Here is a 144,179-nt window from a genome sequence, read left to right as displayed (position 1 = left end):
GATCTCTTCTTTCCTTACCATTACCACAGATAGTCTAAAACTGCGGTTTTAGAACTACAATTTTGAAAACAAAGGAAAGCCCTCTTTAACACAACGGTAGATTATTTACAATTACGCTTTTTAAGTTTCAATATTGAAAACTACCGGGAAGGGGCCAACAAACCTTTTGTTCCCGTAACATCGCCAGAGATTGTGTAAAACTGTGGTTTTAAAATTACAATTTCGAAAATTTTCCGGGAGAGAAACTCCCCGAAACCCCTATCTAAGTGACAATAAATTTCCTATTCACTGTTCATATTGTATACATCTAGTAATGGCTCCGTCCCAAGCCAGAAAGTTGTCCCTGCAATTATTCATACGTTTGAAAAAAAAAATAATGATAAGGTGTAGCAAAATTCAGGGGTATCCAAAACTTGTTTACTCAAGGTCCACGTTTTAAAATTGGGGAAGACAAAGCAGGTCAACAATCCAACAACATTTTAGTTCAAATGGTATTTATTAACGCTCCCCCCCCCCCCTGTAAGTTTGACTGGAAGTTATATATACACTCTAAAAACTGTTATGTTTAACCCAATTCGAAAGCGAGAAAATTTTTGGGGGGAATTTGAGCCATTGAGCTTGGGGGGGATGGGCACCCCTGGCGACAAATGCAGGTTGATTTCATTGCCTGAATTTTTTGTTTACTAAGTCTACTAATTGGGGCCTCAGTAGCCAAGTAGTCTAAGCTATTGCTTCTCCCACTTGAGGAGGTAGATTCGTCATCCATCCTCGCTCCGGATGTACTTTCCCCTCTTTCTGATGTAAATTCTTTCATGCATTGTTTATATGTATTCTGTATGGTAATAAAAAATATATATATCATGTGTAAGGGAGGCAAGATACTCAGATTGTAGTCCTCATCAAAATAAACGAAATGGGAAGATTGGGCGCCGAAGATTAGGCGCCGACTATTGGGCGCCGCATATTTGGCGCCGGGAATATTGGGCGCCGAGCATTTTGGGCGCCGGGAACTTTGGGCGCCGAGCATTTTGGGCGCCAGGAACTTTGGGCGCCGAGCACTTTGGGCGCCGAGCGTTTTGGGCGCCAGGAACTTTGGGCGCCGAGCATTTTAGGCGCCGGGAACTTTGGGCGCCGGCAAGCGAATTTTGAAACCCTCTCAATTGCAGTGCATTGGCGAAATTCGGAAGCTGCCAAAATGGTTGGCGAGAATTTCGCAGTAATGCTCTTTGCGGAGCGCAATGCTGCTTATGCTCTGCTCAAGCGCCTCTGCTTGCAACCTGTCCGTTTGAAAACAAAGTTCACTGTAATAGTCGCGATTGTCATAAAGTTCTGTATTTTTTAAACTCTGAACGATATTCTTGGTCTAATTAAAAAATTATTTGAACACAATATGTATCAAGTTTTTAAATGTTGCAAGTCGTGTATGGATATTACGCTAGTTAAATTTTGTATTGAGACTTATAAATTTTGTTTACAAATGCTCCTTATGCAGTCGTGATAGTATCCTGGCCCCACAATGTAGTCCCGTAAAAATTTTTAGGTCCAGAGATTTTCTCTTTAGAATCTTGATCTGTAGGTGTTCTAATGTAAGAATATCTTGGGTAGACATATCGAATCCTGCGCGAAATAATTTTACAGGCCATCAAAGATAGCGGCCATTTTGGTTCACTTGCTCATTACGTTTTTCGCAACGGGCGTACCAACAAATTTAATTTTAGTTTTGAACTGCAGTTTTTGGAGTTAAGGAAGTCAATTAATGTATTAATTATGTCATAAAAGCCGCTCTAGCTGTTTCCACAATTTTACGTTGAGATATCTCCGACATTTGTTGTTGAATATTCTGGTTACTAAAAAGGGTACAAAAATTAATAAATAATTTAAAATGCTCAATTTAAACTCCTGTTTATCACATACATGTTTCTTCAACAACACAATAAACGAAAAATACAAGATTAGGTACTTTTAAAAAAGGTTACGATCTGTTTTTGCATTGCATGTTATTGCACTACGACGGACGTCTGTATCATTTGATGCCGCAGCCACTCTTTTTGAGCAAATTTTTATCAGCCCAGTCTATGTGTGGAAAAATCCGTAGATCTGCATCTTCTCTTGAGTTATTCTAATTAAGCTCTTCAATGATGTGTCTCAAATCTCCTATGAAAAGTATTGCAGATTGCTTCTTCATTAACTGTTAAACCACTAGCAATAGCTGAAAATGTAGCATTTTTGGACATTTTCTTCTATTTCCTTGCGTGCTAGTTACTGTAAATTTTCCTTATTTGATACTGAAGACCAGAATTTTTCTACCTGCATCGATACTAGTGTTTTCTGTCAATTACAGCAATGTTTGTTCTGCCCTTAGTTGATTCTCTTCTCATCTTTTCGGATTATTTCACAACATGCTGCAAATAACTATCGAACACAGGATGAAGTTCATGAAAAGACATACAGGAATGAATCCATGCAGAACATTGCTGATAACTTCGCCAAAAATTTTCTTTATTTAGCGGACTTGTGGCATGAAATATATAACGAAGGCAGTTTTTATTGGGGATACTTTGCTAAATAAAAAATGTTCTGGGAACGGATATTTCTGCAATCTAGCTTGGTAGGTGAATCACCACCACCAGGGGCGTGCACAGGGGAGGGGGGGGAGAAGAGAAAACTGTTGGCCCGGGCCTGAGCCTGAAGGGGGCCTATTATTTTTAAAACTAGGGATGAAATATGTGCTTAAACAATATGGAAGGGCGGCCGAAACATTTGTGGGCATTTGTGAAGGGCCCCAAATTTTCTGTGCACGCCCTTGACCATCACATAATGTGTTCGTTGGAAACAAGTCATGAGCTAAAATATTTTTAATGCATTCTCCCCTTTCTTTCGCTATTTCCATGTATCTGTACCCTTGTTAAAGTTGATTCTTTCCCATTAGCTTAGAAGTGATATTTTATGAAGAACTGTGTGCCTCAAAGCATGGTAGGTTGACTTTGGAAAGTAAATCAGACAATTTTTGAAACAAAATGTATTCAGTCTGAACTGGCGGTACGGTTCTGATCAATGATTTATGATATTCATGATACTGAGAAGGCGAATCCTGACACTACCATTCACAAGTTGTTTAGTGAGAAAGTTGTAAAGTTGCTCTGTATCAGAAATATTATAGGGATTTACATGTTGATAGATAAAATCAACAAGTCTTTTGACATTTTCATCAAAATACTGGCTACGATTGCCTATAAAAAATAAGGATGCGGGACACTCTCACGGTGATCCATTAAATGAGAACTAGTAAGACCACGAAACACATTGCATATCATTAAAATTTCATAATACTCTAAATGCCACTCCGGCAACTTTTTCTCGTCTGCCCTGCAATTTCTCCGGCACTTTTCTGTGACCGTTGAATCTTCCAATTTCATCTCTGGCTTCACAGCATTGAATTTTAACAACAAATTTACCTTGAATGAATTTTTCTTACAGGTAGGGACACTCATTTTCTAGCGCCCTTATCCTCTCTACGTACCATGTTTCATATAGTAAATAAATGATGCAATCAAATACACGAAAGACTGGAAACAGTAATTCAACAGTTTGAACGTATGATTTGTAATTTTCTTCGCGATCAGCAATAATCAAGTGTTTTACAAGTGATACCAGTGAACGAAACACTTCCCAACCCTTGCACAGTTCTGATTTGTCACTACATCCTTTAACAAAAACTCAATCTCTGTTTTCAATCTTTCAATATTTGTGCGTAGCGATTGAATCATTATTTGACTTTTTTCCTCATCTTTTGAGCCAAGAGCATCCTGAACCGTCTTTACTCGCTTAGCAGAACTTCTCTTGTAGTCTAAAATCAACATCTTATAATGATTTTCTCAATATTCTCAATGATTTTCTGCAGTCTTCACAGCTTCTTGTGAGCTAAAATCAGCAGCAAGTACTTTTGGAGATAAATGACTAAAAAAAAAACCAACAAAAGTGCATTCTTTCTTTAGGAAGCACAGAAAAGAATCCTTTCATTATACGTTGTTACGAGAAATAGTTTTGTTACATTAATAAAAACCAATGCATTTTCATCTACATTGAGCATTGAGCATCAACTCTTTTATTTCTGAAAGAATAAATCCATGCCCAGCATTTAATCGAGTTTTTAATATTTCATTTGCCTTTTTAAACAGTTCAAATTTTGAGGATAGATGTTGCGCGTGAGACCAACGCAGACGCATTGGTTTCTCACTCATACTTTCGAATATAAGAACTTATACAGCTTGGATTTGCATATGAATTCGCAGCAGAAACATTCATATCGCTGTTAAGATCTGCTACTCTGTCAAAAACTTCGTCTTAATTTGGACCTCCTTCAGCACTTTCTGATTTTTCTAAAACATTGTTTTCACTTTCAAAATAACTTGTCTGTGCATTTTTTTCTACCATTTTTTTAGCGTTTTTCCTCTTGTGTATTTCTTATAGCACTAGTTGCTGCAATGACACACTATATTTTCTTGCCGCGTTTTCCAATATTGCGTCTTTGCGTATTTCAGCAGCTTCCCGAACTTGTTTTTGTCGAAGAACATAATTTTTCTCTTGATTCCTTTTTACAAACTACATATTCGTTTGTTAAAACTGTCTTCAAGATGTCTTCAATTGCCTACCAAAACTTTCTGAACTCGGTTTAGAAATATCAGAAAATCCAAAAAATATTAAAGTGCATTTTACTTATGAGTTAAAAACTAGTTGGGTTGTGGAACAGTCAAAAAATATTAAGAATTTTTCCTACCTTTCCTGCAATCCTACTGGTGATTAAAAAGTTAAAGTTGAAAATAAAGAATGATAACGGAATATCATATCAATTTATTTTAAATACTAATAAAATCTTAATTGTGTTTCTTTAAAAAAAAAACCTATATTGTCCCCTCAAAGCAACAGTAAGAAATCTTAGTGTTATATCTGTGATTAGGTATGTTACTGTTGTTCTGAAGCTATGATGGGGTATTTTGGTTTTGCATTAAAAAAAATCCGAGTTTAGACCAAAATATCTAGGACAGCATCAAGACAAGTAAAAAAAAAAAAATCTAAAGATGGAATGGCAGATCTACCATGTTGCAATTGTAAGGGGCTCCCAGGACCATAAGGCTATAAAGATGATTCAAAATTGCAGCCTTTTTTTTATTTTTTTTTACTTAGTTCTTTGAAATTTACCAAACTAAACAATGAGATGGGCTGGTCATTTCTCAAGAATGGAAAATGACAGAGTTGCGTTGACGGTCTTTAGTGCGGTCCCATTTGGACAGCGACCAATGGGTAGACCAAAAACAAGATAGGTCGACTGTGTGGACTCTGATTTTGATTTCATTAAAATCAAAAACTGGAGGTCAACGACAAAGAGGCGGACAGCCTGGCGGGATCTCCTGAAAAAGGCTAAGGCTCGCAATGGGCTATAAAGTCAATTATGATGATAATTACAGACAAAGGGGTCCCCAAAAATATATTTCAATGGGCCTTAAACCCATAAATCAGCCACTGAAAACTAATCTTCTGGTAACTCTGAAGTAATTTGAAGTGAATATTTACCAAATACTTGAACTACCTATAATCTGTGAAAGGTAATTGTTTCTTATTCACAGTAATTATAACAATAGGCTAAAATCACATTGGTTTGCTCAAGACATGAATAAGTACAGAAATTCTTAATTTCTTAGTATTCCTGAACTGCTAATACTTCGCATAAGCAGGCTTGTCATTTCGAATTTTTCCAGGGTTTGAGGGGTGGGAGAGGGTGTTTACTCAATGCAAATTTTATTGAAGAAACTACAACCCCTTATATGTAACATTAATTTCTCAAAAATAGGGGTGAGGCAACTGACCCTCCTAAATGACATGAAGTTTAAATTTCGACGGGGTCCAACAAGAGACCATGTCTGCCTGGTGTAAACCTAACCGGCAGCTCTGTAATGCTGTAATTAGGATTTGCGTAGCCTTCACAATATTCCCAGGTTAGGTTTGCCCCAACTATAGTGGGCCTAGCTTGGAATCTAAGTGATATATTTATGGAGGGCTGAAAAGAATAAGGTTTTGTCAAAATGTCTTCTGTTGAAAGGTTCTTCATTCATAAGGACGTAAGGATTGGTAGGGGCACCATGGGCTCTCACAACCCTTTGCACAGAATCTTATTCAGCTCCCTATTCTGAACAAAGTATATGAAGTTGAGAAGACGATTGAATGTCATGGAGAAGCGTGCCATATCTTGCGCTCACTTAGGCTTCAGATCTGGCCCTTCCCCCCAATTTTCCTTCTACTTCCACAGTGCCATGAATTCAAAATTAGTTATAATGCAAGAATAATTAATTGCAAGCTCCTTCTGCAAACTTATATGGATTGCTTTGAACCTAAAAGAGAAAAACATGGGTGACTCACATGTTGTAGGGTGCTTACTTTGGCTCAAGAGCCTCCTCCACCCCTTTCCCCCGACTACCAATCACTTCTGAAGTGCTCCAAATTCAGAGTTAATTACAATACAATATGAATAGCAACCCCTTCTGCAAGTTTTCCGGATTGCTTCACATGCCATGAATGTAAGCGAAAAAAACGGAAACGAACAAGTTCAAAGGGTGCAAGAATGCACTAGCCAAGGGCACTCACTTTGGCTCCCCTCCTCCCTCTAACTTAACTATCACAGGTGCTATGAATTCAAAGTCAATTATACAATATTTGCTGTAAACTCCTTTGATAGGAAACATTTTAATATAATTAAGATTTTGGTGCAATCTGCAAATTGTTAACAATTATCAGTTCATTCAGGCAAAATTAACAAGGCCAAAAAAAAAAAAAAAAATTTTTTTTAGAGCTCTGAATATATTATTATCATTAGCATACAAATGAACTCACACCTATTAGACTATAATGATTTAGTACAGTTAAGGAGTGACACAAGCTCGGAGCATAAAACAATCGAAATGGAACAGCTTACAGTTCCTGGGTCCAATGACTACTGATTGCGAGTAGTTGGTGGTAGACAAACGTGTCATTTCAATTTTTTCTAGGATATGTGGGGGGAGGGGAGTGTGCAATGCAAAGGCTGACACTGGTCGCTCAAATTCTCACGAGCCGCACAGAACATATAGGAGCAGTGACTCAACATCTTAACACCCATCCTTTCCACTTTTTATTTTTTTTATAAAACTAAAAACTGAGACAGATGAAGGTGAAATTACAAATTAAATGGAAAGGATTATATTCTTTCCTGAGATAAAATGTATTTCTTAGATCATTAAATGGTAGTTATTTTTTACAGATTTTCTCACGACATTTTTATTGTTAAAAAACTTTATGAACGAACCAAAATCTTCAACATTGTTCAGAGGAAACCAATAAATTAAAACATCAACAACATAAGAGAAGCACACTCAGATCGTATTTCAGTTACTATTCTCAAGAATAAAAAAGAAAAAAATCAACAGTCAAAGAAACTCATTTTGAAACAGCATGTATTATCTACCATGTTTAAATCTGTTCTGCGTCTCTTTCAATGTGAGTTTACTGCGAATGTTTACAGCAAGCAGAATTTCCTAAACATAACAACAATACAGACGTAAATTAAGATTCAGAAGAAACTCTACGAAAACGGAAATATTTCACAACACAAAAACGGTAAATCGTGAAATTAAAACGAACTAAAACTTTAAACAGCAATATTTCGCATTGCAATTTCTACCTCACAATTTAAAGGGGCGGCTCTGTTTACATTTTACTCGGGGTTGCTTTAATGTATCCAGGTTACCATGCTGTTTAATAGAACGCGCTCGTTTTTATTTCTCATTTCGCCAATGTACGGTAATTGGGTTTGTTCGGCGATCCTAACCGGTCGACCACTGAGTAACCGTTTACCAACCGCTGCGTTCTATCATCAACCGGTTACCATATTAATATGTTGATTAGTTGATTGAAGCACGTGATCATTAGATGTCACGTGATCAAATCACCGGTAGCTACCCGTTGAGCTCGTCGAACGCAAGCATTCCTTGCGTTCGACGAACCTTACCGGTCGACCGGTTACTAACCACAGCGTTCTATGATCAACCGGTTACCATTCCAAGCAGTTGATTGGAGCACCTGATCATTAGCTGTCACGTGATTAACTAACCGGTAGCTACCGTAATGTAAGAATTGAGAGCGTTTCAAAATTCGCCGCCGGGGACATTGGGCGCCGAGCATTTTGGACGCCGGAAACATTAGGCGCCGAGCATTTTAGGCCCCGGGAATACTGGGCACAATATGCTCGGCGCCCAAAGTTCCCGGCGCCCAAAATGCTCGGCGCCCAAAGTTCCCGGCGCCCAATATGCGGCGCTCAATCTTCCTAGACCGCAAAATAAACCCGTGCAAAAAGCACCAAAAGAAATTTAGTCTACTAATTGGATTTTTATCTTTAACATGTTGCTTTTTTTTTTTGCCTTGATTCAAGGGACTGAGTTTCGCGACATGTACTTTCTTGATAAGCTTTTTTAGTTTTGCGAGAAAGATTTGATTGACGATTTTTCCGATTTCGCCTCATCATGAGTTACACGGTCTGTTTATATATCTGTGCTGTGGTTGACTTAAATTCGCTCATTTTTGCTAAAGTTCAAGCATATGTAGCTTTGAGCCGAGTTAGGTCTCTAGAGGGACTAATTATCAGAAGTTTTGACCACTGCAAGTTACTTAATAAACCTCACGATACAAACTCTCTCAATGAAATGACAAGATTGCAAAATGTACCGTCTTATAATCATAATAACCAAGTCAATGAAAATTAACTAAAAAGTATAAAATAAAAAATTAATAAATAAAAACAAAAAACCCGACTGCGTAAAAACTAAAAAAACTCTAAAGAAAAAAGTATAAGCACAGTAGTTTAGAATGTTACGTCGACGAACCTCACCGATCAACCGGTGAGTAACCGATTGCTAACCGCAGCGTTCTTGAGGGCTATTAACTGGTTGCTTCCGATATCGTTTTATGAGCCTCACCGATTGATCTACCGGTCGACCACAACTCTAGCTGGTTGATTGGTTGAGGGAACCACGTGATATTTTTGACCAATTATAAGTAATTTTCATCTGCGTGTTATTCGTCTGCGCCATGTCTGTGCAAATAACCGGTGATCAACGGAAAGCGTTCGATGAAGCATTGGTTCGTGAACAACCGGTTAGTAACCGCTAAACGTCATTGCTGTCACATGATTAGCTAACTGGTCGCTACCGGTAGTGCTCGTCGAACGTAAACTTTATGAACGCACCCCTTGCTTATAGTCGAAAAGCACGACCGGTAGCTACCGGTTGGTTGATCACGTGACAGTAAGGACGTCAGTGGTTACTAACCGGTTGTTCACGAACCAATGCTAAATCGAACGCTTTCGGTATATCACCGGTTACTTGCGCAGATGCGGAGCAGACGAATAAGAACCCAATAACACGCAGGTGAAAAATACTTATAATTGGTCAAAAATGTCACGTGGTTCCACGACATCGGAAACGACCAGTTAACCGATAGTCACCGGTCAACTGGTTGAGCTCATCGGACGCAAGCTTTGTCAAGTGCTTGTCTGCGATGTACCTCCTGTAGATCTATTCTCCGTCGTTAATCCTCCTTAATTCACTAACTGTGAACTATAAAAATAAACCGCGAAATAAACAGAGAAAAACTTTTTTGTTTAATTCTTTACTCACAGTTTCTTTGAGTAAATGAAGTCATTTAACAAATCGATTTCGTTTTTTCTTTCAACTGAGAAATAGCTATTTTTGGAAAAAATTGTACAATATTTTCCGCTTTTAGTATTTTGTAGTTATGAGTGACTTATTGGGATCCATTTTAAGCTCGATGGCGAAACCACCTTCAATGTCAAGTGAACGGAACAAACAAATACAAAGTAAGTTCCTTGAATATTTAAAAAGAAATAAAATAATGTACCTCATATGTTTTACTTATAAGTGAGGATCAGTCTAAAACATTTACTACTCTTTTAAAAAACCTACATTAAATTAACATTTGTTTATTTACTTACTGAAATACTTTGAAGATAAAATTTAGTACTTCAAAAAATATCTTAGTTAACGAAGAAAGGATTTGTGTGGTAATAATTCTGATATCATTGCTGGCTGTGCAGGGTTGCTCACCCACCCTTAGAGTACCCCTTTGGGGCGGATACCCCTAAATATCACGAAGCAAGAGTCTATATTAAAAGCAAGAGCCCTCCCCCCCCCCAAAAAAAAGTAAAAAATACCCCTTGAAACACCCCCCTAAGTTTCAATGGCACAGTCTGCATCCCTCTAGGTGGGAAATCCTGTTTTATGTCCGTTTGCAGCTTGGGTGTTTTAAATGTGACTTAAAATTTGAATAAAAAATTAATGTTGTATCAGAAACAATGTAGAGTCAGTATGTTTCGGTGTGATTCTTGTTTTCTAGCTCATGGGTCATGAAGCTCTTAATTAGTGTGTCTAGCTATTTTGTATATGGTACCCTAATAGCCATAAATGCTCTTTGCATTTACAGTTAATGCAGAGGCATAGCTAGAAAATGTCGATGCACGACATGTGTGGATACATTTGCTGCTGTGCAGATACATTTGCTGCAAATATGTACTTTGCTCAAAATTTTTAAATTAGTACTAGAGACGTACCGAGTAGCACTTTGGCCGAGTACCGAGTACTCGGCCTTTCACTACTCGGCCGAGTACCGAGTTACCGAGTACTCGGCCGAGTTACCAAGTACCAATTATGTTTTAAGAAGAACCACCGACACACATGTGATGAATTTTGAACTTATTGGAATAGTAGTATAAACCTCCTTGTTCATATAATAGTTTTTAAAACTAAATTCCTGCTGAAATTTAATTACACATTATATAAACAATTTTGTTTGTGTCAAAAATTTTACAAAAAAACTATTTTTAAAATTCAAAATAAATAAATAAAAGGTATGATTAATCAAGTTGGAATTAAAACAAATTACAGTGAAATCCCTCTAATGCAGACACTAACAGGACAATTTTTTTTTGTCCACAATAGAGAAGTGTCCGCAGGACAGGGGTTTAATAATGTTATTTGCATTGGAACTGGGGAATTAAAAACTGTCCGCATAAGAGGGGTGCCCGTTAGGAGGGGTTTCACTGTATACCAATCCATTATAGTTCTAGTCCGCCAAACATAAATAATTTTTAAAAGCAGATAAAACAAATGTGCAGGAACACTGCAGACACGTGTTTCTGACCCCCCGTTGCAAGGAACGTCTTTTTCAGTGCATAACATGTGAGCTAAAGAATGTAAAGACAAACGACAAAAAAAATCCGACTTTTGTCGGATACCTTTAAATCCACGAGCTCCCATTTTGTGCATTGAAAAAGAAATTCCTTGTAATGCCAAAACACGTATCTGCAGTGTTCCTGCAGTGTGCTTTTAACGTTGTTTTATTTCCTTTTATTTTTTAAGCAAAGGTAATTTATATTTTTTGTAACTAATTTTTGTTTGTAGCAAAAATCAATTTTTAATATAAAAATTCCATACGTTCTATACATACCTTTTTGCATAATTTTTAATAAATAAGTTTTATTAACTTTGGGGACATTAAAATAAAGATTCATTCCACAAACTTCATTATTCTCAAACTTTAAATTTGACTTATAAATTTTAACTGTAAATGATTGCAGAATATAATGCTTGCTCTTTTTTTATAAATTTTAGTATCTGTCTTCTACAATATTCAATTTTTTGCAACTACTCGGTATTGGCCGAGTATCTGATCAGAATTTGGCCGAGTACCGAGTACTCGGCAAATTGGCCGAGTACCGAGTAGTTACCGAGTACTCGGTACGTCTCTAATTAGTACCAATATTTAACAATGTTACCTTGAAAATCTGTAGATAAATTTATGAAATTAATTTCTTGCTTTTATGGACACATGAATGAAAGCACAATAAGCATGTTGCATTACTGAACATTTCACCTACCCACTATACATTTTTTAAAATTACTTGCAGAAAGTTTTGAGTTGTGTGCACAAATACTTCATATTTTTATCTCTCAACGTGCAGAGGTTCTCAAAGTCCAGACCAACATGGGCCCCCACCTAAAAACTGAAAATGTAACAACTTTGTGGACTCTCCCCCCCCCCCCCGCCCTTAAGAAAGCCCCCGATTGGGTGATATATTTAAATTTTTTTTTCAAATAAATGTATTTTACTTATTGTTTTTGAATTCATATCTCTATATTATATTTTCATTACTTAACATTACATTATTGAGCTGTGGCAGTAAAAAGTGATACAAAAATAAATATCTAGGAATAAAAGTTATCAAATTACTAGTTAACTAGTAATAACGGATTTATTGGGGTGAGTGAACGAAACAATGTTAGCTTTGTTTTTGTCTTTGTGAGACATAGAACCATTAAGTATTTGGATTTTAAATTACAACAGCGCAAAATTAAAGTAACAGACGTAGCATTTGTAAGAAAAATACAATAATTCATGATGTTTTATAGATTATTTATTGATTTGCTGGTTAATGTTTTGCTATGTTTAGATCAAGTCTAATATTTCCTTTCACCCTGTACAAGTTTTCCTTCTTTTACATAAAATAAATCGGAGAATTATACATTTTTGTGAGTGGTAATGGACGTACTATTTTTGGACAAGGTTTTCAATAGAAGGCTAGTACTGCTCAAAATTCTCTGATTTACGACATTTCACAAGTGAAAAAATATTTTTCTTACTGACTTATTTGTTACTATGATCTACAAATAATCAAAACATTTAGAGAATTTTTTTTAAAATTATAATGGAAAAAAATATTTTGTGTTGGTAACGGACGTACCTTTTCCTTAAGAATGAAAATAATTGACAAAAAGGTGTGTATGATTAGATCAAAATTTTAATCCAGGATTTTTAAAATGATATCGAAACATGGTTGTCAATAACTGAAGTGCATTAAGTGGAGCCATAGTATCAACACAGTCATAATAAAGCAGTAGTATAATGCAATGATGGTATTCAGGTCTGTTGTCTGTAAATTTCTTCCTACTTTCAGTTTTCTTGAAATATTTCCCCTCATATCTAACATTGCCTCCCATTGGATTCGTAAATAACAGTTCTTTGATTTAGTTGCAATTTTAACATGAACAAAGGATCTTTTTTTACTTTCTTCTGTATCTAATATATTGAAAAAAGTATTGGATTTGTGCAAATTTTCGAATTTTGACGGATTTGAAAGTTTTGAGGTGTGCTGAGTCCATTTTAGTCATTTTTGTCTGTCTGTGTGTGTGTGTGTTTTTATGTGTGTTACCGTTTTTTTTGTGGCCACTCTACAGTAAAAACTATTTACCGCATGAAATTGAACGAAATTTGATACACATATGTGCTGCTATGGGAACTTGTGCCTATTTGTTTTTGGCGCGAATTCCTCCAAGGGGTGGAACAATTTTTTGAGTTATGTATGCCTGCAATTTCCCAGAAAGTAACGGGTGGAATCAGACAATATTTAGTCCATATGTTGCCCATAAGATGTACAGATGCTGATTCAATTTTGGTGTCAATAGCTCAAGCGGGGGATGAACTATAGAACGCTTTTTGTTGTCACTTGTGACTACTATGTCTCAAGAAATAATGAACCGAATCAAACAAAAATTTGTCTACAAGTAGCCCTTAGAAGGTACAATAGCCGATTCTATTTTCACGTCAATAGCTATAAAGAGAGTGGTACATTTGAACATTCTTCTCATTTTTATTGCGAGTGCTATATCTCAAGAAGTAATGCTTGGTTCTGGATGAAATTTGGAATAAATGTGAACCTATGTGTAGTGTAAACAGACTTTGGTTCGATTTTGGCACGAATCATTCCAAGGGGGGGGGGGGGCTGATTTTTTTTTGTATGGATAAAAATATTTTAATTAATGCAACAATATAAAAGCAACAACAATCTGTCATCTGCATGTTTCACGTGATTTTAATTGTAGGCAAATGATTGGAAGTATTATCTCACTGATTTAAAATTTTTAATTGTTGTCATCTTATGTTTGTCAACAAATAAAATATTTGTAATTAATTCAAGCGAGGCTTTTAAAATAACTTTCAATTTTCGCTGTTTGCTTTGCTTTTGCAATAATTGGGAGATTGGGACGATCGTCAAGTTTTTATGTGCGTAATTTTATTTCTTCTGGGAATATTGCTTTCTCGTCAAGCATGGGGCGGGACCAGAATTCATAAGAAAGATATAAAAGAAAGTTTTGTGATGGCCATAACATACTAGTTTTAGTATTAGGATCATTTTCACCCTCTTTGCTGTTCTGTTTGATTTTCGACTCTTTCATTTTATCTATTCCTGATGACTCATCAGGTAGAAGGATTTGATAGTTTTTTATGCATTTTATGTTATGTAGTCTTAGGGTATTAGGTAGAGCTGTTATCAAGACTTGTTAAATTTATATCTGTGTCTGAAATTGCAACATGTTAAATATATATTTTTGTATTGTCCTTCATTGCAAGTGATACAAATTCTGAAGCAGTTTTAATTATGTGTCCATTGGCTCCCTCAATACCTTCAAACATTCCTTTTAAAAACCACCTGTAATCTCCAAAACCAGTTTCGGAAGTCCAAAACCCCAATCCTCGACCAAATATTTCAGGAATGTGGTCTTTCCCCTACCTGCAGCATTGTTTTGGAGAAATTTTGTGGAAAATTTAGAGTTAAAATGTGTGTTGTGTTTTAGTAACTGTATGCACTAAGTTAATATTGTGAAACTTTTTCTGTGTTAACCAACCTATTCTGTTTTCTAGAACAAAAGAAAATGCTTGAAAAACAACAAGCTGCTCAAAAGGAAAAGCTTAAACACTTTAGAGAAAAGGTATTTTTATTTATTATTTGCGATCAAAATTGCAGCAGAACCTCAATTATTCAAGGTGATCAGGATCGGATGGGCCTCCTTTGGTAAATTCAAAATTCCAGATGAGAGTGCATAAAAATGACTACCAGGAGACAACAGAATTTTTGGAAGAACCTGTATGCATTTACAAAAAAAAAAAAAAACTATTAAATGTGATATATGAAATTACATTACGCTATAAATATAAGCTAGGGTCTGGTGGGGTAAAGTGGTCATAAAATTGTAGGTTTTCAACTTAGTTGGATAATAAATACAATTAATTCTTTAAACACTTCAACATTTTTTGTTGTTACTTTACATTGCATTATTAAAGAACACGGTACATTGAATTTCAGGGGAAAAAAATATTGATTTAAGTAGTTTTATAACACTTTTATTTCCCTATGTATTTATGACCACTTTACCCCATGGGGTGGGGGAAAGTGGTCATAGCATGGGGTAAAGTGGTCATAGTTAAAAATGGATGCAAAACCATTATAAATAACCTTAATATTTGTATGTTTCGGTTATTTTTATAGTTACAAGTATTTGCACAAGTATATGAGTGTATGCACGAGTACGTGTCGTGTAAACATGAGTAAACATATTTATATATGAGGGGATGCATGTATCAGGTATATGAATGCGCGTGCCTACTCAAGTGTATACGTATATACATGAGTATATAAACATGAATATGTGATTACCTACAGGAGTGTATACGTGTCTACACGAGTATATACGTGTCACGTGTATATACGAGTATATACGCATAAACGAACGTCATACGCACATATGCAATTGCATCTCTGGTACATACGTGCATACTTAAGTGTGTGATACGTATATAGTAGACGTATATATGCAAATATAAAAATACATGCTTACATAAACGGGTATACACGAGTTAATTCGTGGATACATCCACTGCGTCTTTGGTACGTGTCTACTCACGCATATATATATATATGGAAGCACAAGTACATACCTATGTATACGTGTAAACACGATTATATACCTGTATAGACGCATATATGTACTATTACGCGCATACACCAGTATATATATGTATACACGAGTATATACCCTTACATACATGTATGCCTACAGAGTGCATCCAAGCTCTTGGGCAAAAATCTAAGGAGTGTGAGAGGGGAGGATAAGAAGCAAAGAATCATAAGGAACTTATGGTAGTAGACGCGCTACATGCACACAAAGCCGAAAATTAATGGATGCAAAATAGGTCACAAATTTGTTGCACAAAGATGATTTTACCCAAAGTTTTAGTTTTTAAGAAATATTTAGAGCAGTTCTTAAAAGTTACGGTCTGTAGTAGTTCTAATACAAGCATCACAACAAAGACGCAGCGACTGATGAAAGTTTTTCATAAGTCTTGTTATTGCAACAGAGAGTGATTTGTGATTGCGACAGATGTAAAAAACAGCTGAAGGCCGCAAATTTTCATCAGTCGCTTTAAAATTTTCTTAAGACCTCAAATGTTGTGTAAAATGGTCTTTGTGTAATAAATTTCTGACCTGTTTTGCATCCATCAGTTCCTGGCTTTAAGTGCATGTAGCGCGTCAGCATTGTGTTTGTGACCATATGTTTGTTCCTATGGTTCTCGCTTCTTATCCTCCCCTCTAACACCTTTTAATCATTTGCTCAAAAATGCAAACTCACTCTGTATACTCTTATATCATATGCTTGTATGTAAGTGTCTACTTGAGTATGTATGCGTATATATGTGTCTACCTGAGTATATAAGTGTTCGTATCTATACGAGTGTAAGGGAGGATATACGTGTATATATGTATAGAATGTATATATGCATGGTTAAAAATACTTGCAGATGCCCTTATACGTATTTATTGGTGCATTTATGTGAATTTTTTTATATACGTGCCTACACGAGTATGTATACGTATGCATACGCATATACTCGTATATTTAACCTCGTTTACTGTAAAATCTATACACTTTAAGTGAAATTAATAATTAATTTATATCTGCCTTATACTTAAAGATTAAATGACATTAGAACAATATTCATTAAGCCTAATATTATGACCACTTTACCCCATCTTACTTAAACTGTTCTAAAAAATTATCCAAAATGAATTCAGATAACTGCTAATGAGCAAGAGTTCTTGAGACATGTAGGAAGCGACCTGTGCAGTTAATCTGTTCATAATTCCAGCAAACAAAATTTCCCAAGCAAGTTAAAAAAGGTGTTTAGATTTTTAAATTTTTCAAATTCCCACATGCTATTTTTTCTTACCAAATAAAGTTTTGGCAGTTGTAAAATTTTGTGTTCAAAATGTAGTTTCTAACTGTCCTACTCTAAAATAAAATTTTCATATTCATTCGAACATTTATTTCCAAGCTGTAGCCATTTATTTGACGAATGACCACTTTACCCCATTGACCACTTTCCCCCACCAGACCCTATAAATTTGTTCAATAAATGTGACATAAGTCAGAAAACGCAAAGTAAATTTAACAAGCTGTTAAATTTACATTGCAATTAAAATATAGAGAACTTTAATCTTTATTGTGGTAGTAATGCATTTTGTCTATTCATTTATATTTTTTTTATAATTTTAAACATAAATACATGTTTAAAAACATTACTAAACAAAACAATGTTTTTAGATTCATATTCAATAGCATTTTTAAATCTTTAGAGTGAAGCACCGTTTATACGGTTTTTGAAGAATGGGTTGGACTGTATAAAAGAAAACGTATAAATGGAAAAAATGTATATTAGGTATACGTTAATATGTATTAAACTCTGCAGGGACAGTTTAAAAAATGTATTATTGATTTAAAAAAAAATATAGAAGAGAAAGGCATAAACCGTCCGTCACTGTTTTTTTATTTTCAAATATTTACCACCGAGTTTGAAGGAGAAAAGAACATTTCATAACCGAAATGCATGAGTAGTTTGGTGCCTACAGCAGAAATAACTGCCTCCAGTAACCCTGAAGTGATATTGTTTATTTGCCAAAGCAATACAATTTGAAAAACCGGCATTGGCAAACAAGGTCTGGTAAAAAGAGTTTTGGATAATATAGGTTCCACTGTATCTGATTTTATATGATTTAAAAAAGAATAAAAAAAATGTGTTTGGTGCTGCAGATCAAGTTTTGCTTCACTAAAACCAGGGTTCTCTGATATATATCAGTCGATATATATCATGATATACAGGGTGTTCCGTTTAAATCTGCAAGACCTCTGTTTTTGCAACTGTTAGTTCTAGATGTATACTTCCAATTGCAAAAATGTTCAAAATCAGATGCAGGGTTAAGATATTGAAAGCTTGAAGCAAAAATAAAAATGAGTCAAAAATACAAAATTTAACTTTTTATACACAGGCCCTAGGTGCTCTAACTTATATTTAGTGAAATAATCTCTCCATTGAAAACTATTACTGACACAAAAAGCCTCCCCCTTGGTGATACATGTTGAGGTTGAAGACTAACCCCCCCCCCCCCCCTGCTATATCACGTGTATTTTTAATACTTGCGAAAAATCTTATTATTCTTTTTAAATATTTATAAAATACAGGTATAAGTATCATCTAATAATGAAAGACTGCAATAATAACATCAAAGACTATAATAATGAAAGGTGTGCGAAAAAAATATTAAAGTAGAGTATCCTCAGACCACAGATAACCAAGACTTCCTTCCATGCCAACAACTGGGTAAGCATCTTCAGTTGTAGTTGTAGGTACAGTACTTAATTCTTCGAGATCCATGTCGGTTTCATCGAACCACTCGGTGTCGTCAATTTTCCGCACTATGCACAGAATCTCTCGCGATCGTCGCATGAGGATGCGGGAAGGACGAACATTGTGCATCTCTAGACTGTTATTGCGACGATTCAGTTGCTTGTGACAAGCATTCACATGTTCCTTTGCTTTTTTCTTTGTACAAAAGTACAATGCACACTGCTGGCATGTCCTTTTAAAAATTATCTGTTGATCCTCTGCAGGCACGATCAAGAACTTCACTTTGCTTGTTTGGCAATGACGCGGCGGCGAATCAAAGTCGCACACTACAAGCCGCTTTTCGGCTAAGTGTTGCGCGTTTGTCGGAAAAATAAATATACGTGATATATTACTACAACCTTCTCTCCCCCTATGTGATATTTCGTTATTTTTTCTGGACCCCCCCCCACTTTCGAGCCTCACGTGATTAATGGATGGCCCCTAACTGTATAAGTAGCTATCAGAAGAAAAAACGAGCAAAATTGCTAATGCTAAATTAACATTCAAATTGATTAAAATGTAAAATGAAATATTAGATATAAGTAATGAAAGAAACCTTAATTCCATGTCTAGATATTGCAATAATAATATAAGAAAATAAAGAGTGATTTGAGGATGCATGTACTATTTTGAAGACTTAAATTTGTGCCAATTGAAAATATTGGAATATATATACCAAAATATCCGCTATATATCAAAATTTCGGATATTTTTGATATTTTCGAAAATATCATGATAATTTCGGATATTTTCGAACTTTGACTAAAACTAACTCCTAGAAGCTTATTTAACTCGATTTTAACGCATTCATAATCTATTACATTCTTTTACAGAAAAAAAAAGAATTGCAACAGAAACATAGAAAAGAGGATTTCAATGTTAGCACTTCTGTCCCTTTGTGTTGAAGGGGAAAATATTTCTTGACAAAAGGGAACTTGTTACTTAAGTTTTGCATGGATATGATACATAAAGTTAGTTTTTTTTTTTTTTTTTTGCAATTTTTCATGTTAATCATTTTTTACTCTCCAAATTACTAACTCCAGCATATACAAACTTACAAGGTAAGCCTCCAGTGAGGGACACCTAGAAAATGAACATTAATCTCTGCTTCCAGTACCTCAAAGTAGTAGCCATTTTTTAAATTTTAATTATACTCGGAATAGAGAACACTCAAAATAAATAGACAGGATGTCAAATGAGCACAATTTATAATTGAATATTGTTAACTATGCTATCTGAGAAAGGTACTGCTTGATTTCTTACTTCTGAAAAATTCAGAACATTTATATCTTGACATATTAACCTTTTAATAAATGACCATACAAGATGACTCTGAGTACCCTTCAAATGCCTTTACATCTTCTGTAATGCTCTAGTATCTTGAAGAGTGAACCAAATCTAATACAAATACAAATGTGTGGGCCCAGCTAGGCTGGTCCTATTCAGTTTATTAGTACCCAATGAAGATCAATGGCCCTCCTAAGGGCTTGTTCACATATCGGCCGTCCATTCCGTCCATCACGTTTCTTTCCTCCCGAATCAAGTTTTCTTTGCTGGTTGCCATGGCAGCAAGCCGTCATGGACGGGACCTGTTTCGATCAGAAGAACCTTGATATCTGACGGCCGTCAAAAGTAGAACAGCATTTCATTGGTTCCTGCCAAGTAGCGCGCTCTTTTCTCTGGTGGGCGAGTTCAGCCATGTAATTGATGTGTGGTGACCGTATGTGAATGCTACTCTGTTTTCGTCGGCAGTCCGTCACGTCAAAAAACGGGATGGACGGAACGAATGGCCGATAAGTGAACTGCCCTTAAAGCTATTTACCTCATTACTCATTGCAGCCTCTTCTTGTAAGCTGTTCCAAGTTACCACTACACACTCTACTGCAGTAATAATTTTTCCTAATTTCCAAATTAGCCTGAGATTTGATATAACTTAAAACAATGATCCCTCATCCAGCTTTCCGTGCAAAAATTTAAACCATTACACGTCTTTCATTTTGGGGAATTTAAGCAACTGAATCATGTTCCCTCTGAATTTTAAGTAAAAACAAATGTTAGTGCATATTTTTAAATTTTCAATGTATATTTTAGGTACATTTTTAATGCATATTTGCATGCATATTTTAATGATTTTTAGTGCATAAAATCCAAGCTCTGGTAATAACATTTTAACTTTGTACTAGATTTTACTAGTTTTTAACTATCATTTTCTATTCTAGATTGAAAAAGAAATCAATGATTTTTTACAAAATCCAGAAAAGCATAAGCACAAGTTTCCCCCTATGGACAAAGTCTATCGTACCATTATGTAAGTTTGTTTTTAGAACAGACAGTCATTTAGCTAACTGCCATAAGTTGCTTAAATAGGAAACATTTTGAAACTATTTTAAAACACTTAATTTCCTGTTGCTTTAGAATGATAATAGGGGGAAGTGGGGTATGTTGGACCGTGAAGCATGCTGGACCGGTCTCAATTATTCAAATACTATTAATATTTTTTATTTTATGACCAACAAATAGCATCTATGGTCCTACAAATCCTGTAATGAAATCACATGATACAGTTATATTGAACAAATTTTATTCCAGAAAGTGCTATTTCAGTAGTCCTGAGTAATTTTCAGAAATCTGTAACTTTATTTTTTAATGGTATTCATCAAGTTTGTGGGGAAAAAAATTGAACTGATTTCTTAAAGTAACTTCCTTTAATTCATAATAATTGGCAATTTTCATTTTTTGTCAAAAAGAAAAAAAATATGACAGCACTCTTTCAGACCAAGAACATGGGGTAGGTTGGTTCACTCTTTGTGGGGCTTGTTGGATTGGACCAATGTAGCCCACTATAATTTAAAAACTTTTTTTCTCTTAAATCTCAATAATTATAACAATATTCTAAGTGTTTGTATATTATAACATTCATTTCATTTCATGTTACACATGCTTCAAAATAATAATAATAAAAACTTAGGGCAAAAAAAGCAAAGATATATTTTATAATTGTTTAACAAAATTATCCTAAATTAATTTTACCAAAAGATATATTTAATATCTGCACTTTTTTTGCTATTTATATTTTCAAATATACTTCAAAATTTTTGCAGACAATGGGGTTGTTTCCTTCAGTCAAAATTACTACTTTTAGTCACTTAAATTTTTTAGTCTCTCTACCAGGGTTCCACATTATGATAATCAACAAGCAAATCAAAATTGTGCTCTGCGCTTGCTATCAACCATATTGTTGCCAATACACGTGAGTAAAGATGTGAATTAAATATTTTAGTCTGTGAATGGCAACATTGACATTTCATCATTTGTGATGTCATCGGGCAGAAACATAAACGATGAAAACGTACCGATTTAAGTAATTTTTTTAAAAATATTAAACTTAAACAAATTATTTAAAAAATGGTCATATCCCATGTTTTTAAGCATGCTCTTTCAGAAAAAATTACTTTTAAAATTTTAAAACAACCGCATTGTTTTCTAAGAGTAAAATATGCAATACATGCTATAAAAAAGTTCCTGTATTAAACTTTTTTTTTTTTTTTTGCAAACAAGCAGCAAAATAACGCAAAATATTAATTAAAGAAATACAAAAATATACTTTTACTTAAGATTATCTAATTTTGATTTTAGAACACGAAGATATGTTAGCTTAAAGCTGTCAATTTGTTTGTACTTTTTCTTTGAAATATATGGTGTATAACAGGATTCTTTTCTTTTTGGAGTTGTTTCATGCTATGCAATGAAGAAAGAAAGAACTCCCCCCCCCCCCAGCAAGTTTTGATGTAACTTTGCATAAAAGTAACATATGACATCCTTCCAAAGCCAGTCCAATAAAAGTGCTACTTCCAAAGCTCAAGAAGTAGCACTTTTATATTCCCAGATATCATGTAAGGCAATTTTAGTTAACTTTAATCTGCATTAATTGTCTCATGAATACTCAATAATTGATTTTTCCTTTGATTTTTAAAAAACAATTCTATACTACTATTGCTGTATTTTAATAAAGATTATTTATCTATTAAAATCAGGTTAATGTTATATTGATCTTTAATGGATAAATAATCTTTTTCACATCTCTTTTTTTCACTCAGCACACAAAAGAGAATAAAGTATTTACAAAGTTTGATAGTATTTATCACTAAAATTATAACAAATGTTGTTTGAGTTATGCAGTCCAACGTGCCCCACCAGGCGGACCAAGGTACCCCAACCTGTGGGGCACATTGGACCACTTTATGAGGTTCCATTAAAAAAGTAATGTAAAAAAGGTTTATCAATTCAACATTTCCAAAAAAATCTGTGGTGTTGAGAAGTGTTTAGTGAAACCTATTGTAGAAAATGGAAGTGCTCATTAAATTTTTTAGCGAAATAAAAAAAAGAAAAGTAAAAAAGTGGACCAACGTGCCCCACGTCCCCTTACTATAATTTTTGATCAACTGAATTAAATTAAGTATACTTTAAATTAAAGTTAATGTTAGAAAGAAAACTGTGATGCATTGCAAATATCTAACTGTTTAATTTAAAATGCATAAAAAGGAACTTGCTTCATAGAATGCTTTTAGTTGATTATATTTTTTTATTTTATTACTTTATTATATTTCAGCAATGTTTTTTGATCGAAACAATAATCAGACATAGTTTGACTATAGTAATATAACTAAGGGTAAACCTGAAATTCACAAATTGCTTGATCCCAAGGTGTGCAGAGTTTAGAGAGTTGATTATGCAGCTATGTATTGCAAACAGAATGCATATTAATCCCTTCTAAATGGCAAAATGCATCCTCACCCTTGTCATTTTGATAAGGCAGATATGATTGCTATAAGACCTTCAAATGACCTTGTCAATCACTAAATATCATTTTAAAGAAATGATTGGTACCTTGAATTTTGTCTATGTTGATCAACCTATTTGTAAAGTCTCAATATGTGTGCAGGCTGTTACAGATGCTGTGGTAATAGGTTACATTCTAGTTAATTCCAGTAGCATGGTTCACCAAGTATGTAGAAACTCAGGATCTCTGTCATTGCTTTTATCAGACGAATAAACCATCATAAGATAAGATAAATAAATACCTTTGTGCAGAATAGTAAAGTCAGAACAAACAACGTAAGTAGAAGCACAAATTTGTAAATTACAGCAGACACGTGTTTCGGCGTTACAGGGAACGCCTTTTTCAATGCAAAAAATAATGAGCTTATGGATGAAAAGACATCCGACAAAAGCCAAGAGCAGATAAGCATGCAGCTTAAAAGATAAAAACAGCGGATTAGCCAAACACCAATGACAAAGTTATAAAGCGATCAGGAACCAATAGGAATGCAAGCAAAGGCCAGGAGCTTTCTCTTAGGTACGAACCCAGAAAGAAAGAATTCAATAGGACAAGGATTAAGCCGAAGCTTAAACAAAAAGAAAAGAAATTGTCAGTAACCGTGAACCGCAAGAAAGGAAAAGCAGAATGGAAAACCATGAAATAAAATAAACAGAAACAAACAATATTCGAAAAAAGGAAAAATAAAGATAAATAGAAGAAAATTGGGGGGGGGGGGTGTCAATCAAGACAAAAAGGTAAAAACAAACAAAGGAGGATAGATAAAAATGAGTGGGAAAAAAGGGGAGTATTAAAGATATGGGAGCCAAATGTTAGAAAAATATGGAACTGAACTAAGATCGTTAACTAAGTTAGAACTGTTCCTCAAAATATGAAAGGATTCCCAAAAGTCAAGATCTGATGAATTGGGGCATTTTTGGATAATCTGATAAGAGTTAAAATCAAAAGAGTGATTCGAATCCCAACAATGTTGAGCAATACTAGACTTATTTAATTGTTGTTTTTTCACATAATTTTGATGCTCTTTCAAGCGAATTTTTAAAGCACCATCAGTTTAGCTCATTGAACATGTTTAGTGTACAAGAGAAAGATTTAAGTTTGATTTAGATTATACCCAACAACAAATTTAGAATTTTTTAGATCAGAGCTGTCGAAAATATTGACTAGCCTTCTTGCAAGTACAAAAAAAAAAAAAAAAAAAAGCAAAGCAATTATAAATAAAGAACAACCAGCCACTTTTTTCCTGCATTTTGTGTCGAGAAATTTAGTACAAAAAATGAGGTTCAAAGTATGGGATCAACTTATGGGGCAGAATTTCTGAAAGATTTCAAAGAACAATTCTTAGAAAAAACTCAAAAACATGAACAGTTTTCAGATTTTAGTCTCTCTTAAGAAATGCTAAAGAAGTAAATCCTTACATTTTGCTATGATTTTACATAGTCTAACTATGAAATAAAGACTAAATATTTACAGTAAACGGCCAACTACACGAAAAGGGTGAGATCTCTGTATTCACGAATTTTCCCGATAGTTACTAATTAATGCTCGTTTGATTAAAATAATGTATTATGGCTGCAGCATAAATTTTTATGGATATTAAAACAAAATAATAGCAATAAGTGACAAAAATTGTGACAGCAAAATCAAATTCTTTACAAAAATCACGATCGTCGAAGCGAACCCTTTTTGTACAAATGAATAAAAATCGGTCGCTTTTTAACCTAAAAATTTTCAGCACATTATATTTTTCTCTTTTTATGGTGTTTAAATTCCAAATTCGCGACAAAACACTATCAATTTTTTCAGAAAGTAGGGACTCAGCTTATATGCATGTTTTCGATTTTTTCCCGATTTTCTGCCTTAAAGTGGGGGGGGGGGGGGGGGGGGTCGACTTATACAAGAGTATATACAGTATATATTTTTTTTTTCATGAATTTCTTTTATTGTAACCAATTTTCTTTCCAGTCATATTTTTCAGTCTATTATCTGCAGTAAGATTATTTGTTGAATTAATGCTTTTCAATTCATAATCACAGATAATGTATTTTGTTTCATATTGTTCAATACTACATGAGAATTGATGCAATTAAATAAGAACACGTTTATACAAAAAAAAAAAATCTATTCTCGAACAATATGATTTATATTATGTACTATTTCGAAAGTGAAAAGAACTAATAAAACGAAAGCAGATGCTAAAGATTGCAGAAAATTAGAGAAAAACCCTTATATTACACTTGATACATGGCATCGAAGAAACCCATAAAAATATGCCAAATATGCTAAATATTCAATATGTAAAAGCTCAATGTGCATGTTTTTAACATATAAGGAAGAAAGATAGGCCTTTACCTTTGGTGGTGTGGGGGAGGGGGGGGATGGTGTTGGTTTCTTTTGCATTTGGGAAAAAATGGCCTGTGGGCTAAAGGGTTCTTCTGGCCAGTAGCTAGTAACTAAAAATTAGAATTTTCCGGTCTAGTTGATGTTTAACATCAAATCTTTTAATTTCTGATAGGTACAATCAAGATTAGTGACTCTTTCTTCATCAAAGTGGAGATTGTAGATCAAGTACCAATTGATGAAGTATGGAAATATTCCCATCTAAGGGACTCCTTTTGATCAGCAATACACCTTAGTTTGGAATGGTTCTTAGGGGCATAGAAATTGCTCCCTGTTTGTTATTTGATAAAAATGCTGAAGAGTTTTCTTTCATTGCAATTTGCGAGGGCAGTTTTTGAGAAAACTTTGAAACAATACTGATTGCAACCAAAGACGCCGAAAGGACGCGATTGCAACCATTGAGCTAAGATGACCTGCTTGATGAGATCCCACTGAGCTCTGCCTGTCTATTTGAACTGAGAAATAAGTCTGCTTGTTGTCACAGAAATTACCAAAATGTGGGAAAAAAAATGATGCAGATAAAGGGGAGGGCCTACCACACCCTTGGAAACACTTAGAAGTAGTTTCTCGTTTCTTGGAACAAAAATTCCTTTCATCTTTTTTTTTTTTGCTATATCTTGAACTCTAATTTTAGTTTAAGTTCTGAAGTAAAAGAAAAAAAAAATGTTTGTAAAATATTTTTATCATGGATTTGCATTTAGGCAGTGTTCTCACTTTGACAAACTTGAATGACTTGACTAACCTGGGGGGGGAATTCCAAATGAAGCAAGTGTTAGTAAAATAAAGTAGCTATAATCCCTCAAGCACTGTTTTAGTTTCAACTATTGGCTTTTGAAAGGATCAGAATAATAATGCTCTAGAAATGTTGGCATCTAACAGATAAAAGTGATTTAACTCTAAATGTTTTGAGGTCACTGAACTTGGGGTTTTTAAGATTATTATAGTGGGTAAAACATAAAATTAAAAAAAGAAAAAATCTTAACAGCAAATCCAAAATGGAGTCACATTTAAAATTTTTTTAATGAGAAGTCTTTTTTAAAGTGTCAAACGAGGTCTATTTATATTGTATAAAGTTACCTCCTTCCGGTGGCCTTGAGGTAGGCCAATCTTTTGGGAGAACAAGAAGGGAGGTGAGAGTCAATTGATACCTCCTCTGTATTTTAAAAACAAAATATAATTATGAATTTTGCATGTATTTTGATGTTTTTCCTCTATAAAATACATTGAGAACATACCTTTTGCCCTTCCCCCCCCCCCCCCTCCGAGAAGAAACTTTTAAATGACGGGCCTGCCTTAAGGGCAATAACTTGCAATTGATTGCCCAAAGTTTTCACCTTCATTTTATGAGTTGAGATGCAGCATGGCTTGCAGAGCCTCTTGCTGGTATGTTAAATTAGTTTTAACTGCAAGTTTTCAGGAGATCTCAGCTTCAGTGAGCATCTGCTTTCGACTATTCCAGGTTGATGAGTCCATAGCAAGGACAAAACTGTAGTCTTTGGATGTTATAACCAGACTGTTGGTATATGCTTATAAACCTCTACTAGTTTTACTCAAAAACAGTCGTTAAAATTATTTTTTTGCTTTGATTTCCACGTAAAATAGCAATTACATTTATCTTTACACATTGGATTGGGGAATAAGTTCGTAGAGTTTTTATTAAAGGCTTTCATTTAAAGAATATCATTAATAATAGCATCAATTTATATCAATTTTTGTATTGGGCGTTGCTGTTTAAGATCTCCTCCCGCCTCTCAACCAATTTATCGATGCCGTTCCTCCAGAAATCGCCCAGTCTGGTATGGGAGAAATTGTTGAGCCAGTTTTTAAGATCCTTGTCATCATCAAAAGTGACACCCCTCATATTGTTCAACAGGGAGCGGAAAATATGGTAATCCTTCTGTGCCAAGTCTGAAGAATACAGTGGATGCTGAAGGACCTCCCATTCAAGCTCTTGCTGTATGGCTTTGATGACTTGTGCTACCTGCCATTGTTGTGAAGGAGTAGCGTTTGGTCTTGTCGATGATGTCTTCTGAGTTGCATAGCCTCTTTCACGCAGTGTAGCTGGTTTATGTAGAGTTCCTCGGTGACCATGACATTCCTTTTGAGCATTTCCCAGTACACCATACACTCCCTGTTGAATTCAGAAATTCTTTTGCTGTGGGGCGAGTTGTCGATGTGGAAATTGCCCTGTTCAACGTTTGCACATAATTTCTGTGCTGTAGACAGGGGTGATTGTGTTCCGGTATTTTACCGGATTTCCGGTATTTACATCTTGATTTCCGGTATCTTCATCTTCGAAAATACCGGAACCATCCTATATTTTCAGAAAAACCCTCTTTAGGTAAAATTTAGGGTGATGTTTAATGAAACGCCGAAAGTCCAAACTGAAGACGTTTTGTTTGGTATAAAGTGTAAGCTACCGTCATGTTTTGCAATCTCTATGGTAATTATTGAAGAACAGCTGGGGTGAGAGATGGAATAAAGGCTAGATAAGAAGAGAAAGGAGCGTTACTTGATATTTTCCCCCTTAATATTTTCTTTTCAAGATGTCTAATATCGTTTCTCTGTTGCATATCTTAATATGCAGATGATGTAACTAGGGTTGCCCATTCCCCCCCCCCCGACTGCGATGGCACCCCCTCAATTTTACCAAGCCCCCTTTTCCCTCAAGAATTGCCACCAACTAATAAAAAGACTTAAATTCTTCTAAATTAATTTCTCCAAAAGTTTCTGAGGTATAATCTGCTTCATGACCCCCCCCCCTCCCCTCCCCTCCCAACACAAACACATGAAAATCCTTGCTATAACTATATTATTAGATTAAATTGCTAAAATATTTATTCACCAAGATGGCCTATGGCTTTTCTCTGTTGTAGATGCTTATGTAATAGGCTTTACAGTCCCCCCCCCCCCTCCATTAAATGTTGAATTTAACGACTTATATATATCGAAAATATCGATATTTGGAGGGCGATATATCGTGGCATTAAAATTCGGATATCGCCTAGCCCTATTGCGCAGTGATCGTAATATATTCTGCCCCTTTTGCCCCAAACTTATTTAATTCTGAAATATTTATGCACTTTTAGAAAATGAATGTAATAACTGGTTAAGGATTCAGATACAATGGAGGAAAATAAAACATTCTTTGAAAAATTTTTAGAAATGAGAAAAATTAAAAGAATTTAATTCTCTTCATGCACATGGACATATTAAGTCCAATTAAAACTTCGAGTTTTAGCCCCAACAAATAATTATGTATATAAATAATGTGTGCATACACGTAATGTGTATATGTATGCCTATTAAAACACTTTTTCTTCTTGGAAAAAAGTTCAGGTATTTTTTCATGGAGTCACAATCACCCCTGTGTAGACTCACCTATGACACCTTCTCCATATGCGTTGCAAATGTACCGAACTGCTTCAGTAGCTTTTTGGCCTCAATGAAAAGCAAAGAACAGCAGGTGTCAAAAATGTTGATTTTTACCTCTGGATATTCCATTTCTAAGCCTAAAAAGTTGTTACAAATTAAATTACTCAAAAAGACGGTTAGCACGTTTTGTACAGCAGAATGAGCCTTATCGATTAAATACTGTACACTTTGCCAAACAGCAAAAAATTGATGTAAAACAAAGAAAATATAAAAACTCTTTGAACTTATTCCCCCAACCCCAACTCAATAGTTATCTAGCGTTTAATTCTTTTATTTACTTTTTTTTCTATAGCCATGATGTTTCTGATATAGCAGGTTTATCAACGTTTGCCTTTGGAGAAGAAGAAGTAGATAGATATGTCATGATTTTTAAAAAGGTAAAAAATATAAATACAATTATAATTCCATATCTCATCACATAGATTTTTGGTTATTACTTTATCTAACTGTATTAGATTCTTGTGTAGTAAAAAAGACGTAATTTCAAGTATTTTTCTTGCACAGCTTTGCCTATAGTAAAAAATTAAAAGGTCATTTTGTTTGCCTGTATATTTACAAATAATGGATGATGAAATTCTCGCCAATATGCTATGTTAATTTGCTGGTCCAAGTTATGGTAATTTGCTGGTCTATGTTATGGTAATTCACTCTGTAAAATGAGCTTAAAATTAGAATAGTAAAAGAACAAAATAGAATTTTCAAAAAATCGCTTGAAGGTGCTCAACCCTATGCTACGTACTAATTCTGTGCCAAATTTCATGAAAATAGGCCGAACGGTCTAGGCGCTATGCGCGTAACAGGGATGCAAACTTTCAGCTTTATTATTGCTACATCAATATCGTAACACTTAAAGAACTTTCAATTTTAGTCATAATTTAGTTATTCATTATAGGTATAAAAGTAAGGCAAATGAAATAAAATGAAATTTTGCAGCTTAACAGAAACCAGCAGAAGCTGAGCTTCTTGAAAAGAGGAAGGATGTTTCCCTCCCTTGTCTAAAATGCAAAATAAAACATTTTTGCAACATTAAAAAAGATTGGAAAAGAATTGATCCGCAATTGGAAAAGAGATTAAACAATTAATTAAGGTAGGTGCAGGTATTAAGGCCTGTCAGCTAATAAAGCCTAAACAACAAAAGTACAATTCGAATGCTTGTAGCTGCTAAAAAATGCATTCGTAGGTAGTTAACACTCCATAGATGTCACTTCATACTGGTCGCAGCATGTTGCTCACTTGTTTTGACGAGTGTGACATGATTCGTTTGCGCAAAGCGGCTGTGCAGAACAAATAATAAAAAAAATCAACCTACTGAACCTTACATTTTTGTAATATAACTCTTTTATACACAGTTTTGTTCTTTAGTTTTCTGTTTTTAATGCTTCTATCGATCTTTCTTGTCAATATAATATATATGAACCAATTGTTGTATTTTTGTGTATTTCTTTATACACGATGTCAGCGGCTAATAAGACCTACTAAATTTGACCGTAAGCCTTATCATACTCCTTTGTTTTTGTAACACTGTTCAAGAATTTTATATCTTATTTTAAGTCTTTCTCAATATGTTATGGATGTTTATAAGTAATTACAACTATTTACATTTTGGTTCAGTGTTACTGTGGTGACTTAACCAGACCTTTTGAAAAGTTTTGCCACATGGTTTACGGTTCTAGTTCGAACGACGAAAAAGACAATGTGCGGCTGACTCAATTAAAAAAGTACAGCATTTCAGGAGCTTATGCCAACACCAGAGAAAATTATGAAAAAACACCAATTGTTAGAAGGAAAGCCATTAATTATCAGGGAACTCTAGTCCTTAAAAACCTGTTTGACAGAAAAAAAAGAAGGGAAAAAAAAAAAAAAAAATTGAATTTTGACATTTTGAATTTAAATTTTGTTTTTCGCAATCACAAATGTGTGTGTATATAGGCGGGTGTGTTTGTGTCTGTGTGCAGGCATGAGTGTGTGAGTATGTATGTGTGTGTATAGATGTGTGTTTGTAGATTGTGTGTGTGTAGGATATGGACGCAACATAGAGACGGTTTTCGCTAGCGGAGTAGCATCAGGAGGGCCCGGTCAACGGTGGTGCTGCAGAGGAAGGCGGGGGGAAGGCAAAATCACATAGGAATTCAAAACATTCAAATTAGAACAATGAGCAATGTGATTGCTGAAAAAAAATATGCAAAGCCTCAACGAAGGAAAAACTACTAAAAAAACGATGCTAGTTGGTACTGTCCAGGCTTGGAGTCAATTACGAAGGAATGTAATCAATTAGGATTATGGTTATGAGCACGAAAAAAATGATTACGATTATAATCCTCTGATAAAACGTACTTACGATTACAGCAATCGATTACATAGCAAACATAATCGATTAAGATTACAGACTTGTAATATAATTTATATGTATCACTCATTTGCATCAAGGACGTGATAGTTGAAAATTATGATTTCTGATTTAATATTATAGAGATAATTGCTCCTACCGTTCAGTATTAACCAAAAGATTATTTATTGATACATGTATTTTGAATTATGGCGCTGTTGCAAGAAAGGAGCAACATAAGAAAAATAAAAAACATCTAGATAGTTTAAAGTGCATGTACATTCCATAACAACTTATAAACTGCTCAACATTTTAGTTTATATTTTCTGAAAATAGTGTAGTATATTTCAGCATTGTAGTCTCAACTACTTAATGTAGCATCAGTTAATTTGATATGCAGCTATTTTTTTAAAAAAACAACATTGTATGGTTCTTTGTGCAGAAAAATCATAATGTAATAAAATACGCAGAAAGTGTAAATAAAAGATACGGAACTTAACAATTGGGGAAGAAAAGGAATTAAATGCATTTAAGTGTAATTAATGCTTCATAGATGTCAGTTTTCTTTCTCATTCTTTGAGAAGTGAAAAAACTTCCTGCAATGCTAAACAATTGTTGAACTGGAGCAGATGACGCAGAAATTGACAAATACAGTGAAACCTCCGAATAGCGGACAGTCAAGGGACTAGAAGTTTTGTCCGCTATTGGGAGGTGTCCGCTATTAGGAAGAACTACTTAATTTACCTTTTTCAAAATGGGCTGTTGTTCCCTTTGTAGAACACAATCGAAACAATTGCAAAAGGTTTACTACATTTTACGTCAAGAGTAATTAATCTGTTTTTTCTTAATAAAGGTACAGCACACACTTGTCTTAAAAAGCATTTAATCAATTAAAGTAATCAGTTAAAACAGTTTGACATCTCTTTTTTGCATTACAAGCCTGTTTCTCAATATAAATATTTAAATCATTTACCTTAGCAAGTTCTTCAGTGTCCCCTTTGCTCAGGAAAAAGTTTTTCAATTCTTTACTGTATTTCAGTGCTTCCGAAAATTCTCTACTTGTGCAGTTTTTTTATGGTTAAATTATTTATTTTATCTCGAGTATCACTATTGCATGATTGACAGTTGGCAATATGACCTTGAATATGGGCAAATCTTTTTCATGTCTAAAAATTAAACAACCCAATGAAACCACGGCGCCATAAAGCCGACTACTACCGGCTCCGGTCTGCTCAAATGTATCTCCCGAGAGCCCCAGTTAGAAAAAGCACCCAGTTTCGTCTTTTTTATCTTATCTTTCAAATTGTTATTGTGTACAAAATTCATTAAAATCTTAAGAAAAACGTATGTTAATTGTTAGACTGACATCAGTTTTCACTTATCTGCTTCAACACTCTCAAAACTAGCCGTAACAAAATTATGACTTTTTTTTTTATTTTTTATTTTTCGCTGCTCACAAAAAGTACCATGTCTTTCGGTTTTTTTTTTCTGCCCCCAACTTTTAAGCCCCAATCGCTGTCTCTGCCCATTACCACCCTTTTAATTTTAAGAAATAGTGATAAGGAAATGACGGGGGGGGGAGAATATCAGTTATGGAGGATGAAAAGCTTTGTAAGGCAAGCAGTTACTAAGATATTCTGTGAAAAGAAAAAAAACGGAAGTGCTACGATCACAAAGGAAATTTTTTGTGAAATAACTGTGCGTTATTCGGGGTGTCCGTTATTCAGAGTGAATTACACGGAATGGCCTATATTGAGGGACTGGGACTTGCAAAAATGTCCGTTAATTAGAGGTGACCGTTAAGGGAGGTTTCACTGTACTTAAGTAGAAAATGGTACATCTCAGTGTTACATCCCTATAACTCTACAGGATCAATTTTATGATCATTTGACAAGCTATTTGCATATGCTTTGATTTTATTTTTAAATCAATTGCTTACTGAAGAAATTGCACTTATACAAGTGTTAAAAGGTTTCAACTTAGCAGTCATGAAAGAAATAAGATTGGGCATCATAGCGAAACATCATAGCGAAATCATAGCGAAAAAAGTACGTTTCGCTATGATTTCCACTTTTTAGTCATAAAGCCTTTTTGTTTTTGCATAAGTGAGTATTTTATAATAACATTTATACATTACAGTTTTAATGCAGCAGTGAATTGAATTATTCTCACTTTAAAAAAGTAGCCACAGAAAGATAAATTAAATTTTAAAATTTATGTTAAAATAACTTATTGATTTAAAAAAAAAATGCACAAGCAAATTTTATAAAATCTATCAATGCAAACTTTTTTCTTTCATATACTTATTAACTAAAAGTAATATCAGCTCTAAACATATAAAAAATAAATTTAAGATAAAACTATGCGAGATTTATTTTGAAAACATACAAAACAAATTTTTTTACTGGGGTTTAGATTAGATGTCATGTAGGAAAAAATAAAGGCAATACATACAAAATGGTGTTTAAAAAATCACTGAACCACAAATGCAAATTCACTTTTCTTTTGGCAAAATCTTTTTTCAGTCAATTGGGGTCATTCATTAATTATGTAAGAGTCCCGAGGGGTAAGGGGGTTGAAAAAATCTCTACATATCCTTACTTGGGGGGGGGGGGTCTAATCCATTCTTACGTAATATTTTCCTAGTCGATATTTTATATTAGAAATCGCGCGGTCAAGTGGTTTGGCAGTGATCCTATTTCATTTATCGTAAAATGATTCAGTGGGTAAACACTTGCCACGTCAAATTCAAAAATTGACAAACGAATTGAAGGTTAGAAAAAACATTTTAATTCAGAACTGTTAGTTGAAACGTATATACAGTGCACATAATTTGTATCGAAAATTGGGAACATAAGTCCCATCAAAAGGGGTGACTTTCGTCACATCGAATTTCTACATTCATCGAAGGTGATTCAGTGGCGACTGAACTCCTGATTCGAGTTCATGCTAGGAAGCGTTGAATAGCTGTTGCCATTCCAAATCAAATAATTTTCCACACACTCCCCACCATGAACTCTTTCAAGAGTTCATCAATATCTCAATTTCAAATAATGTATTAATTACAAAATCGTAATTTCAAAATTTCAAATACACAAAATATTAAATCAATAAATCAAAAATATGCATGAATCAAAACATTTTCAAATTTCAAATATTAAATATAATTCTAAAAATGTTAGTGAACTATGCTAAATATTATTAAGTACCAAATTTAAAGGTTAGTACAAAATATCAATATAAATAAATGTTCAATTTAAATTAATATAGAGTTCAAATTCCAAAAGTTCAAAGTTCCAAGGGATACAAGTGTTGTATCGTTCTCCGCAGAAGTCCAGAAGCTGTTTTAACTTCGTATGAGCGTACGTTATTATTCCGTCCGAGAAACGCTCTTTCAATTTTTCCAAGTTTCCAAAGCAGTTTGTTTTTAGAATCCTCTTCGATGAGCACGACCTTAAGTGCAGGTTGTCTGTCTGGATTATTCAAAGAGTGAACAGTTCTGAGGTCAAGTAAATATTGCTGCTTCCATTTTATCCATAATTGCCGGAGAAGAAGAGATTGATATTTTTTCCGTTTCAAAAGTGAAGATCTTTTCGATTCATTTTCTACTATTTCAGCGAAATTAATAGGATATTGAGGTTCTCGTCCAAAATTTAGGAAGTGCATTGGTGTCAAAGGCAAAGGTTCACTATTTTCATTATAGACGTAAGTTAGCGGTCGCAAGTTGAGGACGGTTTCTATTTCTGTAAGCAATGTAGACATTTCTTCAAAATTTAATAAAGCTTTCCCTACAATTTTCCGCAGGCAATCTTTTACGGATTTCACAAGTCGCTCGTAAAAACCTCCCCACCAAGCCGCCCTTTCAATTATATTTTTCCAAACTATTCTTTCTTTAGTTAGAAATTGCGAAAGTAATTTGTCAGAAATAAATTTTGATAAGTCTTCTATTTCTTTTTTTGCCCTTTTAAAGGTTTTCGCGTTATCCGAATATATTATTTTACAGTTTCCTCTTCTAGCTAAAAATCTTCGAAGTGCCAATAAGAAGGAATCTGTAGTCATATCGCTAACGAGTTCAAGGTGAATTGATCTAGTAACTGCACATGTAAACAAAACTATATAGGATTTTCGAACTTCTTTAAAAATTTTCACATAAATTGTTCCCGCAAAATCTAATCCGCAAACTGAGAATGGAGGCGAGGTGTTACTTCTGTCAAGCGGCAACGGAACTGTAATTTGATTAGAAGCCTTCGAAAGATATTTTTGGCCGATTAGACACTTTTTGATTACACTCTTGACTAATTGCCGTCCCTTTGGAATCCAGAAACGTTGCCGAATTCGAGCTAAACTGCAAGCTGTTCCACCTTGCATCATTTTCTCATGTTCTCTTCTTGTGATTAAAAATGTCAGCCAGGACCGTTTTGGAAGAATAATAGGATGTTTTTCTTCTTTAGATAATTCAGCAAATTCTAATCTTCCTCCTAGTCTGATAATTTCATTTTCATCCATGAATGGCAAAAAGTTAAACAAATCAGAGTCTTTTTGAATCGGATCTCCATTCTTCAAGGATTCGTAATCTTCTTTAAAAAAGATCTTCTGTTCTAATCTTATCAAATGATTCTCAGCTTCAATTAATTCTTCAGCGGTCAATGTGTTTTCTATATTAGAAATCTTTCTAAATTTCATGATCGACTTCTTCACCCAAGCTGTAATCCTTACCAACTTCTCCATATTACTAAATTTAGTAATGTTGATTGCATTTTCCTTTTCTTCAACAAGACATTCACACTGAAAGATGTCCTTCGATTTCTTTCTGTATTCCAATTCTTCTGTATTTATTGCTTCATCATTTTCTGACTTCGGCCAGTATTCTGGAGAATTTTGTAGCCACAGCGGTCCTGTCAGCCAGGTTGGATCTTCTAGCAGTTTAGAAACTTTTGCTCCCCTCGACAAGGTATCTGAGGGGTTGACTTTTCCGGGGCAAAAAAAACAGTCTGAAGGTGCTGTGAATTTGCGAATTTCTTCAATCCGATTCTTGACAAAAGGTTTGAATTTTTCAGGAATTCCTTTTATCCAAAAAATTGTTATCTTCGAGTCAGACCAGAAATAGCACGGAATGTCACGTTTCAAGGATTTCAAAATATTAAAACTTAATTTTGCAGACAGTACTGCAGCCATGAGCTCCAGCCGAGGCAATGTAAGAGATTTTATCGGAGCAACTCTATTTTTAGAAGCTACAAAGGCCGTTCGAACGTCTTCATTTCGAGATAAAACACGCATGTAGGCAACTGTTCCAAATGCTTTCATACTTGCGTCACAAAAGAAATGAAGTTCAAGAGTCTTGATATCAATATTTAGGTTTTCGGAAAAATAGTGGCGTGGGATTGAAATTTCCGTCAGTTGAGGAACTTTTTCGCACCAGTTTCTCCATAACAAACTTAGATCTTCGGGTAATCTGTCATCCCAGTCAATACGTAACGCCCAAATCTGTTGCATCAAACATTTAATTCTCACTGTAAAAGGACCTAAAATTCCGATAGGATCGAAGATGCGTCCTAAGACCTGGAGCACGTAACGTTTAGTGTCAGTTCCTCTAGAAACAAATTTGACTAGATCTCCAACATCGAAATAAAGAATGTCCTTTAAGTTCTTCCACGCTATACCTAAGACTTTGTAAGTCATCTTTTCTTCTATGAGGGGTTCGGTATTATCACTCGAAATCACTCCATGTTTTTTCCATAACTCGCGTAGGGTCTTCGAATTGGTGCGCCACTTGTGTAGTGACAAACTAGCACCTTCGAAAATTGCTACGGACTCTAATGTATGAGATAAGGCTTCATCAACAGATGCATGACTACCGATGATGTCATCGACATAAATATTATCATTTAAATATTCTGTAGTCACCGGATATTTTTCAGTACACTGTTTCAGATGATATTTCAAAGTTCCTGCCAATAAAAACGAACTGCTACTGATGCCGAATAGGACGCGAGTAAATTTATAAACCTGGGGTGCAATAGATTCGTCCGAGGGATCATCGGTAAAGAAAAAACGAGTAACATCTCGATCTTCTTCTTTGAGCGAAATTTGCAAAAATGCTTGTTTCATGTCCGTTGTATAAGCAATGGGGTGAAAGCGAAATCTCAATAAAATATCAAATATTTCAGAATATAAATTTGGATCTATATGAAGACAGTCATTTAAAGATAAACAATTAGAATCATGAGAGGAGGCATCGAAAACTATACGCAATTTACTCGTCTCACGATCTTTCCTAATTATTTCTCTGTGGGGCAGGTAAAATTTAACTTCGTCTTCCTCATCTGGGTTAATAACTGGTTCAATAATTTTTTGCCGTAAATAGTTATCTATCACCTTTTTGTATTCAAAATACAACTCGGGGTTTCTATAAAATCTTTTTCTAAGTCTAGAAAATCTCTCTTCAGCTATCTTCCTATTATCTTTTAAATCCCGCTTTTCTAACTTCCAGGGTAACCCCACTGTATATCTTTTGTTTTCATATTTGATCTGAGACTCGAATTGTCTCATGATTTCATTTTCTGTTGGATCAGCATCTTGCTTCGAATCAATAAGACCTGAAGTTTCTAAGTCCCAAAACTTCTGAATTTGTACTGAAATCGCGCTATTTTCGATGACTACATTCATCATTAAGGAAAAGTTATTTTCACTCTTTTTCCCTTGTAAACACCAACCGAAAATTGTTTCAACTGCAACTAGTGTTTTGCTCAAATGCTTAATATTTCCCGTTACAACGTTATAATAATAATCAGCACCAATTAAAATTGTAATGGGTTCTTTACTTTCTGGAAAATCCGCGAGTGTCAAATTTTTTAAGTGTTTCACACCCTTAAAATCTTCAACTTCAGGAGGGGGAATATTTGATCCTGATATTTCGTCTGTAACCAACAGTTCAATTTCTATTTTTAAGTCGGGAGAGTTTCTGTTGATTAACGTAAGTTTGATGACATCGTAGTATTTTTCGATCGGGGTTTTACTTCCAAATGTGTACACTGATAATTTTTCTTTCCTTAGTACTTTACATTTTAATTTATTAGCTATGTTTTGCGTGGTAAAGCTACGCATCGAACCACAGTCCAGTAAAACGCGTGTACCACAGTTCAAATCTAAGTTTTCATTTTTTGCTAACACGTAACTCGTTTGCAAAAGAGTCCTATTTTTATTTCCCATATGCGATACAGCAGAAATTACATTTTCCGTCCCATCGCCCATAAGAGATTCTTTATTAGATTTATCGTTAGCCAAATTGTTAAACTTATAGCAAATATTTTCATTATGTTTACCGGAACAGTACTTACAATTCCTTCCCGATAAACAATCTTTCAAACGGTGTCTTAATCCAAGGTACAAAAAGCATCTACCTTGATTCTTCAATACGTTTCTCTTTTTTTCAACACTTAAGCGACAGTTGAGAACATCGTGTTCTTTTTTACAAAATAAACAATTATCCGTTTTCTTATCAGCGAAAGCTTCATTTCTCTTCTTCGCAGCAACGAAAAAACCGCTGGTGGAAATGCAAGCGCTATCTTGTCTATTAGACAAAGTTGAATTTTTATTCTTACTGTTTGATTCAAATGGCTTCGACCTACACGAATAAGTTCGTTCTCTTGTTAATATTTCTGTTTGCAAGAAATTCAAGAATTGATTTATGTCTGGAACGCAAGAGGTTTTCTTATTTTGTCGATTATATTCCAATGCCAATTCATGGGGGATTATTTTCAATACTACTGCTAACAGCATTGCAGAATAGGAACTTGACTCCAATCCTAAAGCGGAAAGGCACCGAACGTTAACTTCTATTTCATTGTGAATCCGTTTTAGCTTTGGAATGTCGGTAATTTTGTAAACAGGAGATAAGTTAAGCAATTTGTTCATATGGCTGTTAATTATGACGTCTTTTTGTCCGAATCGTTCTTTTAATATTTGAAGCGCAGAGTCGTAATTTTCATCTGAAATTTCAAAACCCGCAATTGCATTAGCTGCAGGGCCGCCTAAATAACTTTTTAGGTAGTTAAATTTCTCAGTTTTTGAAAGCGTTTCATTTTCATGAATCGAGACTTTGAAAGTGTTGTAAAAGGAATAAAATTGGGTGCAATCACCGTAAAACTTTTGAATGTCCAATTTTGGAAGCTTCACGTGTTTTGTTCCATATATTAATTTCTCGCTCATGTTCGAACTTATGTTCGCTTGGCTATTATTAGAGGATTTAATTTCCTTTAATTTTCTTTGAGCGCGAAATATTGTGTTCGAAACTTTTTCAGCGTACTCATATGCTGATATCAGTTCTTTTTCGTATTCTTCTAATTCTAACAACGGTTCGATATCTTCATCAATTTTCTTTAACAGTCCTGCTTTAATATGCAATTGATTCAATAGTTCTTCTAGGGTCTCTAAATCTATTCGATTTTCTTTAATTAAACCTTCAATAGTATTCGTTATTTTCGTAACTGCTGTTCTAATAACAGTTCGGTTTTTCTTGAGCTTTTCGAAATCCATTTTGGAAAATAAAAATGTCTCTCTTACCTTTTGTTGTCTTCGCACTAGGTGCTAATCCATATGAAAGTCTTCTAAATCAACAAATGTCACACGCAACGAACTAAGGTTGAATGTAAGCGTTACTTTTCGGCCGCTATGCACCATATCGTAAAATGATTCAGTGGGTAAACACTTGCCACGTCAAATTCAAAAATTGACAAACGAATTGAAGGTTAGAAAAAACATTTTAATTCAGAACTGTTAGTTGAAACGTATATACAGTGCACATAATTTGTATCAAAAATTGGGAACATAAGTCCCATCAAAAGGGGTGACTTTCGTCACATCGAATTTCTACATTCATCGAAGGTGATTCAGTGGCGACTGAACTCCTGATTCGAGTTCATGCTAGGAAGCGTTGAATAGCTGTTGCCATTCCAAATCAAATAATTTTCCACACATTTGTGTCTGGAAGGTAAAATACATATTAGGATGTGCTGTTTTTTATTTGTTTTACAAGGAATGAATTAGAGTAAAATGTAATAAAAGAATTACACTATGTATGGCATATTTTATTTTTCATTAATATCGCATCATATACAAAGAAATGTCGAAAAAACATTCAGTCTAGATTCTAGGAAATATTTCTTTACACAAAAAGGATTAATTTAATAATAGTGATTTAACAATGATTCCAATGATGTAAGATTCGTTATTTTTGAAAACCGAAATGGAATCTTTCCTAAAAATAAGGGGGAGGGGTTAAAAAATCTTACGTGCCCTTACATGGGGGGAGGTGGAGTCAAAAAATTGCCAAAATTATCCTTACGTAATTAATGAATGGTCTGTCTGAATGTTGGTCTATGAATGTTGCGCAAAACTTTTGTACCTTTGATATCATTGTGTTTTTTCTGTTAAAATACAGTCTTGAGGCGACAATGTGATTTGCTTGTTTGCCTAACATTGACAGATCAAAAGGGAAATTGATGGATGACCAATTGTAAGTATTCGGGAAGATGTTCCCAAGAAGAGGCCCTGAGACGTTTCTGTCAAAGGCACCCACAGGCACTAACTACTTAAGACAGATCTCAATTTATGACTGATTTGCAAACAGGGATAAGCACTGAATAGCTTGAAGTTGTTTTCTATGTTATTATTGATGTATCTTATTTTTACGTAAAATAGTAAAAGGGTGGTTTAAATGTTTTCACTTTCAGAAAGTCAAGATTACACGATTACAAGGCAAAATTACAATTTCTTTTACTTAGATTACAGTTACGATTACGCAAGAAAAACCCGATTACGGGAGTATCCCATTGAGAGATTGTGATTATGATTACACAAAAACGTAATCGATTACTCAGATTACGATTATGTATTCGCCGATTACTCCAAGCCTGGTACTTTTACACGCTTGTGAAAGGATAAGATGAAGCAGCATGACAGCTAGTGGTATCATAAGGAATGCATGGGTTTGACAGTATATGACAAAGATAATTTTGAGAGCCCTGATGGTTGTCAAACAAAGAATTTTTTGTCATTTTGAAGACTTGAAGAAAGATTAATGCATATTATATTACTATTGATTTCAGTTACCAAAGTTAGAAGTTTATTTTGATTATTTATGAGTTATGGCTGTTAAAGTTCTTAGACCTCATTATCCTGCCAAAGTATAATAGGGCCTAATAACAAGGTTTTTAAAAATGTTTCTTTTTTTTTATGCTTGTTTTCGGCAAAAGTAGTCATTTTTGTTAGTTTCTTATAGTAATTGATCTGTATGTTTAATATTACAATTCGTTGATTCAGATACAAAGTTTTTATTTTATTTCAAATCTCCCCTGGTATGCCTTATTACCCACACCTACCTTTATGGGGAAGTTGTAGTAGAATTTTAAATGAAATTGTTAAAGGATTTAGATTTTTGCGTTGTGTGAAATATGTATGTATAACCCATTCGTATCACGATCCTCCCCAGTTTGTGCACATGCATAGAAAAAGGTAATGTATCCATGGTGACTTATCATCTGGGATTGGAGATATAAAAATGGTACCTGGATAAATGAGGACACAAATTTGTAGATAAAAAGACGACTCATTTACTGTTACTTTGGGAACATGACTGGCTGGTGCGGATGCCGGCGATCTCCTTCCATTAACTCCACATATATCCGGACTCCAGAAAAATTGGTCGATCACTCAATGGAACGCTTCATATCATCACTTTGGGCATGGTTCAGTTCTTATATCACAGTTCTGATCCCGGTGAGCAGCGGGCATCCCTGTCCTATCCATTCCTAGAGGACCTCTTTCTCATTCACAAAACGCAGTTGAAGAGTCCATGCATAATTCCACACTCTCTGGTCATTTTTATCTTTCACTATTCAGGACCGTAGTGGAGCGTTCAGGCGATTCTTACATGTCCGCCTGGTCATCTGATGTAGAACTTATTTCATGGAGATTCCATTTTTATAAAGTGCTTCTTCTTCTGTCCGAGAGGAATGGAGGTCAGCATTGCGTACATAGAGATCAAGGATAGTGGAGAAAGAGAGGAGATTCGTAAAATATATGTCGAGCTTCACGACAACCTTATTTAGATAGGTTTAATTTTTTTTTTATTGTGGAGCATTTTGGACCATATGGGCTTCTAGTTTCCTTTTTAAATTGAGTTTTAAGTTAGGCATGATAGTTCTTCAAAGAGTTTTTTTTTCTATCTACTGTCCTTTCTTGGATGTAGTTAATTTTCTTTAAATTTTTTTGTGCAGGAGTTTGCACCTTCTGACGATGAATTAAATGCATATAGGAATGGACAAGAATGGGACCCCAAAGTTGCAAAAGCTCTTTCTTTACAAAAGGTTTGTTTCACATTGGCTCATTGCTGACAGATAATTTTTTTTTTTAGTTTGAATTTGTGTGTAAGTATTGTCAAGAGTCAATCCATATTTTTATTTTTTGGCTCAAATTTTGCGAAAAAAAACCTATATATATATTATATATATATATATATATATATATATATATATATATATATATATATATATATATATATATATATATATATATATATATATATATATATAGTAGAGAGTTCCAAAAATCCAATGTTCCGTTTAATTGGAGGTGCTTTATTTATGTTTTGCGGAATATTTTTCATTGCTAAAAAAAATAATTTGCATAAAAATTTGAATTTTTTCACTATTGTGAAACTGCCTTAAATGCACACATTAAAATCACAGAAAGGAACTGAGAGATCATTGTCAAAAATATTGGTTAAGTAGTGCGATTTATTCATTAATTACTAGAGATCGATTGAGAGATGCTTTGTAGATAATTACAGGATACAAAAAAGGACTTGAAAGTAACATTGATTTGCAACAAATAGTACTATTTGGATCATCTGATTGCAATTAAGATTTTAGATGCATATTCCTGGGTATACACTGCCCCATCGTTTATCGCTTCTGGATATAGTGAAAAACAATAAGGGCAGTGCATCCCCAGAAATGTAAACTCTTTCATAATATTATAAGATAAGCAAACTTAAGTTCATTTTTAATCTTAATTATATCTATGAATGTAAGTTAGAGTGTGGAAAGTTTCAAAACTGAAGATCTGTGAGGCAACTCTGACTATGCAACATGCAATGCTTCTATTTTTTTTTTTCTTTTTTTACAAAGTGATAATTTGATCAGACATGGGGCTCATAAGATTCAAGTCTGGTTTTATACTGAAAAATTGTAGAATGAACACTTAGAAAAAGATCGTTCTTGATGATTTAAAAAATATTTTTATGGGAATACCTTTATGAGTCTCCTAACTTGCTCCAAATGTTCATGTTTTTGAACCTTGCACCTCTCTAGCACCTCGGAAGAATGTTAATGGTTGATATAATGCTCCCTTCCCCTCGAAATGAAAATAATTTGTGGAGAACTGAAATAAAGGGGGAGGGGAGAGCACTCTTAAAAAATTGGACATAATGGGTGAAAACGGTGGTAATACTTGGATTCAGGAGGTCATTTTACATAAGAATCAGCAAGAATTGTGTCAGAATCGTTTTGAATGCTTTTCTTTTTTTTTGCTATAGTGTTATTGAAAAATTTCTGGTTCCAAGGGTTCAGTATGCACAAACTTTTAAACATAATTTTCCACTATGTTACCGTATTACCGCGCATTATCCGACATGCTGCAAAATTCAGTGGTCACCAGATTTTCAATACCACTTACCTGGTCCTTTCTCCCATGCCAGAAAAATCGAGGTTAGGAAAAAAGATTAATGCTATAACAAAAATAAATGTTCAGCGTAAAAATGAATGTAAATTCTATACATCTTATTAACAGAGGTGATTGTGAGTTCATCAAAAAATACCTGAAAGTTTCAAAGCGAGACCGGGGGGGGGGGGGGGTAATCTTTGACCCTTATCACTTAAGTGCACCTTTGCCATAGTATTATAGTTCTGAGTCAAAATATTGTGTGTACATGTGATTAAATTTTTAATGGGTTACAAAATTACTTTTGAGTTGGTGTTATACAAATTATCTTGACATTTATTTGTCCATCTTAAGGCTCTTGCAGGTATATTTCATGAGTATTATATAATTTAAAAAAATTGCGGAGGTAGGGAGATAAAAGCATAACAAAAAAAAAAACATAATTCCGGTATTTTTGGACATAAAAATACCGGAAATACGTCCGAAAATACCGGAAATTCGGTAAAATACCGGAACACAATTACCCCTGTTATTAATACTGATAAACCAGGGTTGGGTTTTGGACTGTCCAAAACTGGTTTAGGACAGGACAGGTGGTTTTTACCGTCCAAAAGTGTTAGAAACTGTCCAAAAATATGCTAAAGCTAAAGGTGTGTAATCTAATTAATTTGTATTTACTGCACTATTCGTAATGCATAAATATAAATATTGATGAGGTTTAGTTAATGAGTATTTGGTAATATTTCTCGCCAAAATTTTCTTTTAAAAATATCTTTAAACAAATTGCTTATAACTTTATTACATAAAAACTTCTTTATGTAACAGTTGGTAAAGTTATGAAAGGAAATTCACAACACTACCAAGACAACTAATTTCAGTTTCATTTATAACTCAAAGGAATATTAAATGTGCAATATTTAGGTGCAAAAAAAAAAAAAAAAAGTTAAATTTTTTTAATGGTTTTCGCAAATAAGTTTTACATGATATTTTAAGGAAAATTATTTTTTAAATCAGATTAAATAACAAACAACTGATGATTGAACACTTATATTCTAAAACTTCTGCCACCCCCTTTTTTTAGTTCATATTTTGAATATAATACATTCTGTAACTACAAAAATTGTAATTTATTGCATTTAAGTCATTACTGAACTATATTTTGAACGCTTGCTTTTGCATAAATGTCGAAAAATTTGGTTTATTGGGGAAAAAAACTCATGGGTACAAATTAAAATTTTTAACGAATTTAGTTTATACGTAAGTACATCAAAGTCAGCTATATAAATAAGTTACAGATATATTTATACTTGAATGTTCACATTAAATAAAAATATTAAATAAATATAGTTTTGATACATTTTGTTCTTTTTCTTGATATTTTATCACAAAATATAGTTTCTCAAAAAATAGTTTTGGACAGTTTTGAACACAAGGGTTTTTAAGAGGATGGTAAAAGCTTGCCAACCCTGCTTTGATTTGCACATGCATAAACATAGAGAAATTTGGTTACTATTATCAATTAAAAAAAATAAATAAATAAACTTGTGGGGACTTCAGGTCAGTGGGACTTCAGAACTCCTCTTCAGACTTTTGCAACTCCAGATAGCCAGCAGTAATCGGCAGAGAACACGTGCGCGCTACTCAACTCGGCTAGGCAGAGAACTGTTACCTGAAGTATATTATCGTTGCTTACTTAAAACATAAGTTTATTAGTGTACTAAATTATACAAGTTTATAAGGGGTTTTACTTACGGCTGTTTTGCAGATATTTTTCAATCTCCTTTTTAGCCATTGCTGCTTTCATACCACACTCACAAAGTATCTACATGAAATACAAGCTTACCCCGGTTGCCACTTGGTAAGAGTTTTTGCTCCTGCCTTCTGATTGGATGAGTTGGGTGGCGTTTTTGCTGCGTAACAAGGATAGCCACTAATAGCAATCAGATTTGTACACATGCTATTGAGCTTGTATATAAGATCGCGGGCTAGTAGATGAAATAGTTCTTGGATGGCTGTCTTGAATAGCAGTCGTGTGTAGTATTATAAGATTCTTGTCATGTAGTATTAGTGGTGCATATTCGTCTTTAGTTGCTGTTCTGCTGTGGTAGAAGTGATGGAGTTGTATAGGTGATATGGTTAATTAGTTTAAATTCCTCTGGCTATTTCTACTTGTCTATTAGATGACAGTTTAAAATGTTTACTCTAAGGCCCAGTCATTTTTTTGCATACTCTTAACCAGTTTTGAACTTGTTATCAGTTTTTAACCTTTAATAAATGGTTTATTGATTTTAAAAGGATTTATGTGTCGTATTCAACTGTCTACATGTATTCATTTAGTGTACATTTCTGAAAAACATTAGGTATGCTAACAAGAGCGAAGTGGAGAAAACACACGTGCGCTCAGTCGGGAGCAGAGTTTTCTTGGAGCGCGTGCAGTGTGTGTACGTTGGACAGCAAACTTTTCTAAATGTAACTTTTTAACCTTTTAAATCTTTAATTTTTTAGTAGCCTTTTGTTCGTTTTGATGTTTATGTAATTTTAGCACCAATAAATGTTAATTGAAGGATAAACAACTCATCCTTAAACTCATGCATACAAATTGAAATTTTAATCAAGAATTCAACTTCTATGTAACTAGATTAAAATCAGCTGCATAAATAAGTTGAGTGTTCACATTGAATAAATGTTCAATATAAAACATTGATACATTTTATTGTGTTTTTGATGTTTTCTCACAAAATACAATTTCGCTAAAAATATAGTTTTGGACAGTTTTGGACAGGACGGTAAAAACCAGGGTTCTCTATGTGGCCCCCAAACTTGTAAAACTACCACTGTTTGGGAGAACTCACTTTAATGTTCAGACACGAAAGGAAAAAGGTGGTAACCAATTTGCATTATTTTTACAATTAAAAACCAAATGCTTCAGTGAATGACGTTCCCCCAACTACAGCATTGGCTATGAGTATTTCATTTCTACTCATGTTTAAAGAAAAATTACTTATTAGTATTAAATAACATTTTTGTGAAGTTTCACTTTTATATCTATGTATTACATTGACAATTGCTATTAAAATGACTATAAAAACAACTGATCTGCTGAATTACACAGTAAATAATTTCAAAAGCAATTGCCAAGTAAATTAAATTATTAAATACTGCAAAATACTTTTATTTTAATGTCATTGTATATTGTTTGATTTGGCGCTATTAGTTTTAGTTTTCACAGCACTTCATCATTTTCATATTCCTTACCAGGAAAAAGAAAGACTAATAGAATTGCAAGAGAACAAAAAGAGAAAAGCACCTCTACCTCCTAGTAGCAATTATGCAGCCAAGTATGAGAAACTTGTAGGTCTTGACGCTGGCAAGGCAGCAGCCAAAATAGCTACACCAAACAAGCATTTTGGTTTTGGTAAGATTTTCATTGCATTTGATATTTTTCCAACAACTTTTAAACTTTTTAACAAAGTTTTCCAAAAAGCCATTAAAAAAAAAAGTTCTGTAAATTAAGTTTATAATCATCCTTTTAATTAATTTTTCATACTCGCATTTATTTTCTTTGTTAAACATTCCTGAAAGCTAGTAACACAACAAATAGGGATTTAACTGACTTGTTGAATGTATGATAACGATCAAACTTTATGGGTAAAATGTACTGAAAAAGTGTGACGCTATTTATTGTTCATTTCTGTTCCTATGAAAATTATAACTTAGAAAGTTTTTTTCAAATAAATGTAGTACTATAATGAAATGTTAATTTATTTTCAGTAATTAGTTAATGAATTGGATTTATTAGTACCCATTTTCTTACTGATTTAACCTTTGTCTACAATAAAAAATCCTGAAATGTGAAATAGAAAGTAAAGTTTGCAATAACAAAATTGGCCAAAACTTAAAAGAGAACCAGAAAGCCCAAAAGAAGACCGAAACCCAAAAGAAGACCAAATTTTAAGCATTATTTTTTTATGAGGGCCTCTTGATAGTAATAGTGCCAGTATTAGAGTTATGCTGGTAGGTCACAATTAGGACGGTCTTCGTATACCTAGAAATACGGCGGGGATCATTTTGATCCTCTGAAAAGAAATCTGCATAGTTCCCTTCATAATGTTATAAAAAGTCTGCTCAGGATCAAAATGACCCCTTCCGTAATTCTAGTGTTAACAGAAAGCAAAAGGGCAAACTGCCTTTCGAATTCAAAAATTGACATAACTCGACAAATATGTATCGAGTTATGAAGTGTAGCACTTTGTGACAAACACTGCTTTGCACTCGTAATTATTCACATCTTTTGAGGAGAAATATAGCGGCTAACAAAGGTTTAAAATTGTTTGAATGCATGGAGTTTTTTTCAAATTGTATCAGCTTTTGCAGTGTGTATTTATGTGTTATAGCATAGTATTTGGAATATATTTTTGCATAGCAATGAAAAATAAAAATATTTTGTGTTTTCATTTCGAGAACCTTTTATTTTTCTAAAAGGTCGATAAGTTCTAATCTCATTTTCTGCACAGTCCCGTAAAATTTTGAGCTACAATACCTCTTTGAGTTTTGTTTATAACTTTTTGTGTTGCAATTATTATTTTTTCAATGGATATTATTTCCCTAAATAGTCCATTTGAAAAGTTAAATTTCATATTTTTTCACGTAGTTTCTATTTAGCTTTAAACTTTCCATATCTTGACTCGGAATCTTACGGGATCTTTATAATAAGTAATGAGACTCATTTTTTCTGATGCGACTGTACCTCTCAAGTGCGCACAAACTGGTTAGGTCTGTGGTAGGTGTTACTGGTGAGGCTTACTCTGGTCCGCAGTCGCATGGGAATCTTTGTTCGGACAGCATTGTCATTATAGTGTACTTCTGTTGCAATCATTGGTTCCTGCTGCAAAATGCAGAGAACATTTGGGCAGTGTTACGAGATTAAGTTTTGTGTGGAACTTGGTAAATCAGCCTCAGAGACTTTAGAGATGTCTAAGCAAGTGTTCGGAGATAATTGTCTGTTAAAGGCGCATGTGTCTCGGTGGCACAAGTGTTTCAAAAATGGCTGGGAGAGCTTCGAGAATGGATCTCAAATAGGGTGTCTTTCAACCAGAAGAACATGTGCAAATGTGGAACGTGTGCGTGTTGTGCTAAATTTGGATGGTTAAGTGTGAAAATGATTGCAGATGAAGTTGAGCTTGATACAATGACAGTTCACCCACAGTATCATTGCTGAAAACTTGAGAAAAGCTGGAAACACCTGCTTCATCCTCCAAGACCTCCTGGTCAATAATGGTATCTCTACATTTCCCAGTCTGCCTACAGTGGCTTCAGCAGACTTCTTTCTATTCGCGAAGATGAAAACATCACTAAAAAGGGCATCACCATGGAACTCTGGATGCCGTGAATGCGCTAGTACAATACTTTTGAAAGACATTCTGGAAGCAGACTACACAGCAGCCTTCGAAGCTTAAAATACACGCTAGGCTAAGGGTCTGATTTTGAAGAATTTTAGGTTTGAGTATTAATAGCTGCAATAAATTCTTAGAACGCAGCTCAGTCTCATTACTTTTTATACAGACCCTGTATGTTGAGCATTTTTGCTGTTGGAAGTATGCATCTAGGTCTAGGGTTACTACAATAGAGATCTTGCAGGTTTAACAGGGACGCGCTCTGTACATGCAATTTCATGTTTGTAGTTGATTATTTTATTTATTCTTTTGAATTGAAATTTCAGTGTCTAGTGAATTGAAAAAGGATCAAAGATCAATTGAGCAAACTTTAGCTGATATCCAAGCAAAGAAAAAATTAAAGAAAAGTGAAGAAGCAAAAGAAACACCTACGGAAAATTGATATTACTTTTACTTGATTAGAGTATATTACTATTTTTTTTTGTACCTGAGCCATAGTTGCTGTTAAATTATGGGACAGTTATTTTTAAAATAAAAGTGTATATAGTTTCAAGGCTCATACACTGAAATTTCTAGTGTTGGAAAAATAATCATGAGCTACAGTTGGGGCTAACCTAACCTGGGAACTCAACTGTGAAGGCTCATTAGATTCTAATCACACCATTATTAATGTTGCAAAGTTAGCTTTGCCCCAACTACAGACTTTTAAATTGAATAATATTTTCAATGTGTGCATCTTTTGGTATATTAATCACACAAACTGTTGTAATGAAGAGTCTCTTGCAACGTAAAGCTTGTCCACAGAGAGATAGCGGATGACCTTGAAGCGGAAACATCATTTCTGCAATTTATAATAGGCTGTTTCTTATTTTGTAATAGATAGGGTTAGCGAGAAAGTGTCTCTTACTACTCGGCGCTTTCTGGCTGATTCTACCTATTACAAATGGTACAGAGGATGTTTCCTTTCAAGGTCATCTACCATCTCTGTGGGCAAGCTTTACCTCTCGTAAATATAAAACAAAAACCTTGTGGATGTCTTTTTAAAACATTTTTGTTTTTGAATTAGTTGCTTTCAAAGAAAGTATAAATTCTTGTATGTCTGTTTTGTGCTCAGCTGCTGAAGAATCTCAATAGGCACCACGCATTTTTATTTCAAAATGTTTTGAAGAACATTTTGGGAGACACTGTCTTTATGGAACACAGTCAACTCTCGATAACTTGGAAGTCCCAAGGGGCACGCTAAACTCTTTGAGTTATTGGTAGTTCAAGTTATGGGAAGTTCCCACAGCCTTCTGAAGAATTTGGGACCCAATAAAAATTCGAGATAAAATAATATTCGAGTTATCAAAACTTGACTTTACTTTCAAAGGTGACTCCCTACAATAGTGCGAAAAGAGAAAACAAGGAGACTCCTATCATACAGCTTAATGAGTGTTAGATGTGCGGATGAATCAAATTATTAAAATTAAATTACATTTTTCTAAAGTGTTTAATGTATTTGCAGACAGATAATTCTATGTAAGAGTTACATATGCTTTCTACTTTTGTATTTGATAACCAACAGTTTCTCAAATAAGTCTTCATCAATTGAAGTCATGTAAAATACCTTTGATGAAATAAAAAATAAAGGATGTATCTTTTGGTTATAAAACTTGTCTCCCCTCCCCCATCGACAATTAAAATGGCTGTGTGTATTAGAAAATTAACCAATACATTAACTCCTCATTTTAAACACCACAATTTAATGCATTATGTTTACATACATCAGCTACACAATATTGCACAGCAATAAGAACAAAAATTAACAGTAGTAAAGTAAAAATTTCATCTGAGCATAAGTGAGAAATGTACAAAATTTTTCTTTTATATATTCAAAGTGGTAATAAACTATAGATCCATTATAATGCAATGCAAGCTATTCATTTATTAAAATACAATCGATTTTGCTCACTTGAAAATAGATTTTTCTGGAGTGGCAACATTATACATTGGAAAAATTTAAAAGTGTCAAGATGGAACATTTGAAAGTGAAATGAAGAATTCTAAACTAAAAGCTCGTGCATTCGATAAAGTAATTTTTTTCAAAATTTGGTCCAGTGCAGTTTTTCAGAAAAATTGCCATTCTTGATGCAACTGCTGTGTTTGCTCTAGCTTTTATAATTACCAAAAATAGCCATCATGATTCTCTAACTTAGTTGCAAATTCTCTCTTTACACCAGCATTTAGAATATTGCAAAATGGCAGTAATGACTTTAAATTTAAAGGGGAAAAAAAAGAAAAACTTACACCATACAACCAATTCCTTTCTAAAAATGAGCACAAAAACTGCTTTTTTTTTGGTTTTACAAAGTTGATATGTAAGTATGTAAGTAGTGATGCTGATTATAAATACAAAGCACTTCAATAGAATTTAATAATTAAACAAACACCCATACACAAAGAAATCACCATCATATCACTTTGCTGCATTAAAAAGTTTCTAATCATAAAAGCACAAACGTAATAAGCAATATATCAAACTTAAATCAGTACAGCTATACTGGTCAAGAAAACACTTCAAGAAATTTCAATCAACATAATTTATTAAGTTGAGCTTTGCTTAGCTCCAATGACGAGAGAGTACAGTAAAGGTAAATGCCTATAGCCCTCTTATCAATGAAAAATCACATAATGTATATAATGTTCTAGTTAAGTCTAAACTAATTGTTAGTCGTATTTTATAAGGAAAATTCCAGAGCTCCTTTTTATACCACAAAATAATTTCTTTGGAGAGATTGACCTAATTTAGTTATGGACTCTTTAAATTTGCCCCCCTCCCCCCACTTCCCGAAAAGTGCAAAATTTTAAAGCAAATAATTTAAGTAAAGATCAGGTTTAGAAACTGATTGACGAAATTGTAGCTAAATTCAAAAAGAAGAGATTCCAAACAAAAATGTTTGAATGTATTTTCATCTATAAATGAAGTTACAGGCTGACCACCAATGAAAAAGAAAGGCTAACATCCGGTTTACAGGTGGTATTGTACACATCTATTAGCTTTCACGGATGCCCGCTTTTGCAGATGTGTGCAAGCCTCTAAATTAATCCGAGTTACATTGAAAGGAGCAACCCACGTGCATATACATATATTTTTTTTTTACTTTCCCCTCTCATTCAAATACAATCACCTTATCTGGATGTTTGTCAATTCCATAGCAATCGTGGGCAGACTGTATGATTTTACAAAATTTACTGCTATGGTAATCAAGTATAATGGGCCAATTCAATAAAATTAATCTTTAGTTGCAATAAATTTTCTGCTGTAGTTATTAAACAGTTAAATGTTGATGTAATTTGAAATTCATATTTGTAAAAACTTTCAGATGTGCATACAATCTTTTTTGACATTAGTCAGAACATTTTTATTGGGATACACATTTAGGAATTGAGGGGAGGGAGCAAACGAGTCAAATGTTTCATGTGAATGAGGTATGATTTTAAGGCATTTTAATTGAATTATTATAAGATTTATATACTTAATCGTCTAACATAGCAGTATTTTACTTTTGCACTGTCTATCATATTTCATATCGGTGTTCCGGTGGAATATTGATGTAACTGCAAAATTGAAAATGAGTTATTGTCGTCACTGGGTTCAAATGTGGTTATCCCATTCAGAGGAACACTGACAGATTTGTTTCAACTTTTAGCCACCAGGGCAGTAACTCAACATGTTTCATTGTATGAGGTAATGAATAAAATAATTTAGTATATTTAGTTCTCTGGTAAAATTCTACTTTTTTCAGTTGCATCAATGTTCCACCGCAGCAGCGATATGAGGTGAATTATAACCACTAATGCTTTGATAAATATACATTTCAAACAATCTGAGTTCATTAAATGAAGTAATTTATTTTCTTAAATAGCACAAGAAAAAGACAATTGTCTTTTTATTCTCAGCCTTAACTTACAGTAGAGACTGTCTATACATAGGCAAAACAATAAAATCTGTTTTGTTATTAAGTATTTAGCTTGAGTAAAGCAAAGTGTTTTCAGAACAAGATATGACTAGTTAAAAAATCATTCAATAAAAATTTTTCTAAATTCAAATAACACTTTTTCAAGACATGCTAATGACTAGAATTTTCATTAAAAGTATTTGAAAGCTACAGCAATATGGCACATAAAAATATAAATAATCAATCTAATGTATATATAAAATAATCACATGAAAAAGACAGTAAAAAATGTAATATAAGCATATAACTGAAATGGGATGTAAAAATAAATTGATAAATATTCAGCATTAATGTAAATTTCAAAATTTATAAACAATACCGTAAAATTTCTTTTCTTAGTTGCCTAAAACTCATAAAAATAAAACATCCATTTACAGTTATACCATACATAAATATTGACAATGTATAAAGTTTTTATCTTGTGTAACAAAAAATATTAAAACTTCTGAAAAAAATCAACACAATATGATGATCTTTTTACAATTTGAACATTTTGTTGACAGTGAAAAGTTATGAAAGACTAGAATTTAGGGTTTTAATTTACAAACTCATGAACCATTTATTAATAGGTTTCTTTTAAATCAATTCAAGGACATCTTCACTGAATTAAACAACAAAATACAAGCTTCTAAAAGTACACATATACACGTCTCATTACATTTAAGTCTTTGAATTAACTCCGAACAAATTGTGCTATGTTATTATAAATATTTGTGAACATTAAAATAAAACAATGTAACAAAGGAACTGTATTTAAATAATATTAAAAATATATCATGACTAGAAATATGGCCTCTTTTTAAAGTGAATTAAATGTACAAGAACATATGATTTGAAGTGAAAATAAAATTAGAATACACTAATCAACACACCAAAAGTTATCTTATGATGTATAATCTCAATGGAAAATCTAATTTCTTGAAATCACACTAGGAAAATCGAGAAGTAGAAAGATTATTCCACCATTCTTTTGTTTCATTCCATCTGTGCTGAGTAAAAAGCAATGTTGTAAATCTGAATTTCAATTCCCATACATTTTCAAATGATAAATGTCGAGAAAGAAACCTGTTTTAAATTCAGTTTGGATTTTAAACGTTTGACATGGACTTCTGGTTTATTTACTAAATATTCTCTGGTCTGGTTTATAAATATTTAGCCATTTTATGACAAGTTTTAATTAAAATATCAAGCTGTGATTTTTGACATATCAGCCCAGTGGTTTCCAATCAATGGAGCATGCTTCTCTAAGGCAGAAATTTATTTGGGGGCACACAGCTTTTAACATAATATTTTTCATTCAAAAAAAAAAAAAAAAAAAAAGTGTCCAAAAAACAAGAATCAGCAAAATGTCACCACTATGGCAATGGGGTTGAAACACCTGCACTAAAAACATCTTTTTAATAACACCATTGTTTGATAAAATTTGCAAGCCCTGTCATTACATTTATATTGAAACATCTATTTTTTCTGTAATCTTCTTCAACGTGTTAAATGTAGTAAAATGATCAATATTCATATTCCAATATAGTAACTAAATATATTTTGATGCAAAAAATTTTTTATGTTAAATACGTCGTGTTTTTCTCTCTTATTAAAAAATATAGCAACATTGGAAAAGCATTTATGAAATTGAATTATTAAAAAAATTAGAAGGGGGGGGGGGAAACTTTTCATGAAAAGAAAGGGGCACATGAAAGGTTTGGAAACCACTTCGTTTGACAATTTTTCAACTTGATTTTTTTCAATGAACTAAGTTATTAAAAATAAGGTTCTTATCACATTCCTATGTAAAGAGAATATACAGTACTTCAACTTCTTTTGGAATATTTAGATGATATGGAATGTTACTTTGAATGGAAGTGATATTACATAAATGAATATGGGCAAAATAAATATTTAAAAAATAGATATTCTAATGGCAAAAAATGGCAGGTAGTATAGTGCAAGGAACTATTATCGAATAAATAACAAAATACAGCAAAACAAGCATTAAAAAAAATCAGACATGGAATTAAGACCATTTGAAATAAATAAACTCTCAAGTTCAGCAAAGGGCAGATTGGAACTGTTGTTTCATCAAATATAAATAATAGAGTATGTCTTTAAAATAAGCTTGTCTAAATGAACGCTTAGCATCAAGTTTCACAACAGCAATATAAGCATTAAATGTTTCTGAGAAAAATATATGCAAAAAACAACTTATGTATGTTATTATTTTCAAATAAAAGCCATTACAATGTATTTAAAAAATGACAATAGTTTAAATCTCCCCCCCCCCCCTCTTTTACAAATTCCAAATACGTAACACTAAATATCAATTAAATGAATAAATTACCAATATTTTGATGGACAAAAATTGCTAATTACTGCAGACACGTGTTTCGGTGTTATAAGGAACACCTTTATCAATGCAAAGTGTGAGCTTTTGGACAAAAAGTCATCCGAGGAAAGCTGCTTGAAAATTGAATGAATTATCAAGGTTTTGATGCACAAAAATTGCAAATTACTGCAGACAATCCTTGCACTGAAAAAGGTGTTCCTTGTAACACCAAAAAACGTGTCAGCAGTAATTTGCAACTTTACTGCATCCAAAGGTTGGTAATTCATTCATTTAATTTACAAACACAAAGGTAAACTAAATATCGTAAAAAAATGACTGTGAACTAAATATTAATGTTTATAAATATTGTTGTTCCTAAAATTACAATAAATTAATAAAACTTTTTTCAAAAAATAAATAACTTCAATGTGATTTAAAATAATTTTTATCACTGATAAAAAACATCTAAGGTTCATACTCCCCCCCCCCCACCAATACATTATACAGATGGATTAAACCAGTTAAGAAAATTTAACTTTTTATTGTGCAAATAAAACTTAACCAGTTCCCACTGTAAATGACAATTTACACTTTTTTTTTTTTTTTTTTGACAATTCTAAAAAGTAGAATAGTTAAACTTATTTTAAATGCATAGGAAGATTAGATCATCTTGCTAAAAAAAAAAAAAAAAAAAAAAAAAACTTTTGATTTAGCTTGTTATTTCAAACTAGAACAACTAAATTCATTTTAGAAAATTATTTAGCGGTGGAATTCATTCCTACTATTTTAGTTAAAGTTAAATTGTAGTTTCTTGCCCCTTTGAGCATTCATAATAATAGTAATAATAAGGAACAATAAAACCTGATTATAAATTTCAAAAGAACTGCCATATTTTTATTAGTATTTAAACCTAAATTTAAAATAATGGTATAAGGTTGTGATGGGGATTTTTAGAATACAAAAATAGAAAGCCTATATGATTCATTTGAACCAAAACAGCATATTTTCTTTCATAAACTTATGTTGTAGATGAGAAAGGAATGCATTCAATAAACATAGTAAACAGTAGTTGCACAATACATTTAAGTCATTTGAAAGAAATTATTCACATAAAATGATTAATATGTACATCATTTTAAGTGTTCAATGGAACTTACAATAATAAATTGCAAGTAATAACTAGCTTTGAAATATCAGAAGTCATTATTTCTTTAGTGACTAAAAAGAAGATTTATGATTTAATGAAATAAAAGAAAATAATTAAAAGCTATTTACTTCAATTAAAGTAAAAGCAGAAAGTATTGAACTAATTCAGAAGAAATTCTAGTAAGCTAGATTTACTTATTCATACAGATAACATTTTTTAACTCTTTTAAAATGATTTTAAACTTAATCAAAGGATTAAAAATTCAAAACAGAAAATACAAAAATATGATAGTAAAAAAAAAATTATGTTAGAAAACCTTCTAAAATAAACAAATACTCATCTAGCAGTTAAATTATTTGTAAAAAATTGCAGAACAATATAACTAGAATGAAACCAGTAGCAAAAAAATTCTTTCTTCACTAAAAGGACTATCAAAAAAAAAAAAAAAAGAAGAAGAAGAAGAAATGCCACATATTGAGGATATATTGCCAGAAAATTAAGATTAGAAAAGCTACTAAGGACAATATAACAGAATAACTGTCTGGATTTTTTACTAGGATTAAAATGTAATTTCATACCAGTAAAACTAGGTAATATTTAAATTAAAATTCATTAGTTTTCATGCATAAACTTTACTAAAGTTGAAAACAATATTATTGAACAAAGCACCAAAAAACACTTGGTGAAGAATGTCAGATTAGTTTAACTGAACACTAATTTTTAAAAAAATGTATATTGTACGTATAACAGCAAATTATGACTAAAATTTTGGATTAGTTTAATCTACAGTCTCCTTAACTATTGAAATTTTTACAAAATTGTATAATGGAGAAAATTTCAACATTTTGTTTTGTTTTATACATGAAGGATTTTCATGATCGAAAATCAAGCAACATTCTTTCAATAACAACCACCTACGTTTAACATCCTTACCAAAAAAAAAATAACTAACCTTATTGAAAAGTTCGCATTTGTGCACCTAATATGAAAAGAAAGAATTTTCATTGTTCTTTAGTCATTTTTGCACGGAATTATCTAAGAAATAATAATAATTGTAGAAATATTTACAATTTTGTTAATGCCACCTCTTGCTGCCATGTACTCTTATGTATTCCTTGAAATGTTACATAATGTTAAAAAAAAAAATTAAATGCAGAGCACAAAAATGAAGCAAAATAAATATAATATGCAGTTTTGACATTAAAAGGAATTGTACTTGTATCAGCATAAATTGCATATTTATACTAGTTTTAATAATATATGCAATATATATTTATATTTATATATATATATATATGTATATACATTTATCACAAATGTTTTGGGAACAAAAAATGAACAGTACACATAAAAAATTCACATTACAATGTACTTATGTATGCTTGCATACATACAGATATATATATATTTGTATGCCTATAATATTTTGGAATTTAAAATGAAAATATATTAGAGACTTTGAAAGTGGGTTGTTTACTTACAGACAGACTAGGAACAAATGAATGGAGTGAAATATTAATGTGCAACTCAAAAAAAAAAAAAAAATCATTAAAAGTTTTAACTTTTTTTTCTTTGAAAAATTTTAGCTATTTTCTTCTTTTGTTAAAAAGTCATACTCCATGCAATGAAGGAATTTTGGGCTCAAACGAACACATATTTGATTTGGGTGCACAAGAGTTTACCCTTATGGTACTAAATGCTATGAAACAGTTAGCACAAGAAATAAAATCATCACTGTAACAGCAGAAAAAAAAGCAAAATTTTTGCAGACACAAGTTAGAAGTTTCAGGTTCATGAGGAATTACTTTTTCAATAGAAAAAAAAATCTACAATATAACAGACTCGATTTTTGAATCTGTACCTTTCTTTTTATTAATTAAATTTTTTTTAATTTAAGCACTTTAATATCAGTAATAAAAGAATCATTTATTGCTGCTTCAAATATATATATATATATATATATATATATATTTCTGAGTCCATCCGTTCCAAAATTATGCTTTTTGAGAACGGACCTTGAATATGTTTATGTGACTATAATAACTTACTTACCACAAAAGTATATGAAGCAAAAGATTTTTCCAAGGGCTTATTTTAAAAATTCTCTAAATTTTTGATAAAATTAGTTAGCTTCCCTGACTTTTTTTTGATCAAAACAAGTTCCTTGACAATTTCGGGTTTTCCCTGATCTGTGGGAGCACTGATTCATGAATTAAAATATGTTAGTTTTCAATTCAGTGCTGTAATGAGAAGAAACATATTTTTCTCAGTTTACAATTTGCATTTTGGAGAATATTTCAGAAAATCAAATTTATCAAAAGCATTAAAAATATACAATATTAAAAACCTTTCTAAAGCTGATTAAGGAAAAAAATGGAATGATTTGTCTGTTGTAAGAAACAGTCCAATGATTATAAAACTATATCACTACAAGAAAACAAGGACATTCCTAAAAGCTTTAAACATTTTACAAAGAAAAGAAGTGTACAATATAACTTGAATGTGTGTAGAATACTCGTGAATAAAACAAATTAAATCAAAACTTGGAATGCCAAATTTGAACAAAACAGGAGTTTTTATAGAACTCCTAACAATCTCGTACATGAAAACAGTGCTTAAGGAATGGCACTTATATGATATGTATACAAGTAATGAAAACAATGACTTAGATTTACATTTTTCTTTTTGACTTAGGCTACAATGTATAAAGGAAAAGAGGATGGCCCAAAAATATGGGTGAGTATTAAAAAATTATTTAATTCAAACATTCTAAACAAACACTGAAAATAAATTAAAAGAAGGAAAGAAAATCCCACAATATGCTGCATTCATTGGAACTAAATAAATTTTTGGTTAAAAAAAAATACCGATTGAACTTTTTCAAGAACCCCATATTAAATGATTATGCAGTCAAAAAGCTTTTGAAAACACTTTTGAAATTGATGACTTGAACCATAGAAAAGTCTTGAAAGTCTTTATTATTTGAAAAGCCTTAAAATCCTAACATCTGCCAAATTATGCTTGCTAACCTTGGTCCATCCATTAACAACAGAGCAAGTACGATAAAAGCCAATAAAAATTGGACTTAATTCAAATTTTTTACTCGCACATTTTTGACATTTAAAGGAAAATATAGAAGGAAAAAAGATCACAATATAAACAAATGCATTGTTTCTAACAAAAAGTAATCACTTTTTTATGAACGAATACTTTCATTATGTGATGGCCACATTATTTTTATGAACCAATGATGAATACAAAACTGCAGTCCTTGGCTTGAAACGACTGAGCTGGGCGGTGTATTTCAATTAAAAGATACCCGTTGGAATGAAAATGCTCCCTTTTTTTGGCCGCATACTGTTTCACAGCCAGAAGTAAGGCAGAACTGAAAGCAAATATCAAGCAGCTTATTATGGCATTCTAGGTTGCCGATCCCTAACAGGGATGAAACTGCAATATCTGGATGCTATAACTATTCGCTTGGTGCAAGCTTGCCAGTTCATTAAGGATTGTACATAGTTAGGCAACAATAATTTGGTTTAATAAGATTAGATAACAAAAGAATACATTTCATATAATGTAAAATTTAAATTAAAATAAGAAAATAAGCAAATGCCACTCACTCTTTTACAGATATCAATAGCAAAAAACAATCTTGCCTAAGTTGTTTAGAACATGTGAGGATTTTTAGGAATCATTGTCCTCTTGGAGGGAAATTTTGATTAAATTTATCCAGCTTTATTAGGTTTAAATGATGGAAATTTGTAATGCTGTATCACTTAAAAAAATAGCCCAAGCAGTACAGTTAGTGTCCACATAAATGATATTTACACATGCACATATGCAAAGCCAAATCGGTTAAAATCTTCAGTGTCGATCAAATCTAAATAAAAGCCCCCCCTTTTTTTAACAAAGAAAAAAATCTTGTGGGTCAATGTACGTCAGAACACATTATTTCCCAAAATTCATGGTTTGCTCCCTTTTATGAAGTTAATAAATTAAAAAAAAAACTTGACTGCAAATTTTCTGTGATTTTCATTCAGTTTGATACTTTCCATTATGTTTATATTTATAAATAAGGTTTACTTACAATGATATGTACAATGGTATACAAGATGGAAACGTCAGTTTGCACTTATAAGCAAACAAATGAGGATGAAATGTGGAACATCAATGACTTTGTCACTAAATTACTCAATGAAAGGGGAAAAAGTATTGCACTAGGACTAGAGATGAAAATGAAACATCTAAAGAATCTTTTGATCAAACAGAAGCAAAAATCCCAATTACTCATAAAAATTGGAGTAGTAGTGAAGTTATCTAACACACCATATTCTGATGCATTAACTTTAAACAAAATCAAAGCAGCATTTGCAACCAATATTTTTGGCCACCCTCAAATCATGGAAAATGGAAAATAATACATAAAAAACAATATCACATTTCTACCGACTATAGAAACATTCAATGACTGATTAAAAGATCACAAATCTAGTAACTAAAATTTATCAGCAGACATGTAAACATGTTTCAATTTCAAAATATTAGTTCCTGACAAAAGACATGTATAAACACATTTTGGCAAGACAATTTCCACACATTATTTTACACACCATGGAAATTTTCAATAAATAGCTTTTATTTAAAAGTAGTTTACTTCTTAAACCAAACTAGCTTTCAAAGACAATTTAAGGCAATCTTAAGCATAGAAAAATAAAAAGCATAGTTGTAAAAAGGCAGAAAATTATCAAAAAAAAAAAAAAAAAACCAGGCAAAATAATATTTTGGATGATAAATCATGAAACTTAGGGACTGCAATCCAAAAAAATAACTAAATCTTTGAATTAGTTTCATGTACTAGATAACTTGTTGAAATTAGAAATATTTAGTTACTATTGAACTAAAAATTTCCAAAATATTTAGTAGCACAGTTCCATTTAATAAACTTTTTTCACTTCAGTAAAGAAAGATTTAAATATATATATGTATAATTCTGTACAATTAAATAAAATATAATTTAGAAGATGACTTTCTTGAAATATTTTTTTTTTTTACATTATCAAAGGCTGATTTATGGCTGATCTGTCTGCATTGGAATTCCCAAACAATTAGACTTGTTCCCTGCGATTTTATATTTCGTAACATAAGAAAAAAAAGTCGGGTCTTGAGTGCATATCAATACAGTATTTACAACCGAAAATTGGCGATCTTAATTAATGTTCCATTGCATCAAGATGAAAAATAACCCACCTTTTAAACACATTTCACATTATACTAGGTTAAGTTATTGAGCTAAACCATGAGCATCTGAAAAGAATACAAATATATACGTTTTTTTACTAGAAGGACAAACGGAGCAACAATATAAGAGAGTATTTTATTATCTTTTGTGATTTAAGGGAGTTCAATTATTATAGCTGAAATTAAAAAAAGAAAAACATTGCAGTTACAATGTAAAATTATAAAATTAAAGAAAAGAACATAAAAGCATTTTATTGTGCTATTAAAACAATGACTAACTTTTTGATAAAATTATCATTATTATTTTATTTATTTATTTTTGTTTTACTGAATGTTTCATTATTATGCTCAGAAACTAAACAATGTGCATAGCAGTTGAATTAGGTTAAACTAAGATAAAGATGAAAAAAAATACTATACAAAGCAAATATGATTTTGTAAGAACTTTGAACTTGTCAAACATAAGTTTAGAATTTTTGCTTTAATAAAGTATGAGTTACAAATTGAGTCTCCATTAAAAAAGGGAGAAGTTAAAATTAAAGTATTTCTTTTGTAATAGTATATAAACTTTTTTATGTATCATTCAAATTATGGGTCAGAAATGGAGTTGTTGCACACTACAAGTACAACTTGAGTTCGCCAAAATAATAAAAATACAGATGCATTTTGCTTTTGTTAACATTTTACCCTTAACAGTTTTCAGTAATACACCTACTTTTTCATACACAACTAAATTGTATAATCAAACTAAATATGAATGTGCAAAATTTTTGATGCAGTTGAATCTCCTGTTTGTGATATTTTGGATAAATGTCAATTATTGATTCAGAATGTATGAGTGCAATATTTAAATAATCTCAGCAAAAAATTAATTTTAAAATGGAACATTTTCTTTAGAATACAGATCAAGTCAGGTTTCCTTCGGTTAAAATGAAGTTGGCTGCATTCAAATATGAACTGATTTTGAATAGAAACTACTAGAGTATAAAAATATCATAGACTGCAATCCCTAAAAAAAAAATAGTAAGCATATGTTTCTGCAATAGAATCTTTTATCCCAAATATAAAATCCTTCACACTGTACCTTACACTATGAAAAACACAAGCAACCGGGTGTCAAAGCTAACTTTAAGTGACAATAAATGCATAGCTCATTTTTGCTACCTCAGAAGCGATCAAACAGAGGTTCCTGAATGTCAAACGACCTTAAGTTTCTTGCCATGCTGTGGGATGGGCTCACTGTTGCTGGCCTCGCTCATGAATCGCACTTGTGGTTGGCCAATGAGGCTTGCTTGCAGAGTGGCAGCTTCTTTCAGGCCATTGGTCATGGCAGCATTGCTGCTGTACATGTCCTGTGAGATGCTGCTGCAGTTAGACTCACTCAGAGACCCATTCTCCAAACCACTCTTATTGGTGTTGCCACAGAGGCCAACATTCTTTGAATTGATTACAAGGTCATTGCTTAGGGTGCTCATTTTGGTTCCAAGGCCAATAAACTAAAATCAAACCATTTAAAAATAAGAAATTTCACAAAATAAGGAAATCAACACATTTTCAAAATGACTAAATAACAGAAAATAGCTTGGTAACATAGCGATGGTTACAAAAAGTTAATGGTAAAAATTCTTTTTGAAACCATTTTCAGTGTATAAATACAATCCATAACAAATAAGTGAAAATGACATGTATTGCAAATTTATAAAACACTTGCAAATATTATTCATTAATGTGATAATAAGATGTTAATACTTTAATAGGATGTTGAAACATCTTGGTTTCCTATTAGTTTTACTGCTTGGCGAATATCAGGAAGGCTTCAATAGTTTTAGTCACATAGCAATTTTTTTCTTTCTCAGACTCTAGCTACTTATTTCCTACTTTATCAATATATTTACCAACCATTGTTTAAGCACATCCTTTTTAGTAAATAACTCGTCACAAAACCTTTGAGGGATTCCCATGACCTGGGGTTCCACGGAACACAATTTACGGAAACGCTGCTTTAGTGTATAGCGTCCCAAAATGTAGGTTCATTAGCTCAATTGGTAAGAGCCTTGCACTAATAACTCAAAGACGAGTGCAGTTTTTGAATGACTTATCTTCCTCAACTGAATTCTGGTCCAAATTGTCATGGATATATAATCTTAACTCACTGGGGATAGGATTCAAAACCACAGTTATGTTGTTTCATTGAAATCAGAAGAAAAAAAAGCTTATTTAATGTGGTAAATTGCATACAGATTATTTCTCAAAGTTTTTTTCTTTTTGTGGATATGGCATGACATTCTTAACCCTTGAAGCGGCTGTGCCGTAATATCACATCACATAGCCTATGTATCTACGAGCAGAATTTTATGTAGCGGTCACTTAAAGGGTTAACACTTTTTCATACCTCTAAAGTAAGACATCACTTGAAAGATTTTGTACTGCTATCAGTAGTAAAGAAACAGTATCTCAATACTTTTTTTGCTGTTATTCAAAACAAAAAAAAAAAAAAATCTGGGTTTTTGAATTCCTTCTGTTGAACATGAAAGGTTTCACTGGTTAGTTAGTCATCTTCATAGTTTTCAAATGCAACAAAACCGAAGCATATAAATCAGCTGAACGTAATACTGGTAGCTGGCTATGCACATTTAAACCTCCATTGAAGGAGGTAGCACCATAATTTTGAAAGAGAGATGGCATCATATGAATTGAGATGAACTTTAAGGGATCATTAGTATTAAGAACAATGTATGAGGGAACCATTGAACAGTAACAGAAATTTTACCTCTCCCATAACAGCAATGGGTGTTTCGTCAATTGCCTTAGCTACCCTGTGTTCAATGAGATAAAACATATATTCGTCATACAAAAGTCGAATCAGGTGAAAGGATCCAAAGCTGGCAGCACTCCTCAGTGTCAAGTCACGGATTACCATGGAACTGGAAAAAAAGGGAACGTTTAACTATCATAATATTGAGAAAAAGAAATCACAATGAATAAAAATGGCACCATAAGGAAGCTACACAGCTAAATGAGACATATGAAGCGATAGAACTGTGGGGAAAAGCAAATGGTTGTTTAAATACAAGGACAAAATATAATGACGAACTCCATTTCTTAAAACAAATTGAAACTATAGTTTAAAAATTTAACTTTGAACTACAGTAAAACCTCGATGAAGCATTATCTGATAAATTGCACTACAACACTACTATTTTGGGGTTTCTCTAAATTTGAATACAATTTTATGAAAATCATCTTAAAGGTTAACAATATATATCAGTTATAAACTACTGAAACCAGGCCCATCATTTTGAGAGATTAATTGCCCCCCTCCTCCCTCCTTCTTTGAGAAACTAATGTTTTATATAAAAGGGTATGGTTGTTGCTATTTTTGGATGTAATTTAGATTGACTACAATGTAATTCAACCCAGAAATAACCTTTGCCCCCCCCCCCCTTGGGAAAATTAGAATAAACGGGCCAGGCTGAAACAATATTCTTCCTCAACGTTAAATTTCAAACAAAGAACACAAAATTTTAGTATGTACCATAGATTTAAAATTTTATATGGGAGTAAACTCTTTACTAAGAACTCAATAGGAGAAAAACAATATTTAATACCACTAATAAAAAAAAAACAGTTCGAGAGAATTCAATATTTTGAAGTATCAGGGTGGCAGACAATCTAAAAATTCCCTGAGATTTCCAGGTTTTCCAGAGCAAAATTACTGAAATTTCAGTCACCACAAAAAGTACTTCAGATATTTTAATTTGGTTTTGAAACATAATTAAACCAATATATTATACAGCACATCTATATGTGCACACATACATACACAACTATGAGTGATGCCCCTACAAGCGTTTTTCATGCTTTGTATTCTAAATAAAAATTGCTTACATATAACCCCCCCCCCTCATCCCCTATATACTAATGAGGAAAAATTCAAAATATCATGAAGATTGTCGTTTAGAATTCGTTCTGCAGATTTATTCAAAACAAACTAAAAAGGCGACCACGTTCGCTGTAAAAGCCAATACATTGCCTATCGTATTCTCCAGGTTTTTCAGAGGTATTTTAAAATTCTCTGACAGTTCCCTGCTTTCCAGAGTGAGTGGCCAACCTGAGTTTTCAAATGGGCCTTCTAACAAGAAGTTTTATTTTTATTTCACTGTAATGACAACGTTAAGAATAAGAAAAACATATTTATCTTTTTAAAAGCTTACTACTGCTTCTCACAAAATATTTTCATGAGGAGAGCAAAAATGAAACGTTTCAACACCTAATATTAGAGAATAAGTTTTAAAAAACTAAGCAGGCAGTTCTACCTACAGACTACACTCAAGACAACGTCCTCTTTTCTTAACCTTTGATCTTGATACTATGGAACGGATTTTGCCTTTATTGCAAGTTTCACCCCAGGGATGTGTAGTGTGAGAGCAAAAAATTGTTTCAAACAACAAATTTGATTTCCTTTTTTCGTTTTCCCTCTTTTGCACTCTAAGCAAATTTAATCTTAGAAAAAGATTTTCTTAGCCCTTTTTTTAAATTTTACCTTTATTTTCATTTTTTATTTTTACATTACACTAGCTGTGTCACCTGGCTTTGCAGTCTACTTCAAACATACTCGTAAACGTTACTTCTAGTGACGGATGTTCAACTATCAGGCTTAACCAAAAAAATCAGAAAAATTTTGCAGCAGATTGCAAAAAAATAACCAAAAAGGAAACATTTTAAATCCCCCGATTACAGGAAAAGCTTCAAAACAAAAACCAGAATTTAATTTGTTCATATTCAAGAAAAAAATGGCAACAAATCTTTCTTCTCAATGATTTCTTTCCTTGCTACAAATTTTAATAAAAGCATCATTATGGAAAGTTGAGATGAAGTACTGAATAATAATTTGAATGGAGGAAACCTTCGAAAAATAGAGATTTTATGTCAAAATCTAAGTGTCATAACTAATAGTTTTTAATTGATATCTCGGCTAATCATTATCGGAGGATTATATTAAATAGTCAAACATAAAGACGGGAAAATTACAAATCTATCGATACCTGGTTTGATGGTCAGTTAACTGTGATGGGGAGAAATAACTAGGCCATAGATACATACACTCAGTTTTTATTTATTCTTACATTAACTTTTATCACACAGAGGTTTTTTTATTTTAAGGTGGAAAAAGGCTGCTGATTTTGCTGCAATAATGAAAAATATCTTTATAAATAAAATTTTCAGAACCATGAATCCCAACAAAGGAGAGAGAAATCCCTTCACTAACCTGTAAAATGACCATTTTAGGAGGAACTGCCGCGCTGCTTTGGGGAGATCTGGCTTGCCCTGATATGGTTGCAAAACCAAGTCTACTACACCTTCCAGCCACTGTGCCCATTGCTCAAGGGAATTCTGCTGCTGCAAAGTTATCTTGAAATCTTGTTCTAACTGCTGAACAGTGCTTTCATCACACTGACAAACCCATGATGCTTGTTCCTATGGAAATTCAAAATTAATTCAGAATCAAAGCATTTAAAAAAAATAATAATAAAATAAATAAATAAAACTTTTGAAAGCATGGACTTTGCAAAATAACATCATTGGATGATTTTCATTGAAAATAATGATTTCATGACATAAGGTATATCTGAAAATTTTTTGGTTAGTCACCAGTGGATTCACTAATAGTCATTCATGACCTTTTTTTTTAAATTAAAACATATGGGAATTATTGGTGTAGAAGATCTAACTGCAATTACATTTATTTGCATTTCTTTCTTTTTTCAATCACCCCTAAATGCGTTTCATTCGCGTTTGCTCGTTCTTGTGGGGGTGGGGTAGGAGAGTGAAACGAGTAATGGCTTCTTGTATCTGTTAGCAGTATGGAGTACAGTATAACCCCGATTTAATGATTGCCATGGGACTGGAAAAGTTATCGTTAAATCGAGGAGCATAGACATTCAATGCAGTCAAATCTGGACCAGTAAAATATATCACTAAATTGAGGAAATCATTTAATTGGTTAACATTAAATCAAAGTTATACTGTACTATGAGAGAACTAGAGATTTGTGTTTACATCAAACAAAAATTGCTGCAAAATAGAAACGACTTGTTTGGAAAAATACACAGTCCAGTCACATTAATGTGACCACCACGTACTTTCCACGTCAGAGTTAAATAAACAATCACAGAAGGCAGGTGGCAGCACAGTGCAATTGAGCGTATATAAAGAGTGTGTGAGGGCTTCGGAAAACATTTCAATCGTAGGCGTAATGCAGAAACGAAGCGATTTATCCGGAAAAAAAAAGGGCAATGGGGCCCAAAAGTCCAAAAGGGCATGATCATTGGCTTTCGGGCCAAGGGTGGAAGCATTTCCAAAACGGCTCAGTTTGTGAACTGTTTGCGCGCCGCTGTGGTAAAAAGGTATCGTGCATGGCAAAATGAAACTGTCCAAAATCAGCGACGTCGAAAATGTGGTGCACCACGGGCCATAGATGACAGAGGCGAACGACGGTTGCGGAGATGCGTTTGGGCAGATAGACGGGCTACCGTTGAGCAACTGACCACCAAAATGAACCAAGGGGCTACCAAAAGTGTCTCCCAAACTATTATTCAGCGAACATTGCTGCGTCTGGGCCTCCGAAGCAGACGCCTGGTTCGTGCACCCATGCTGACTGCTGTTCATCGACGACGAAGGCTAGAATTTGCACGCCAGTACAGCAGCTGGACGTCCACTGAGTGGCAACAGGTAGCGTTTTCAGATGAATCGCATTTTATGCTCCATTGGACAGATGGACGTTGGCGTATAAGGCGTGAAACCTCTGAAAGGAACCACCCTGCAACCATTGCCGGAACGGTCCAAGCTGGAGGCGGGAGCATTATGGTCTAGGGAATGTTTTCCTGGCATTCTCTGGGTTCACTGATCATTGTGGAAGGCACGATGGATCAATACAAGTACGCATCTGTCCTTGCGGACCATGTCCACCCCTACATGCGCATTGTTTTTCCTCAGGATGATGGCATCTTCCAGCAGGACAATGCGAGGTGTCATACAGCTGCCAGTGTACGTGCATGGTTCAAAAAGCACCAGGATGAGTTTACCGTCCTCTCCTGGTCAGCAAACTCACCTAACTTAAACCCAATCGAGCATCTGTGGGACCATCTCGATCGAGTTGTTCTCGCCATGGATCCTCCACCGCGTAATCTAGCGCAGCTGGCCACGGCATTAAAGTCGGCATGGCTCAACATTCCAGAGAACACCTTCAGGGACCTAAGTGACTCTCTTCCTGCACGTCTCACAGCAGTCCGCTCTGCGAAAGGTGGTTATTCTGGCTTTTGACAGAGGGTCACATTAATGTGACTGGACTGTGTATATATATATATGTATGTATATCAATGAAGTAATAATTATATTAAATGTGGCTGGTCAAGTATTTTACCAAAGTAAGACATTTAGTCACCCAAAGATGAGTAACTATTTTCAGGTTTAACACAAGTGCTTTTTGACTGCTTATTTCAATGAGAAGGAAGTGATAAGTTTGGCGTTGCAGCTGATGGTATTCCCATTTTCATACTTTTCCCCCTCAAAGTTAAATTCTGAAACTTAGCTCTCAAACCAAGAAACTGAGCTGCTTATATGAAAATAAATCATGACAATAAACCATATTCTTCTAGAACATTATAAGAATAGCATTTGTACACATAAACACTTAACTCCTCTCAAAGAGTGTCAACACCTTATTAAAAAATAAATAAATAACAGGAATTTGTTGTATGGTCGGTTGACTATATCAATTCCCAGACCTTAGTATTTAATAATAATTTATGTTGTATGGATGAGCATTTGATTATATTGATTATATATTTTAACACTTTTTTAAATATTCAGATATAATGAATACTACTACATATATGTTTTCTACACCTGCTAAAAGTCCTTTTTTTATAATTTTTGGAAATGACTGCTCTTTCTTAATCAGATTTCGAACTTTTCACTTTGTTTAGAAAATACATCCTAGATGTTTCTACAGTTTTAGTCAAGGAAGTATCATTTACAATAATGTATCAGTGAGCAATGTAGTTATGAATAAGTATTCATGAGATCTAGACTTCGATTGCAAGAAATTTAAGCGCTGTAATGTCCAGAAAATTAGAGGGGAAAAGTCTGGAAACACAATAACACATTCTAAGATATTAATTTTTTAAGGAAAATTGCAGTCAATAATGCCATTCATAATGAAATTGTAGCTACCAATTTCTTAATGCAAATAAACAAATGATGATAATTTTTAAAAGCTAGTATTTTTAGCCCATGATTCAAACAATTGATTAATATATCAATTTAAAATATCGATTGCATATTTTACACTGGTTTCTGGGATGTTTAAGAATTAGTCTAGACATTTCATTTAACTCTCTAATGTGTTTTCACTGTAATGAAATTCCACAATACTCATTACCCAAGAATTGAAATTTCTGGAACAGGATTTCCAGATAAACGAAAAACTTGTAAAATGTTCAAATAATATAAAAAGCTCTTGAAAAACTTCCAAACAAAACAAAAAGCAGTCTTAGAAGCTAGTAATTAAAAAGTGTTATCAAAATAAAAAGAGCTAACCCAGGTTAAAAAAAAAGCAGTTGATGGTTCTCATTGGGGATTAGTATTTTGTTCCTTTTAATTGCATTCAACTATTAGTGAATAATAACATTTTTTCTCCCTTTGCTCCATCCTTTTAAAAATAAATAAAAAGTCACAATTACTTGAACATTGTGAAAGTCAACCCGATTAAGATCAGCCATCATTTGGCTTATTTGTGAAGAATTTTGAAGGACGGCTCGGGCTGCCTGCGCCAGATGGTTCAGCGAAGTATAGCGCCGCAGGGTCTGGGCAAAGGCACTTACTGCACTCACCTGGGTAGATAATAAGAGAAGTCAGAAAGAAGAAGAATTAAATCAATTAAGAATTAATGAACAGCAACTTATTATGTGCATCTAAGATAAAAGTTACCATACAAGTTATGTATATTCAGTCAGAACTTCAATCATACCTTGTTAGTTAACAGATATAAGAACTTACTTTAACTTTAACCACTTCTTCTGGGCAGCCAGACATGGCAGATGAAAGCCAGGATTCTAAGCACTTTGCAAAATTTCTAATGGCTTGGGTCAAGGAGCCTAAAAAGTGTTACAATCATTTAGTAATAATTTGGAATGTTACATTTAATGATAACTAAGTAATTTTTAATCAGTTTCATTACCATAACACTTTAATTCAAAAAATAAAAAACTTGTATAATTATAATACAGTGGAGTGCCATAAATTCACTGACACAAAATCTGCATTGACTTAGTCCAAAACTGATTTTGCAGTTAAAACCATTTCTGCCGTGTTAAACTTAAATAATGGGAGTGTCCAATAGTTTTTTAGTTTGTTTGCTTATTAATTTTTAGAGAGATCTAACGATAGAAAAGCAGGGTATGGGGGATAAGAGCTTGACAGTTTTCAATATGCAAAATAGAAAGGATTTTTCTTCCAAGAAAGTTTCCAAACAAAATGATTTATGTACAAGGGTTGTGGCAAAAGCCATGGCAGCTATTTTTTTCCTTAAAGACACCAGACCAGAGGGAAAATATGACACATACAGATGAAAGGACAAGGTGTTAACTACATATGTGGACAATGAATAGCACTGAAAAATTGTAACACACTAATTTACTACAGTAATATTCAGGGCAATATGGCTTTAATGGTGCAAAAAGAATGAAAACACAGTACACATAAAGTTGACATGACAAACCTGGGCCTAAGGAACCTCAATGTAGTCCCCTGCTACTGTCACCACAATCTGCCAACAATGTGGTAGGCGCTGAATACTATCAGCTGCATCATTTGCCGCACCATGTGTGTGATCGGGTCAGATGTTGGCGCACAGCATTAGCAATGTCTCCTTGTGCTGCAAACCATCTACTACGCATTAGTTCCTTGATCTTGGAAATGATATCGAAGTACAGGGCGAGCACTGTGTGTGCCCCCAATTCTTCCCATCCCCAACATCGGAGTAGCTGCTGTACACACTCTGTTTCTTGTGGTCTTGCATACGACACACCAACTGACTGATTTCACAGCCCTTGCTATGCTACTACCAACTATCACTGAGCCATCTGTTATTCTGCATACACACTATGAAGACTTCCACACAACACATATACATTTGTGATCGGTTGACCTATGTACAAGGAAAAAAATTGTTGCCATGACTTATGCCCTAACAATCCTTGAAGTTTTCTGAAACTAAAAGTAAAATAATTTTTGTATGTCAGCGATATTATTTTGCTAAATAATGAAATATGAACGCAGGTTTATAAAAATAAAATCAGACAAAAACTTAAAGCCATGATGTACTTCTAGTGCTTATAAATATTTTTTCCAATCTGCAATCCAATATGGAAGTGAAGTACCTAAAATATCACTTACTTGGAATTGGACGTAAAACGTCTGGTATGAGAACATCAACTAAGTTTTGATAAAATTGATAATCTGATTTTCGCATGAAATGCAGAACAGGTTCATGTTTACACAACTGAAAGAATCTGCTTTTGCTTAGAATCTTCTCATGTTCCCTATAAATAAAGTAAAAGTCAATAAAGAGAGCTTTTAATAGATATGAACATGCATCTATCAAGCACAATAGTAGAAGAATTGAACACATTTTAAGAAACACACAAAGAAAAAGGCAGAAAAAAGAAATTTTGAAAAGTAAAAGGGGAGTGGTAACAGAAAAAAAAAATCCTGAAATGCAAAATTTTTGTTGTTTATCTTTTCTTTTAAAATTTTTTTTTCCAAAACTGAAAAAATATGCTAAAAGTAAGGGCAAGTTTTCTTGGTTTAAAAAAATTATTTTTGATTAACTTTTTAGATTTTATGAAATTTATTATGCTTCAGAGAAAAGGGACAAGGAGAAGCCATGTAGTACAGTAAAAATAGGGGTCGGACCCAAACATCCAAAAAAAAAAAAGCTAAACCTGGTGCAAATTGTTTATTACCCTCCCAATAAGAACAGGTAAAAAGTCCCACCCCATTGTGCGTCGGGTTTTGGAATGGGGGGCATCTAAAAATTGCAGTTTTGAGTATTTTTTCAGAATTTTTAGAATAAATTTAAAGTGAGAATATTATGTTATACTAAATTTAAAAGCATAAAATTAAAGGTATTTGACCCCCAAGAGGGATGACAAAACCCACAAATGCTACAGAGCCCCCCTATCCCCGTAAAGCGAAGCAGTACCCCCGAACCCCCCTCCATACATTTCATATGGAAACATTATTTTATGCTAAGAAAATTGTTAGAAATCAAGTGTGTCCATTTTCCAAGAGCGATGGTGCACCTCCTCTCAAAGCTACAACACCCCCCCCCCCCTCTGCCAAATAAAATAAATCCTCACAGGGTTCATACTCTATTTGGATGAAAAAATTCCATGACTTTTCCAAAACTTTTTCATGACTTCATAAAAATTTTCATGACCTTGTTACATGAAGAGAATAGTACTATTTAATATCAAACTTTTCCTGTTTTTTTTTTTTTTTTTTTTTTTGGGAAATGAGAATTAGCAAAACTGCTACCTGAATGCCACTACCTCATCGAAGCACTTACTTATGATTGAAAAAATATGTGTGAGTGTACACCTAAAAAATTAAACTATTCTTATTTGTCTTCTTCTTATAAATTTAAGTAAAGCAAAAAGACAGTGAATGGAATGTAACGATGCTTGAATGTCTAATATTGTTTTTTTTAAATTAACGGGCAGAATGATAATAAATGGGAAAAAGGTTGAATGAGTCATTACTAAGTTTCAATAAATTAGCTTCAAAAGTTGCCTTTTAGTGTTAAGAGTGTATTTAATTATCTACATAACTTGACAGTATTTTGGTGCTTTAAAGTATAAAGTCACATTCTTTAGTAAATTAATGTTTCTAAACCAGATATTTATATTAAAAAAAAACATTTAGTAGTGAATAGATCTTCTGATTCTTGTACTTGTTTACTAATTTGCGCATTTTCAAATGCATATAAATTAAGAGATTCAGAATTTCCAGAACATAGTGTTTGATTCCCGACATTGAGCATAGCAGGGGGACACATGAATTAGTTTTACGGGTCGCTTGTTGGGCACTACTCTTTTTTCGAGTGTTCAGGTCCCCTATTTCTGTGTTCTGTCGTCTGAATTAAGATCTTAATTTTCTAAAACCTTCGACAAATTGAGATAAACAAGCAAAAATTTAATAATAAAGTTTCTACGAGTGATGGAAAGGAACTTGGATGCAATTGGCTTGTGTTTTTTGAGTGGGCGCGGCAAAATCAAGACCGTGCAAGATCGTTAATACAGAACATAAAATATATAAAATATATGAAGTGTTGAAAATAATGGTAAATTCAAAATGAGTGATGTCCAAGCAGTAAAATCTCATTGCGAAAACAAAAAACAAAACAAAAAAAAAAAGATGTGCGGCTGCTATAGAAGTGGATGCAATGAGATTTTAAAAACTCAGATTTATTTTTGGAATCGTTTAAATTTTCAGCTTTAATAGCTTTTATGTGCAATACTGTTGAATCACTCAAGATTTCTAATGCTGTTTTATCTACTGTTACTTTCTTTTTGCCCAGGATATTTTTCCATGACTTTAAATAAATTTTCATGACTTTGAATGAAAATTTCAATTTTCCATGACTTTTCCAGGTCTGAAATTTGCTTATTCTTTTTCCATGACTTTCCAGGATTTCCATGACCCGTACGAACCCTGTCCTCACCCCCCCCCCCCACCTTTTATTTCAAGTACAAGTAATATTTCATGCAAATCTAAAATGCATAAATCAGGACTGTCCACCCCATAAGAACAGTAGCTCACGTCCCAAAACGAAATTATGTACTAAAATATTATCCTCCCCCCCCCCTCTGATGGTGCACATTTGATTAAATGGCCAGAAAAATAACGCTGAACTGTTTTTTGCTTTCAAATGATTTCTCCTAAGCTTGTAACAAAAAGTCTTCGTTATCAAGATGTTTTTTGGAATCTAGATCCTCAACAAAATCGTTATTGTTGCAGCTATGTATAACACAGTTTGTGCATATAATTGAGCACTTCAGTCTACTTTCAGACTTTTCAAACATTCAGTATATCCAATGAACCCCTCAGAGCAAGCACAAGATTTGAGACGCAGAAAGTCTTCTAGAGCAGAAGGCTTGGCTGTTGTAATAGGACTTCATTTATATTTCTGTGGTGCTTTCTTTACACCCATCAAAAATGACACTAGCTTTCCCATACTTACAAGTGACCTACACGCTGCATTGCTGGCATATTTCCTTGAAACTTACATATCATTACCAAAAATATGTTCAAGCGGGTATCTTCCTTCTATTACATATGAGGCAGTGAGAAGCAAAGGGCAAAATTAAAAATTTGGAGATAACCAGTACAAATGGTTAGTGAACCTCTCCTATATCTTGGGGCAAGAAATGGTCCTAGTAGACCTGGTAGTTGCTTCTATACAGCATGATTTAGAAAAAAAAATCAATGAAAGTTTACCTAGGATCTTATCTTTAAACGCGTTTTATTCAAAACTTGAAAATGTCCACTTACATCCCTTTGCTTCTCACTGCCTCATATATGACACCAGCTGTTCGTTCTGTGATTTTGGATGAATCTTTTGCTTCAGATAATAGTACTTTAACGATACAGGATTTCTTTCCTTCTGAAACCAGATTCATCGAATACTGATGGAGGATCAGCGCATAACTCGTACCAGAAGTTTTTAGCAATTTGTTATTCCATCTTTACTGTTCATACCATTCGGTGTAAAAGATGGTTTGGGCTTACACATCTTTACAGATAGTAACTACTCTCGTAACAGAAGCTAAAGACATAACTGCTTACCTCCTTTACAAAGAAATGCCACAAAATTGTTTGACTTCAATATGATTTGATGTTACTACCCGAACGTTAAAGGTCTTATCGCAACTCACCTTATCATCAGCGAGCAATACCCATACCAACTTGAGAGGGAAGAAACTTCTTGGGCTTTAGAAACGGATTGAGATTTCCAAACTTGAGAGACAAAAAGGTGTAAATATTTAGCATTCTATTGATGTATTGCTCATTGCTCTCATCAAGACTTGTTCTATCGTTGAATCACTACAGGTTCTAGACCACCTGAATTTGTCACTGCGTTAGATCGATGGATAGCTGATGTTTGATATGATCAAATTTTTTTTATTGCATAATGTACTCAAAAGTTTCAGATAGAGTTGCAAGTATATGTCCGCATATTTAGCATAATTCACATAACCAGCTGCGTAAAAGAGAGGTAGCTTGGTTTTTGCAAATGAGAACCCCCACCGACTTAGAGGGTGCAGAATTTCAGCATTGCCCGTCTCACTATTGGCAATTCCGTTTTGTCCCACCCTTACGGTGATGGCAAAAGATTGTAGAAAAGTTGAAGTAAGTTAATCAAGAAGAAGTAGGGAAACTTTGGTCAATTTGGACTTTTTTTATGCTGCACAGGAATTTTTTTTTCCAGCGCTCTAAACAGTTTAATAACTCCAGTCACAAATAATTTGGTTACTGAGCTCGCTTAGATCTTTTAGAATTATTATTCTGACATTACCATATCATTGTGAGGCATTTTGTTCTTCAGAAAAGTTTAAGTCAGGGAAATTTTTTCGTGAACTTCACTGCAAATGTGCACTCACTGTGATTTTGGAATGTAAATTCAGGGTCCCCCCCCCCCCCCTTAAAGCGATGGCGCACCCCTTAAGTGTGACGGAGTACCCATCAAGAATAAAAGTCCTCAGTAAAGAAAGAAATACCCCTTGAAAAAACTGCCTTAAAAATTCCAATGACGCAAAGCTGCTCCATGGACCCCTCCCCCATTCCCCCCCCCCCCCCGCCTGTACACCCCGGTTAATTAGAATTTTTTTATGAGAGAGTTTATTGTTTTACTATTATAGAGTGGTTTCTGCGAGGTTTCAGAATTTTTTTTAAGTAATAGAAATTATTTTTATTTAAATAGAGGATTATTTCGTCTCCCCCCCTTCCCCCCAAAACCCGACGCGCAAAGTGCTGGGACTTTTTACCCCTTCTTGCTGGAAGGGTAAGAAGTAATTTGCAACAGGTTTCACTTTTTTTTTTTTGGATGTTTGGGTTTGGCCATTTTTTGGCCTAATTTTACTGTACTAATGTGATTCTAATGGGAAATTAGGGGCCCGGCACTTTGGGGGGTACGGCTCGGAATCAGAGTAGTTGCACAAATTTTAAATTTTGTGAGGGAAGGAAGGTGATTAAATTAACAAGGGGTCCACTTGGCTCTCAAGGGCCCTACTAGAGGGTCCAGTACATGACATGTTTTGCTTAAGAAAAACTTAAAAGTTCAGATATTGTTAATTAGAAAGCAAATTTTATACATTTACTTTGATGACAAATGGGGGAGGGGGCAGAATGTAGAGAAATTAGTTTACATTTAGCTGTCCACAACCTCAAGATTCAGAAAATTTTCAAGTGGCCAATGGCCACTAGACTCAAAAAACTTGGTGGCCACCAGTTTTACCGGGTTTTGAAAACAGCGCTCTAGTACAAGAATGGGGGGGGGGGGAGGATTTCAATTTGTATTTTTTGAAACAAATATTATGAAAGTGATGCTAAAGGAATGCTAACAAGAAATATAAATTATATTAATCATGGAAATATAAGAGGCTTTGGGTGAAGGTTGGGAGCTCCTGAAGCAAATGATTCATTCCACCCATTTTAAAGTTTCATAAGGAAAAAAAATCATTAAACCAAAAATAAAGTAGTGTACACAGTACCATGGTCCCACAGTGGAAAAAAAAAGTATTTCCCATAAAAACAACAACAAATTCCTTTAAAATCTTTTTGTAAATCATTGCAAACACCATGGTAGTAAAAATCAACATGCACCTTTTAGGTAACTAGTTTAATGAAAAGAATTAACTGTAAGAAAATTAGCACGAAGGGAATTGAAAAAATATTGGATAAACATATGATTTGAATTTTTTCAATAATTAAGATTAATGGTTTTTTTTTTCTTTTTGGCATAAAAATAATTAACTACAAACCTCCTCCAGTAATATACAATTTGGCATTTACCAAGAATATATTTCCAAAAAAAAATCTTTTTGCATTATTTGAACTAAGGGGATGACCAAACATGGCGACTACGTTCCATACGCAGCATCTCTATGTTAGGAGGACTATGAAGGGAAAACGATCAAAGGACTGGCTATTTGGCTCTTATTTTAATCTGATGCGATTGAAGATTAAAAAATTACAACAGTTATTCGAATAAATAGAAACTAGCCCCCGTTGTTTAAACAATTTTCAATGGAATGTATTCCTAACCGAATGCGAGTATTAGCGTCCACATCACAGCAGAAATATAAGATATAACTTATAGAAATAGAGTAATATAGTTTTTTTCTTTCTATTTTTAATGATGTATAGGATTTTTAATGAAATACAGGATTTATGGGACAACATGGAACATTGATTATGGCAAAGGAATGATAAAACAGGGCGTAAAGGGGGGGGGGTCAAAACAAGTTGCCTTTTCAATTTTTAAATTAAATAATTTGTCTTCCTATTTTGACGATTTTTTCAGAATAAAGGCTGTTTGAGTTAATTGGGAAACAAATAGAATCGGAACGACCTTCGAGGGTTTATGTAAAAAAACATACAATATGTTTTTTTTTTTTTCACTTTTAAAGAGTTAAAATTTGCAAAATATTTTCATACTTTCAGAACAAGATTTAAAGTTTCAGAAACAGGTCAATAATTAATCCTTAAAAAACTACAATTAAGACAAAATAGTCAGTTTTTAGCACATAAGCATCTAAATCAATTAGAATAAAAAAAAAATGTTCTGAAGATAAAATTTCGCATTTTTCCAGAAAATAATTACGAATTACCCAGGAAAAAGGGCATATTTTTCGTTGTTATCAATAGTTTGCACTGCAATAAGCATCCAATGCCATTTTCGGAAACTTAGGCTCTTAAAAAGTCTTGTGTACTGCCATCTTCGGAATGACCAAATATGGCGGCGACGACAAAAATTAAGAAATAATTTTTTTAATTTGTAGCGTGAAAACAATTTAAAAATAATAAATCTTCGTGAAACTACAATTCAGTTGAAAAGTTTTTAGCACATTTGCGTCCAAGGCAATGAGGATAAGGTTAAATGTTAAGAACAAAATTTTTCATTTCTCAAAAAAATTACATATTTAAAATAAATTAAAAAAAAGAAAAAACAAATTGCAGCACATTTCGCGTTTTTTTTTTCATTAGTTTGCAGTTAAAGCAAACATCCAATTCTGCTTTGTTTTTGGAAAGTTAGGCATTTAAGCATCGTGTCTACTTCCATCTTATCAATGACCAAATATGGCGACTACGTTTCATTCGTAGCTGAAAAGACTGATTAAAAAACAATTTTCCCAATTGACCCTACCATCCGCAGGCTTGTGCTTTAGATGCAGGAAAATGTTCTTCTCCCGCTAAATTTGTGCATAATTCCTGTTCACCTTAGGAATTTTTTTCTTTGGAACTATTGAGGGGCAAAAATGGCGTCCGCGGTCCTTTTTTATTTTATTGCCAGCTTCATTTTGGTTCAAAACTTTTTTTTCAGGAAACATCGATAAAAACGAAGATTAGAGCTCAAGGGACAAAATTCCCTGAGAAAAATTGGATTTTTTTGGGGGGGGGGGGCAAAATTTGAAATTTCCCTGACAGTTTTAACTATGTCGTTTTCCATGACAATTCCAGGTTTTTCGGAGCGTACGAACCACGTTTAATAACCGTATTTTCCTATGTATTATCCGCAGGCAGCCTATAATCTGCAGGTTCTAAAATGGGCCTAAAGAAAAAAAAGTTTCGTATAATCGGAGGCGGTGTATAATACGATGTAAAAAAATAAAGTTTGAATTTAATATACCATTTGAGCAACTAAACTAAAAACATGAAAAGGTAATTACTTTGAAGAAATAATCAAAATTAATCCGAAATATAATCTGAAATACAATGATTTCTTTTTGAAATCATGATTCTAGTACGCTAATTACTTGAGAAACAAAGAGTCAAGACAAAGGAGCAAACGCTCTAATCTTGTGCAAATGGCTTCCTAATTCACTGTATTCTTGCTTTTATTACATGGCCTAAAAGGCGTAAGAGGAGCATTCAAGCATCGTAAAATAACCAACATACAGCCAGGCAGTGAGAAAGAACATGCAAGCTTTGTAAAATAAACAACATTCAGTCGGAGTACGGTCTCTATCGGTGAATCCTTATAGTACTGATGCATTGAAATTCTTTTCTTGGGATCTAAATTAAAATAACCCCCAAAAAAGTTGGCGACTGCAGAAATTTTTTGGGGTCGCCAATTTTGAAAACTGAGTCGCCACGTGGCGAGTGGCGACCGCAAATCTTGACCTTTAGTCCACAGGTTCCACTAAAGCAGCGTTTCCCAACCGGTGGTTCGCGAAAATAATATTGTGATGGCGGAATTTAACATGCTTGTTTGAGATGAAGTTTACTGTTAAGGCGGTTTCAAGCAGATTTTGTCCGACAGCTATTCATTTGTCTTTCGCTCATTCAATAATCTTAGCATTGAAATGTTAGCATACTTGCTGACATATTTTACACTTAAATTATTATGTCAAAGCGACGGCTTTTCTGCTGTCATTGAGAATGATAGCTTAAAAAAAAAAAAAGCTTCACTTTTGAATACAATGTCCTCAGATGACAGAATATGAAAGGGTTGGTTTTCTCAGTAGGTTTTAATCAGATAAATTGATTAAACTTTATGAACATTACATGGAGCATATGCGAGCCTCTCATATAAATTTTAATTAATTTTTGAAGTTCAGTTTCTTTACCATTTGAGTGTAACGACGAGCTACTGCACCTCTTTTGTAGTGTGCTGAAAACACATAGAAATACTATTGCATTGTTATTTGCCGCTATAATTTTCACACTGCATAAACTACAATTTGCTTCAAGCTTTTTTTCTAAAAGAGAATGGCTAGTAGTCCAAAAATACCATAGGAAGTATGCAAAAATGAATTACTTCAGAAAATTTTCAAGGATAAAGCTTAGCAATGTGAAGCAGAGTAAAATGGTGTAAAAAATATCAATGGAATTCAACCATGCAATTTAGTTTGAATTAATGAAATTTATGCAGAAATTTCATCTTGTAGTAGGTGAGCTGAAAAAAAATATTTGTTTCGGTAAAAATTACTTTTGTGTAATAATTAGAATTAATTATAGGCGTTTCAATTATGTTTCAACATACGCATTTTATTCCTCAATTATAGCATAAGGATAAGAAAATTCTTCAGCAATCAAACAATTAATGTAGGCAGTAATATGTGTATAAGACAGCAAAACCCATAGTATTTTTCAAGAAAACATATATTTAGAGACTTTTCTAATTTTAAACGAAGAGAAAAGACCATTTAGTTAATCTGAGAGTTCTTTGAAAGGTATGTCTAAAGATAATTCTTTAATTTATTTGGTGATAGAGATAAATGTATCCGTGTCAGAAAAAGATACTTTAACTTTTATTACCTTTAGGACTACGTCTCTATGTGAAGAAGGATTTTCACAATAAACAGAGATAAATACTGAAAAAAATTGAATACTGAACCTAAGGTAGGATTGAAACTGTCAGATATTTGAGCCAAATTTTTGAACTTCTTTGTTCCACAAATATCCTGGTTTAAAAAGTTTTCAAAGTTGACTGAAGAACAATCACTGGGTATATTTTTTGGCAAATTTGTTTTGCATATATATATATTTTTAGCTATCATTTTAGTTTGTCGCAATATTTGTAAGTCTATGTTTTGCACTTTTGTTTTCATTCTTGTAAAAAACTATGGAGCAGCATCAAATGTGTGTGCTTTTTTTTTTTTTTTTGCTTGTAATTTATTACTTACTGCTCAAGGGGTTCGCCAACTTCTTTCGGATTTGGGAGGGGTTCGCAAGGGGGAAAAGGTTGGGAACTGCTGCACTACAGCAATCATGTTCAAACGAAAATTACGACTTCATTACAGTAATTCATTACTGTGATAATGCATATCACATTTTTTACCCATTTACATTTTCCCCATGTTTTCGGTCATTTTAATCGTTTTCTTCCCCCATTTTGTTGTTTTTTTATTTTCTTGTGCATTCCACGTTTTCCCCGCGTTCCCCCGTTAAATTTCGCACACTTTACGATATCAAATATGTGACTTATTCACTTTTCCCATCCTTTCGCTTTTTGTCAATTTTTCAAGCGTCGATCCGATTTTTCGCATCTTCTTGTCGGCCATTAAAATGGCGTAGCGTCCCCTTCCCTTCGTTGTTTGGGCGCCAAACGCACTCATTGGTTCCCGCGCATCGCCGCGTACCCGGATCTGATCGCTCATTTGCCGATTCATTTTTCCACCCCACTTCACTCTGCTTGCTGCTTCCAGTGCAACCGGACGTGCATCTCGTTGCTCCTTTTTCTCTCCGATGATGGCGAAAGAGATGGAAGTGTGCACGGCGTCAGGGGACGGCCGTTGCTCTCCGCAATATGGTTAAGACCTCAAGATGAGGTGAAAGTCTTATTTTTTCATATATGTTTAAAATATAATAATCAAGACCGTTATACTTCGTCGCAGCCGAAGATGAGAGCATAGAAGATCCATCACCTGTTTGTATGATGGCGTCCGATGGCGGCACGCAGAGTGCACCTGAATCGTTCCCTTAAGTAACTACCCTTTCGATAATCAACATAGCATGAGGTGACGGCATGGATCCGCAATTACCTCGAAAGTACCCTGATTCATTTTTAAGCGTGTGACGATCTCAACATTGTCACCATAGAGATCACCTGCCAGCGCCATTTTTGTCTCAACGTACATTGGCCTGCAACGGACACCTTTACCCATGAGCCATCCCTGAATTACACCCCACCATCTTCATAGTGAACTGTCCGTCCTCCGTCCATTTTAAATTGATTATTTCACCACCACCCGAGAGAACTCTCCGTTTTTTTAATCTTTAACGAACTTAGCAACAAACCCCAGCTCCAATTTTTTGAACTCTTAAGTCTGTATTCCTGGCATATGTTTTTTTTTACTAAGTGAGAAATGTTCTGGTGATCACCATGCCAAATGCCTGTCTTCGTGTCTGCTCTGAAGTTAACATAGAATAAAGAATGTATGGTAATGAATTTTGTGCTCACTATCGTCTACAAACACACAACCCCCGGGTAAGTCTCTTTTAAATTTTGTTCTGTGGCATTCAAGGCAGTCGTTGGTCTGAGGTTATGCGCGGCTGCGATGCTTCCACTTCCACGGCCTAAAATCGTTATCTTTTTGGTTTTCGAATAACTTTGCAAAATTAATCGTGCGCATCATGACAATTACAGATAAAGTTTCTAGTTAATTCACAACGTAAATTTCAAACAACAAAAGAAAAAATTATTTCTAAAAAATCAATCGTGAAAACCATACCTTCTTCCTATATTAGTATTATATGTCCGCCAGAAAGACTGCCATAGAGTTTCTACCATTGTAAATTGCAAATTGACTACTGCATCTAAGAAAGCCTGTTTAAAATATACAAATGACAATTTTAGTTCATAATAATAAAAACAAATTGAAATTTGTAATGAAAACAATAATTGTGATACTATGATACTTAAGCAAATAGTACTATGTGTAAACAAGTTTTAAACTTTTTTTTTATTGGATAAAGCATTAAATATAATCAAACTTTGTAACCTTAAAGTGCTTGGAAATGACAGAAATGGGTAAGATGACAAAACTTTGAAACATACACACACACACACACACACACACACACAAAAAAAAAAAAAATTATGCTTTTTTTTTTCAAAATCATGCATTTAAAAGTTTTTGGACAAACTATCAAAATTTAATTTATAATACTTAATTTGAAATACTAATTAATTTAGAGGTACAACCAGGTTTTATATTTAGACAACACATTTAAGTTGTTTTCACTAGAGTCAACTCATCTCGGTTGATGAGACGGCCATTTTGACAATTGTAAGTATGAACAAAATATTATATAATTAGTCCAGTTATTAGGACTCGACCGATGCATCGGCCAGGCCGATGCATCGGCGGCCGATGCTAACTTCCAGGAAACATCGGCCCATCGGCCTTAAAAAACATCGAAAAGCCGATGGAATTGGCCGATGTTTTTGTAAAAAAAAAGAGGACCTTTGTTGTTTTACTTTTTAATACAAAGTAAAGGAAGTTACTGTTTTCATATAAAATTGTTTACTTAAATTTCAGTATGAATTTCTATTTTAGTCACCCCTGAAAAGAGTTTTTTATACAGCATTCAGGTACCAAATAAGTTTGTTGCGTTGTTTCTTGCGGTTGGATGTACGTATCTCTCATAATTCATAACTCAAAAATGGTAAACTGTAGAAGGCTAAATTTTCGCATGTGGGGTGTGCGTACGTTCCAGTTGTGAACTTCACTTTTTATTTTCGATCGGGTGTTCTAAAAAGCCTATTTACTCATTTTTTGTGGCTATTAATTACTTATTTCAATGCTAAATTAATATAGCGTCTCAGACTGACGATCATTCGGTGATATATTGCCGAATTGGAGACTATGGAAACAAATATGAGATGGCGAAACCGGTTTTGTTTCATTTTGTTAGATTCCACGGTAATTTTTAATTTTTCGATATTTGTAATATGAATCACAGTAATGCAGTCTTTTCTGTATTTCTTCGGCGGAGCTACAAGTTTGAGGCCCGTTGAAATACATTTTGGGGCCCTATTTCTCTAGCACAGAAGTTATAAAACATTTATCATAAGCATTTTTGTAACTCCTACGGTTCCCCTATGGTTATGGGGCCTCTCGCGCAATTGCAGCATTTGCTATATTTGAAATCCGCCACTGCACGTCAACACAAACTCGGGTGCAAGTTTTAAAAGGGTTTTCCTGGCTCAATGTTTATGATTATTTTGAACTCTATTTTTTACGATTATTTTTTGTATTTCCGAGAACACTTGCGTGCCCCTCCTCTAAATCGAACAATTTCTGAAATTAAACTCTAGTTGTACTTCTGAGTTGTTTAACACTAACACCATTCATAAAATTAGAGATTTTTTTTTTTCAAACTTTATCTTTTGCTGTCAGAAATTGATTAAAGACGTTTTGAATGGAAACATAATTCGGAAACCAAAGGGACTTTTGAATTTTTTATTCGAAAGTGCTGAAGTAGATTCAGAAACTCTTCCGAGGCGTTGGTGGTAGCGGTTCTGTTCTAAAAAAATGAGGCCGAAGTTTAAAGTTGTGAGTCACTCCAAAATCAGAGGGTGACCCCCCCCCCCCCAACCCACCCTCGTCGTTTCAAGCACTTCTTAAATATTTAGCGATTATTTATTTTGGTCAAGAAATATCATCTTGCGTATTTCTTATACTTGTTTCACCTATATTTCGTAATGCGCCATCTTTTTTGCATCATTAATAGCGATCGATTTTTTTTTCTGTTGTAAGTAACTAATTTTATATATATATATATATATATATATATATATATATATATATATATATATATATATATATATATATAAAATAAATGAATAAGTTATTTTCGTTTTCATCATATTTTTAATAATATGTTATAGAAAAGTTTCTTAGGATTTTCTATTATGCAATTTTTAAAAATTTCAGAAAATTATTGTTAAATTGAAAAATTTAATTTGAACTTGTTTGTAGTGCTTCATAAAAGATTAAACAATCAAATTGTTCAATATTACGTGTGAAAACATCAGATCAAGTAGTATATGTATTCAGTTATTAACTTGATGTAAATATTGAGTTTGTTTATTGTGGCTGCGTTTTAAGAACCTCGCTCTTTTCGTGGCTATTGCTTTTTCTTCGCAAAATTTATGTCACGGTTATAGCTTTTATGAAAAATGCAAACTTTTCCTTTCATAAATTTTAAATAAGTATAAAAATATTCCTATTATGATTTAATATTGTAATTTATCTGTTCCCTTTTTTGTTTAATTTGATGATTAAAAAATGTCTACGTGCAATCTTTCCACTTTAATTGCGTAATTTGTTAACGGTTTCATAGTTTTATTCTTTTTTTTTTTTTTGAATGATTAAACAACATAATGTTTTTTAATGATGTTTAGTGTACCTAAATCCATACAGTATTACAATATTACTGAAATCTTGGTTATGTGTTCAATTTAAAAAAAAAAGTCAATTGGTTATTAAACAGCCTCTTTGTTTTTCTTCCTTCATTTTTATTTTATTTATTTATTTATTTATTTATTTTTTTGCTGTTGTTCTTTCTCTTCCATCATACAGCAGTCAAAAATGGAGAAGCATAACTACACCCTATTCAGATTGTACGTAGTACGATCCAAAAGTTTGGGAGACAAGCTGTATGAAACCTTACTCAAAATAGTTCACATTACCTAAGCACATCCACCTTCAAAAGGGCACCTTGAGAGACTATGTACTTCTGCCAGTTTTCATATAACTCTTGGAAACACTCCTGGAAGCCATTTTTCGCTACCTTCTGTGATGCAGCTTTATTTTCTCCTGACGGAAGAAAGCGGCGTCCATGCAAATGTTTTTTTTTTTTTTTTTTTTGCTGGGAACAGGTAAAAGTCACACGGAGCTAAGCTCGACGAAACGTTATATTATTTGTTTGTCACATCAACGTTGGCAAAAGTGCATAGTCGTTCAAGGTGAGTATTTTGTAGATAGATGTACTTCGGTAATGTGAACTATTCAGGGTAAGGTTTTAAACAACTTGTCCTCGAACTTTTAGATGATACTACGTACGTATGAGCTTTCAACTTACTATTTCATAACGTTTTTGAGTGACGCAAGTTTACACGCATGAAGCCATCACAAGAGAATTTGCGATAATTAACTAAGGAGGCGTTCAAAATAGATATTTCGGTAATCTATATGTTCTTAGGTACATACGCATGTACAGATGTGCCGAAAAAACTTGTGAAGTTTAAATTGGGTGATCGTAAAATAAAAATTTAGGTCGAAATCTGATCTTTTCTTTTTTTTTTTTTTTGTGATTACAATTCTTTATTCGTAGAAAGGAAGTAAAGTGAAATGAATCAATGATCCTTTAAATCCCTGACAATCTCATCAATTTATTTCTGTTAGATTTTTTTTTTTTTTTTTTGCCATCGGCCAACGGCATCGGCCATCGGCCATCGGCAATCGGCCATTTGGAGGAAAACAATCGGCCATCGGCCATCGGCCATCTTTGAACAATCGGCCAACAATCGGCATCGGCCCATCGGCCAAAAAATGCCATCGGTCGAGCCCTACCAGTTATCACATTTCCCAAATTTTCCTTTTTGAGTCCACTATTCAATTGTATTTCAACTATACAATACATGTATTGGCCACAGCACTCAACAGATTTTTAGTTTGTCTCTAGGGAGAAAAGGAATCTTTATCTCAATTTTTAAAGGTTAACTTAGGGCACTGATCAATTGGCAAATCAGTAATCCTCCACCCTGTCGATTATTTATAATTAGCAAATTTTTACCAGTTAATCAGCTGAATTTTTTTTTAAATTAAAATTACTTTTGCATAGAATAAGAAACTATGTTGAATGAATTCATGACACCTAATGAATAGTTTCGAATCCTAGCTGCCGAGCCTACATGTGACATAAATTTTACAAATTACTGTGATAGTGTGAACAACACATTCCTATTTTTTAAGGGGGAAACATGCAAATGGATAAGAGAGGTTACAGGGAAAATTCAAAATGAAACTGAAATTTTAAAGGAAAAGGAGGAAAAAGGGAGCAGATTTTGAAGGGAACTTAAGGGACTTGAAGCAAAAAAGCGACTTTTAGGGGCAAAAGTGAGGGGGGGGGGGAGCCCTGGATTATATTAACATCGATTCCAGACTTCCGTAACACATTCATGTGCAGAAAATGAAGACAAATATGCTTGAAATATCAACTAATGACTTCATAAGCATTAAAATCACTATTTACTTGCATCAATTTTCATTAAAAACTACTTCGGAATTAGTGACAAACATTTTTTAAAAAATTAATCTAATTTGTTCTTGCATCAGCATACACGGTAATCTATCTCAATAATAAATGAACGAATTACCTCACAATGCTCTCTGTATAATAGTTTAAATGCTTCAAGATGATCTATAGTTATTCCTTCAGGCAATGGGAAGTTTCGAGTGTCAATGTCGATAAAATTAGGGATGGCTGTGGATGCGTCGCCCAGATACTGCTGATGTTGATGTTGAGGAAGTGGTGGTGGCTGAGAAGGAGCACTCTCAGTCTGACTAGCTACTCCCGATGTGCTCGATGTGCTGCTTTCGTCATTGCTTTCGGATTTTGCTGGCAAGTTGGACTTGAAGCGACTGCAAAATCAGACATAAACTGAATATAACTAGAAAAGAAAACAATCAACAGAGCAAATGAAATGTGTAATGAAGAAATTTACTGACAATATCAAAGTAAATCTTCTTCGTACAACCTTTTAGTGAAAATATACTTTGTTACACAGTTAAATTAATAGGCTTTTGGATGAGTGAGAGTTCCTTTGGACTCTGGTTGTTGAACAGCAGCATACTTGGGCACATACTAGGACACCATAAATTTAACTAATATATTAATTACTCTATGAGTATTATCTCTGAATTTAACACTAATTTTTATAATTTCATTTATTATTATAGAATCCCAAAGTGTCTACACTTAGTCGACTGATTCATTTCTACCTGGAGGGATACAGAGATATTGTTTAGCATAAGCAACAGGTCATTTAGAGCAGAGTTTCTCAAACTGTGGTCCGCGGACCGCAGGCGGTTCGCGAATACATGACAGGAGGTCCCTGGTACTACCCAGCTAAAACGTTAAATATAATGGAGGTTGAAGGACGAGTAACAATATTTTTAATTCAAAAAGAAAGTAAATTTATGAGGAATAAAAATGCTTTTGCTGAAGTACATGTAGGACGCGGCACCCCCCCCCCCCCAAAACATTTCAAGCCTCATCAATTTATATCTATAATTAATGACTGAAATCCTAGTACGCTAAAAACACAACTCATATGAAAAATTAAAACGGCAGTTTGTGCTTTTTGTGGTTATTTCTTACTTTAGGTTACCAGTGTTTTGTTCACTAACTTCAAAAGTTAATTTTTATTACTAAACTTGTTGTAGAAATTTGGTGAGAACATTTTTATTCCTAATTGAATTTGAAATATAATTTTACTTCCAAAACTCAAAATAATAATCTAAGAAATGAAAACCAGACAAGAGCTATGAAAGATATACAGAACAATGCATAAATAAATTTTTTTAAAAAAATGTAAAAATATATTAGAATAAAAATATAGATATAACTGTGTCATTTTTTTTTTGCGCGCGCCAGTGTGTGTGGGGTTTTCCGGAGTGCGGAGATCTGAAGTTTGGGAACCTCTGATTTAGAGTATCATTGATGAAACATTTACTATGAAACAAGAATTTATCAAGATTAAAAATTTAAAAAAAAAAAAAAAAAACTGCTTTTACAGAGCAAATAGACACAGATATTTACAGATACAATATTTAGGAAAGCAATGTTATGTTGTCATTCTGTGCCATTCAAGAGTATTTCGGCTTCATTTGTCAGCATATTTTTTTTCTCTCCCCCCCCCCTCCTTACCTCAAAATTAATAAATAAATAAATGGGTGGGAGGACAAACTAGTAAAGGAATATGTGCCATAGTTAAGTATTCCTATACATTCATTTACAAATACTGAAAGTTGAACTGTTCAATTACTCTAGACAAATTGACAGATATGACAAAAAGTGGTAACTACAAAATAGGAAACAACTTACTTTTTTATTTGGTTCAGGGTTTGATTTCGCAGTCCAGAATTATCTTCAGAAATTTGATTCAGAGGAGAATTAGGTTTGACTCTAATGCCATAATAATGGTATTTAGAATTTCCTCTGCAAAATAATGCATTGAAAGTATTTTACACAATCATCATATACACTACTTCATTACCAATTTTATGAGTACAGTCGACTCCGACTACAACGCGATCCGACTAACGCAAACTGACTGTAACGCGAGTTTTTCAGGAGCAACAATTTTTAGAGCTAAACTGGTGAATTTCTCGTACCCAACACAAATGTATTTGGAAATGAATCGTGATGCTAAGTTTTGGCTTTGTTATTCAGCTTTATTAGTGTACATAATCACCACTCCTCATTTTTATATATTTATTATAAATATGAAAAGGTGATGAAATATTATAGCATCTAGGGATGTCTTTTTATCTAAAGTTTGAAGATGGAAACAAAAAGCGGAAGTTTGAGATAATGTAAGAAAAGGTAAAGATTCTTGATACGCTTGAACAACTAGAAAGTGGGTTGAAGGTAGCACGACAATTAGGTATGAGTGAATCTTTCATACGTACAATTAAAAGTCAAATTAAGGCAATCCGTAAGTATAGACCTTAGTTTTAATATGAAGATTGCAGAGTAGTGTTTAAGCTAAATTTGAACAATATTAAATTGGAATCTGCTCTCGTACCTTGAAAGAGAGGTGTTACCATACATGTAAATGTTACAAAAGTAAATGTGAAGCTACTGTATTTATAAATATATTAGAATGACAATCAGATTGCACAGCATAAATCATCATCTTCAATTTTTAAGTTATAAATGTAACTTATTGTATCTACTGTATAGTACTCTTACAGTGCAGTGTTTGAATAATGTAGCTTAAAAAATAGGTAAAAATTCACCTCTTTATGCAAGAAACGGCAATATATAGTTATAAAATGTCGAAAACAGTTTAAAAGGTATTTAAGAACGTCTAAAAAGTCATATACACAACACTTTTCTACAACACGAAATTTCGATTTATGTGAAGAGTCTTGGAATGCATCACTCGCATAAGTCGGGATCCGACTGTATTATGAAATATATAGCACACTAAAAGTCTGAACAATAAATAAAAAAAACACTTTATAAATTCGCTATCATCAATTAGGACCATTTATGAAAGTGTACTTGACCATCAGTATACTTAGAAAATTAATCTCTTATCCTCATATAAATAACAGCTGATGATCGAGTAACCTGCGTGTCTGAACAGTGTAACTCAAGTCACAGCATGATAATTTGATAATATCTTTTGGTAATGTTAAACATGCAGGGAAAGGCTTTATTGTGACAAGGCTGAACTCAATCCGGTTATCTTAAATGTTTTATTGGTAGGACTGTCTTTTCAGGAGAATGAAGAAACAAACATGATCAACAATGAAGGCTTATCTACTGGAGTTTTGGGTTAATCAACAGGAGTTAGGGTTACAATTTCAACTATCAAAATATCACCAAACAGGCAATGGTTTCGTTCAAATCTAGAAGCAATTTTCACCCGTCATACCTTGACGGGCGATTTTCTAGTCTAAGAATACTGATAGTCAAGTCCTTTTTGGGCAGAAATAGGAGAAACAATCACCTCCCAATAAACAAGTTGTAAAGCACCTACATTCAATTTTAATTACAATAAAGCCTGCATGGTTTTGAAAATTTTTAAATTGAATTAACAGACAGTTAATAATAAAATATAGTTATAAATTGATTGAATACTGATTTCACTCATAAATAAAGGGATCTACTTTTGCCTAAAATTAGCAATGCTTCTAGTGCTACAATATTTTATTCAAATTTTGTGTAACTGTGGGTCGGGACAGTACGAGGTACTATTCGTCGCTTTAAGGCGGAAATTTTATTTGACCCTTCCCCGAGAATTAATAGTTAAGTTTAATTATTTTATTTTTTGAAAAAAGAAAGACATTTTTGTTAAGTTGTCTCGACAAAAATGGTTACCAGCAAAGAAGAATTTATAGTTGTAAAAAAACTTTTGTCAAAATTGTCCCATCCCTCCCAATACTCCCCTTATTAAATAAAAATCTAAGGCTGTATCACAACACAATAAAGATGCTATTTTTTTATTTTTTTATTTTATGTGCTGCTCTCTAATTCAGTTTTAACAATGTGTGTAAATCACATTTTTTGTTTTATTTTGCAGATTTTACTGAAAGCAAAACTGACATTGTCACATTCACTTTTTTACTTACAAGAATAATGTGTGGGAAAGTAAGGATCATTATCTGTAAATTTTTCATCTTTCATTATTATTTTTTTAATTTTTGTTACCGATTGCACTTTAGCTTCACTATACAATCTTGCTTATTTGGTTTCAACTGAAAATAAAGCACGAAAAGAAAAAAAATCTCCAAATTCCAATCCCTACTACTACTAGTAGGAAATCCAAAATACATTTCTTCAAATATAAGGGTTGCCCAAATGAAAAGTGGACAAGTTGAATAAAAATAATACTTTAAATGTAAATCAAAAGAAATCGTCATGGATGTTGAAGCACAGGTCCTAACGTTGCAGCAGCAGGACGATGCCTTTGCTGTAGAAAGATCAGGGCTGATTCCTAGGGAATCCTTCCACAGCTTCCTTTACTTCATCGTCCGAATGGAAACGTTTTCCCTCTAATGCTCACTTAAGTGGTCCAAAGGAGTGGAAGTCACAGGTTGACAAGTTCGGACTATACGGGGTGCTCCAAAATTTCCCAATGGAAAATTTGTTTACGGTCGTCTGGGTTTTCTGGGATGATCTTTGTGGATGATAGCATGAACCTTTACTGAGGTTGAGTTTGTCACTGATTTCACGGGTCTAATCTGTCGATTAGTTCAGATCATTTCATTAATGAAGGCAATGGAATCATTGGTGGTGGCGATGTTTGCTTGGCCTGGTCTTGGCAGATCTAATTTCGTTTTCCACCCTTAACCGTACTACCGTGCTTTCCGATCTGGACGCATCCATGGATAGCACGACTTTCCTTTTGACCAAATTCCAATACTGCAAACAGGCTTCACTGCTGAAAGCCATTTGAGATGCATACCTCATACCACCCTTTATATACTTGTGCAGGGACACTCTTATTGAATCATTCATTCTGATGTTATTGCACTTGTCCACTTTTCATTTGGGCAACCCTTATACCTCAGAATCTAATTTCTGTAAATTTGACCCTTTATCTTCCCACAGCTGAATAATCCAGTTTTCCAACATTACAACAAGTTGTGATACTTACCTTGTTCCGAGACGCCTGGTTCGCAAGCCCAGAAAAACTGAGCGAATTAATTTCCCGAAAGAAGCAGCATTAACAGGATCTAATTTATGTTCAGAGCAGTGCCTCAGGTAATGATTGTACAAGGTGCTTCTTGGTAAGCTGACGCCCTCTGCAGTTTCATAATTATCAATAAGCCATTGTACCTAAAAGCAACAGAAAGTTAGAGGACATTTTCAAAAAAATAAAAAAAATAAAAACTATAAATATACTAACAACTTAGGTATATGATAGGATATATTAAATTTAATATGCAAAAAAATTTAATGCTATAGTAATTAGGATCATAGACGATACTGTTTATACAGTAGTACCTCCCTTAAGGGACACTTTTTCTGGTCCCAGTCTCTTTGAATAGGAACCTCCATGTGTTTGCCTCTCATTAAGAGACACTCTATTTAAAGGACAGTCAGAAAGAAAAATTACAAAAAAGTTCGTATAAATGAATTAGAAATAACAAATTTATTGGAACTCAAGGTTAAATTTTTGTTCAAAAATTATCTGGTAAAAGTTTGTCTTGACATTAACATGAAATAAAAGAACATGTATTCCAAAATTCTTGCTAAGGCCTAGATTCATGCTTCATTTCTAGCAAAATTTAAATGTGGTCACTGTTTTGTATAGGAAATAGGGAAGTTGCAACCTATTAAATGTTCATATTTTGGCTATTGGATATTGTTAATTGACCCTCAAAACTAAAAAATTCACCATCGCCGAATTTTAAAACACCATGGTTGATTTTTAATGAATTTTTAAAAATCCACGCGCAAAAGTGCGCGCTTCTGAAACGTCACTAGCCTACGTCACAGGGCGCGAATGGGCAACCTTCCGCCGAAGATCCCTTGTTTTCGCTAGGAACATTTTGAGCGCGCTGATATTTTTATTTTTTAGAAATTCAATAATCCTTTTGAACACACTATGGAGACCGGATTCGTTAAAGCACAATCTAAATAATCTTCCTCATGTAAAAACAATGATGATATTCGAATATTTCCGAGAGGATGAGAGGTTTAATATTCCAGAAACGCGAGGAGTTAAGTGCGAGGAGATAACCTTTTACGTTTCGTCTTCGAAGTCGAATGCGTGACCTTCGGCTTCTGCCCTACCGGAAGGCGCATGACATCACTTCCTATGCCATCTGACATCACAGGCGCTTGAACTTTAAAAATTAATTTAAAAAAAACTACTTATCGTATCGCAAAAATTTTTTCACCTATGATGTTTATACATGTTACTCTATCATATAAAAATAAAATTGAAAAATCGAAAACTTCCCTATTATATGACATCAAGTGAATCCACGTAACCCATTAATTCAAAAATCAGATTCATGAAAATCGGTAAAAAACTTTGATACTATAGAATGTGATAAAACTTTATTTTATTTATTTATTTATTTTTCCAGGTTAAATAATTCTGAATTTTATTTAATAGATATAAAATGCTTTCAATATTTTGTCTTAAATGTTATTAGTTTACATTTATTATGAAATAATGCTGAATTAAGTACACAACATGCATCAATTCATCTACCTTCGAAGAAGGAACCTCTCTTTAAAAGACAGTTTGTCCAGTTCCATTAGTGTCTCTTAATGAGAGGTTCTACTGTACATTATATCAATGTTAACATATCACATCATATAAAACAGGAATTATTGCTTTCTTATATTTCATGATGCATTCAATAACACTGAAATCCAGTGGTGTTCCCATAGGGCAGAGGTTCCCAACCTTTTCCCTCTTGTGAACCCCTTCCAAATTCCGAAAGAAGTTAGTGAACACCCTGGGTACTAGGTAATAAGCAAAATATAGAATTACAAATATTGCTACGAACTAAAATGATCGCTAAAATATTAATGCAAAACAGATTCATGAAAAAATAAACACAGTAATTATTCTGTGTTGAGTTTCAATCAATTTTGAAAAAAATATGAAAATGGGATATTCATAAGGCTCTTTGTGGAATAAAGAGGATCGAAGCTTGGCTGAAATTGTTCTGAACCTAAGGTACATTTATTTCAATTATCACTAAGTCAGAAGTCAATTAAAGAATGATCTTTAAAATACTTTTCAAGGAACTCTCAGGTTAACTATAAATGAACTTTTTTTCTAACAGTAAAATGAGAAAGATCTAGGTTTAAGTCTTCTTGAAAAGGACTAAAAGCCTAGCAGTTTGATAAAGATTTAGGGCTTACATTAATTGTTTGACTGCTGAAGAATTTTCTTGTAACACGCTATAAGTGCGGAGTAAACTGCGTATATTGAAAAATAATGGAAGCGTTTATTTTCAATATACGCATTTACTCTAATTTTTACACAAAAGGTAATTTTAACAAAACAAATATTGTTAAACTCACTCACTAGAAGAGAAATTTCTAGACAAATTTCCATAAGTTCCTTATTTACACATAACGCAAATTAAGTTGCATGGTTAAATTCCGTTGATTTTTTTTTTACTGCGTAAATCTCACACTGCCAAACTTTCATCCATGAAAATTTTCTATAGTAATTAATTTTTCATATTTCCTGTGTTATTCTTGGATTCGTAGCCATTCTTTCCCTTTTTGAAAGTAAAGCTCGAAGTAAATTGTAGTCAATGTAGTGTGAGAATCATAGCAACTAACAACGGCGTGATCTCACTTCTATGCAGTTTTGACTCAACACAAGAGAAGAGCGATAGCTCTTTGTCAGACTCAAATGGTAAAGAAACTAAACATCAAAATAGTTTAGATGCTCGTAAATGCTCCATGCAATGCTTTCTTTAAGTTCAATCAACTTTTTCGATCAAAAGCTTCTGAGGAAACGAACGCTTTCAAATTCTTTCATCTGAGGACATTGTATTCCAAAGTAGAACTTTTCCAACATGGTTTCAGGGCTATCACCAATCACTATCAGGGGTAGCGCTAAAACCGGCACTTTGTAATGACAGACTAAATTATTTAAATGTAAAATATGTCAGGAAGTATGCAAATATTTTCAAGCTAAGAGCAGGGCTGGATTTGGAAGTGTTGAGGTCCCAGGGCAATGAAGGAGTGGAGGCCCCGAGGCAATGATGGAGTGGAGCTTACTAATCAATACTTTGATATATACATAAAATACACCGCCAGCTCAGTCATTTCCAGCCGAGGACTGCAGTTTCATGCTTATTAGCACGAAACTGCAGTTTCGTTAGTTTGTTAGTTAGTTAGTTTGTCAGTTTGTTTGTTTGTTTGGCACTCTTGGCTTCCTCAAGAGGTTTTCCATCTCCAGCTCAGTCACTTTCCTATGGCGGGCTGTTAAGTGCTAATAAGCACGAAACTGCAGTCCTTGGCTGGAAATGACTGAGCTGGCGGTGTATTTCAAGTATTTCTGCTTTAGCCCTGGCTATTGGGCGGTAATTTACTGAATATACCATGCCTGGCCTTTCAATATTCGAGTTGAACCGAACCATTGTTTCGGTCACTCGTCTGGTCTGCGCTAATTCTATATTAGCTACCAGTTTGTTTGGCACTCTTGGCTACCTTAAGAGGTTTTCCATCTCCAGCTCAGTCACTTTCCTATGCCGGGCTGCTCAGTGCTAATAAGCACGAAACTGCAGTCCTCGGCTGGAAATGATTGAGCTGGCGGTGTATTTCATGATTTCTGCTTTAGCCCTGGCTATTGGGCGGTAATTTACTGAATATACTTTGATATATATCAGAATATTTTGATATATGTGTATATATCCGATATTTTCAACCTGTAAAAGTTAGGATATTTTGTAAAAAATTTTATGTGGATTCCCCTTTGTTGTGGAAGCCCCGGGGCAGTAGCCCCGCTGCCCTCCCCTAAATCCGGCCCTGGCTAAGAGTAGCAAATGTGCGAGAGAAAAATGAATAAAAATGGAGAAAAATTTGCTTGAAAACGCTTGAGCATGAAACTTCATCAGAAACAGGCATGTTAAAACTCTGCCACTACAATATTTTTTTCACAAACCCAGGGGTTCGCAAACCACCGGTGGGAACTGTTGCCATAGGGTATACTCCATATATGCCGTACACTCTCAAACATTTTTTAGACATATAGCGTATGACCTCAAGCAGTGGCGTCGACTCCATGGGGCCTGAGGGGGCCCGAGCCCCCTCAAAAATATTTTTGAGGGGGCAGAGCCCCCCCCCCCCAATAAATCAAAAAAATTATTAATTACATTATGCTTTTTAAACGCATAAATTTATCTTTTATTTTCCTTATTTGAAGATAGTTTACCTTCTAAAATACATTCAGTAATGAGTTAAAACAAATAATTATTATGGTTGTGTAAGCAGGTTAACTGAAAACGAGTGGTGTGAATAATGATAGTGTAACAGTGCTGCGAGTACTGTAAAAATTTGTCATAGTGCACGAATTACGGGTCAAGTCTGTTGCCGGTGGGCAGCGCTGCGGCGCGCTCACCTAAGTGTTGCTGACCTGGAAAAAATATATGAGAGCATGATTTGTATATAAAATGGGAGGCGTGATAATTTTGAATACTTTTAGGAATTGTGTTTAAAAGAAAACCTTCACAAAATGATGATCCTTCCCTTCCTCGGAATCGACGTATACCAAAGAAGTGAAAACAACGAAGGCAGCTCACCACACACTTTCAAAATCCAAAAGGAATACAGTCGACTCCAGCTACTTTTGCGAAATGGCTATAACGCGATTTTTTCTATTCAGACCTAATGCGAATTCCGCACCCGCAACACGAAAATTCTCGGGAGGGGAATCGTGGTGTGTTCGTATCGGCTTTGGCTACTATTTTTTTTTTTTTTTCATGAATGGATCTTTTTCCTTTTAGCGTCGCTGAGAGTGGAAGTTCCTTTTTCATTTTAAATGCGAAAGTTAATGAAATATAATGACACCTAAGAGCGCTGTTTCATTTAAAGTTTGTGAAGATAAAAGGAGAAAATTTCTGACAATTAAAGAAAAGCTAGAGCTTCTTGAAAAGCTGAAGCTCAACAAAAAAATGCGTTGAAAGTAGCACGAGAATTAGATATGAGTGTATCTTCCATACATACAATTACAAGTCAAGAAAAGGAAATCCGTAAAAATTCACCGAGTAGTGTCTTAGTAAAATGCAAATATTTATGAAAATGGAAACTGCTCATGTATTGTGTACAAATATCATTAATGGATCGACTGTTCAGTACAACTAAAGATGCATTTGCTTTTCTTACTATATACTGTGCTTACCGTATACCGGTTTATTTTTTCTTTCTTTCCCATTGAACATTGATTTTGTACATCGTAGGAGTATTTTATGTTGAATAAAACGGTATTTTTAAAAAACAAGTAACATTCAGTTCTTTATGTAAGAAACAGGAATGTAAAGTTAGAGTAGAGTTAAGAGATGGTTTTAACAGTTTGACGGGGTGTTTACAAGTGTCTAAAATAAATGGGTACGTTTATAAAAAAATTTACACATACCTTTTTCCACAACGCAAAATTTCGACTTACGCGAGGGGTCTTGGAATGCATCCCTCGTGTAGGTCGGGACTCGAGTGTACTACAAGGCAATTTACATTGAGGTTTGTAAAATGGTGCAATTTTGCATTGTTGGGCGATTTACATCAACTGGACGCACACAGGTCATTGCAGTTGAACAAGAGTGCTTGCTTTTATCAAACAAAGGTGAAACATTTTGAAAAATCAACTGAGTTTTTCAAAAGTGACCCAGACATTGAGAGACTGCGCTTTACGCTTGAATATGTTAGCCGATATCACTAATGAAAAAACAACTGGTCTTAAAAAGCATGCTTAAATTAAATTACCTTTTTACAAAAATACTGTGTGTGTTCGTATTTATTTTTTCCTTTTTTCAAAGCCAAAAAAATATGTGTCGGGCTTGTCGACTTTTCGGGGTTCTAATGTTGATTATATGACTTTAAAATGCTTTAAAAAAAACTTTAAAACTCACTATTTTTCATCTCAGATTTAGAAAATTTCCTGCGGCATGCCCCCTCCCCCCAATATTTTTTAAGTCGGAGTTTCTGGGAGTGCCCTTTAATGCAAGTCAAGCGCCGTACCTTTTCCATGCCTAGCTACGGCACTGCATGACTCCCCATAAAATAGAACAAAAAAATGTCTCTTACTAAGACAAGTGGCATGATCTAGTTGAACCAGAAAAATTTGTATACCAATTTTTGGATTGTTTTACTTTGAAAACGCCATGTCACATACTGTTTGTTTGTTTAAATTATACACACCAGAAAGTATGTAAATTGGCATTTTCAAGGCACAAAAAACGACCCTTTCTTTGGGGGGGGGGGGTAACCTCCGCGGGGTTACATAACCCCATAAACCCCCGGTGATGACTGGCCCAGCCCCCTCAATAATTTTTCCAAGTCGGCGCCCCTGACCTCAAGCTTCATAAATTTTCATATTATGACATACTATGTATATGATCACATACACAAATTGTGCATAATGGATTACTAGGAGTATACCCTCAGAATAATTGATAGGAACATCACTGCTGAAATCTCCAAACAACGGCTACTGATAGGGTCAGTGACTACTGATTGTTACTTCAAGGTGTACATAGGTGTGTAAAATTGCAAAAATGAAACATCATAAATTTATTCCATGTCATGTGACCTGGGTGGTCCCTACCCAACCATCTCTGATTTGGAGGTCATTTTAGAGAGTTGCAGACATGCCTTTTGAAACAAACTTAAGCAAATTTTCAGAATACAAGACAAAAATCATAAAGATCTAGGCTACCTAAAAAAGAAAAAAAAAAAACTGAACTCCAAAAAGGCCCAAATGGGGGATGTGCCTGAACATGATGATTTGTTCGCAAAGCTAATCTGTCATTTTGGAGCCCTTTCTTTGTTTTTTTTATTAATCTTAGATCCTCAGGATTTCGGTTTTGGATGCTGAAAATTTGTACAGGTTAGCTTCTAAGGCACATGTCTGTACCTCTATAAAATTTCATTCAAATTGGAGATGGTTGGATGGAGACGACGATGTCACTTAACATAGAATGAATCAATGATGTTTAGTTTTTGACGTATCTTTTGCTACCTGTTTCCTGTCAAAGAAAGTGCGACTCAGCTTAACTAATAAGGAGCATTTCGTACCTGCTGTGGTGTACCATACAGAAAATTTTTTGGCCTGTATATTATGGCATAAGTCTGGTGTTCACGGCTTTTGCTCTATCATGGAATGCCCAATTACATTTTACTGGTCCAAGAAGTGTTAAAAATTTGTAATGGCACATTAAGTTGGAAGCATATGTTTTTCTTGAGTCACATAAAAAATTAGCTACCTCACAGGCTGCAACATTATAACAAAATAAAGTTAGTTTTTTGTAAAGAAGTCCTTCTTTGATAATGTAGCTGAATTTGTCCAACACAATTCTTTTCATGCAGAAAATATAAATATACTAAAAATACACCTGAAATAACAAACTAGAGACTTGTACCTTTGTTGTACCTCACTAATTTCAGAAAAATAGCTATTGAATAAATTTTAACTAATAAGAAAATATAAGACAGTAAACATAAGACACTAACGTGTATGATATCCATGTCTCGGACATTTTGATGCTGAGAATGATGTGTGGGCTGTGACTGCCCCTGGTTCTGTTGAGAAGTTAGTTGCAGTTGAGAGGTATCATGAGGACTATGCAGGGTCTGGATCACGCACTGGTCATTGCTGAAAGGAGAGATAATGTCCCCTACTTTGCCACGAGGATCCTCCTGAAAAAGAGAGAATATTTCTGTTTCATGCAGCGTACTGGTATTAAGAGCTTCAAAGCTTCTAAACATCAACATGAATTAACATTCTGTGGGGTACAACTGAAAAAAAATCTAAAATGGCAAAGGAGGCATTTGCTTTTTCCAATGAAAAGGTTCCAAGTAACTCTGAAACACATGCAGATGAGCAAAGGAGGGGAGCCTTGGCAGGAGTAATGCAAAAGATTTCTGGAGTGTGTCAAAACATTTTTAAAAATTAAAAGTAGGGATGCATTGAATTCCATATTATACTGAATACAAATTTTGAATATCAGGTTAAAATTCAGGTGAATATTTGCCTAAACACCAAATATTGGGTTAAAATTTTTTAGCTGTAATATTTATTTTTATTTTTATTTTATCCAATCTAAAATAAAAAATGTTTATGTAACTTTTATCTTTTGCGAAATGTAAATTCATTTCTAGTTAATATACTTAATTTATATTAACATTATTCAAAATGAACAATATGTACAGTTAATTTAAAATAAATTTAAATATAAATTAGTCCAATTGCAAAAGCAAAATAATATTGTAAAAAATGGCTAATTTGGTTTACATTTATCTGCAATTCTGCATAAATTGGTAATTTCTTTCCTAATGTATGATTTGAAAACTGATAATCAAGGTAACTTGATAAGTATGGTATCATTTGACATTCAAATGTTTCCTTTATTTACTATTTCAATCACCTCTTAGGATATTTGAAATGAGGCAGTAAGAGAGGGATGTAAGACCCAAAATTGAAAACTTGGACGTAACCAGTACAAATGGTAGGAGAGAATCTCCTCTATTTTGGGGCAGGAGATGGCATGGAAGGATATTCCTTTGATTCAATTTATATTTTACTACTCATATTAAAATAATCAAAAGGGTCAGTTGCGGTAAAATGAAACATGGAGTAAATGGAAACGAACTCTACTACCACACTTGAAGTAAACCATTAGTGAGTGAAAACTAGGTAAAGCTGTTGTTAAAGAGTTAAAGATTTTCCTCCCCAGCATGCATAATAACTAGTTTCAACCAGTTTTACTTGTCATGTTGAAGGTTTCTAAACAATTACTTGTGAAATTCACCTTTCCAACCATCTTTGTTGTGCAATTAAGGTGTTTTCATTTAAAATACTTGATTCTGTAAATGGTACGATCTAACTCTTTCATACTTCCTCCAATTTTTGGAAGAGTAAATTTTGATGTATAGTACTTTTGTGTGTATTTTACATAAATTCAGCCTATAATTTGGTTTTTTGCATGATTTTTCCTTTTAAAAATTATATACTGCATTTGGAAAATTCAGCAGGCTGCATGCAACCTACAGGCTACAGATTGAGTGTTGTTGGCGTAGAGCTTCTTAAGCTTTTAAACCGATTGCGTATAGTGCAATTATCTAGCCATTCATCCAACCCATGGGGAATGAATGGGGTTTTTTCGTTCACCCAAAAGTCCAGGGAGTAAAAAGAAACATGCAGGGGTAAGAAACGGAATTTCATTCTTTAACAAACAGTCATGAAGTCAAATTTTTCATTCACAGGTAACTATCAGAAGATGTAATTTTGGATAAATTGCATAAAATTTTATCTCTCAATTTATCCAAAAGAAACGGAAAGATCTAAATTTAAAACATTGAAATTCTGATTCCATATACCCCCAACTGGCCCTACTCCTTATTATTTCCATGCACTCTCATTTGCCAATTTTAAATTTATGCTATTAATTATAAACCTCAAACCTCACCATTTTGATTATTAATGCCTTTTTCTAGAGAAACATTTGCAAATAATGTTTTACTGAAACATTGCTAAGAGTTTCACAATAACTCAAGACAGTCCAGATTTCATTGTTATTTTTAAAGCAATAAAAATTAATGGAAATCCTTAGTTGGAAATGAAAGATCAACAATGGGAACTTGCTGTAAAGAAATACAAGAACTTAAGTCTAGATTGTTTTAGTTATGTTTAAACTGAAAGCAAAACTATAGGTAACTTCTTCAGTTGGGCACACAATGTGGTGTATTTTTTCAATGCAATCTGCAAAGAATATTAAGTCATTTTAGCAGCAGCAATCTTGAAGGAGAGAAAAAATATTTTTTTTTGAATTTTATCTTTTTATTAAATGAAATAAATACTTTGAATCCTCATTCAATTTATGATTTTATTGGTCAAAATTCTACTTAAGTCAAAAAAGCAAAGAAGATAGCACATATGTATGCAACTTTTGCACCAGAAATGCTATACGGATTTCTCAAGGGCTCCTTTGAGAAGGCGACTTACAGAAACAGGAGATATTCTATTGGTCAAGGCAACAGCAGCTGAAACAGGGGCCAAATTGTGATGAGCTTCAGCTTCTATGACTTTGTAGCCATTCCCTTCTTCCATTAACTGAAAATATTTATAATTAAAAAAATACATACATGGTACCTATCAGAACTATTTTATACAATATAGTTAATAATTAACACTACATTAAAATTTTTAGATGTGAACACAAAGAATGCATTTCTTACTAAGGGAAACTAAAGATTATTAAAGCAAACTAACTAATACTTCACACGATATCAATAAGAGTACATCAGCTGGCTAGAAGTGTAGATTTCTTAAGAAATAAGAACAGTAAATCAAAAAAATATTTTCTAAAGTGGATTGAAAAAGAATAAAGTAAACATGACCAAAGTATGAAAAACATAAAATTTGGATACACTAAACATGTCTCCTGTTGAAGGTTTATTTTAACAAAGAAAATAAAAGTTTAAACAGAAAACATAATTCTTACATATTTTTCTTTAGTTTGGTAGGAAATTGTCATTTTCCCCACCACATTTAACATTAACTGAATAAATGTACATATTTCAAATTTTTAAAACATATGACAACTACATGAGTATACCAACAGACTGGTTATGGATGCAGAAACCTTCTTCTCGATTATTCACTATTTCAGACTGACGGGTTCATAACAAGGACCAAACTGCAGTCTCTGGATGTGATAGCCGAGTTGTCGGTATATTGCATTTAGTTCTGCCCTAGCCCTGGCTTAAGGGCAGTAACTTATTATTTAATATGACAACTATACCTATTATTTTTTCATTAAATTTGAACTTAGATGGATTCCATTTGAAAGTTTGAATTTCATTGAAATATTTGAGAATAACTACTTTACCTGAGAATAAGTGACAGGAGTCCCATTCCCTCCAGAATAATAACCAGCGGCTGTAGCAGGTGTATACATGGCAGAAGCATCTGTTACACTATAAACTGAATAGCCAGTCCTAAAACATATTTTAGAATGCTATTAAGTTTAGCAATAATGTTACAATAATAGAAATAATTTTGAATACAGGCAAGAATTTATGGTACATGTATAAAAGGTTTTTTTACTCCAACAATTTTACAATAACTGAATATCCTAATACAGTGATACAAATGAAGGAAAAAGTTGACACTTGGTTGACCCATTTCTTCAGAAAGAAAAAATATCTGCTACAAACGTCTTTAAAAAAATAAAAAAATAAAACAAAATTTTTCATATATTTACTTTAATTTTCAGAACCTGTTTGTTTAAACAAATAATATTTTTTTTAAAATGAGTTCCAAAGTTTAGGACACTTAACTGAACATGTTTGTTGAAAACAAGCAATATGCCTACAACTGCCTCTAATTAAATCGTATACAATACTTCATTAAACTACTAATGCATTTGCCACATTATACAGTCAAACCTGGTAAAAACTAACTCAAAGGGACTTATAAAATTAACTTGTCTAAACCATAGTTCATACCAAAGCGTTCCAAAATAAAAAATATTAATAAAACACTGAAAAAATATGATGATTGATTAGGAAATAAAATTATGACTCATTGTCTCACTTCAATCAATAATAATTTACTTGTTATCATTAAGTAATGAACAGAGGCCCCTTATTATAATCATACAAATCAAATGAAAAAACTCATCTGTCTGAATTTTCTCCATATTTAACTCATTCAGATTATTTATTACTTTTTAACTTTTTTTTAATTTTGTTCTGTCTCACCCTGTTTCAAACTTTTTAAAAAAAGATGGAAATCAGTTTAAAGCCTGAAAACTTTAACCCCTGGACATGCATTTCCAAGAAGTGTTAAATCTTACATTTGGCCATTGTTTGTTGCATAGATATTAGGCTCTGATGTGCTTTCCACGTACTGAACATAGGCTGGATGAACAGTTTGATTAGGTTGCAAAGTAACACTGCTTTCACCAGGATTATCATGCTCAGAAACTAAAAAGGAAACAAAGAAAATTAACCGACAAGCATTCATTATATGTATTATGTATATTTGTATATAGAACATATTAATTCTATATCTAAATAAAAGTTTACTCAAGTGTCATTAAAAAACATTCTCCAAAGAAAACAAATTCAAAAGCTAAGTAATGAATATCAAAAGTTGATCCAGGTTTTATATTTTGTTCTATCTAAATTTACTAATATAAAAACCTATGTATGTAAATGACACTAAGTACAAATAATACAGTACAGAATGAATTCTCTTTCATCGAAAGCATAAAATTTTCATGAAACAATTCAATTTCAACAAAACAATTAAACCTGAAACAATTCAATTTCAACAAAAAACATGCAAAAGAGAAAGTTGTATTTGAAAAATAAAATAATCATAATATTATTCTATGGCTTTACTTTTAAAATAATTGTAACGAAAGTGAAAATTTCATTTTAATTATTCCTAAGCAGTAAATAGTACATAAACATTTTATTGACTGTTGAGAAAAGGTACCAAGAAATCTAAATTTTATGCAGGAATAATTTTTAAAATAAATGACAATTTTAATTCTCTTTGAAAAAAAAGTTTTTTCATTGATATTTGCATTAAAAAATAAGCTACCTATGTATACAACCTACTTTATACAGGGTGGCGACAGGAACTGTGAAAAAAAGTTCCCTGACTTTTCCCTGATTTCCCTGATTAAGTTCACCAAATTTCCCTGATTTACATTACCAATGATAATGGTTTTCTTTCTTTACTCTACTTGAAATCCATTGTATGTTTGTATAAAATGCAGTATTTTAAACGTTTTAAGTTGTGTAAAGTTGTTGAACTAAAGACATATTTTTAAAAAATGCTACTTTTTTAATAAAATGGTTAAAAAAACATATCAAGTCAATTTTTGGGGGGAACAAAACCCTACAAAACAGTATATTAATTTTTTCTACATGGAAAGATTATAGAAAATTAAAAAAAAAAAAAATACTTTACTTCCAGAAACCACTTAGCATAAGAATTTTAAGAAACTACTAAAATTACTCTTAAAAACATATGTGTATTTCTGATAAAACTAAAAAGTAATTGAAATTATTTTGAACTAAGTTTTCAAACAGTATAATAATTGTTGCAAGAATAACAAGTAATAGTGAAAGAATAGAAGTAATGTAGTTATTCTTATATAACTAATTGACATATTTATACAAAACAGATGAAACCATTTGACATCCATTCATAGGGAGCCTTTCTCTAATCAAGAACATAGGTTTTAATGAATGAATACAGTATTTTAACTATAAAAAAATAAAGATATTTACTTAAGTGCACAAGTTAACTCTATTTCAAATGATTTCAGTACGTAACGAAAAAAAATCTTAGATTGCTTTTGTAACAAACAACTTTGAAATGCAAGAAAAAAAAGAAGAAAAAAAAAGCAATTAGTTAATTTCAAAATATATAAAAGAAGAATACAACTTGGTTAAAAAATTAAAAAATAACTTCAGTCTGAAGAAAAGAAAACCTTTATAATCTGCGGCGACAACAAATAGTATAATGGCAAAAAACAAAGTTTTTTCATTGAACGTTCAATTTTAGTAATTAAATTAAAAACGTGAAGAAGTAATAACTTTTAAGCTTTTATAGTATAAATTTAAAAACCAAAGATTTCTTCTTGAAATTGTGATTACAGTACGCTAATTACTTCGAGACAATGGAATAAAGGCAAAGGAGCTAAGACATTAATGAAGGTTTCTTCTTTGCCTGTATGGTTGTTTATTTTACGTAGCATTGAAAGCGTAAAAGGAAATTTCAAGCTAGGTAAAATAAACAACCTAACAAACACAGAAGCAATCTTAGGAAGTTCATCCTGTGGTTAATAAGTGAGATTCAGTACTTTGATGTTGAGGAAAAAAGATGCACAAATATGCGGCAGTGTATAATCGCAACTCATTAATTTTACTTTTTGTTTGAACAGATAATTGGCGGAAAATGCGTAGGGAATTAGAGAACTAAATTTGTAAAGCAAAAAAAAAAAATTTTTTTCTTCATAAAATTAATTTTCCCTGATTTTTTGTTATTTTTTCAAAATTCCCTGATATTTCCCTGACTTTTCTCTGATTCATAAAGTTCCCTGACTTTTCCCTGATCTCCCTGATCTGTCGCCACCCTGTTATAACAACTTGCATATTTTCATATAAAACACTATTTAGGTGTAAAATCCATCATGCCCTTAAAAAAAATTCCCTTCTATTCATCATATTTAAAAAAAATAAACATTTTGTTTTTTTAACTCTTTTAAATTGACTCACATTTTCCAAAAAAAAAACCTCTTCATTTTATTCACAGTGTCAATCTGTCACAGAAATTTTTATGTTCAGAGTAAGCACTGACATCATTTTTTGAAGTTTCGATTTGTACACAATTTCATTCAAACTACCGTAGAAAAAGCAGATATTTTATTAACAGTGAAAGATTTTAATTAACTTATTTTTCATGCAAGTTACTTATTCCAGCTAATTATAAACTCCCTAGAAGCACGGGGGAGGGGGGGATTGAACCTTTCAAAAAGTTTCTTTATGTTCTAATTGCCAAAGAAACTTATCAAACAAACTCCATCTGGTGCATTCTTTACAGGCTTTTCAATGGCTAGTTTTACCTAATTGACTTTACATACAGAAAAGAGCTATTTTTAGGGTTCTGAAATCAAAACTCAAATGGTTTGCAACTTTTTCCCTTTTAAAACAACTTTTTAGTACTAAAGATAGAGTTCCTGAGAAAACAATCTGCAGACAGATTTCTGACATACAATTAAAATGGATGAAAAAAACTTTTAATTGAAGGACAGAAATCTGTCTGCCGATTTTTTTAAAAGCCAAAATTTCGTCTTCAGTACTGAAAAGTAACACCCATGTACATAAATCAGCTCATGGTAAATATAGATTAAAGGTCTTTTTTTAGAGTTAAGGGGTAAGGTTTTTTTTAAATACAGCAGTCATTTCTAGGGATTTCAACAGTATACAAATTACAATGTTTAATGAGGACAGGATATTATTTTGATAAAAGTTCCTTTTTAAACAACAAACAAAGCTAAATATCAATGCTTTTTGAAAGAGCTGCTTTATGCTGCATTTGAAAAAGAGTTTTACAACAATAGCATTACCTTCTGAATCCAAAACTGGAACAGGTGGCAATAAAGAAATAAAACAAAATTGTTAAAAATTAAAGTGGAATTAAAAAAAAAAAAAATCCAAAACAAACAAGATGTGGAAACACCTCTAATATTATAAAAGATGGACAAGTTTGTTAAAAAAAACATTTGTTGAATAAAACAAAACAAAATACAATGCAAAACCTTTAACATATACAAATACAAAAGTGCAAACGAGCAACTGTGGGCCAAGTACAGATGAGTTATGAGACAATATTTCATAGAATAGCAACTGAGAATCATCAAAGCAATTATTTTCATTATTAGTGTCACATAGCAATACTAAAACTTTCCTGAGCTATATTATGCTTTGTTACTACTTTTTTCACACTTTGAAACTTTTAAATTAATCAAGAAAATATGAAATGAAAAATATAAAACAATTTATGAAATGCTGGTGATCAATTGAGTACACTCTATACATACAATTGCGTCTTCAGATGCAATATGAGTTCATTTTGTGGTCCCTTCACAAAAGTCTATAGAGTAAAAGTAGCCACTTCACAAAAATCAAAAGTATACCTTTTTTTTTTAAAAAAAATCCCAAAATTAGACCTTTCACAAAATTTCTTACTTGAAAACAGTTCTTTCATCACTTTTAAGCTCAATCAATTTGACAAAAAGCAAAACACAAGTTTAAAACCTCCAACTTCCAAGCTATACTCAGTGAAATTCCTCAGGTCAAAGAGGTTTCTGATTAGATTTGTGATAGCTAAACATACTGTATACAATATGACAGGATTTTTTTCACAAAAAAAAATAAAGGAAAAATGCCCCAAAAATAGTTATTTTTACAAAAAGAAATAAGTTCACAAAAATAACTTTTTTTCACAAAATCGCAACCTAAAAATAAAAACCTAGATTGACTCATGATACTTAGTGTAACATGAGTTACCATGAACTTGTCCGACAATATTTTATACTTTTTAACAATGGAAAATATGAATGCATTGTTTTACTAAAGAAACGAAATGAAAACTATTAATGAAGGTTACGTTCCATTCAACTTTTTATTACTCAAGTTACTTTTGGATTCTTCTTTAAAAAGTGCAATAATGCCATCTCATTAAAAACTTCAATGAATAATTCAATGAACAATATTTTTGATTTCAATAAAAAAAAATATTTATGTAATTTTACTGAAAATTTTCTGTAAAATTTTAAATATTTTTTTGGTTCATCTTTTTGGTGTGAATTCTTACCTTTCAACGGCATGACACGCAGCTGATGTAACAGTTAATGCTTTTTCAATAACTTGCTTAATCAAAAAAGTATATTTTTATCTATTATTTCTTCCACAAGTGTATTAAATACTAAATAGGGTCACTTGGGGTAAAATGGGTATAAAAAACAGCATTTTTAATTTCAGTGACTCATAGCAGAAATATCATTAAATATAATTGTGTTTTTGTTCAATATTCTATACACAGGGGCGGACTGGCTGACTTTGTCCCAGTCGGCAAAAGAATATTTTGGCCCACCTCTGTAAATTAGTTGCGCAAAGACATTTAACTATCACTAGTTCCTATTTTTCTTTAAGTTCCTAAATCAAGTTTCAAAGTTCTAAAAAACGAAAATTGTGAAACGTAAAATATAGCTAACACTGACACATTTTTTTTATGTGCCTTGAAAGGATACTTATGGTTATAAGTATGAAAAGGTACATATTTAGGCTTCTATACTGACTACATAGGAAGAGGATGACTACAAGGAAAGAGATGAGGAATCAGGTAAATTACCCCGGAATTTTTTCGAAATTGGTTGATCTATATAGGCCTAAGAAAAGAATCGGGACACAGCTTTAGCAATTTAAAGCAACCTCATTTTTTTTTAGAAAACAATATCTTTTTTTTAAATATTTATGTTATGATTTTGCGAATCAAACTGATGGTGAATCAGTGCAAAAAATTTCAAAAGTCTAAATTGTTTAATACCATTTTTTTTTCAAAATGTGTCCCGGACTGCCTTAAATCTGTAATACACATTTTCCTTCTTGGGCCTTTGATGCAAAAACCAAGAACCAGATAAGTCCAGACTCACTCATTTTTGGTAAGACCAATAAATAACATCAGTGTCCGATCGAAGGGCTAATATCTTTCCCACATTATTTACCACAAAGCAGAGGTCTAATCTTACATTTGTGTCCCGTTGTTGCACCAATCGGAACATCTATATTCTCCACACGCAAAAATGAATTTTTAAAAAAGGAAAAGTTTGGACTTAACTATTTCCTGCATCAAAGTCCTCAATTGTAGACTTAATACTATCGTGACTTTTAAAAAATAATTACGTTCATACTAATGCTTAAAATGATTATTAAAGCTCTAAAAAAATCAGATAAGTGGTTTTAGTTAGTTTTATTGATTTTTATACAAAATTCCGAACTGCTCCGCAAAATTTTAAATTACTCCTCAAAACCAGTACAGATGCTCCTCAAATTGTTTCTCCAAAGTTGGCAACGCTGGAGAACCCATTAAGTCTAAATCTGGCTCTGATTACAACTAATGCTGCTCAAAAAAAAAAAAAAATCTTGCTTCCCCGCCCCCTGCCTTCCCTGGAGCTCAGGCTTAAATCCGGCTATGTTCAGGAACTCTCCCTTCTAAGTCGAAATTTTGTCCTGTTTCAGATTCAGTCCAGACTTGCTTTCCTGATGCGATTCTAAGATGAAAATACTCGTATAGAGAGAAATTACAATAGACTAATGAAATCGATTGCCGTTTGACAGCATGTAATTGAATCTGCCGCAACCAGTGAATACCAGGGGTGTATACAGAAATTTTTGAGGTCCGTCACAAATGACTTTTAAGGGCCCACCTCCATTTTGTTTACCCCCACTACGTCCCTACATATATTTCACCCCTCATTTAAAAAAACTCTGCCCCCTTCAGGCTCGGAACCGGACCAACATATTCCTTCTCCCCCCCCCCCCCCCCCACCTTATGCATGCTTCTGCTCATGTATCAACACCCCAAAGCATGGCCCACACATTTATAGCAGGGCCAGGGCCGCTTTGTCTAATGGTGCAGGCCAATTTTTGTTAATAGACGTAGTAATATAAGTATTGAAAGCTTTTTTTTCGTCCCGGGCCCTTTTTCAAGCCACGTCGGACCCTAATTTCTCTGGCCCCCTCCCGTTTCCTCAATGTGGGAGCCATGGATCCCAGAGCTCTAAAACCTAGAGAGAAAGTAGATAAGAGAGGGAAGCATAGGCACCTGTGAATTTCGGCTATTTGCTTTGGCCCCTGCTAAGGATGGAAAAAAAATAAACCTGCTTCCAAACACTTTTTTCCCATAGAGTGAACAAACTTCATTTTTTCATCTATTATGACACTTAAAAGATGTTAGATGTGAGTTAAATGCATTAAGTTCAATAAAAAAAATTGCTTAAAGTGGCCCACTCGGCGGTTGGCCCAGTCGGGGATCCCCGACTAGCCGACCTGGCCAGTCCGCCCCTGTCTATACATTGTGCATCTTAGGTCTAATTTGGACATAGTTTGTATTAACTTTTTGCTTTAAATTTAGTGTAAAGGGGTATACCTATTTTACCCATGTGTATACCCATTTTACCCTGTGCTTTGGGGTAAAATGGGTATACACCGGGTTAAAATGGGTATATGCTGTTAAAAGTTGAGCTACATTATAACTAATGGAGAAATTTTTTTTTAATTGAGTATAATTGCATTGGAGGATAAAAACTTTAATCCAAAACAACCACAAAACATGTTTACAGAACCAAATTTATGAACAAAAGGCGCATTGGCAAAGACTTGCGGTTTGGCTGAGGTAGTATTTTTACAACTTTATGATGCCTGCACAACATCAATGCCATCTTTCTTGGGGAGCACATAGGATAATTTGGCAGATGATTTTGTAGCAAACTGCTCAGTATATTCACCTTCAGCTGGTACTACTGTGATTAAACCTATGAATTCCACAAATTTAACAACGGTCCTGTCGCCAATTGCTGGGATTAACAACTAGGAGAACCACTAGTTTTCACTTCTACTTCATTAGTTATTTTATCAATTATTGTTAATGTTTTTTTTTTTTATTTATTTATTTTATTTGTATTTATTTTTTCTGCTTTTGTTTTGTCCCTTGCCTGTTCGTGTACAATCTTGCAGCCACCTGCTTTGCAATTAAAACTTCTCCCACCTTTGTTTGGTTTGGTTTTTTTGTAAATTTTTCATTTCCTTACCAGTGCTAAAAAATGGCTGTGAACCAAGAGGTATAGCAGGAGGATTTAGTCATTCAGTACAACTTTGTGTGAGGCATAAGGATTCTGTTGTGATTATGTGTGAGGTTGTACTTAGACTATGTTCTGGTCATGGGGGTTGGTGGATTTAAAAGGAAATTAAAAAGACAGCATATTAGCTATCAATACTTACTATGTTTTATAATGTGTAGCAATGAAACATATACATAATAAACTTACAGTAAATTACTAATCTACAGTAATCATGAACTATATCGATAATAATCGAAAAATATAATACCTTTAAGTACTAATTGGCATAAGTTATAGTAATTAAATAAAACAAATAAATGAAGAGTAATTATTTATAAAACTTTTTAAAAACATACTTTTAGTTTAAAAGATGAATAATATCTAACATTTGTCTTACAAAGATAATTTAAGTTTTTTAATCTTCATGCATTCAATGTATTTAACTCGAAAATGTTGGCTATACCCATTTTACCCCGTGCAACTAAAAGTACTATAAAATTTTTGTAAATATTAAAATTTACTTATTTTTTGAGTTTTCTGTTAGAAAAATTCTTTTTCTATCAAATCCAAATGAAAAACTTCCGAAACTCTTCCTGTAAATTTTTCTAGAAAGAAGTTTATCACTCACTATAAACGCATTGTTTTGTGTGTTCTGAAAAATAAAACTGTTGCTAAGCCTGGTAAATGAGTTGCTAGAATTTTTTCCCTCAAGTCAAAATGTTGCCTGATATGTAAACATTTTCATCATATATTTTTATTTTTTAAAAATGTTGTCCAGTAGAATAAAAACAAGAAAAATGCAACTATACCCATTTTACCCCGGCTACCCATTTTATCCCGAGTCCCCCTATCTAAGTACATTCAAATTTTATACTGTGATTCAGTTTGTTATAGTAGGATAATGGACTACGTCACACAATAAACTCTCATTTCCATTTTCTAAACATAAAATGTCATTTCACATTGATGGGTGGCAGAACTGGCATCATATTTTATTTCTCATGATACAAGTCAGACATCTTATTTATTTTCAGCTGTAAAGAAGCAATAAGATTTTCATCGAGAAACAAAAATACAGATTTTGTTTCAAAAATCAAGTGTGGTTATTTGGAATTCTCACTTCTGTGAACTTAAAGTTCAGGTATGTAAAAGAATTTAAAATAGTAGTTTACATGTTTTCATACATGTAATATTTTCAGATAGTAGCAACAAAGATAAAATTTATTTCCCTAAAAAATACATCCATTTGGTCAATTTTTATAAAGTTTCTCACCAGCCCTTGTCAATATTATTGTAACAGAAGAATGACTAAATATTGGAGGTGAGATACATTAATTTTAGACATTCCATCAAAATTATAATAATCAGTTAATTATCAAGTTTAGTAATTTGGATGCTTTAAAAGAGATATTTTTCCTCATAGTGCATTAAATACCCCCCTCTCACCCTCTCATGCTGATTTTGCAATGTAATTTGAAATTGCCAGTTATTTTCCTACAAAAGATATTGTACCCTGAGTTCCAACATAGTTGGACTGTCTGGTTTCATTCAAGCATGTTTTTAAATAAAAAAGGAATCATACCTGCAACAGCAATAAATTGCGAAGGGGGAGCTGACTGTGAGGCCTGTACTACAGCATCGGCCTGCTGCTGCTGTGACTGAGTGATGGGAGAGGAGTGAGCTGCCACGACCACCTGTGCTCCTCCTAGGGTACCCTGGAGACTCTGCTGCGATTTCTGGGAGGTTTGACTACCCTGAGATTGGAGAGAGGAGCTGACTGCTGTCTGGGTCCGAACATCTAATGTCTGTGTTTGGCTGTGAGTTGCCTGCTCAGAAATCAAAAAGTACTTAGCAAGGAAAACAGGAATAAATACTAAAAGGTGAAATTTAAAAAGGATGGACCCTAATTGCTGACCTCATTTAAGTTGAATCTTCCAAGTCCAAAGAAATATAAAACTTAAATACATTTTAACTTTATCCATATAACATGGGGAACACTGTAAAGGAAAGATAGTCACAACCACTACTTTTGCTAGTGGTAAATGCAGAAGTAAATGGGAAAACTGAAAAATCTTTTAGAAGCCTTTTCTATGTACAAAGATGAATAACAAGAACTTTATTTATTAACAAGTAGAAAAGAGCAACAGATAAAATTTTTAAGTCAATGAGCCTTTTCTTCTTGTCTGCTAACAATGAAATGGCTACCTATTGTGTGAATCAAAAAAGAGAATTGTATTTGAAATTTGCTAAAAAAGGATCGAATTAAGATTTCTATAGAACTTGGAAGTTCTAAAGAAATTTCATGATACACAGAAAAATTAATTTTTTTTGATTGGGACTAATATTTTAAACATGCCAGTAAGTCTCCACAATTGAAACTGCAAAAGAAAGGCAATGTCTGGTAATTAAAGTCCTACAGAGAGGAGACCTAGCTAAGAGCAATCTTGATAAAGTTGCCTTTTGAGCAAAGAAAAAAGCATCAAAATCGGATCATCTGGTGAAGGAGCTATAATGCCGCAGAACTTATATAATCCCTTTCTTTCTGCATTGGGGGCTAAAAACAAGTTTTTAAGGCATTTTTCACTTAATTAAGTTCCCAAGCTTTAACCCCTTTGGGACAGATGCCCCCCCCCCCCCCCCCCCCAAAAAAAGTACACCAGTGGATGAGACATGTCAAGTACCAAACGTCTCCGTTGTTCGCAATACCTTCTTCCAGCAAGGTTTAACATGCATTGAATTAGATAAAAATAAATTTTTATCCTAAATGATTTTTTTAAATGAAAAATAAAAAGCAAGTAAAAACAGGGCGGCGACAGGAACTGGAAAAAAAGTTCCCTGGCTTTTCCCTGATTAAGTTCACCAAATTTCCCTGATTTACGGTACCAATGATAATGGTTTTGTTTCTTTGCCCTACTTGAAAAGCATTGCATATTAAACACAATGCAGTGTTTAAAACGGTTTAAGCTGTAAATTAAAAATATATTTTAAAAAAGATGCTTTTTTTTTTTTGGTAAAAACAGTACATTAAATTTTCGACACAGAAATCTTATAGCAAATCTAAAACAAATACTTTACTTCCAGAAACCAGTTAACATTAGAATTTTAAGAAATTATCAAAACCACTCTTAAAGACATATCTAATCAAGATGCAACTAAAAAATTTAAATGGAAATAATCTTGAACTGAATTTTTAAGCAGTATAATTGTTGCTGCAAGAATGATAAGTGATGGTTAAAGTATAGAAGTAATGTAGTTTTACTTACGTAAATTATTAATAGACATTGTTATGTAAAACAAATTGAAATCTTTCAACAACCAGTCATATTGAGCTATTCTCTAATCAAGAACTTGGGTTTTAATGAATGAATAAGGCATTTTAACTGTTAATAAAAATAAAAATATTGATTTAATGTGCACAACTCAATTTCAAATGATTTCATTAGTTGTCGAAAAAAAATCTTAGATTACTTTAGTAACAAACAACATTGAAATGCAAAAACAATAATTAATTTCAAAATATATATGTATATGGTCTTAAAATAAAAGAGTTTTAAACTCTGAAAAAAAAAAAAAAAAAAACCTTCGTGTAATCTGAAGTGACAGCAAATAATACCATAGCAAAAAAAAAAAAAAAAAATTCAGTCAAAATTTAATTTTAGCTATTAAATTAAAAATGCCAAGTGATAACTTTTAAGATTTTATCAGAGTCATTAAAAAAATAAAGATTTTATCTTTAAATTGTGATAACAGTATACTAAATACTTCAAGACAATGAGTAAAGGCAAAGGGAGCAAAGTCAATATTGCCGGCTTCCTCTTTGCCTGTAGGGTTGTTTATTTTACGTAGCATGGAATGCTTAGAAGGAAAATTCAAGCTGGCTAAAATGAACAACTTTACAAACACAGAAGCAATCTTAGAAAGCTCATCCTAAGATTGAATACTTTGACCTTGAGGAAAAAAGATGCACAAATATGGGGCAATGTACAATCATACCGCATTAATTTTACTTTTTTGAAACAAATAATTGGTGAAAAACTCGTAGGGAATAAAAATACTTCATTTTGCAAAGAATATTTTTTTCTTCATTTCATCTATTTTCCCTGAATTTTTGTTATTTTTTCAAAATTCCCTGATATTTCCCTGAGTGATCAAGTTCCCTGACTTTTCCCTGATCTCCCTGATCTGTCGCCACCCTGAAAAAGCACAGTTTGAACACAAAATTGGAAAGAAAAAATAATTCATTCAGCAGAATCGAGTTTACCATAATAAATATTGAAATACAATTTTCAAATAAACTTTTGTCATTATATATAAAATTATACTGTATCACATTTTGTTTGTGAAGCATCCAAGAACTAAATGTTACAGATAATCAGGCAAATAGTTGATATAAATATTCAACAATTGTCTCAGAATACTTGACCTGTGCAGAACAGACCTAAAATGGTCTTTTATCACATTTTTAACTAAAAATAATGTCAAAAGAAGAGATAGGATTTTATTATAAAACTGATGGTGTATCTTAGTTAAAAGCTTACACTTCAGCTCATTTGCAATTGATAGAGAGAAAATTTTAGCAATCAAACAGCCTAACGAACAAGCAAAAATCATTTCTAAACAGAATTAAAAATATATATGAAAGATTAAATTAGTTGTTTAAATTGCTTTTTGGGGGTAAAGAAACTGTTTACTTTGTGCATTTCGGCAAAAAACTTTATTTTTCCTAGCACGAAAAAATTGGTTTTCAAGCAACAACCTGTGTCAGTAATTTGCACCTATTGTGTCTAAATTTTATTTAAGTAATTAAAATGAAAAGCAAAAAATAAATAAGTAAATTTTAAAATAAAAATATTTTAGTGTCATATAAAGCCATTGACAAGTTAGTGGGAAAAATCCCCCGAACTAAAAAAAATATTATTTTAATGAGAGAAAACATTTAAACATTTTAAAAAAAACTTCAATATCTGAAAACTAATGTGAGCAACAATTGAAGAACTAAATATGTACTATACATAAAAATACTGACACTTCATATACAAATGGATAGATAAATATTTCGCAAAGATAAATTCCTCTTTAAATTAAACATGAAAGAAACAAAAATGAACTTACTTGATTTGATTGACTGTGATTTGTTTGACTGATACTGGTTTGAGGGGATTGTTGCTGTGTTGGGACTGGAGAATTTTGCTGCACATTGCTCAGAGCCTGCATGTCTGGCATGAAACTCTGTGTTGTCATGGCAACCACAGCAAAACTCTACAAGGTGAAGAGAAGTATTTCACAGAAGGGAAAGCTCCATTCAATTGTTTAACTCATTTTTAGGGAAATAATTTATGAAATCCACACATTTTAGTTCATTCAAAACTAAACATGAAATTTTAAAAAATAAAATTAAAAAACAGATAAGATATAAGTGCATTTCAAACTCAGATTCTTCTTATTATTATTTTTTTAATTTAGAAAATGCATCTTATTTCAATCCAGGAATAAACATAAAAAATTATTATTATTCATGTAAATATCTTACAAATGCAGATAGGGTAACTGAGCCAGCTCTCTTTTATTATATTTTTTACTAATTTTTCAAAACTAAACATATTTCCAGATGAAAAAAGAATCAGCTCTTGATGTCAACTCCAGCTGTTTTTTTTCTCTTTCTGACCCATTTTTCCCCCTCTGGATGCATTTTTTTTTTTTGTTAAATGCTGCTTGAAACATTAATAGTTAGTTATTAGTTGTGTGCAGTTATAAAAAAGATACCTTCAAACCTAGTCTGTTTTTATGACTATAATGGATAAAAAAAAATATTCTTTGAATAAAACCAAAAATTTTCTTTCATTAACTTCTTTTGCATTGGAAAAGATGCTCTTTTATAAGTCAGAAACACATGTCTGCATTTTCCTGAAAAACTTTGTCTCATTAACATTGTGTTTAGCATATAAATCCAGCACACAAGTGTTTTTATTTCTTAATTTAGTTGCTATTTTGTTTGATGATATTATTCCTTTACTCTTTACTACTTTAAAAAATATTTTTAAAATAAAATAATAACAATAAATAATAATAATAATTAAATGAATAATAATAAAGAGGATGATTTTAAAAACTACTTTGTTAAGATATTAATCTTTTGTAAAACCCCATCTGTGGTCCAGATCAACTTTCCCTTTTAAATCAAAGTGCTCCACTTTGTGAAAATGTTGTCGACTTCTACTCTAAAAGATAGTTTTAACCCCCCTAAAGTAGATACACATGATCCCCAAAGCAGAATACTACTAAATTTGAGACACACGTCACAAAACAGATGCCTGAGCTGCAGAACAATTCTGTTCAAATGTGAGAGGAAAACTCAACTTTCTGCAGAAATTGTAGATTTCTGTAAAATTTCTGTAGAAACTGCAAATATCTTCCAACTCAAGATAGAATTTTGCAAATTCTGCAGATTTCTTTAAATTAGAAGAAAGTCTAAAATCCTTGGAAATTAGGATAATTTGGTGAAAAACTCGCAAAAAATGTTGAATTCGATAAGTCATCCGCAGGAACTTTAGATTTACTTTCCACTTAATGAAACCTTCAGAATTTGTGCAAAATTCTATCTTGAGTTGGAAGATATTTGTAGAAAATTAGCAGTTTCTGCAGATTTTCTGCAGAAATTTCATATTGTAAATCTGAGAAGATTCTGATTTTTCTAGCGTTTTTGGTTCCTGTTTTCCTTATTTTTCCCAATCAATCTTCACCACTGTAATTTCCTCCAGAAACATGCCAACATTGAAACATGTTCATCGCCGAAAATTGCGTGTCTTGTTCGAGACTTCAATCCTTTTGCATTCTGAAAAATTTCAAATATTTAGAAAGCTTTGAAGTGTTTTATTATATGCAACCCTAACTCGACTCATTTTATTTATTTTAGTAATTTATTTATTCATAAACATTATTTTAATTGCTTCTTCAGACCATGTAAAATTAACCAAAAAAAAGTGGTTAAAAAAACCTAGGTTCAGAGTTTTATAAAACTTTGTATCTTTGCTTTTTTTCTATGCATTTTAGAAAGCATAAAAATATTTTTGGAGAATTTCAATCCGTTTAGGTTTTACAGAAATGCATAGCAACAGCAAAATTTTAAAACTGAAAAAAAAAAAACCTCCTGTATAAAACGATTTTGAGTTAGGGCTCCTGATTTGTAGAAAAGGTCACGGTTGCTTGTGTAAACAATGCTTTCAGTACTTGCAGAACAAGTTTGGTAAAACAATTTTATGTTGCAGAACATAGTCAAGTATTCTGCTTTGGGGCACATGATATAGAATTCTTATGCAATGCACAAATTTATTATTTTATTTTTTACTTATTTATTTTTTTATTTGTGCATGCACAGAGATTGTCCTCATCAATTTATAAATTCCAAGGGAAGATCTGGAGCCCTTTTCAGATTATTCATTCAATTGTAAATAATACCTGCTTCCAACAACTATTTCCAAATATTATGAACCCTACCGAAGCAGATGCCAGTGACGTAACGAATATCAGTTTGGTTGGATGCAGGACAGCCAGTCAGAACTTAAGTTGGGTGTCAGAATGTTTTGCTATTTTTCTTTTTTCAATTTTTATGAATGATTTAGTCATTTGTTTGCACTTCTCTTCTTTTATTATTAGATTTTCCCATCAGCATCATATTTTCTTTCTAATTTCAGCATCAAATAACTGTAATCTTATACTGAATTCACCATTTTTTTAACTTATTACAATTGAAACTAAAGTCGACGTATAGATAATGGAGATGATAGCACATTATTTTTTCTTCAGGAATTAAAGAAAAAGTTATTCAAAATATACAACTCGATTAATTAGTGAAAATTAGAAAATCAATGCAACTAAATTTTTCATTTTATCTAAATTAGTTCTAAAATAACCTTTCCAGCATTGTCATTCAATTTTCCTATAATACATTAAGAACATATTAAAAACAAACACCACCTTTCATTTTAACTTTTTTTTATAAACATTGCGTAATATACCATTTTTATGTTGAATATTGTATAATATTTTTCTTTTTTTTTTTGTCATGTTTATCACACTTCTCAGAACATAGTTCCAGGTCAGATATATTGCAGGATAATCGTAATATCTAAAAATCTGTTACGTTGGCCGGGTATGCCGAAAATAATATGTTGACCAGATATTGATTGCATTCTTAGTACATTGATGTTCAGAAACATAAAGAATTGTTGTATGTATTTTGCTTTTTTCCCTATCAAATGTTCTGAACACAAACCCTCTGCCTTGGAAAATTTTGAAATGATTGGCCTATGTCTACCCAAAAACTGAATGATCTTGCTAAAACTACACCTGCCTGAATCAGGATAACCTAAGGACAGAGTTTCAGGTGCTGTAACAACTCGAACCTCAAACAACAATTTATCAGTGGGGAAAGCTATTAAATTGCTGCTTTTTTTTTTTTTTTCAAGAAAGTCCCTGTTGCATGCAACGATATCAAGATACAATGGCTTTGGTGAGGAAGTTGTGGTTACCTCGCCTGTTTGTGACTTATTTGCATCTGATCATGATCTGAAATTATAATGATATGCAAGGTCGTGAAAGGTCTGAAAACCGACCAAATATTGCCCTTAGGAATTTTAGGATGAAGTTAAAAGAGGAAATTTGGGTCGGTTTACGTACCTTTCTAACAATTCTAATCAGCACAAATGGATGTTTGGGAAAAAAAACGATAAATAAAAATTAACAATTCACAAAATTCCGATCAACTAAAACTGACCTTTCACTGATATTCAGATCAACCAAAACGAACCTTTCATAGAATTTTTAACTGATCGAAATCAAACTTTTCACAAAATAAGTTACTTAAGTTTTTAAATTAACTATTTTTTTTAAATATCATTAGAACACTATTCCTTTAATTTCTTGTAGCAATAACACACTCATTTTTTTAACAAGCTCAAATGCTTTCAAAAGATTCACTTCACCTAGGATTGGCAACCAAAGATTTGCAGGACACATAAAGCTCAGATTGTAAATCTATCCCATCAGCTGACTAAATGGGAGCAAAAGGCTCACAAGAAATTGAACAAAATTAAGGATACAGTATAACTTCAACTTAACAATACCTGATTTAGCGATTACATCAATTTAATGACACATTTCACTGGTTCGGGTTTAGCTGCATTAAATGTATAAGCTCCTTGATTTAATGATAATTTTTTCCAGTCCCTTGGCCATCGCTTGATTGGAGTTATACTGCACTTTATAATTTAAAAAATGCACCTTCTTTCAATCAAGGAATATGCTAAATTATTATTTTTCTTGTAAGCTTTTTCTTGAACTCTACAGATTTTGGTGGGCATTTGCTTGCTTCACAATTTTTTCCCACACAACCCATTGCCTGGATTTGTCCTTTAATTGCAAATTTTCATGAAAAATAAGTCGTTAAGTACACTGTCTTTTTATCTTTTCTTTGGGCATCCACAGGGTTTAGTTTCCATAGGTGTCCAAAATCTTTTTCAGGCCATAATTGCCATCTCTTCTTTCAATATATCCTTGCCATGAGAGGTGCTGCGATTTAATAATTTTTTTCTTACCTAGATCTTTCATTTTCAAAATTACACCTTATTCTTCATTGGCCTCTTATCATTAATTGGTGTCCAATTATTTTTCGAAATACCTTTTATTCAAAAACAAGCAGATCATTTTCATCTTTTTTGGTCATTATCCAGGTTAGTACTAACCTGTTGCTTAAAATCAGATTATTAGCCGAAGTGCAGACCTGAGAAGTTTTGTTGCAAATATTTCCTTGTACGCCAAGTTAAATTGCCAAATAACATACTCCAAATTTAGAGAGTACATCATCTTGATAGAACTCCAGCATTTATATCAAAGTCTTCAGTCACATTGTTTTGCACAATCACTGCAGTCCCTTAGGGTTACTTCAATTAAATTAATTAATTTTAATGGTATTCTTTGCTTAGCTCATGGCCCCACTAGATGGTGCTGACGCTTAACGGACCTTGACAATTTATGACTTTTCTGTGTTAAACCGATGCAACTATGATCCGCTCATGCATCCACCACTCAATATCAATATTCCAAAGTTATCCAAGTATTTTTGATTCATTGTTGCCAATTTTGACCGCAAGTGGCGCTGAACGGAACCCCTGCATCCACCAATCAAAAGCAACGTAATGGAAAAAACGGTTCCTTGTAGCACCCTCTTTGTTGCCATGAGTTACAGAGATTGTCACAGCCTATAAGTTTTTTCTGAGAAAGAGATTAATTTTTGAAAGTTGAAGACAAGTAATAATTTTGTAAGTAACATATAGAAGAGTGATGCATCTTTGATACTGTCAGCCAAATTATCTTTCTTCTAGTAGATATATATACTTAGTCTAAATTTCCAGTCTTTTGAAACTTCTTCTTTTCTCCAAATTTGTAAAATGAGTTTTTGTAAATTTGTCCTGTCATCTTCAGGAGTTTTGCTTTGACACCATCACTTCCAGGAGTTTTATTCATGCATCATTTCTTTACAACATGCACCATTTCTTCCAATATTGGCACAGGGATTTCAACATTATTCCAATAGATGACAGTTGCATTGAACAATTCATCTGATTTTTCAGTTGTAAGCAATTCTTGTGGTTCCCTATTGACGTTTTACCTCTGGGCACTCATCTTTAACTTTTGCCAGTTGTATTCTTAGTTTCATGCCCATGGTTGAGGATTCTGTAAAAGGCAAGGTCTCTTGAATTTTTAAAGAACTTTCTGCTGTCCTTCTTTTTAACCCCTGAAGCACAAAGGAAGGTGGTTATAAGTTTGACTTGTCTGTGTATCTGTGGTACTCTAGCATCTAAACGGATGGACCGATTTTGAAAAAAAAATTTATGCGAAAGGAGAGTTGATCGAGAGTGTTCTTAGCTAGGTTGTGTCTTTGGATGACATTAATTGACGAAGATATTAATTAAAAACCTCTAAAAGGTTTTTCGTGATTTTTGCAAGGAAAACAGATTTAAAAAATTTAAAATTTAATACCAAAATAAAGAAAATATTTCCCACGTCTGATAGAATGTATTTGGAACTTCCATGTTATATAGAATTCGACTTACGTTTTTTTAAAATGACCATGTCTACCAACAGCTTTTGAACAGGGCTGAATTTCCCAATGGGCATAGTAGGCGGCAAATTTTTAGGGGTAGCAAAATTTTACTTCAACTTTTTTTTTTAATTTTAATTCTTGAAAATAAATATCAGTATTATTTATTTTTCTGTAGTGAATCAATTCTTTGTTATTAAATAGATAATATTTACTTTTATAATCATGAAAATGAACAATTTTTCAAGTATAGTAATTAATTAGTCAATGTGAAGTTTCCACCCTAGTGATGGCTGGAGAAAAGCTAAAGGTGACAAGTGTCAACTTGGAGTTGATTGGGGTTTCCACTAGCATTAGTACACTCAAGTTTGTTCAATTGTGGCCTCTTAAAAATGACTGCCGTATGTTTTCTCACTTTTATATTTAAAACTTTGCTCCTTATAAATTAAGGCCTCGGAATCGATTGAAAATGAGTGACAGGGTAAAATGGACAAAAGATTCTAAACACAAGAGTTTTCAAAAAAAACTTTTAAAACGTGATTCATATTTCAAAAGTGAGCAATTTTCAAAAGTAAGAACTTTTACTCTGAAATCTAATGAAGTTTCAAATGAATTTGCACAAAAATTTGATGATTTGGAAGAAACATGAGTGAAAGCAAGCAATGACACTGAAAAAATTCAACTCAAAGACTAAAAAAAAAAAGTATGAAGATGATGTCATAAACAAAGAAGAGTGATGATGATTGTATGGTAGCCTTTCCCAAAATGTTCACAATCATATCATGTTAGCTAATTACTAATTTTAAAAGCAACTTTTTCAAACGACGGTTTTTGAGATTTTTTTTTTATATCCTGCTAATATATATCCATCATTTGAAAGGATGGAAGTTATTTTGATACATACTGGCTTAGGATAACTAATTTTGTTGTTTGATCTGATTATTTAATTAATTTATTTATTGTTAATTGAATTTTAAAAAGTTAATGGGAACTGCTTTTTTTTATTTAGAAATTGATAGAGTTTCAAACAATTTGTGCTTAATTGCTTTATTATTTTGTTTGTTTTTGAATGAAATATTTATTTTTAAAACTCTCTCCAAATCAGAAAAAAAAAAAGAAGAAAGAAATTACTTTCACAACTTTTTGTATTGATGGTTTCCTCTTCGCCAGTGAGAATCCATTTCTAAATACTTTTCTTCAATATTTATAGTTGCTGAAAGAATATTATTGTGTGTCACATAAGAGATTTTTCAGAGAAAAAAACCATCTTAACATTTAAAATTTTAACTGTTGTAAACATTCAAATATTTACCTGAAAGAATTTTTTTCCAGGAAAAAGGGAAATAAGCAATATTTTTTTTTAAAACAAAAATACAGAAACTTCACAAAAATCTTTCGTTTTCTCACAAAATGGGAACTATAGAAATAAAACCAGGATCAATCCCGGGTTCGTGTCAGCGTATAATAAAATTGCAGAAAAACAAATAAATTCAGAAAAAAGAGCAATTATATTCGTTGAAATCAGCGTTTTAATTTAAACAATAGACCAGACATTACTGATTAATTTGATTGGACTGTTGCAAAAATTGTTTTTATTGTAATTTTAAAAGCCTATCGCTTTGGAAGCGCTGTCCATTTAACGCTACTAGCACCATCAACCGATGCAGCAAAAAAAATAATAACTAAAATATCCATACGATGATTGTCACAAATGAATGCAATGCATAAATCTGAACATTTTTTGCAATAGGAAACGCTTTTATCTTCGATATAAATGTAAGAGGGTAATACTCAAGAGAAAATATAACAACCATAAGAAATTGATCTTGTATTACAGTCGGTACCAACACTTGGTAGTTCTACTGAAAACATTTAAAATTGATTCTTACCTCGTTTAAGTACTTATGTTTTAATGCGAAATCTTCAACCGCAACTAAGCATTTCAACATACCTTGTAAACATACACACAAACAAACCCCAACAACTTCCCCAAAAACACAAATTATGGCGTTTTAACAGTTAGCTTGTTGCCAGATACTCTCAAGAATTTTAGTAGTAAAACATAAATGGCTTGTTAGAAGTGTAATTAATAATGATAATAATAATGATAAAATTTCAAAAAAGCAAACGTGTTTTTCTCAATGAAGAATGAACTTATTTAGAGCACGCAGTTTCGAACCTTCGCGGAAGATTTGTGTGTTAAAAAAGCTGGCTGAGGCCTGTGTGGTAGACGCTTCGTGTTCTAAACCGGAGGACATGGGTTCGATTCCTGCCGGTGCTATGGGTGTTATTTCTTTCTCTTGTGTTGTAAATCTTTCCTGTCACGTACAATGTCCAGAAGCAAAAGCTTTGTGGGTGATTTTCCTGAGGGCCGGATTAGCCATAGAGCAGAAGTAGCAAATGCTACGGGCCCCGCGCTTCTGGGGACCCCGCGCCATGAGAAAAAAATTTCAGAAAAAAAAATTACTTTCCGTACCTTAACCCATTTAAATTTCTCTCTATCTTTCTCTTTTTATTTAGATTTAGCTTTTTCAAATGCTCAGGTAAATTAAAAATCTTATTTTTTCGATAGATGGCTTTCCAGAAATTTCTCCCAATTGAAATCTTAAAAACAAAATTTTGTTTGATCTTTCTTATTGGAAGAAGAAAAAGTTCTGTTGGGTCAGAAAAGTTTCAAAACTGACCTAAAAATTACAATTTTTGGCAAAGTTTGGAAAACGGAGAATTGTATTTTTCTGGATTTTTTTTTTTTTTTTCTTTTTTCAAAATGAAGTCAATTTTAAGGTACCTTAAGAATTTTAAGGGAGTTTGGGCCCTAAAACTTTCAGCTATTCAAACCTAAAAAAAGAGAGAGAGAGAGAGAGAGTTTTGGTTGTTTCATAACAATAAAGGAAAGGGGAAGGGGTTATTTCCTGAAATTGTTCTCAAAACTGAAGTCAATTTCGGGCTATCTTTGGGTAGGAAAGGGTTTGAGGGATCGACCCATGGTATAGCTGAAAACAAAATTTCAAGCTACGTCAGAAGATTAGAGAAAGGGATGACGGTCTGAACTCCTCCGGAAACAATTATGACTTCGAGTTTCAAACCGTGGTTTTAGATTATCACTGGAGACGTTATCGGGGGGGGGGGGGTTGCTTTTCGAATACAAATACAAATACAAATACAAAAGTGACGACCAGCAACAGGCTCTGGGCCCAGCTAGACTGGTCCTAGTCAATTTACAATCCCCAGTGAAGATCAATGGCCCTCTTAAAACTGTCTACTCCTTTGCTCATTACCACCTCTTCCGGTAAGCTGTTCCAAGGTTCCACTACCCTGATAAAATAATAATTTTTCCTAATATCCATGTTAGCCTGAGATTTAAATAGCTTAAAACAATGACCCCTTGTCCTGTTTTCAGTGCTAAACTTTAGCCCCGTAACATCTTTCGTTTTAATAAATTTAAACAGCTGAATCATGTCCCCTCGGTCTCTTCTTTGCTCAAGACTGTACATTTTTAGCCTTCTAAGCCTGGAATCATAATCTAAGTGGGAAAGTCCACTTATTAGCCTTGTAGCCCGCCTTTGAACCCTTTTCCAATACATTAATGTCTTTCTTAAGATAAGGAGACCAAAACTGAACAGCATACTCCAAATGGGGTCTTACCAAACTTCTATATAAGTGCAGAAGAACTTCTTTAGATTTATTTGAAATAGATCTATTGATGAACCCAAGCATCTTATTGGCTTTGTTGCTAGCAATGCTGCACTGTTGGCTAAACTTTAAATCCTGACTTATATTAGGACCCCCAGATCAGTAACTTTGTCTGCCTGACTAATGACTGAACCTTGCAAATAATAACTTGTACACTTATTTCCATGCCCTAAATGTAGCACTTGACATTTCCCAACATTAACAGTCATACCCCATTTATCAGCCCACTCCGTAATATGATCTAGATCCTCTTGCAGCTGATTTGCTTGTTCTTCATTTTCTACAGTCCCCATAACTTTGACATCATCAGCAAAACAGTTCATGTTCCCAGAAATATTTTTGTGAATATCGTTCATAAAGACAGCGTAATAAAAAAACTGAAAAAAAGCTTTTTGCCGGAAAAAAATGTTTTGTCATTAGCCAGCATGATATGATTTAAAAGTATTCGTAAAACATGGAATTTTATTTAAGAATAAGGAAGATCTCACGTAGCGATTGAAACGATTCGATCGAAAATAAGTGTTTTTATTTTTGAATATTGAGCAATTTCCCATTGCAGGCTGCTCTAACTGTTACGGCTTAAATGACCGCACATGTTTTTCTTTTAATCGAACACTTAAAATTAAAAACCAAAACAAATTGAACTGAATCCGTTTTTAAGTGTAATTTTTCGAACGTAGACAATTTTTTTTTCAGCCGAAAGCAGAGGAGTAGAAAATGATTTCTTACTAATGAAGTTGATAATAATTTTAATGTTTTATATCGTATTCGAATAAATAATTAAAGGTTTACTGGGTGAAACTCGTAGTTTCAATTTGGCGTAGTATTTTTTCATTTGTACAAAAGGTCGAACACAGTAATTAGAAAAATCTACATTTCAACACACAATGAAAATGTTTTTCAGCACAAAAAGGATTCCCTTGAGGTAAACCTAATACTTTTTTTATGCTTACATTATGCTTAGTGGTCTGGACGTATTCAAAGCTTTAAAAAAAGGAAGAACACCCTTCGCTTAACAGTCAATTTATCTTAAAGATAACTGTAGCCAGCATAAAGGAGTCGAAACACCAAGTAGCATTCCCACTGCATTTATTTTATTACGTGTGTTATCTGTTGTATGTTATGAGGACATGTAGTGCGTAATATTAATGTAAATTTGCTATTATGTCGGACAGCTCGAGCTTGCCCGAAGTTCAGATAGTTTATAGCCGAACGTTCTGCCGAAAAAAACTTATCAATTTAACCGAACAACTAAGTCCAGTGCTTTTAAGCTTTATCAAAAAACAAGAAAACACACACACACACAGGTTAATTTTACTTTTTTTTTCCTGCCGATAGCGACGCAAAAAATTACATTCGAACTTTTCTTTAAAAAAAAATTGCATAAGAACTACAGGCTGCATCAAGGTTTTGCGACAAAAGGGGCGTTTCCCAAAACTTGATTTTTAGACGGTAAGTCTAATTTTCGTCGTTAGCCAGCCTGATAAGTTTTAAAATGAGGGGGGAATTTCTTCAAGAGATAAGAAAGATCTCGCATGCTGACAAAAAATAATCCACAGAAATAATATATAAGATAAGGTATTGAAGAGAAGTGTTTTTATTTTTGAAAATTTTTACAATTTGTTATCGCAGGCTGCTTGAACCGTTATAGCTTAGATGGCAGCACGTGTTCATCATTTAACAGTACGGTTGAAATATAAAATAATTTGAATTAAGTTCTTTTTTAAGCGTAGCTTTTCAAATGTAGTAAAAATGTGATAGGCTATTTTTTTTTTTTTTTTTGCAAAAAGAAGAAAAAAATATATATATTTTACCCTTCAAATTGAGGAAACAATTTTTTTTATTTGTACAAAGAGCCAAGAACTCATTAGAAGAGAATCCATATTTCAATGTACGATTTATTATTTTTTCATGAACAAAAAACAATTCCATTGCAGTCTGAAATCTTAAACCGATACTAATATTTTCGCTTACATTATGCTTTAATTTTCTTACCAGAGCCAAAGCTTAAAAAAAAAAAAACTTACAACCGAGAATCAATTTAGCTTCATGTTGCATTAAGTTTTCATAACAGCAAGGAGCGTTTCCATCTCATCTATTGCCTCATTCTTGTTATTCATTGTTATTAAGTGTTCATGTAATGCGTGATATTTCTCTAATTTTTCGATGCAGATTGTCCGGACATGGGCCCGAACACTTACTCTCCTGGTTACCAGGAGGACGCTCTGCCAATCGAGCTATTCAGCTCTGTCAATCATAGTGCAAGTTAAAGTTATAAATTTAACCGAAAACCTCATTCTTGTTCCTTAAAAAAGGTTTTTTTTGACAGAAAAAAACTATTTTTAGACCGTGGGTCTATTTTTCGTCAGTAGCCTGCACAATAAGTTTTAAATCAAAGAAATCGATCAAGAATTGAGGAAGATCTCGCGTGGAAACAAAAAACAGGCTACAGAAATCTTACTAATCTTAATATATAAAAATCAATGTCCTGAGATAACATATATATACTAGCAAAAATACCCGGCGTTGCCTGGGTCAGTAATAATTATTAGAAAAAATCGTTACTTGCTTTTGTTTTCTGTTTTAAGTAAAAGAATTTAAAACACATCTTTTTGACGTGATTAAAAATCGAGTTTCTTCCTTACCCATAAAACTAAAATAGCAAGAAGTATAAAGAACAAAGTAGTATTGATTTAGAAACGAAAGCACTATATTTAAGCATATACAAATTTAAAAAACATGAAATTAATCTTCTCATGTTTAAAAAGATTAATCTGTTGATACTTTTTTTTTTTAACATGGAGTCTAAAACCTTCTCTGTATGGCTAATGAAGTACGAAGTAATTAAAAAAAAGTATCTGCGCTCGTAATCCCCTTATACTTGCTTTAGTTATTTCGGGAAATTTCAATCATTGTGGCTCTTGGTGCGATTTAACCGAATTTGCGAAAGTCGTTTCGGGGTACCTTCGATGATGCTCCCCCATTCTTTCCTTACTTTGTAAAACGATATGATATTAATTTTCGTTACACAGATATCGTCGCCAGATGCTGAGATATTTTTGGTCACCATAAAATGGCGCTAAACATTTTCATCCGAAATGTTACCAAATTAAGTAACAAAATTTGGTGATTGTTTGAAATTGTGCAAAAAGGAAAATTAATGGAAGTTTTTGTACTGTTTATGGATTTGCCTAATTTAGATGCTGGATTATTTCACACAGTAAAAGAAGTCTTTTGAAAATTCTTTGATTGGCGATATTTTGTTTACATGGTGAAAGCTGAGAAACATTATGACGTAGTCTTCGGCTTCAAAAACAGCAACGTTGAAAAAACTGCCAAATGCATCAGCTACGGAAATCTTTCTGCATAAATTTTGGCGATCTGCTGGTTGGATAATGAGTAAGTGTTCAATCAGCATAAATAATAATAAAACCATTAATTACATTAAAGTTCCGTTTAAATGGAAAATCATCAGCCAAATCATGTATTATTTGCCAATTTGTGCAAAAATCTTACTTCAAGATTTGACTTGAGAAAAGCCTTGAACAATCACGAAAAGCAAAGAAAGTCAACAAAACAACAATTGTCGCTATCAACAGGGAGTTGAGATGATACACTAAATACTGTATTGAGTTGAGGAAAGCCTTCGAACATGGATCTAAAAAGCTCATAACTCGTTTTTTGTTCTACTTAGAAATTTCGAACAGGTGCCATCTTCAGCAGAAAAATCAGAGCTTTCGATGGACATATAATGTAAATATGTGCAAGTATTTTTTCATCCCAATATTAGAGAATTTATACAAAAATTGTGTTTTATTGCCCCCCATAACGGGACGAAAACTACCCTATGTGTTATTCTGATGCATAAGCTATATTATTGTAAAGTTTCATCAAAATCCGTTCAGTAGTTTTTGCGTGAAAGAGTAACAAACATCCATACATCCATCCATACATCCATACAGACAAACTTTCGCATATATAATATTAGTAAGATATATATATACATATATACATATATATATCAACGCACAGCCGAAACCGCTGAAGCTTCAGACTTGAAATTTGGCAGGCATGTCCGCATGATTACAAAAGTAACCACTAAGAAAGGATTTTTCGAAACCTCAATTAGTTCGGGAGAAATTAATTAAAACCCCTTAATTTCTGCGAAATTAAAAACCTGTCATTGAAATTCAAATCCCTTATTTTCGAAGGCTTTCCTCCATTCAAATCATTATTCAGTACTTCATCTCAACTCTTGGTCGATAGCGAACTATAAATTTGATATTGTTTTTGTTTCTCACGTGATTCTTCGAGGCTTTTCTCAAGTCAAATCATAATGTTTCTGTCTTTTGCTTTTATTTTTTCAAAACTAGAAACGAAGTTTTTAAGAACATCATCACAGGCAGACTATCCTTTTGAATTTAGAAGAGTGCAGTTTCCTGTTAAAGTTTGCTTTGTAATAACCATTAATAAGTCACAAGGACAGACATTAAAAGTAGCAGGGATCGATTTAAGAGAAGACTTTTTTTCACACAACCAATGTTATGTAGCTTGCTCCAAAGCCAGTTCATCAAGCAGTTTAATAATTTTAGCACCAGAAAAAAAAACTAAAAATGTTGTATACAAAGAAGTTCTAGCTTAAACATAGGTATAACAATAAAATGTGGATGACCTCTGTTTGCAAAGATAATCAATACTGTAAAAGGATCGTTAATAACAGTTAAAGATCGGTTAAGGACAAGGGCATATATATATATAAGGAGTCCAGGGGCCCCGGGATCCTCCCCAAATTTGAAAACGTTATAGGTAATAAGTAATTATTATACGGGATTTTCGAAACTAAGTGCACCAAGCACTGTTAACCCCTGCTAATTCCATTACCCGAGCAATGCCGGGTACGGGAATGCTAGTATTATATATGCGAAAGTTTGTCTGTATGGATGTATGGATGTATGGATGGATGTTTGTTACTCTTTCACGCAAAAACTACTGAACGGATTTTGATGAAACTTTACAATAATATAGCTTATGCATCAGAATAACACATAGGGTAGTTTTCGTCCCGTTATGGGGGGCAAAACCCCCTTAGGGGGGCAATAAAACACAATTTTTGTATAAATTCTCTAATATTGGGATGAAAAAATACTTGCACATATTTACATTATATGTCCATCGAAAGCTCTGATTTTTCTGCTGAAGATGGCACCTGTTCGAAATTTCTAAGTAGAATAAAAAACGAGTTATGAGCTTTTTAGATCCATGTTCGAAGGCTTTCCTCAACTCAATACAGTATTTAGTGTATCATCTCAACTCCCAGTCGACAGCGACAATTATTGTATTGTTGACTTTCTTTGCTTTTCGTGATTGTTCAAGGCTTTTCTCAAGTCAAATCTTGAAGTAAGATTTTTGCACAAAATTGGCAAATAATACATGATTTGGCTGATGATTTTCCATTTAAACGGAACTTTAATGTAATTAATGGTTTTTATTATTATTTATGCTGATTGAACACTTACTCATTATCCAAACAACCAGCAGATCGCCAAAATTTTTGCAGAAAGATTTCCGTAGCTGATGCATTTGGCAGTTTTTTCAACGTTGCTGTTTTTGAAGCCGAAGACTACGCCATAATGTTTCTCAGCTTTCACCATGTAAACAAAATATCGCCAATCAAAGAATTTTCAAAAGACTTTTTTTACTGTGTTAAATAATCCAGCAACTAAATTAGGCAAATCCATAAACAGCACAAAAACTTCCATTAATTTTCCTTTTAGCACAATTTCAAACAATCACCAAATTTTATTACTTATTTTGGTAACATTTCGGATGAAACCGTTTAGCGCCATTTTATGGTGACCAAAAATATCTCAGCATCTGGCGACGATATCTCTGTAACGAAAATTAATATCATATCGTTTTACAAACTAAGGAAAGAATGGGGGAGCATCATCGAAGGTACCCCAAAACGACTTTCGCAAATTCGGTAAAATCGCACCAAGAGCCACAATGATTGAAATTTCCCGAAATAACTAAAGCAAGTATAAGGGGATTACGAGCGCAGCTACTTTTTTTTTTAATCACTTCGTACTTCATTAGCCATACAGAGAAGGTTTTAGACTCCATGCTAAAAAAAAGTATCAACAGATTCATCTTTTTAAATATGAGAAGATTAATTTCATGTTTTTTAAATTTGTATATGCTTAAATATAGTGCTTTCGTTTCTAAATCAATATTACTTTGTTCTTTATACATATTGCTATTTTAGTTTTATGGGTAAGGAAGAAACTCGATATTTAATCACGTCAAAAAGATGTGTTTTAAATTCTTTCACTTAAAACAGAAAACAAAAGCAAGTAACGATTTTTTCTAATAATTATTACTGACCCAGGCAACGCCGGGTATTTTTGCTAGTAATATATAAGGATGATAGAAGAAAAGAAGAAGATGCTGAGACTTCACACTTACGCTGAGCGAAATAAATGAATTGTCAAGAGAATATTATTTTTGATGAACTAAAATAAATATGTGTAGAAGAAAGACTTTAAATATCGTTTTTAGCTTTTTCCTCTGAGTGGGAGGGAACTAAAAAGCTGCCACAAATGCCCCGAACCTAACCCCTTTCTTTTGCATCACCAAAGGTAGCCGAAAACTTTTTTATTCAAACTTGAAATTCAGAGATTTTCAGGAGGAAAATTGTTTAACATAATCGAAAACCCGCTAAAACTGCTTTCTGGAACTTCAGTTTCGAAAAATTTCCATGGGTGTAATCCCGTTCTACAACGTCGTCTAATAAGGTGACCTACAAATGTGTATTTTGGACAATAATTTCGAAAAATTTCAATGTGAGTGTACCTCTCCTCCTCCAACATTGTTAACAATGGTCTAAAATATACTTGACTTCGAAAATTTTCCGGGTTGTCTCGGATAAAGCCCTCGATCCGTCTCTTAAGTGGCGACACGCTCCAGCGTCCGCCATTTTGTGTCGTTCCGCAACTTTTTCCCTATCTCAATAGTAGAAACATACAGAGTTTCGCTCATTGAAAATTATCTTTTTATCAACGAATGTTTGCAGGTTTTTAAGGGTAATTTATGTAATTGACAATATACGTACAAAAATGTTGAATTTTATCTTAATAAAATGTATTTTTTATTATTAAACCGCATATTAGTAAAAATGTGTTTCGTAGGAATTTTCGATATTTTTAGGAGTAATTTCTTTTTTTTTTTCCACCATAAAGATCTTCTGAGTTACAAATTACCTGAAGTGTTTAGAATATGCGATTTATTGTTAGAAATTTGGTGTAGTAGAAACGTAGTGAGCTAAATTAACTACGTTATGAATTGTTTGTAACTTGGGCAAGAGTTTGAACTTATTCATGTATCATTTATATTACTAATGTGTGTAGTTTTCTAATGGAAAATTATTCACATCTAAAAAATTGCAAAATTTCTTTTTGCCTTAACTAATAAGGTTTATTTTCAGCCGGACTCTTATTATTATTTTTTTTATTTTTTTTTGCATTTTACCAACACTTGCTTGTTTCTCATGACGATTTTACATTAAAAAATGCTTTTCATTTAAACCAGATTTTTAAAGATACTTCTAGTTCTTAAAAAATCAACAAAATCATAATAAAGTATTTTAACCAGTTTTAAATCAATATTAAAAAAAATAATATAAATTGAATCATTTGATACCAATAGGAATTCAAATTAAGGAGTGCAGATTACATCTTTGACGAATTGTTATAAATTGCAATAATGAATTTTAATAAATCAACAGACTCTAGAATAAATCATATATATTTTTTTATTGAAAAATTTTTGCGTCGAAGTAATAATTAAACGAAAACAGCATTTTTCCGGACAAAAAAAAATAAATAAATAAATAAATAAATAAATAAAATAAATAAAAATAAATAAAAATAAAAATTAAAAAAAAATCTTCATATAATTGTATAAATTGGCTTGAGTTATATGTTACTGCAATCTCAAAAAAGCTTAATTTTTTAATAAATAATTTCACATTTTTAATATCTTGAGATTTTAGCACAAAATAGAGGAATAATTAACTTGGCAACACACTGAAACTCATGTCTATGACACAATTAAAAGCAAAACTATGTTTTCTTAAAACAATTTTGCTACAGTTATTGAGACATTTTGAAAATAACTAAAGAATAGAAAATTTACACTAGAAGTAAATAAAAATAATTAGCATATTTAAATTTTGACGGCTTTGTTCTCTTAAACTCAGAACTTTCAGTTTTAAAAACAGGGCAAATATTTTACCGCTGCTAGCAATTTATTAGGTGCCATTTCATAGTTAAGCTTTACAATATTTGAAGGTACTATATATGATTTTAGTGAATATCCTTATCATACCATAAAAATCAACAAACTATCAGACATTTTCATGAAAAGTAAAAAAAAAAAAAAAATTACGATTTCAACAATAGTTTCAAAAAGTATCTGAAATTGCACAGAATTGAATTGAAAAACAGAATATATCTGTATTTTCAACAGTATTTCACTATTAGTGGAAAAGTGTTTGAAATTTGAAATGATGTTACACACAAACTATTTTTTACGTTAAGCAATGTGCGAAAAGTACATGATACATACATGGAGTAGGTAGATGTATTAAAATTAATTTGAAATAAAAAATAGATGTCAGTTCTTTATGATAAAATATTTACATAATCTATGAGGCGGCACTTCATTTCATTTACCCATAGGTAATCGATACAACTTGTGACCCGATTTTGAACTGTTTGAACATCCAAATGCACTACACCAAGACATCGTCACATTTAAAATAGCTTTTGATGAAAATTGCGAAGAGCAAAGAGAAAATATCCCGCACAGAAGGTATTTCGCACAGTGAAATCACACAGGCAGCGACACAAAATGGCGGACTGAGCCCACGTGATTGCCCACCTCCAATCGCAGTCGAAAGCGGCAAGCAGTGCATAGATCAAAGTGTGTCGCCACTTAAGAGACGGATACAGGGCTTTAGTCTCGGAGAGTGCCTGACCCCATCCCATACCGAAACGTAACCCGCAATGGCCTACTACCTATCACGTTTTCACAACTTCACTTTCGAAAAATTTCCAGGGGATGGCTTTCGCGAACTCCACCCCAAAATCACGAAAGGACGTAAAAAAATAACATTTCAGAGTATATAACTTCGAGAATTTTTGCTTAAAATTGTGTTTTTAGATTAATAGATTCAAAAAAAGAGATAATTCAGATAATAAATTCAAAAATTTTCCAATGGGACCTCCTTGAACACCACTCTTTCCTCTCTCTACAACATCATTAAGGATAATCTACAGTTTTATTTAAGACTTCAATTTTAAAAAATTGCCTGGAGAATCGCTGTGAACCCAATTTTTTTCCTTTGATCTTACCTATGATAGGATGCAATCGCGTTCTTTGACTTCAGTTTCTCCAAATAATGGCCTCCGAATCTTCCCTTCCTAATGTGATCAGGGGTCGTTAGAATTGATGTTTTAGAGTTAAAATATCGAAAATTTTCCGGGGGTAAGCCCCCGGATCCCTCTCCCTTTACATCGTCCAAAAACCTTTACATCGTTTTCGGCATTAAAAGTTAAAAACGTGTAGTAACGGAAAGACGAGGGGCAATAGAAGGGGAACATAACCATCGTGATGCTGTAAAACTATATCCACATTTATGTATTCATGCATCTTATAAGTACACCTCCCGTCTCCATGATGAAGTGCTATATTGTTTACTATATCATTCGAAAACGGGGGCCTCTTAAAAACATTTGCTACGGGCTCCGCGCTGGCTTAATCCGGCCCTGATTTTCCTAGTAAGTAGATAAAGTGATAAGCTCTTTGTGAAGATTTTGTATAAGTAAATAAATAAAAACGCTGGTCAGCAGAAAAAAACGCAATTTTCATAATTTAAGACTTTGCATTGCGTAAAATTTAGGTTCTCATGAGTTAAAATAATTTTATTGGAAAAATAATCCGTAAACGTCTGGCTTTGAGAGAGTTCATTTCTGATCAGGATAAAGAGAAATTTTTATATATGGGGCACGAGAGTAATAATAAGCTGTACGTTATTGACGAAGCAAATGGATTTTCTTCTCCCCCATTTTAACAAATAGAATCTTTCAAATTCTTCCTCCCCAAACTTTTTCAACTGATAAGGCATTCAAAATGTTTCACTGCAACAGATTTCCATTTTAATAAATTTTTCATTTGATTCAGTGAGCAATGCTAGCGACTCCATTTTAGCATAAAAAATGAGAATTAATTAATCATTGTGCTTTGTACACACATTCTGAACATATAAAAGATTTATTCACACTTATGTGAGAAGAATGCTGAGAAAAGTGATAACTAAAAAGAAAAACAAATGAGTTTTCACCAATTTTCAGATGAGAAACCAAGCTGCTTAAAATCAGGAATTTTGTCAAGCTAAATAAATGATTCGACTTTTCTTTACCAAGATGAAAATAAAAGAAAAAAAACTTAAAGAATTCGAGATGAAAATTTCAACAGACGCCCTGTGCAAAATGAAGAAAGAGATAAAATGCGCATTGGGTTGTTGTCTTGGCCTTGGGTGTAAAAAAAAAAAAATATTGTTTCTTTCTATTTACTAAAAATACGCGCGAAAGCTTCTCATTCATAGTTTGGATATTTTGTGCCGTATCGAAGTTATTGTAACGGATTCGGTGCGACTTCCACTTTCTTGAAATGAAGACACAGTTCTTGATAAAAGCACAGGAAATTTATTTACACTATGTACAGGAAAGATCGTCAACAACTGCTAAATTATTCATCAGCAATTAAGCAATTATCACACAACACCGTAAACTCAACGTTTACACACGTATTTACTTCCAAATACGAAAACAACACAGCGAAATGCCTCGCAATAAACAGAGCAAAAATGCTCTCAGTTCGAAATCTCAATCGAAACTAACTGTTTATCCATCGCTAACAGCTTATATACACCGAAAAGAAATCTCTCAAATATTCCAGAAAATGCTACAACGTTCTACAACTACACTTTCATTGATAAAATCAGTGAATGAAATAAGAAAAAAAAGAATAGGGGGTTGTATACTTTAGCCATATGTTAAGGGGTTGTATATTCATTACGGGAAACTATTTACAGGTTACGTTACTACAATAATTACTATTTACAGGATTTGTAACATTGCCCCCTTCCTAAGGACTGCACGTCCCGGGCAGTACAATCCCCAGAAAGGGTGTCGAACTTCTATCACAAGTTTACAAATATTCACATTAATTAATAACTAACAGATACAGAAAACACAATAATAACAAGAAATATTACTAAACATTAAAAGCAAAAATTATCTACAACTTTTATGTTATCAACCATGGTTGTTTACGTAATACTCATGAACTATGGCCATAGTATGGGGCTAACCGATCATAATGTACAACCCTAGGTTTTGCATTAGGTGATTTTTGGATCCTCACTACGACGTCATTCAGTCGGTTAAGGACTTTGTAGGGTCCATCCCAATGCGACTGCAATTTGGGTGAAAGACCTTTCCGTCGGATGGGATTCCATAACCAAACCTTGTCGCCTTCGTTGTATTCATGTCCAGTAGACCTTGTGTCGTATCGGGTCTTCATCTTCTCCGCCGCGATGTTGATTCGCTCTCGTGCGAAGTTATGAACGTCTTCCAACCGGGCCTGGAGATCCTGGATGTACTCCTCAGGCGATGCAGGCGCATCCGGAGGACGACCGAAGACGAGATCACAAGGTAGCCGGAGCTCTCGTCCGAAGAGCATCTGAGATGGGGCATATCCGGTAGTCTCGCGGACAGCACTGCGGTAGGCCAGCAGGAACAAAGGTAGCTTCTTGTCCCAATCCTGTTGATTTCTGGATACCATAAGTGAGAGATTATTCAGGATTGTGCGGTTAAATCTCTCCACCATGCCGTCCGATTGTGGGTGTAGTGGTGTTGTCCTAGTTTTCTCAATTCCGAAAATTTGACATAGGCCCTTAAACACAGCAGAGATGAAATTCGTCCCTTGATCGGAATGAATCAGCAAAGGTGTTCCATATCTCGAGATCCAATGTTGGACTAGAGTCTCTGCTACGGTAGTAGCTTCTTGATCTGGAATGGGATATGCTTCCGGCCATTTGGTGAAGTAGTCGATGGAAACAAGAATGTATTTGTTCCCATCAGCAGTTCTTGGTAGAGGACCCAGGATGTCGATCCCAATTCGTTCGAAAGGAGCTCCAACGTTGTACAGATGTAGCTTCCCTCTGCTTCTCTTCTTCGGTCCTTTACGAGCAGCACAGGCGTCACAAGAATGGCACCACTTTTCCACGTCATCCTTCGCCTTGCTCCAGAAGAAGCGCTCCCGAACTTTATTGAGGGTTTTCAACACACCAAAATGTCCTCCAGTCGCACTACTATGTATTTCTTTCAGATCATCTGAAATCCTTGATCGGGGAAGTAGTAACTGCCACCTAGACGTTTTGCCGTCATCAGATTCCCATTTTCGGTACAGTACGCCGTTCCGTAAATGGAGTGAGTTCCATAAAGCCCAGTATCTTTTTGTTGCAGGGCTGAAGATGGAAACGTCCTGCCAGCTAGGTCGCCGACTGTCACTATCCATGAACTCCAAAATTGGTTTTATGTCGGGGTCTTCAAGTTGATCTTTTCGAACTTGGTCGTCACTCCATGGATCAGATTCTGAAGATGTTGGAGTCACTGTCACCTGATAGGCAGTAGGGCTAGTCGTTCCATACTGTTTCTCGATTCGGGAACAATAATTGCAGTTCTCAGGACAGGGTCTCCTTGATAAAGCGTCTGCATTACCGTGAGACAACCCTTTTCGGTGCTTGATCTCCATGTCATATTCCTGGAGCCGCTGTATCCACCTGGCTATCTGGCCTTCTGGATTCCTGAAGTTCAAAAGCCAAGTTAACGAGGCATGATCTGTCCGAAGCAGAAACTTTCGGCCGTAGAGGTAATGATGGAAGTGTTCTACAGCTTTCACTATGGCCAGTAACTCCTTTCCGGTGACGCAGTAATTTCGCTCCGACTTTGATAAGCATTTGCTCCAGTAAGCGATGACATGTTCATTGCCGTCAATTTCTTGGGATAAAACAGCTCCGATGCCCTCGTGGCTCGCATCAGTGTCCAGGATGAAGGATTTTCCAGGCTGAGGGTATGAGAGAATAGGCGTTGATGTTAAAGCCTCCTTCAGTCGTAGAAATGCATCTTCGCATTCTTTGGACCATTCAAACTTTTGCTTGCTCTCCGTCAGCTTATGCAAAGGTCGTGCAATGTTGGAAAAACCCTTCACAAACTTCCTGTAGTACGTGCAGAGCCCCAGGAAACTTCGCAGCTAATGGATGTTTTCGGGACGACTCCAACTCTTGACAGCAGATACCTTTTCTGGATCGGTTTGTACACCTTCAGAAGAGATGATGTGACCAAGGTAGTTCACTTCCCGGCGGAACAAATTACATTTGGACAGGCTTAACTTCAGATTGGCTTCCTTAAGCTTCTGCAGCACCTTCCTAAGATTTGCCAGATGTTCTTCGAAACTGCGTCCCACGATGATGATATCGTCTAAGTAGACCAGACAGGATTCGTAGGAAAGTCCTCTTAACACTGTCTCCATAAGACGCTCGAACGTAGCTGGTGCATTGCAGAGGCCGAAGGACATCACTTTGAACTGCCATAAGCCTTGTCCAGTTGTAAACGCTGTCTTCTCTCGGTCATCAGGGTGTATCTCAACCTGCCAGTAGCCGCTCTTCAAGTCCAGGGTCGAAAACCACTTGTGTCCGGAAAGAGTATCCAAGGTGTCGTCTATCCGTGGAAGAGGGTAACTGTCTTTCTTGGTGATTTCATTCAGCCGTCGGTAATCGACACAAAATCTGGTGGAGTCATCTTTCTTTCGGACCAAGACGATGGGAGACGCCCAAGGACTGGATGACGGTTCGATTACATCGTTCTCCTTCATCTCTTTCAGGAGGGTCTCAACCTCTTCCTTCTTGGCGAACGGTAGTCGTCTTGGATGCTGTTTAATAGGGAGGTGTTCTCCAGTGTAGATCCTATGCTACGTTAAATTCGTCCTGCCCACATCCTCCGATGTAGATGAAAACAGATGCTTGAAGTCCTCCACCAATTGTTCCGCAGCAGTTCTTTGATCTTTCGATAATGGCGCACTCCCAGTTAACTTCGATGTCAAGGACTCAGAAGACACAGTCTCGGGGGAATTGATTCTTCTAATGATGCAGTTTACTGGAGTACAAGTTGCCAACACTTCACCTTTTCGGATATTCCTTGGCCTTTCACTCACGTTGGCGACTCTCACAGGAATTACATCCTTAGAAAGGTCCACAAGCGTAGATGCTACCAGCACTCCTTTTAGGTTATTGCTTAGGTTAGGATATTCAATGAGTCCAAATCGAAAACTATTGCTTTCTTCAAGGGAGCCAGGTATTAATGATTCTGACCTTGAGGGAATCGATAAATCTGTTTGGGCTATTATTTGATGAGCGGATTTTACATCACTTTCTGCGGGGAAAACGGCTATGTCTTCTCTCATCGAGTGCAGCTCATTAGTCTTGAAGTCAGGGGCGGCATTTCAGCATTTCACTTGGGGGGTCGAGTTTCTTAAATATGTATTACCACAGTGCGGTACCATACACACATTAGCTGACAGGAAGTGGTCATAAAATCGGTTCATTATGAATAAAAACTAGTTTTTAGAAGCAATTAAAATTTTGATTAATTTTCCAATAAGTTATCATACAAAAACATCTCGATACTAAAGTTTTTATACCTTTTGGAAAAGTTTTATGCATGATTTTTGGAATTCGGAAGAGCAGGGAATCGTGTTACTAATCTATCAGTGCCCAATGTCGTGCTGTTTTGCTAGTTCAGCCAAAAGTTTTTTTTTTTTTGTGCAAAAAATCTTTCTCTACCAGCTGAGCTGATTGGAATAGTTTAAAAATAATTGGAGTGACAAAGTTATATATGAAAACACTTTTTATATCTTGCTCTTCAAAATCACCCAGGCAATTTCAAAAATTGTGGGGGGCTTAATTTTTTATCATTTAATAATCTAGTATCGTTCGGCGCTCTCAGCTTCAATGAGATGTCATCTGCCTCCTGCTCTGTTATTCACTATTCCAGACTGATGAGTCCATAACAAGGAGGAAACGTCAGTCTCTGGATGTGATAACCGATTTGTCGTCATATCGCTTGTAATTTTTGTTGCCTCACACTAAAAATTTTACTCGTAGTTGAAACATTTTATTTTTCGTTTTCAAAATCCAATCCTGATAATGAGATCCAACCATACAGAAAAATAATCATCAAATATTGTATTAATTTCATTCGAAACTGAATCTATTACTTCATACAAAATATTAAAAAATCAATGTTTGACTTCACATCATCATGTGGATTTTTGTCTTTTTTTGTCTTTTTTTTTTTTTTTTTTTTTTCGTCTTTTTAAAATTGGTTCAAAGGAAGAATTTTTTTTGAAAAGTTTCACGATTGATTGAAATATACATCTGTGTAAAATCTATTTTCAGTTTCAATTGTGATTGAATTATAGTAGTACATGAACGAACAGTTCAATTTCTATGAAAGCATGTAATGCATTGAGAAGCTGTGTGCAACGTGTTTCTAGCAAATGAAAGCGATGAACACTTTCATTGAACAAATATATAGTAGACCCTCGTTTTACGCGGGTTTATTTTACGCGTTTTCGATTATACGCGGTTTAAAATTTGACACCTTTATTTTATTTTACACAGATGAGTTTCGGGTTTACGCGGATGCGGCAATTCAAACAGATAAAATTATTCTCTCTTTATCAATCCTAACTCCTAAAGATTGAAGACTACGCGTAATCAACTGCATTTTATTGGCGTGCTAATAATCGAACTTGGGCCACTGGAGACATTTTATGCGATTGGTTCCAGAGCTCTTTCCAGAAGTAAAGTTATTAAACTCACACAGTTCAGAATTCAGTGGAAGAAGGGCTTTTAAGAGTGACAGAGGACAAAACCAACGAGGATACCGACGGCGGTGACGCACAACCAAACGCGTTCACATTGAAAATTTTGAGCCATTCCTAGACAATAGAAATGATCTTTCTGATTTGTTAGTGAAGGTATATTCTATCATAAAAATTCTTAATGACTACCAAAAGACTATTATAACCAGCTCCACTTTATAAACAGAACACGAAATTAATTTACGTTTTCTT

At 33.4% G+C, this 144,179-nt stretch overlaps 2 protein-coding genes across 2 annotated transcripts; one reads left to right on the top strand and one right to left on the bottom strand.

Moving 5' to 3' along the window:
* The first annotated feature begins 9,654 nt into the window (after window positions 1-9,654).
* On the top strand, window positions 9,655-53,884 carry LOC129223446 (sperm-associated antigen 7 homolog). The gene is made up of 7 exons (XM_054858062.1): window positions 9,655-9,901; window positions 14,800-14,867; window positions 20,877-20,965; window positions 29,622-29,706; window positions 42,932-43,021; window positions 47,634-47,790; window positions 50,095-53,884. The coding sequence occupies exons 1-7, from the start codon at window positions 9,820-9,822 to the stop codon at window positions 50,208-50,210; spliced, it is 687 nt and encodes a 228-aa protein (XP_054714037.1). The 5' UTR covers window positions 9,655-9,819; the 3' UTR covers window positions 50,211-53,884.
* Window positions 53,885-63,670: 9,786 nt separating this feature from the next.
* Window positions 63,671-126,216, bottom strand: LOC129222994 (DNA-binding protein RFX2-like). The gene is made up of 17 exons (XM_054857558.1): window positions 126,116-126,216; window positions 118,241-118,387; window positions 114,711-114,954; window positions 105,563-105,692; window positions 104,594-104,702; window positions 103,708-103,815; window positions 101,217-101,402; window positions 93,667-93,848; window positions 90,381-90,494; window positions 88,651-88,915; window positions 83,996-84,090; window positions 72,933-73,078; window positions 71,535-71,632; window positions 71,219-71,368; window positions 67,744-67,952; window positions 65,245-65,398; window positions 63,671-63,970 (listed from the first exon to the last, which is right to left on the bottom strand). Exons 1-17 carry the CDS (start codon window positions 126,173-126,175, stop codon window positions 63,671-63,673), a joined length of 2,697 nt encoding a protein of 898 aa, XP_054713533.1. The 5' UTR covers window positions 126,176-126,216.
* Window positions 126,217-144,179: the final 17,963 nt, after the last annotated feature.

This window comes from Uloborus diversus, chromosome 5 (assembly GCF_026930045.1).
Source record: "Uloborus diversus isolate 005 chromosome 5, Udiv.v.3.1, whole genome shotgun sequence".
Lineage (NCBI taxonomy): Eukaryota > Metazoa > Arthropoda > Arachnida > Araneae > Uloboridae > Uloborus > Uloborus diversus.
This window is presented reverse-complemented; position numbering and strand designations above follow the sequence as displayed.

What these genes read in the sequence shown, in the direction of transcription:
- LOC129222994 (XM_054857558.1), bottom strand. Translation starts at nt 126,175, where the DNA reads ATGTTGAAATGCTTAGTTGCGGTTGAAGATTTCGCATTAAAACATAAG. An exon ending in ACCCTGAACCAAATAAAAAA is followed by an intron (nt 88,916 to 90,380) that starts GTAAGTTGTTTC and finishes CTGATTTTGCAG; the next exon opens with TCGCTTCAAGTCCAACTTGC. An exon ending in CTAAAATGGTCATTTTACAG is followed by an intron (nt 65,399 to 67,743) that starts GTTAGTGAAGGG and finishes CTTTTTTTCCAG; the next exon opens with TTCCATGGTAATCCGTGACT.
- LOC129223446 (XM_054858062.1), top strand. Translation starts at nt 9,820, where the DNA reads ATGAGTGACTTATTGGGATCCATTTTAAGCTCGATGGCGAAACCACCT. An exon ending in ACGGAACAAACAAATACAAA is followed by an intron (nt 9,902 to 14,799) that starts GTAAGTTCCTTG and finishes TCTGTTTTCTAG; the next exon opens with AACAAAAGAAAATGCTTGAA. An exon ending in AAACAAGCATTTTGGTTTTG is followed by an intron (nt 47,791 to 50,094) that starts GTAAGATTTTCA and finishes TTGAAATTTCAG; the next exon opens with TGTCTAGTGAATTGAAAAAG.